Genomic DNA, 144,179 nt, shown 5'->3' with positions numbered 1-144,179 from the left:
GGGAGAATAGAAATCGAAATAAATAAATGACCGTTGGAGCAGCACAGAGCATTCAGCACACCAGCTGGTGCTAAAAACTTCTTGAGTGGTTTTGTAAAAAGGGAGGTTGTGATTAATGATTATTTTATTAATTTAATTTGATTTATTTTGTGTATTATTCTAATTTATGTCTTGATATGGACAATTATTAATGTATATTTTGATGCTGTATTTATGGGCCTCTTCTACTAAACCGCGCTAGCGATTTTAGTGCAGGGAGCCATGGTGAATGGCCCGCGCTGCTCCCGACGCTCAAAGGAACTCGAGCGTTGGGAACAGCGCGGGCCATTCAGCATGGCTTCCCGCACTAAAACCGCTAGCACAGTATAGTAGAAGAGGGGGAAAGTGTTAGCTAATACAGTGGTACCTGGGATTACGAGCATAATCCGTTCCAGGAGCATGCTCGTAATCCAAAATGCTCGTATATCAAAGCAAGTTGCCCCATAGGAAGTAAGGGAAACTTGCTTTGATATGTTCCCCCCCCCCACCTCCCCCCGAGGCCAGCAGCGCTGCTCCCCCCCCCCCCCGAGAACCGGCATTGCTCCCCCCGAAGGCCCCCCCCCGTGAACTGGCATCTTCTCCCCCGCGTTCCGGCACCCCCCCTCCGCCACCACCAGCACCCCCCCGCCGCGACCTGAGATCTCCCAACCCACCCGAACCCTCTTCTTACTTCCAGTGTAGCCTCTGCATCGGCATCAGCACCGGCACCAGCATGTCCTGTGCGTTGGTGCCGGTGCCCGAAAATCTGCTTCCTGTGCTGGGCCTTGAGCATGCACACATGCTCAAGCCCAGCACAGGAAGCAGATTTTCGGGCACCGGCACCAACGCACAGGACATGCTGGTGCCGGTGCCGATGCAGAGGCTACACTGGAAGTAGGAAGAGGGTTCGGGTGGGTTGGGGGATCTCAGGTTGCGGCGGGGGGGGGTGCCCGATGGCGCCGGTGGGGTGCCCGATGGCGGCGGGGGGTGCCGGATCGTGGGGGGAGGGTGCCGGTTCACAGGGAGGGGCGCTCGTACAGCGAGGCAAGCTCGGTTTACGAGGCACTAAGTTTGCGAATGTTTTGCTCGTCTTGCAAAATACTCGCAAACCGGTGCACTCGTAAACCGAGGTACCACTGTATATGTAAAAGATGGTTAGTTGGATGCGATTTCTGGTGAAGGGCATGAGGCAAGGGATAACATTCAGCTAATAATAGGGTGAGTGAAGTGTCATATTTTTTTGGGGGGGTGACATGGTTTGCTCTCTTGCCTTAGACAAAATTGCAATCCTTTATTATTGTTGGCTTCGTATTGTTAAAATAAAGCTGTGCCCAATTGTTTTTGTCAAATGGTTGTTATTTGCTGGGTATTTTTATTTATCTATAAAAAAAATTATAGCACACATATCCTGCAATTCTAAGCGGGTAACAGTAGAACATACATAATAGAATAAAATGCAATTACTGTACATACAACTCAATGTACAAAACATTTAACATTACAAAAATAAACTGCAAAATCAAGAACTACTAACTTTTCAGTATCAAAACTTTAAAAAGACAAAGAAAGCAGAAACGTACCAAAAACTGATATTAAAAACCAGAGTTTATGAAGAAAGCCAGGTTTTTGGGGGTAAGGGGAGATTCTGGGTTGGGCTATGACGGAAAATAAGGGGCTTGTGAATTTTGTGTGGAAGTCTAGAAGGCGGGGCTTATACTGGGTACTGTGTTACATGTGTGCCACTCATCTGAACTTCTGGTGAAGGCAAATAACATATTCCTGCTTTAAAATAGAGGTATCCTCAATAAATAAAGTTGAGTGTGTATTATGTAATCCTATAGCAAGAGAATATTGCATTTATTCTGTGTGTATTCACTGTTGAAAATCACATTTCTTTAAGCATAATCTTTTTTCCTAGAAGCTCATGCTGTAAATGCCTCTTAAATTGCAAATATGGCAATTGTCCAGGAAATGCAATCATCCTTGTTAAGCCCAACCCTTGAACATGCATCTTAGTGCAGCCATAATGAGATCCCTAATTATCTTATTACTTAAATGGAATATAATGGATGTGTGCTTAATGTAAATAATCTTGTATAATATTACTGAGTGTCTTGTTTGTTTGTGGATTTGATACTGTGTTATGTTTCATTACATGAAGTAGTAGACCTAGTGATAGCCCTTACTTAAAAAAAAAAAAATTGGTAGCATTTCACTTGGCTGATGAATGTTTCAACTGTATTCCTCCTTGGGATCTGAGGAATTCTTCAGCCAAAATAGCTTTCATCCTAGATTTACTATTCTGTGGTGGACCGCTATGACTAAGATGAAAGATTGATTTACCCTGTGCATACCTGTGAATAGGAAGAGGAACAGTATGCGTAACATTGATGTGAAACCCTGTTTTACGAGTACATAGAATGTACAGATCAGAATGGAGACTCCTAACTGATTTGGATGGTGCAGTGGGAGCCTTATCTGATGGTAGCTCTTACTATCAATGCGTAGAAGGCCTTCGACAGGGTATATTGGCCCTTTATGAAGGCTACATTGCATAAATTTGGCGTTGAAAGAAATTTTATGACTTTGCTATCTCTCAAGAAAGCATGAAATAGGCACGTGGGATCTCAAGAGAGAGAAAGAAATAACGGTTACTGCAGATGGGCAGAGCAGATGGGCCATTTGGCTTTTATCTGCCATCATGTTTCTATAACTCAGTAGTGTGTTTCCAGATAAATGGCAGTTATACTGACTTATTCCCAATTAGTCGTGGTAGAAGACAGGGCTGCCCCCTTTCCCCTTTAATTTTTGCGCTGGTCAAAGAGACCTTGACCCAATATGTTTAGGATCATGTTTCAAGTTTCAAGTTTATTAGGATTTTATATACCGCCTATCAAGGTTATCTAAGCGTTTTTACAATCAGGTACTCAAGCATTTTCCCTCTCTGTCCCGGTGGGCTCACAATCATGGAAGGATACAAGGGGTAATAGTGGGAAGTGGAACTCAAGAACACAAGCAACTCCTATATTCTGATGATGCATTGTTTGTTGTAACAAATATAGAGATATCACTATAGGAACTATTGCAGACTTTGCAAATATTTGGTAGAGTTTTGGGATTTCAGCTTAATGTGTCTGTCAGAGATTCTCATCCTTACGATGTCAATGTACCAGTTTGGAGAACTGTGAAAACAGTTTTAGTTCAGATGGAAATCTACTTTTATTAAATATTTGGGGGTGGAGATCAAGATGGCGTCGAGAACAGATGCCTGAATGAGCGGCGCTGCTTACCTTGCTTGAACTAGCACTCGCACTGACTCTCCCTCACATTTCAATATGGGGAAGAGGAAGGGAGCCTCTCACCCTAACCCTCCGGCAATTGGAGCCTTTCAGCGGATGCTTCAAATGTCGATCCAAAGTGCGTTGGCCCGTTTGGGTGAAGAAACCCATTCCACTTCAGGGGAGAACCCGGATTCTTTGGGAACTCTCGGCGCGGGAAGCCGGGCGTCACTGAGCCCGGAGCATAGGCTGATTCCTCCCCAACCTGGAAGTGAACGGGTGCAGGAGTCAGAGGTAGTCCTTTCTTCGAGACTGGGAAGCTTGGACACCTCTGGGAGAGGGGTACCTGCACGGGACTCTTTGGAGGAAAAAACAGGAGAACAGGGTCATCTAAGTCCCTGCACCAGAGAAGAAGAAGAGGTGAGAGACGCTCCGGGAGGGAGAACTGTTTTGTTTGGTGAGTTGAGGAAGCCTGAAAAAATTGATATGGAGGCGCTCTGGCAGGCCATATCAATCATGGATTCCAACCTGAAACTTTCTTTGTCTGCCTTGAAAGTGGATTATGGAACTGTCCTTTCTAAGGTTGAGCAACAAGGGTCTATAGTAACTAATCTAAAAGAAAAATTGGAGAAGCATGAAGAGGATTTGGGACAAATGAAAAGAGTGGAATTGGAAAGGATTAAAGAGAGCTCCTATATTTCACACAAAATGGAGAATTTTGAGAACCAGCTACGGAGAAACAACTTGAGAATGTTGAATTTTTCCAAAATGTCCTATTATATCACCTGTGGAAATGGTAAAGAAATACTTTCAGGAGACCTTCCAATGGAGAATTTACCTCCAATTGTGAGAGCTTATTACCTAAATATTAAACGACCACAGGAGGAGTCCACTCCTATTGGAAAGCAACCGGTTCAAAATGTAGATATGGATTTAACAAATTATTTGGAAAACTCCCTTGAGGTTGTGACCTTGATGCTCACAGTAGCCCTGGAAAGTGACAGGGAATTTATTTTGCGTTTGTATTTCCGTCATATTAATGACAAGTTTTTGGGCTCTAATGTATGAATTTTTCCTGACTTAGCTCAAAAAACCCAGAGACGTAGGAAAGAATTCTTGGTCTTAAAACCAAGAGTTCTCGCTCTAGGGGGCTACATTCCTTGTTAAATTTCCATCAAAATGTTATGTGCTATTTCAAAATAAGAATTTTTTATTTTTTGAGCCCAAACAGTTATTGGAATTCATTACCTCTAAAGAAGGTGTGGTAACTATGAATAATTAGACATGGCCTTCCATCTGGTAGTAAAATAGATTATCTTATGTCGTTACTCTAATAATTTAATAGTTGAATTGAAATTTATTTCTTTTCTTGATCTCCAATATTGTGGGCTAAATAAGAGTTAATATTACTTGTTTATAATAATTTTTGTGTTAATTTTTATTTCTTCATCTCTGATCTGTATCAAGTTATCATTGTATACTTGTATTATTATAAAATTCAATAAACAAATTAAATAATAAATATTTGGGGGTCAATATACCAGCAGATTTATTATTTGTTCTCTCAATTACCCACCTTTCCTAACCTCAGTTTTGGCAGGCTTGGACCAATAGGAAAGACTGAGGATCTCGTGGCTTGGATACATTAATGCTGTTAAAATGATAGTCCTTCCAAAATTTGTATATCTATTTGCATGCTTACCTCTACTACTCCTAAACATTTTCTATTTCAATTGCAAAGAATGCTGTTCCGATTTATTTGGAAGCATAGACCACCATGGGTGCGATGATCCAAAATATATTTAGATCGGTTCACAGGGGGATGGGGTATCCCTGTTTTTCTCCCATTATTATCAAGCTGCACCATTTAAAGTGCTCTTAGAATGGAACACACATCCAAACAAGTGATGGATTCAAGTAAAATATGCTTTGATGGGACCGCTTCTTTAAATGTGTTGCCCTGGTTAGCTTAGGAAGAGATTTGGGCTCAAGGGGTGGAGGCTCTGGTGTAGCCTGCACGCTAGAGCTCTAGATGGTGATGCAGAAGTTTTTTTCTTAACCAGCTTTATTTCCAGAATACTCCTATACAATACGCTGCAGGCATTCTGCCAGGGAGATTGACACCCATTTTCCATCAGTGGGCTGGGTGACGCCTGAGAGTTTGGGGACAATTGGTGGATAAACAAGTAATACCCTCTTCTGCTCTTCAGGAGGTTATCCTTTGACTGTGCAACACCTTTTTTGAGAAAAGTAACTAAAAGTGCAAGTATGGTGACAGCGGCCACATAAAACTCATATAGCTAGATTTGGTCATTCTGCCTGTGTAGCTCTTTTTTTTATTATGCCCACATCGATTGAAATCCTTTGAGAATTTATCCATTAAGGCCCATAAGTTGTGCGTACAAATTGGTGTGTACAGCTAAGTTGCATGAACAACTTAATTGTTTAATCAGACCAATCGGCACTGATCATTGGTAATTAACACCTCATTAGAGCTGTTAATTGGCATTAATTAGCACACACAACTTAGTCATCACATTCTATAAAGTGGTGTGCATCAGTTCAAATGTATGAATCTCAAAAGGGGGCATGACCAGGAGCGGTTCATGGGCAGATTGTGGACATTCCTAAAAGTTATGTACACTGTTATAAATACACCTTATCCACATACAACTTAGGCACAGGTATTTAGGCTAGGTTTACCTTGGCCTAAATGGGTGTATCTAAATGTTAGTAACACATACAGCCACTAAGTACAGTTCTGTACGTGGTGTGTGCCTCTTACGGAATCATGCAAAGCACCATTTTGATCGGTGCCAATTTTTTTTAGGTGTTATTTGTAGGGTATAGCCCTAAGAGGTTAATATTCAAAAGGGATTAAACCGGGTAGGAAAGCTCCTACCCAGTTAAATCCCAATGCCCAGATCTGCCACTTAACTGATTAATAAACGTTCCAAAAACTTGTTAAATAAATGTTTCAAAAGTGCAACTGAACTCTCAGATGCCTGCTCTGGTGAATCATCAAAGATCTCTATCCAGAAATGCAGGAGAAGGTATCATTCATTGAGTTCGTTGTGAATTTAAACTTATAACTAGTGCAAAAATCGTGTATTGAACAAAAACATTAAGTAAACAAATATGAGTTCAAAACATCGCACTTATCTTGTAATTTTTTTTGTAGTTTTTTTTTCTAGTGCCGATGTAAGAAACCCTGCATTTCTGGATAGAAATCTTTGATGATTCACCAGAGCAGGCATCTGAGAGTTCAGTTGCACATTTGAAACATTTATTTAACAAGTTTTTGGAACGTTTGATCTTAGGATTTAGCAACTTGTTTCCATTGATTTTTGTCCAGTATTACTTAACTGATTAATGCCATTGAATGTCAGCACAAACTCCCATGGAACTATCTGGTTAGTAAAAAGCAAATCTGGTCCAGGTCTTATCAGATAACTTTTTACTTTTTATTATTAATATTATACTCAGTCACAATGCTATTCTATAACTATGAGGTTAATTTTCAGAAAAAGATAGATATCCAAAAGACAGCATAAACCAGCACTTGGACTTACTAGTCAAAATGTTCAAGTGGGCATTCTCAAAACAGACTTTCTAGATGTCTTTCTGGTTGTTTTGTCTCCAGTGTGTTCAAATCTTAAGTGGGCGTGTTAAAGGCATGTTTTGGGTGGGCTTAGGGCAGGTTAAGGACTTGAACGCTCATTAGGCATAATTAAACCTTTAACAAAAGGTCCTGGGCTTTTTTAGATGTTTGGAGCTAGACCTATTTTAAAAGTGTTTCAATGCTAAAAAGGTGCCTAAACTGACTAGATGACCATGAAGGGATTAAGGCATGATCCCTACTTATTCCTCCAGTGGTCACCGACCCCTCTCCCGCCATCCAAAGATGCTTAGGGTGAAAACTGTCAAAATGTAATAAGTTGTTGTGATCCGTTGGTTTACAATAGATGGTGATAAAAAAAATTCAGATCCCTCCGACATGAAACTAATATCAAAAAAATGAAAGAGTATCCGGATGTATAGAAGCTGTAAAATGCAGATTAGGATCACACATATTTAACCACTGCACAAATACTGAAAACTACTCCTCAGATTGAGTCCAAATCAAAAAAATGTCATCAATAAACCACTTCCAAATGTACACATGTTCAAAAAAACTGAGATGGATATAAAAACCTCTCCTCAAAGGAATTCACATATAGGCAAGAAATAATGGGGGCCATAGTAGCCCAAATATATTGGCGAACAAGTAAGTTCGCAATCACAATTCTATCGAAAATCCTTACTCAGGTACAAATGCAGGAAAATATTTAACTAACCAGGGTACATCGTTGCAGCATTTATATTCAACAATAATGCTAACTGTAACGCGTTCAAAAATGGGAGAAAAAAAGGGCCTCATTTCAGCTTCATATGGTCAATAAAAACTCCCGACTGAATCAGTGAAAAGCTTACGTCAGATAACGGCATTATCAGTCCACAATAATAAGACACATCTCCCTGTAGAAAAACCTTCCAGTCATAAACTGTGGCTCTGCATTAGAAAAATGTCACTTAGCTTTTGTTGATAGCTGGCCGTTCTCCATTCTTACAATAACAGTTTTCCCTCACAACATTTCTTTCATCCGCATGAGTTGTAAAAATCTATGCAGAGATCCTACAGGGTCATCCCTGTTTTTCCTCCATGGCTTCATCAGGAATTATCCACAACAGCATACAGAACGGGTTCAACATCAAGCAAAACAAACTCAATTTTCTATACTGTTGTCCCAGGGGAGCTTAAAATGGTTTACATGAATTTATTCAGGTACTCAAGCATTTTTCCTTCTCTGTCCCAGTGGGCTGACTTACCAGGTCAGAACAATGGTCCATCAAGCCCAGTAGCCCATTCTCACGGTGGCCAATCCAGGTCACTAGTATCGGACCAAAACCCAAGGAGCAGCAATATTCCATGCTACCGATACAGGGCAAGCAATGGCTTCCCCCATGTCTTTCTCAATAACAGACTATGGACTTTTCCTCCAGGAACTTGTCCAAACTTGTCTTAAAACCAGCTACACCAGTGGTCTCAAACTCATGGCCCAGAGGCCACATGTGGCCTGCTAGGTACTATTTTGAGGCCCTCAGTATTATAAAGAATGATTCTGTATGGAAAACCTGTGCCTTAAGTGTCCAGCGGTCGTGTCCAGCAGTGGCGTTCTGGAACATTGCCCACCTCACTGCTGTAACCTCACGCAAGCACTTTCCTGCATCTGTACGTGATTGTCCTCTCCACTCCACCTCCCAATCATGAAAGCGCTTGCGTGAGGTTACAGCAGTGAGGTGGGCAACGTTCCAGAACGTAAGGTAACCATTGGAGGCAGTGCAGCTTGTGCGTGTGTCCGGTGCTGGAGGAGGTGAGAGCTGAAGGCGGTTGCAGACATAACCACCGGACACTTAAGGCACAAGTTTTCCATAAAGAATCATTCTTTATAATACTGAGGGCCTCAAAATAGTTGGTCCAAAATCTTATCTCTTGCAGTTGATACATTGATAGTTTTTCACTTTCTGCATGTTGCACTGCTTTCAGCTGTGTATAGCTGAAATTATCAGAAGCAATTAAGGAAAGATTTATAAACTATATTGCTTCTGATAATTTCAGATTTCAGATAATCCAAATTTTGGATTTGTAGGTACTTACCTCATGCAAAGTAGTCATTTCTTTAATAAGACATTAACTATTTTTTTCTGCAGCCCTTCAAGTACCTTTAAATCCAAAATATGGCCCTGTAAAGGGTCTGATTTTGAGACCACTAAGCTACGCAATCCGCTCTTACCACATCCTCTGGCAATGCATTTCAGAGCTTAACTATTCTCTGAGTGAAAAAAAATATTTCCTCCTATTGGTTTTAAAAGTATTTCCCTGTAACTTCATCGAGTGTCTCCTACTGTTTGTAATTTTTGACGGAGTGAAAAATTGATCCACTCAGTATTTTGTAGACTTCAATCATATCTCCTCTCAGCCATGGGGGGATTAAGTGACTTGCCTAAGGTCACAAGTAGCAACCTTAGTATGCTGAAGCTGTAGCTTTAACCACTGCACCACTCTCTCAGGTGCTAGATGGCATTCTTTAGGGAGCTACTACTACTTACCATTTTTATAGCGCTGCTAGACATACACAGTTCTGTACATTAAACATTCAAGAGAAAGTAGAGATTACAATCTAATCAATGGTATAGTGAGGTTGAGTGGTGCCCGGGATGGCAGTGCCCCTTCCCCGCCCTCCCTTCCCTTGAATCTTTTTAATTTCTCAGGCGGAGCAACATCACAAACTTGCTGCCCGCGTCGCGTCAGCTATCCCTCTGACGTCACTTCCTCCCCCTTTTACAAAACTGTGCAAGAGGTTTTTAGTGCCAGCCAACACATCGAATACTCTGCACTGCTCCGATGCTCATAGGAACTCTATGACAGTTGGAGCAGAGCATCATGCCCAGTATCCTATTTCCAACAGTGGAAACCCCAGGTTATAAATACCTGGCACGATCCCAAGGAAAAAAACAGATTTTATGCTGCTTATCCTAGGAATAAGTAGTAGATATCCCCAAGCTTTCTGGCGAGAGGCAAAAATTGCCACCGACACCTGACACCAGTTCATAAGCTTCCTGGCAGCAGGAAGAGAGGTACTTACATCCTGCCAACATTCCTATTGTCAAAATTGTACCAACTCATTGCTGCTTTGTACTACAGCATGAGATCCCAATAGGGACTTGGGATCTGATTGGACTGAAAAGACAGCGGTTGGAGCAGTGATATGCGGTATAGGCAATGCACGGTCCACCTCTTTTCCAGCTGGTACTGCACTCTACTACTGAGTGCGATTGACACAGGTATTGAATATTATTTCATGAAAGTTTTCTTTGCTAAATTTTTTTTTTTTTCAGTATTGTGTCAGAGATTTTGCCCTGTATAATTCTTTTCTTTTTCCTTGGCTAGCATGATGCACGATTATCCCCCAAACCCTATTTTAAGAAAGAAGGTGAAAGCTATTGATCCATTAGCTCCCTTTTCACGTGATTCATTCCAATGCAGAGCCAAAGCTATGCAGTGTTGTTCTTGTGTTCTCACTTCCAAAAGCAAGCTGGAGGAAAGGAAATCAGTGTGTAAATGTCAGATGATGAAAGATTCAATTTTTAGCTTGATAGAGCAAAGAACATATCACCTAATCTAAGAAGACCGGTAAAACTGTTGCCTCAGAGGGTAGGGAAGAAAAAAAAGGTTAATAACAGCTACAGTACCTCAAAATAGGTTTATGCAGCATCTGTTTAAGTTAAAACTGATTCCTGCATGATACTCTTAACAAATCAAATATCTCGTGCTTTTTTTTATTTATTTTTTTTTTACTATAAAAGAATATCTTAGCTGTGTAGAAGAAAGGAAAATGTGTTCCTTTTTTCACACATTTGATATTTAATATGTTAAAGAGGGCAAGATCAGGAGGTAACAAATCAAATTTCAGGATACCAATCTAATGAGTTAATTTACAGAAACGTGGCTCTAAAATATATTAAATTCATACTTGGGCATGCTACCAAGAAAGGAGTGTGTGTGAACTGTTTCAGAAAGAGTGTGTAAAGTAAAACAGAAAGAAACGAACAGAACTGCAGTGAAATTGCAACACAAAACAAAAAAAGAACTGCAGAAAATGTACAAGGTACAGAAATTTTATTCAAATAAAATAAAAATCAATAAACCCAATAATAATAACAACAATAAAAAGTTGGTATTCAAAAATTAGTCCTTGATATAAGATATTCCGGACCCAACATAGTCCGTGTTTCGAAAAACACTTCTTACTCAGGGGTCCAAGATGTTCAGTATATTAATTTCCAAGAACCGTATGGATAAAAATAATTTAACAAAGGGTCTAGACCAGGGGTGGGCAACTCCAGTCCTCGAGGGCCGGAATCCAGTCGGGTTTTCAGGATTTCCCCAATGAATATGCATGAGATCTATTTGCATGCACTGCTTTCAAGGCATATTCATTGGGGAAATCCAGAAAACCCAACTGGATTCCGGCCCTCGAGGACCGGAGTTGCCCACCCCTGGTCTAGAAGCACAGACGATAAGAATTCTCCTGTAGAAAATGCTGCTCAGAGAAACACTGATTGCACAATATAGACCAGTGTTTTTCAACCGCTGTTCCGCGGCACACTAGTGTGCCGCGAGATGTTGCCTGGTGTGCCGTACTGTCAAGGCCGCCATCAGGGCAGTACCACCAGTCTAGGGAGAGGGGCGATCCGCCCCACGTGGACAGGAGAGAGCTGGACGGGGGACCCGCGGAGTTCAATACATCTCGAGCCGCGAGGCTCGTCTTCTGTTCCTGCCTGCCCTGCAGCTAACATATAGCCGATCGCAAGCGTTCCCCGATGTCAGAGCTGACGTCGGAGGGAGGGCTTAAGCAAAGCCTGCCCTCCGACGTCAGCGCTGACGTCGGAGAATACTTCCGTTCGGCTATTTGTGTGCGGCAGGGCAGGCAGGAAGCAGAAGACAAGCCTCGCGGCTTGAGCTTCGTTTTGCTGAGAAAGTTGCAAAGATGGGCTGGGAGGCAAACACGGAACACAAAAGGGGGGAGGGAGTGCGTTTTGGACACAAGGCATGAACTTGGGAGAGAGGAAGGGAGGGAAAGAGATGCTGAGGTGGGGGAGGGAATGGGTTTTTGGACACAGAAGGCATGGACTTGGGAGTGAGGAAGGGAGGGAAAGAGATGCTGAGGTGGGGGAGGGAATGCGTTTTTGGACACAGAAGAAATGGACTTGGGAGAGAGGAAGGGAGGGAAAGAGATGCTGAGGTGGGGGAGGGAATGCGTTTTTGGACACAAGAAATGGACTTGGGAGAGAGGAAGGGAGGTAAAGAGATGCTGAGGTGGGGGAGGGAATGAGTGTTTGGACACAGAAGGCATGGACTTTGGAGAGAGGAAGGGAGGGAAAGAGATGGTTGTGTACACGGGGAATAGAAGAAAGGAGAACTTTTGGTCATAGGGAGGGAGTGAGGTACAGATAGTGGCATACCAGGGTGGGGGGGGCGGTCTGCCCCACCCCGGGTTTACGTCCCAAGGGGGTGCACAGCTGGCCACCCTCCAGTGTTGTCCCTAGGCCGGCAAACTGCGGCTCTTTAGCCATTGAGTGCCACCGCCGCCAATGGTGTTGGCGGTGGCAGCATTATAAAATACTTTAAGAACATAAGAACATAAGCAGTGCCTCCGCCGGGTGTTTATTTGATTCCTATTCAAGAGAATTACTTTATATATAGTCAATATAGGCACAGAGTTAAATTTTTTAACATTTTCTAATGGTGGTGTGCCTCGTGATTTTTTTCATGAAACAAGTGTGCCTTTGCCCAAAAAAGGTTGAAAAACACTGATATAGACAACAAAAGGGACTAAGATCTGCCATAAATACAGCAACAAACCAGAAAGCAAATCGGTCAAATAGAAAGAAGACCTATTTATATGAACCAACTACCCAACATGGCCACGTTTCATCCACAGGCTATATATATCAGGGGTAACAACTGCAGGGGAATACCATTGAGCAAACCCCTGCTAGTCAGTATTTCTCTCTATACAGCAAACCCAAACTTCCTCCAGAATGGCAGCATCTTCTCCTCTCACGCAGTCTGTGGGCAAAATGTGGCCACATTGGGTTATTGGTTCAATAGATCAGGCTTCTTTCTATCTGCTTTTTGGTTTGTTGCTTTTTCCAAATAGTGCACCCTCTTTCAGAAGAGTGCTCACTCATGACTTTGATCCTGAGATGAAGAAGGATCAACAGAAGTGAAAATATTCCTGAAATATCCCACAGAGTGGACTGACGATCCAGTTTTCAAGGAACTTTGGAATCAGGCATCCAAACTGACTGTTGTTAATGATGCAGCATGATGAGGAATAAGCTTCATTGAAAAATACAATACTTTGATAAAAGATAAACAAAAGAAGCAATTTGTTCTTCGGCTAGTGGTCAGCCACTGAGAGATTTCCTTCTGCGTCAAAGCTGGGCTCTTATGTCATAGACCATGATTATTGAGTGCACACGAATTGCAATATACTGTTAAGCTTAGCAGTAGTTTTAGAAAAACAGCATGCGCTATTCATGTGCTATTTATTTATTTTTTGTAATTTTTTCAGGCAGGGGAGTGTCATGGGAGGGGAATAGATCTGGAACTGTTATCCGGTTAATGTGCTCACATTAGCACTTGCTAACCGGATAATGTAGACATTTAAATTTAAGATTTTTTAAAAAAACTTTCCTAAAAACACCAATGATCTCACTTTTAGAGATGTTTCAATGAAGTCCTGAAGATACAAGTTCTCAGCTCAACCAAGTGCTGCAAAGTTCTCAGCTGAACCAAGAAGAGAATGTTGTGGGCCATGAAACTTACAAATTATTCCACACTAATCTTGACACTTTTCGTTTCATTTCATACCACTGAAACAAAAAGTGTCAAGAAAAAGTGTAGGCTAACTTGTAGGTTTCATGGCTCCACATCATTCTCTTCTTGGTTGGTCTGAGAACATTGCACTAGCCCCTTGCACTTGAGATGTAATTGGAACTATGTATAATTTATTTTTTTTTTTTTTTAATTAAAAATTCAGACTCAGCCTCTAGAACACATTATCCAGCAAGGCAATAATACTGAGTAGCCAATAAATAAAAACATTTTAAATATAAACATGCTTTAATTTAAAATATGCTTTAATATATGCTTTGTATGCATTGTATTGTACTCAAAGACTTCATTGTTTTTTCGCTGTATGTCCAGCTCTTCTTTATTGTAAACCACCTCGAACTACCTTGGCTTTGGCGGTATATAAACAATAAATTATTATTATTAAATATATAATTTAAAATATGCTTTAATTTAAAATATGGCAAAAATTTCAAGGTTTATATAAATGTCAAAAAAAAATAAAATGATCAGAAAAGGACCTATTTGTGCTAAAGCAGATGCTTGATTGCTCAGTTCTTCATGCCAACTTGGTTCAGAAAACACCATTTCAATAGTTAATTTCTAACACTGAAACCTTCAGTATAAAGTTCTGATATATAATGTATTGAGATCTCTGCTATAGGTCCGTCAAACACAGTTCTAAAATGATCTCTGCAAATTATGGTCCTTCTTTGTTAAAGCATTTCCCTCCCTGGTTGACGAATAGTAGCAAACCTTTGATAAGTCAAGGTTTATGTGCTTGTCAGCATCAGAGTTTGGATAAATTGTAGCTTTGACTTCCTTTGTACGGTCGACTGCTGAAGAATGCAGAGAAGCTGCAAGCACAAAAGAGGGAAAAAGGTCTGGTTGTTCACTCAGCAGCTGCTGGGGAAGTCACCTATGGCACTTGTGTAATTTATAGGTGAACAGTCCTACATTTCACACCAGCTCACTTTAGAGAAAGATGCATGCAGTTAGGGACCGACTTAAAGAAGAAAAGTAAAACGCAGTCACAGAGGAGAGATTAGGAAATGAATGCCAGCTCTGTTCATGAAGTAAGTGTAACCCCTGGGCTCTTATAGCCATGAGGTGGTTGTTTTCTTAAAAGAAAGGATGTATGATTTAGGATTTACCCAGCTGATATTCTGAAATTCAATATTTGAAATGGCTGGTGAATTCTTACAGATTACTAGATGCTCTCTCTTTCAAAAGAGTAATAAAAATAATAATTTTTTTTTTTAATACCGCCATTACCCAAGAGTTCTAGGCGGTTTACACCATAAGAAACTGAACAATCAGCAAAGTACCTTAGGATAAAACCAGAATTAAAAATTTAAAAAAGTAATTACAATCTTAAAAAGACCTAATTAAGTGATAAATTTATCGAACAAAGCAGACTTTACTAATTTTCGAAAAGAACAATATGACACGGCTTGATGCAGGGATCTCAAAGTCCCTCCTTGAGGGCCTCAATCCAGTCGGGTTTTCAGGATTTCCCCAATGAATATAATGAGATCTATGTGCACGCACTGCTTTCAATGCATATTCATTGGGGAAATCCTGAAAACCCAACTAGATTGCGGCCCTCAAGGATGGACTTTGAGATCCCTGAAATTTGAAGACATTCACCGAGTCAACATTGTAGTTTGCCTGCCTGAAAAGCTAAGGTTGAGAAACAAAATGAAAACATACTGCAGTAGCTCAATGTGTTATTTTTTTTTTTTTTTATCACAAAAGAACAATAAATATTATAGAGTCAGACTAAATCTGCTCTAGTTTGTCAAAAGTGTTTTCAAAGTTGGAACTTATTTAGATGAAAAGATTCAATAGACAGAACATAAAAAGGATTCTGATGTATGTTAAATTATAATAATAACACAAATACAGTCATATACATTATTAAACTATTTTATCTGACCTTTTACAATGGATTTATCTAAAAAATAAAAAATAAAAAGGTTTAGATGAATTTACTAGTTGTGAGAGGAAACTGTCTTTCCTTTCTAATGATGTTGGGGCCACTTGGTCAGAAGACACTGAGGAAAACCACTGCATTATTGTTTTAATGTTCAAAAGGGAGACTATGATTACATGAGGAAAATAGGTAACAAAAATAAAAGAAGCAGCTGCAAAAATTAAGATCTTCTAATTGGCACTTAGGTGGCTGGTGACTCACTTGAAGGAGCAAAATTATGTTGGGGGTGGGGGTGAAGAGGCATTTCTGGGCCATATACAATATGGGCCAGATTTTGTAAATGGCACCTATATCAGCAGGCATTTAGAAAAAAAAGGCTGGCTGTATGTCAGTCACACTTAGGTGCTGTTTACAGAATTGGGCATAATGGTGCATATCAGAAACCTGAGGTGCCGATAATGTACTGCTTTCTCCTGTTTCTACCCATTGGTATAGGTGGCTTCTTATGCTGGTGGAACTCCAAAACATTTCCTGCTTCTTTGCGAGTAAGGAACAAATTAAGAACATGATAATGATTTAAATACAAGGAATGGACTAGTGTTTCACTACGCACTAACATGCAGTATCTTTCTGAGCACAAATATAATAGGGATATCATTGAAATATAATTGACATTATCATCTTGATATTAAGATTTGGAGGTTAATGATACTAGTTGCTGATTCCCCCCTCCCTTACACACACACACACAAATACACACTTTTTGTTGTTTGTTCCTAACAAGTGTGTGTGGTTGTATTTGTCCTTTTCTAAGTTTCTTTCTAAGAACCATGTAGTTGTGAAAAAATGGTGGAAGAGTGATAGAGAAAATACTGGTTGGTCGATATTTAAAATGATTTAACCGGCCACTGGCCAGTTAAATCACTTGTTTGGGCTTCCTACTAATTTTCAGCAGCACTTAAGCACTTATTCCGGTGAAAATTAGTGGTTAGTGCCTAAGTGAAAACCAGCTCTTTGGGGGGTGTTCTGGGACAGAGCCAACTCCAGACTCAGCCCCTTCTACCTTGCTGAACTGTATGTCTGGAACAAACTGCCTTAGGCTTCCTCTCTGGCAGTGTTCACATCCAGACTCAAAGCCCACTTCTTTGAAGCTGCTTTCAATTCCAAACTCCAACCCACCTGCTAAGCACCAATATATGTCTTATCATTCCCTCTGTAATTCCCCCACCTGAGCACAGTGTATTCATGCACCTTCTTGTCTAACTTGTCTGTCTTGACTAGATTGTAAGCTCTTTTGAGCAGGGACTGTCTCTTCTTTGCTTTGATGTACAGCATTGCGTATGTCTAGTAGCGTTACAGAAATCGATAGTAGTAGAGAATGACACGGTGACAGAATCCATCACTGTTCCCATCCCTGCAGATAACCGCGGGAAACAATCGTGTGTCATTCATTAGTGTCTATCTCTACACCAGTATTCTTCAATGCAAGGCTTGAGGGACAATGGTTGTGCCCATTCATACTCTGATTCTTCCTTCTCTCCTTAAAAAATGACATGGTGATGGTTTACCACGGGGACAGTAATGGTGATTAATTCTGTCACCGTGTCATAGTACAGTCAGCAACTGGCTGGTTAAGTGCCTATATTCAGCATTATATCAACCAGGGTAACCACAGTCCTATCTTTATGTGGCAACCTATGGCCAGCATCGACTCTCCCTCTGACATCACGTCCAGGACCCTCAAATGAATAAATAAGAACATAAGAATTGCTGCTGCTGGGTCAGACCAGTGGTCCATCGTGCCCAGCAGTCCACTCATGCAGCGACCCTCTGGTCAAAGACCAGCGCCCTAACTGACTAGCCCTATCTGCATACGTTCCGGTTCAGCAGGAACTTGTCTAACTTTGTCTTAAATCTCTGGAGGATGTTTTCCCCTATGACAGACTCCGGAAGAGCATTCCAGTTTTCTACCACTCTCTGGGTGAAGAAGAACTTCCTTATGTTCGTATGGAATCTATCCCCTTTCAATTTTAGAGAGTGCCCTCTCGTTCGCCCTGCCTTGGAGAGGGTGAACAGCCTGTCCTTATCTATTAAGTCTATTCCCTTCAGTACCTTGAATGTTTTGATCATGTCCCCTCTCAAGCTCCTCTGTTCGAGGGAGAAGAGGCCCAGTATTTCTAATCTTTCATTGTACGGCAACTCCTCCAACCCCTTAACCATCTTAGTCGCTCTTCTCTGGACCATTTCGAGTAGTATCATGCCTTCTTCATGTACAGCGACCAGTGCTGGACACAGTACTCCAGGTGAGGTCACACCATGGCCCGGTATAGCAGCATGATAACCTTCTCCGATCTGTTCGTGATCTCCTTCTTTATCATTTCTAGCATTCTGTTTGCCCTTTTTGCCACCATCGAACATTGCGTGGATGGCTTTATCGACTTGTCAATCAGAATTCCCAAGTCTCTTTCCTGGGAGGTCTCTCCAAGTACCGCCCCGGATATCATGTATTCGTGCATGAAATTTTTGTTACTGACATGCATCACTTTACACTTATCCACGTTGATACTCATCTACCATGTCGATGCCCATTCCTCAAGCTTGATTATGTCATGTTGCAGATCTTCGCAATCCTCCTGTGTCTTCACTACTCTTAATAACTTCGTATCATCCGCAAATTTAATCACCTCACTCATCATACCTAAGTCCAGATCATTTATAAAGATGTTGAAGAGCACAGGTCGAAGCACCGAGCCCTGAGGCACCCCACTGGTAACACTCTTCCAGTCTGAGTTTTGTCCATATACCCCCACTCTCTGTTTCCTATGCTAAAGCCAGTTTTTAATCCACGTGAGTATTTCACCCTTGATTCCATGGCTCGCAATTTTCCAAAGTAGTCGTTCATGCGGAACCTTGCAAACACCTTCTGAAAATCCAGATATACAATGTCGACCGGGTCGCCCTTGTCTATCTGCCTGTTTATTCCCTCGAAGAAGTACAGCAAGTTTGTCAAACAAGATCTGCCTTTGCTGAAACCATGCTTGCTGGTCCTCATCAGACCGTATCCGTCAAGGTGATCAATGATGCGATGCTTTATCAGCGCCTCTACCATCTTTCCCGGAACCGCGGCACTTTGGAGTGAGGATCGCCGGCAGGGGAGATGCCCTGCCGCGATGCTCAGCCTGAAGTGCCGCAGTTTGGAAGGGGGTGGGCGATCACCATCGCAGCAGGAGAGATGAGTCATCGCTCCTGCAGCGATAGGCAGGTTGCTGGGGCCGCTGAGCTGCAGCGATTATACCTGTTTTGACTTGGTCTAAGTCAAAACGTATAAGTGCCGACTAGGCAACCTGCCTAAAGTTTTGGTTATACCTGCTGTATGCCTAGGTCTAGGTCAGCCCACCGCCCGCCCTTTCCCCTCCTCTAAAAATGCCTCTTTTGGCTCTATGCGTTTAGAGGCAGGGGAATGGCCTAAGCTGGTTTTAGATACATCTGAAACCAGCTTTGATTATGGGTACTTGGACAATCAGGCTATTTGATCGTCCAAGAACCCATTTAGGCCACTTTTTAGATGTTTTTTATTATTATTATGAGCCCCTTAGTGTGTAAATTGTAAGGGATGTACATGTGGACAGAACATGGGTGGGGCATAGGCAGGGGTCCCACTTTCATACTTATCAAAATTATGCACTAAAGTGCTACATTTGGGTGCACACATTTATGCCTGCTACTGCCATGAGGCCTCATATTCAGACCAGCAGACTTTAACTCCTGTGGTCAACGTTGAGCCTGGATATTCAATGCCAGGCCATTTCTAGTAACCGGCATTGAATATCTGGACTAATTTTGGCCGCTTAAACCTTAGCTGGCTAAGTCTAATCTAATCTAATTTTCAATTTCAGGGCTGCTCTATGATTTGTAAGTTCAAGGCAACTTACAAATCAAGAAGTTTACATTACAATTAGGAGTTACAGCAATGACATATAAAGTAAGCAGTATACTATGAGGTAGTTACTAGAGAATGACACAGTGACAAAATTCATCACCGTTCCTGTCCCCGCGGATAACCGCGGGAAATAATCCCATGTCATTTTCTAGTGTCTATTTCAACCTCGGTCCTTCCACACCAGCATTCTTCAAAGCAAAGCTTGCGGGTCAGTGGTTGTGCCCAATTATACTCTGATTCTTTCCTCTCTCCTTAAAGAATGACATGAAGATGGTTTCCCGCGGTTGTCCACGGGGACGGGAACGGTGATGAATTTTGTCACCGTGTCATTCTCTAGTAGTTACCAGAGATAGAAGATGTACAGTAATAGTCATTCAATAGAGGGGAACGTTGAACTGTATTAGAATTACAGTACAGCAGTTTGAAGTACAATACAGTTGAGTTACAAAGTCAATAGTCAGAACTAGCTGCCTAAGGGCCTGGGCTTCGGGGCTGTTGCTGCGTTGCTTTGTAAAACAGGCCCTAAGTTTATAATGACCAAAAATACGATGCGGTGCTGAAAAGTTCTCAGCCCAACCAACTTCCTAAATTCTGAGCTTTACTTGCCACTGTACTGGAAAGAGTTGTATTTTATTTTGCAAAGTACCAATTTGCAGAATCGTAATACTATGTTTTGACATTGTTTCAGATCATGGATTGAACCATGTCAATGAAGCGTCTGAAATTTACAAGTGGGCAGAAGAAAACTCCAAAGGAAATCCATGAATGTATTATGCAAACATGGAGTGACAAAAACCCATCATAATCCACAGTGAAGAAATGATGTTCAAACTTTCAGCTTGCACCAAAGATGCAGCAAGGTCTGGGAAGCCTCAAATGGTGTCAACTCCTGAAATTGTTGACCATGTCTATGGCCTGATTTTGGCAGGAAAATGATCTAAGTGGCATTGTTGAGGATACATTGAATCCCTCAGCTCAATGACCGGTGACAGTTAAGAAAGCAAATAGAATGTTAGGAATTATCAGGAAAGGAATGGAAAACAAAGATGAAAATGTTATAATGCCCTTGTATCGCTCTATGATACAGCCACACCTCGAATACTGTATGAAATTCTGGTTGCCATATCTCAAAAAAGATATAGCAGAATTAGAAAAGGTACAGAGAAAGGTGGCAAAAATGATAAAAGGGATGAGAGGACATCCTATGAGGAAAAGCTAAAGCAGCTAGAGCTCTTCAGATTGGAGTTATGGTGTTATGAAAGAGGTCTATAAAATACTGAGTGGATTGGAAAGGGTAAATGTGAATCACTTGTTTACGCTTTCCAAAAATACTAGGACTAAGAGGCATGCAATGAAGCTACTAAGTAGTAGATTTAAAACAAAGCAGAGAAAATATTTCTTCATACAACGTGTAATTAAACTCTGGAATTTGTTGCTGGCTAATATGGTGAAATTAGATAGCTTAGCAGGGTTTTAAAAGGTTTGGATAATTTCCTAAAGGAGTCCATTATTAAAATGACGTAGGGAAATCCACTGCTTATTCCTAGGATAAGCAGCATAAAATCTGTTTTACTACTTAGGATCTAGCTAGGTACTTGGGACCTGGGTTGGCCACTGTTGGAAACAGGATACTGGGCTTGATGGACCTTTGGTTTGTCTTAGTATAGCAATTCTTATGTTCTTATCAGCTAAAACAATTGCAGAGACACTACAGATATCCATGGAATGTGTTGGGTGTATAATCCATGAGCATCTGGGTATGCAGAAGTTGTCGGCCGAGTGGGTGCCCAAATGTTTGAATGCTAATAAGAAATAACATTGAGTGAACACTTCCACGTTTAGTTTTCAGCATTTTCAGCAAGCTGGTGCCAACATTTTGGAACGACTACTTACTGTTGATGAAACATGGTTACACCACTATGATCCTGAAACAAAACAATAGTCCATGCAATGGCAGCATTCAAGATCCAAAAGGCAGCAGGAAAGGTCATGACCATAGTGTTTTGGGATCAGGAAGTTGTTGTAATGACTGACTATCTTCCAAGTTAATGCAGAATACTACTATAACTTGCTGTGCTGATAAAAGGAGGCATTGAAAGAAATAAGGAGAGGGAAGCTGTGGAAAGGAGTTCTCTTTATGCAAGACAATACACCCACTGACAAGATTGGCAAAATGATGGATGTTTTGACACAGTTGGGGTTTCAGGGCGTAGACCATCCACCCTACTCACCAGATCTTGCGCCATCTGACTATTTTCTGTTTCCAAAAAAGAGGTTGAAAGGGCAACAATTTTAGAGTGATTTGGAGGTGATTGGAGCAATGGAGTAATATTTCGGTGACCAGACATCAGAGTATTTTTATGGAAAGGGTTACAGAAACTTCAGACAAATGTGCCAAGTGTGTTGAACTTAGGGGTGAATATGTGAAAATAACTTGTAAGTTCCTTGGCTCCATGTCATTCCCTTCTTGGTTGGGCTGAGAACTTTTCAACACCCCCATGCAGACTAACTAAGTGGCCTGATTTGGCCACTAAAATTAGCCAGTTAAATGCTTTAAATTTTGCAGATAGCTGGATATGTCATGCCATTTAGCTGGCTATCCATTATCCACTAAGCACTAATATTTAGAGGCCATCTCATACTGAATATTAGTGCTTAGCTGGCTTAGAACTATTTAAATAACTTCATTCTACTACCTCCATCCACTACAACAAATCAGATGATACTTTCAGAACCAGACTTCTCCCAGCTACTTTATGCATTTGTCCTCTCCCGTATGGACTACTGAAATGCGTTCCTAAATGGCCTCACTACAAAAAACCTCCATTGACTACAACAAGTACAAAATGCCGCCATCCAACTCCTGAAGAACCTCCGCATAAGAGACCCCGATCACCCCGGTGTTGTGTGCTGCCCACTGGCTGCCAGTTGACAAACAATGTATATTCAAAGGCCTTGTAATGGCCTACAAACTCTTCTACAACATGGTCTATATGGCCTCCAAACTTCTGCCCTATGCCCCAAACTGACCGCTTCGCTCACAAGAAGAAAAGAAACTATGCACTCCCTCAGAATGCACCCTCCGCCTTGAGAACACTCCAAAAATATTTTACTCGCACTAGCTACCATGTCTCTGGAACAAACTACCTACCCATATAAGATCGTTATAAGGTCTACTGAACTTCAGGAAGGCAATACAAACTCACTTCTTCTCCTGACCCTCTATGAGAGTGCGCCACCTCAAATTCCCTGGACCGTCTGACAAAGAGCCCAACTCTCTGCTGTCTCGAGTCTCAAATGCTGATGTGCTTCATCCTATGTCTGATCATGCCATGTTTTATCATCCAATGTCCTACCACAGTCTGTCATGTCGTTTGCCATCCTTGTCCTACTATTCTTTATGATACACCATGTCCGCCCTACTGTGTTGGCCCCGCTACGATCTCTCATATGAGGTTTGCCAAACAATGTTTGCCGTTCCGTGTCTTCCGTGCTATGTTTCGTCATGCATGCTTGCCTAACCTTTTTTGCTAGTCATGTCATACGTTGTTGGCCATGCTATGTCTGCTGTGCTATGTTTTGCTGACTTATGCTTGCCATGTTATGTCTCACCATACCGTGCTTTTTTATATTGCATTTTTACCATGCTTTGTAAACTTTCTTTTTGCCGTCTTTGTCAGACTTGCCCCAGGTGCACTGGGACAGACAGGGGAAAATGCTTGAGTACCTGAATAAATTAATGTAAACCGTTCTGAACTCCACTAGGAGAACGGTACAGAAAATTGAATAAATAAATAAAGAGTTGTTTCTGGCCAGTTAAATAGCTCTGAGTATTGGGTGGATGGTGTAAGCGGGCCTCCTAGTTGTGTGTGCATAAATATTGATTTATACTAGCATTCTATAATGAATCTTGGTGCTCAACAGTTATAGAATTTGCGCTCAGCACATTGTATTCATGCACCTAATTTGGTGCTCAGTAAAAAATAATTTCCTCTGTATGTCTATTATCAGGGCCATCATTACTGATATAATATAATAACCCTAATCCTTCAACCGGCACTGCCTAAAAGCATATTTTAAGTGGACTTTGCTTTAAGCAGCTGTTTCTCCTCCACTCTGAAATCTTAGCTAAGCAGTGAGAATAGACTAATGCATTGTTCCCTCATAAACTGCTTTCTGAAAAGGAAATGCTTTATTTGCAAGAGATAATTGGCCTTTTATTCTTTTGTCACACTGCTAAAGAAAGGCAAGAAGTTGACAAAAATGTAAACATCAAAGAAGTACTTTGTTTTCCATTTCTCCTGACTTGCAAATGACAAAGGGCTAGTTTCAGTAAGGACACCGACCGTGTCCTGACCACTTTGCGACTCGATTGTTTCCCCGACCCGATTCACTAACCTTAGTGCTGATCAACCTCCGACCCAATCCAATCCACGCATGCAAATGAGGGGGGAACGGCATGCAAATGTAGGCAGGCAGTGATTGATTCACAAAAAAAATGAGGGACACCGACTCGGCTGGCCGATCGAAAAATAAGCGACTGCTGAGGACCAGTCGCTCAGGTCCTTTCCAACTGCCCTGCTCTCTGCCCCGATTCTCCGCTCTTGCTGCCCTGCTCTCTGCCCCAAATCTCCTCTTGCCGCCCTGCTCTCTGTCCCGATTCTCCTGCCCTTCCCCGCAGTGCAAGCCCGTGGTTTTAACCCCCAGATTAAAACCACAGGCTCGCGAAGTAAAAATGTGTGGACAATTGCTTTTGCCTATTCTCCCTGAGGTAGCTTCCTTTTTGATCCTGCCGAACCTGGCGCCTTCCAAAACATACCTTGTCTACTTTATTAAATGCTTTGACTTATGGTGAAGGATTGCCTGGTACTTTTCAACTGAAAGAACCAAAACCTGAAAGATCTGAAAGAACCAAAAAATAAAGTAAAAAAAAAGTTTCCCGCTTTGCCGGGCATGCTGGGACAGCGATCTGTGCAGTAGGTTGGGGGCGTGATTCCGATCACCCTCATTTGCATGAGGATGCTTCGTGAATCAGCCCCACGGCCATGGATCAGATCGGATCGCTCACAGATCGGATCAGATCCGTGGGCTTAGTGAATGCAGCTCTTACCGATCGTGTCCCAACCAGTTTGTGACCCCCGACCCGATTCACTAACCTTCCTCCCGATCCGATCCATGCATGTAAATGAGGGAAAATGGCGTGCAAAACAGGAAGACAGCGATTTACTAAACAAAATCAGGAACACCGACTGGGCTGACTGAACAAAAAAGAAGCGACTGCTGGGGACCAGTTGCTCATGCCCTTTCCAACTGTCCTGCTCTCCGCCACCCTGCTCTCATGATGTATGCAGCCATTTTACGTTTACAGACCAAACAGCTTTGATGTTAACTTTAAAGATAGTCGGGTCTGAACACAAGTACATGCAATATAGTTTCAGATTCTGTGGGTAAAAAAGTTTTTTGCAAGACAGCAAGCATTGCGTAAAATAATAGTATTATGATGATTTCAAAGGTCTACCAGTTACTCGCGAGCTCGTGGTTTTAATCCACGGGTTTAAAGTGGGGCTGCACTACAGACTCGCGTTTAACCGGCAACCGAAAAGGTTTAGGAAAAACAGTTTATATCCCCCCCCCCCCCCAGCATTCATCCCTTCCTTCCTTTTTTATTTTGGGCTAGATTTGACTCAAGCGTGTTCTGTTCCAAAGACCCTCCTCTCTTCTTTCATCGCTTGTGCAGAGAGCAAACGCATGCGCAGACCATCTACAGGCAAAGAATATGGTCTGCGCATGCATCTGGATCGCTCTGCAGCGATCCGTGCAGTCGCTGTGGGGCATGCCTCTGATTGCATTAATTTACATGAGGAGGCTTGGTGAATCGGTCGCCCGGTAAGACTCGGCCACGGATCTGCCATGGATCGGATTGCTAAGGTAAGTTTAGTGAATCTAGGCCTTAGGGTTGTTGTTTTTTAATAACTCTGGAGCCTTTCTTCAGTTCTTTGGTGGTGTTGTTGTTTTCTGGCCTCTTTGACTGTCATCTGCTTTAAGATAGGAAAAGGGGGTCCGTAACAAGGGGTCCCTGGGAACCTCATATATTTATTGTACTTATATTTAATAAACTGCTTATCACAGAGACCCAGAGAGATAGACAACAAAAATGACACATTTCCTTCCATCTTTCCCTGCTAACCCCCATTAAGCATGTAAATCAGTGCACACAGGCGATTTGTGTGCCCAGCTTAATTGTTTAATAGGTCTAATTGGTGCTATTATTGGCAATTAACACAAATTAAAACTAATTACACACACAACTTGGAAAGCACAATTCTATAAGAGGTATGCACTAGTTCTAGTGTGCTAATTTGAAAAGGGGGCATGGCCAGAGGAGAGGCACTGGCAAATCGTGGGCATTCCTAAAGTTAGACAGGGATTTGAGCCTGGTTTTCCTTGGCCTAAATTGGTACACCTAAAAGTTAAGCGACGCACTGGCACTTAACGTGATTCTTTAAAAGGAGCACACACCTTATAGAATTGCACTAAGCACCATTCTAGTCAGCACCCTTTTTGGGCGCTATATATAGAATCAGGCCTTAACCCACAAAGTTTATATAGTGCGCCTAAAGTTAGGTGCCTATATTGGCACGCCTAGCCAATGTAGATGCCTTACTTAGGGGTCCTTTTAATAAGGCGCGCTAGCCGTTTAAGCGCATGCTAAATATAAGTGTGCACTAAACGCTAATGGTTTCATAGAATATAATGGACACGTTAGCGTTTAGCAAGTGCTAATATTTAGCACATTCTAAAACGGCTAGCACGTCTTAGTAAAAAGACCTCTTAATTAATAGGCTAAATTGGTGCCAATAATTGGTACCTGACGCCTCATAAGTGACTATTAATTGAAGTTAATTGAATGTTAGGTGCACAACATGGTAGGCGCAATGCTATAAAAGTTAGGCGCCTCGTCTGAAGTGCCTGTCTATAAGTAGGTGTGGTTAGGGATGGATCATGGGCACTTTGTTAAGTGCACAATTATAGACTACTAGTCTTATAGCCCGTTACATTAACGGGTGCTAGAATATATGTGTGTGTCTGTCTTTATTTCTTTCTCTATCTCTCCTTAGCCGCTTTCTGTATTTCTGTCTTTCTTTTTCCTTGGCTGTCCACTACCATCCCGCACCCCTCCTGACCCGACTCCCGCTGTCTTTCTTTCTGTCTGTCTCTGTCCCTGGCCCCCTTTGTCTGTTTGTCTTTCTGTATATGTCCCTGGCCCTGTGTCTTTCTTCTTTTCTTTCTGTCTCCCTTCCTCCCTCTGTCTGTCTGTCAAAAGCAGCATTCCCTCCCCCTCTATTTCCCTCCCCGCACACCAGTTCCCTGTGCATCTGCCCCTGTGTCTTTCTTCTTATCTTTCTGTCTCCCTTCCTCCTTCTGTCTGTGCAAAGCAGCATTCCCTCCCCCTTCCATTTCCCTCCCCACACACCAGTTCCCTGTACATTAGCGTTTCCTCTACCCTCTTTCCCTTCCCACAGTGGCGACTACAAACGCGGGTCCGAGTCATTTGCCGCCGCCCCCCCTTCCGTTCCCGCGGGCCCGACTGGCGATTTAAGCAGCGTGTGCATCAGTGTTCACACGCTGCTTCGGGTCCTTCGACTGCCCTGATTTACTCAGGCACGTCCAGAGCAAATCAGGGCAGTATAAGGGCCCGAAGCAGCGTGTGAAGACTGATGCATACGCTGCTTAAATCGCCAGTCGTGCCCGCGGGAACGGAAGGGGAGGCGGCGGCAAATGACTCGGGTCCCGAGCAGCGGAAAGTTGCTGGGCTCCGCAGGCCTCCCCATCCCACCATCCTAACGTCAAACTGATACCTGAGGCCGGCCACCACCACCACCACTTCCGCAGCTCGCTCGCGCTTCAGCCGGTAGGTGGAGAGCAGGGAAGCTTTTGTGATGCGCGAACACGCAGCAGCAGGACGGACCAGAAGCCGCACATGCGCACTTCCTATGTGTCACTACAGCTCACGGAAAAGCGGCACACACTTAGGAACTGCGCATGCGCGACCTAACATTTTATTATATTAGATGGGCTGATGTAAACAGGCAACTAGGCAAAGAAAACCCAGGTATACATATGGTGTGCCTAAAGTTAGGAAGGCAAGTGACTCCTTACTCGCTAAGCATGATTCTGTACAGTGCACATAACTTTTATAGAATCATGTTTAGCACCACATTAGTTGGCACTGATTTTTTAAGCGACCTGTATTTATATGTCTTCTGTCATGGTACATGGGCTTTTGTCATGCCACTGGGGCTTGCGCACATCTGAGAAGCTGAAAGCTATGCCATCGATAGTGTCACTACCAGCAGGGCCTCCCAAGGCAGACAGATTTCAGCAGAGATGTCAGACTAACGATATACCACCCACTTGGGCAGCAGTAGATGGGTAGTGTTGGAGGCGAAGGATCACGTTTGATGCGACAACATTGACAAAGTCAAATTTATATTGCGAAGAAAGGCTCGGCAATCTACTTCTGTATTCTGCCATGAAAACTTGATGATGCTCATCAACTTGCTAAGGCTCGAACATGAGTCGATGGCAACTAACATATTTATTTATTTATTTTATTTTAAATATTAATTATATGCCTAAAAACCTAGGCGGTTTACAATAAAACATTCATAATCAGTTGAATAAATGTGAAAAATTGCAAGAGGACCTTGGGAGACTGGGCGTCAAAATGGCAGATGATGTGATTGGATATGTAATACTCTGACCCTATGAAACTGAAAGTTATCTGTCAAGATCATGTACGGGAACTTGTATTGTCTGATGTTTAATTGGGGGGGGGGGGGTGGAGGGGGTCTACCGGCAGGAAAGGTTGAGCACCTTCTTGCCGGCGATCATCGGGGGCGGGTGGGGGGTCTTTCGGCTGGAGGGATAGGGCATCCCTCCTGCCTCATTCATTTAAGGGGGATGGGAGACTGGTGGCCATAGCCGCGGCTGCTATACTAATCGTGGCATGGCGATCCCTTACCGCGATTAAGTATACGGCAGCGTATAAAGTAACTCAGTTCTGTAACTGTCGTCTGTAAAATGGATGTCAGTTACAGAATCGGGTTTAGTTTGGGCAGATGCAGGCCCAATTCTGTATAGGACGCCTGTCCCGGGCGTCCTATACAGAATTTGGGCCTTAATGTACAGCACTGCACATATCTGGAAGCACTATAGAAATAATAAATAGTAGTAGTAGTAGCAGCAGACATGCCTCTGCCCGGCCCATTCCTCTCTCACAGTTGTACATTATAGAACTTAGGTGCTAACATTGTATTTCTTTGAATATGTTTTAAAATATGCATAAAAATGGCAAATTTGTGCATGCCTGAGAGCAGGTGTACATTTACATAAATACTTTACATTTTATACTTCCCTTTTAAAATTATTTTCAATGTATTCATATTCCTGTCACACGTTAGGCAGTGTCTTATAAAATTAGAGCAGTAGTTTTCAACTCAGTCCTCAGGGACCCCCTGAGCAGTCAGGTTTTCAGGATATCCACAATGAATAGGCATGAGAGAAATTTGCATACCAAGAAGGCAGTGCATGCATATAAGAACCGCCATACGGGACAGACTGCAGGTCCATCAAGCCCAGTATCCCATTTCCAACAGTGGCCAACCCAGGTCACAAGTACCTGGCAAGATCCCTAAAGAGTAAAACAGATTTTATACTGTTGATCCTAGGAATAAGCATCAGATTTCCTTATAATCATCATAATAATGGCTTATGGAGTTCTCTTTTAAGAAGTTAGCCAACCTTTTTTTTTTTTTTCTTTATTTATGTTTTTCAACAATATTTACAAAAAAAAAAATCTTCTTGTTAAAGCAATACATCAAAAATAATATCAATATATATTTTAAGAAATAAAGTAGAATAACTTGTAATCCTTCCTTAGACCACAATAATGAAGGGGAGTTCAGGCCCGTATACTAGAGAAGTACAATTTCCTACAAAAGGAAAAAGAACATTTTTAATTAAAAAAGGCTTAACACTCTTTATGTTTGATATCTAATTTCACTGTGTCCACCTTAGGCTATCTTTTTCAGCTCCAGGAAAGATTTTAATTGGTCAGGAAGAAAAAAGACATATTTAATTTGTGCTTAAGCTAATAAAAAAGAAGCACCTAATGATATTGTCTCTTGTCTCAAGGACAAAAACTGTTTCCTTCTCTCCTGCGTTATTTTTGAAACATCTAAATATGCCCAAACAAATTTGTAGAAAACTTGAAATATAACTTCATAAATGAGTCCAAATCTTGCTGGATGGCAAAGGATATTAGTAATGTTGTTCTAACTGTTGCTTCGGAGATAGATTCTTCAAGAGTAGCAGATATTGGGGATTAATAATCAGAAGGAACCGTATATGCTGGGAGGTGAAAAGCTGATATGCATGGATGGAGAGAGGGACCTTGGGGTGATAGTGTCCGAAGATCTAAAGGTGAAAAAACAGTGTGACAAGGCAGTGGCTGCTGCCAGAAGGATGCTGGGCTGTATAAAGAGAGACGTAGCCAGTAGAAGGAAGAAGGTGTTGATGCCCCTGTACAGGTCATTGGTAAGGCCCCACTTGGAGTATTGTGTTCAGTTTTGGAGACCGTATCTGGCGAAGGACTTAAGAAGACTTGAGGCGGTCCAGAGGAGGGCGACAAAAATGATAGGAGGCTTGCGCCGGAAGATGTATGAGGAGAGACCGGAAGTCCTGAATATTTATACCCTAGAAGAAAGGAGGAACAGGGGAGATATGATTCAGACGTTCTTATACTTGAAGGGTATTAATGTAGAACAAAATCTTTTCCAGAGAAAGGAAAATGGTAAAACCAGAGGACATTATTTGAGATTGAGGGGTGGTAGATTCAAGAGCAATGTTAGGAAATTCTACTTTATGGAGAGGGTGGTGGATGCCTGGAATGCGCTCCCGAGAGAGTTGGTGGAGAGGAAAACGGTGACTGAGTTCAAGGAAACGTGGGATGAACACAGAGGGTCTAGAATCAGAAAATAATATTAAATATTGAACTAAGGACAGTACTGGGAAGACTTGCACGGTCTGTGTCTGTATATGGATGTTTGGGAGAGGATGGGCTGGAGAGGGCTTCAATGGCTGGGAGGGTTTAGATGGGATGGAGTAGGTTTTAACTGAGATTTCGGCAGTTGGAACCCAAGCACAGTACCGGGTAGAGCTTTGGATTCTTGCCCAGAATTAGCTAAGAAAAATTTTTTTAAAAAATTTTAATTGAATCAGGTTGGGCAGACTGGATGAACCATTCGGGTCTTTATCTGCTGTCATCTACTAAGTTACTATGTATATGTTTTTCAAGTCAATTTGTGAAGATTGATTAATTTCCCCTTCCATTATCTCCTGGGATCTTTTTGTGGACAATGGAAGATAATAGATTTTGTTTAACGGGGGAATAAGTTCTGAGGAATAGCCCAAAACTTCCATTAGGTATTTTTTTAACTTATCATAAGAAGAGATCCCAGGGGAATTAGGAAAGTTCAATATTCTCACATTTAATCGACAATTGAAATTTTCAATGTTTTCTATCTTCCGAGATAGTAGTGCACTGTCCTTTATCGCTGCCTCTCTGTAAGCTTATAAAGATTGCACATCATTTTCTATTCTTGCAATTGAATTTTTAGTTTCAGTATTAGTTTGTTCAAACTAATTAGTTTGTTCAAATACTAATACTAATTCTAATGTTGTCCATTTTTGCCCCGAGGACCTTTACCTCATCTGCAGTCTTCGTTGTTGCTAAATCCAATTTCTGGAGTGTCTTTAAGACTACCACCATAGTAACCTCACTGGTGGAGAGGAATTCCCCGAAGCTCTTCTGCCATGAAACCTGCCTCTATGGAAGGTTCCAGTGCAGCTTGCCCCCACCCCCCTGCCTTCCACTTTCAGTGCACTAGTGTCTGCCGGACAGGGAGGCGGGAGACTCAGTGGAGGTGAGAGTGAGATTTCATGCCCCAGTGAGGATGAGCCTTCTCTGCTCTCCCTTGCAGCGAGACTCGTCTTGCCTGTTCATGAGCAAACTGTTGCTGGTAGATAATGCTCAATCGTTCACTGGCTAAGGGTTAGCGAAGGAGTTGAGGAGGTAGGTGCCCTCACACTACCCTTTCTTTTAGTATGCGGCATTCTTAAAGTGGAAAAGATTCAAACCACGATGAGAATGTTCTCAACTCCACCAGCCTAGCACCATCATCTTGGCCACTTCCCCCCCCCCCCCCCCACCCCTGTTCCAGCCAACTCTTTTTTAAACCCTGCTAGACTAACTGTTTTCATCACATTCTCAACGAATTCCGGAGTTTAATGTATATTCATTGTGGATATCCTGAAATCCCAACTATGCTGGGTCCAAGTTTCACTGTGCAGCTTACAGCTTTACTGAATAGATTTTACTGAAACTCCCTCAGGTTTTGTATTGAAAACCAGAGACTCCTCAGGGCCATGCACTACAGAACTCACTGCATTAGTTTGGCACTTCTCTGAGAATCCCTTTCAGTTAACCCTTACTTCTGTAACCTTAGTGTTATCAGCCAGATTTTGTAGTTCTTTGAACAACTTTCTTTAATAACTTGAAGTAAAGAATAAACACTTACAATCTGAAGATTTCAAGGCAATCAAACTTAATGTACAGAATCTTCGTACTCTAACAACACAACCTATTCAAAGGAAAGCTGGGAATGTGTCCACACACTTTGTGGATAATTTCACTGTGCTCCAGACTTAGAGATTCACCCTGACTCCTTCCTACCTTGTTATATCACTGAATTACCTACTGTATCTCTGACATATTTCTGGTTATACCTAACCTCTCTCGGCTTACTAATGCAATTGAAATCTGTTACCAATGTACTTGACAATATTTTCTGTAACATCGCTGTATATGTATAGTCTCTTCCTCTGTAAACCACTCTGAACTGCTTGTGGTACTGCGTTATACAAAATAAAGTTATTATTATTATTAAACTGTATTAATCTAGTGGAAATAAAGGATGAAAACCTAGTGAAAGGACAATTCTAGACCCAAGTTTTCATGCAGCCATGCGGTCTAATAAAATGAATACTATTAACATAAGAAGATAAGAACATAAGCAGTGCCTCTGCTGGGTCAGACCAGAGGGCCATCATGCCCAGCAGTCCTCTCATATGGTGGCCCATCAGGTCCAGGACCTGTATAGTAATCCTCTATCTATACTCTTCTATCCCATTTTCCCCCAATACCGTACTCTGTCCTATCACACCCTCTGTAAGCGCATTCCAGTTGTCCACCACCCTCTGGGTAAAGAAGAACTTCCTAACATTGGTTCTGAATCTGTCCCCTCTTAACTTTTCTGAATGCCCTCTCGTTCTTGTAGTTTTCAAAAGTTTGAAGAATCTATCCCTCTCCACTTTTTCTATGTCCTTCATGATCTTGTAAGTCTCTATCATGTCCCCTCTAAGTCTCCGCTTTTCTAGGGAAAAGAGCCCCAGTTTCTCTAATCTTTCAGCATATGAAAGGTTTTCCATACCTTTTATCAGTCGTGTCGCTCTTTTCTGAACCTTCTCGAGTATCGCCATATCCTTCTTAAGGTACGGCGACCAATATTGGACGCAGTACTCCAGATGCGGGCACACCATCACCCGATACAATGGCAGGATAGCTTCTTTCATTCTGGTTGTAATACCTTTCTTGATAATACCTAGCATTCTATTTGCCTTCTTAGTGGCCGCTGCGCACTGTGCTGACAGCTTCATTGTCTTGTCCACTATTACTCCCAGGTCCTTTTCTTGGGTACTTTCACCCATTACCAGCCCTCCCATCGTACAGCTGTACCTCGGGTTTCTGTTTCCTTCATGCAAGACTTTACATTTCTCTACATTAAACTTCATCTGCCATCTCGTCGCCTACTCTCCTAGTTTATTCAGGTCCCTTTGTAAATAGTTTGGTGTCATCTGCAAATTTTACTATTTTGCACTCCGTCCATTTCTAGATCATTTATAAATACATTGAACAGCAGCGGCCCAAGTACCAACCCCTGTGGAACACCACTCGTGACCCTCCTCCAGTCCGAGTAGTGGCTCTTCACTCCTACCCTTTGCTTTCTACCTGCCAAACAATTTTTGATCCATCTGTGTACATCTCCTTCCATCCTATGGTTCTTCAGTTTCCGTAGTAGGTGTTCATGGGATACCTTGTCAAAGGCTTTTTGGAAATCTGTATACGATGTCTATGGGGTCCCCTTTGTCCATCTGTTTGTTTATTCCTTCGAAGAAGTGCAATAAGTTTGTTAGGCACGATCTTCCCTTGCAAAAGCCATGTTGGCTTGGTTTCATCAATTTATTCCTTTTTAGATGCTCATCGATGCTGTCTTTTATCAGCGCTTCCACCATCTTCCCCAGAACCGAAGTCAAACTCACAGGTCTGTAGTTTTCCGGGTCACCTCTCAACTCTTTTTTAAAGATGGGCATAACATTAGCTATCTTTCAATCCTCCAGGATCATGCCTGTTTTCAGGGATTTATTACAAATCTGCTGTAGTACTTCCGCTATTTCCTCCTTTAGTTCTTTCAATACCCTAGGATGGATTCCGTCCGGGCCCGGAGATTTGTCAGTTTTTAATCTATCTATCTGCTTGTGTATGTCCTCAAGGCTTACCTCGATGGATGTTAGTTTTTCTGTTTGATCTCCTATGAAAATTTTTTCAGGTTCCGGCACGTTGGATGTGTCCTCTTTTGTAAATATTTTCTCCCAGAAGCTAAAAAATGATGGGCTTAAGCTCTGCAGCCAGACTCTGCAGCCAGGCTCTGCAGCCAGGCTCTCTTGAAGAAGCAAAGCTTTTTGGGGATTTAAGTCCACAGTATACACTTTACATACACGTCTAAGAATAAACACATATACTTGTTCTTAAAACAAGAAACTGAGAAAATGCCCACATAAAATGGGGGCAGAACACCAACTGACCAGGCAGTCCCTGAGGACTACGTTGAAGACCACTGTTTAAGAGTCTTTGGGAGGGGCACCTTTTCTTCTTTAGAATTTAATTTATTTATTTGGATTTATTAATTGTCTTTATCATGAAGAGATTCACCCAAGGTTTTCTCCCCATAGAGGCGAGGATAATTTTATAAAATTGCTCACCCTATACATGGGTAAAAGTATGAATGCATATGCACAATTACCTAAATTGGAGGAAGATGTTGCTACGGGGAGGGTATTTTCAAAATATATGTATTTTTTTTTGCCAGAAAAATTGCAAACACAAATTAGCAGGTATAACTGTGTGTGGGTACATTTTCCAAAAGCAATTTTCCAAACTGAAAGCATACGGGAACTTTCACTGTTAAAATTAGTGCAAAGTCCATAGTTTTTTTTTAAAAAAAAAAAAGTACTGCAGAATTTGGTTGCAATGCAGGCGGTAGAAAATTATCCCCAACATAGGGCCAGCCCCTAAATTTCCCATGAGGATTACCATGGTTGAAGTGTTCATGAACAGCATGGAATACACAGGCAGAAAATAATTCATATTGGTATATGTTTGCCAGAGATTGTTTCATGGTCCCCAGGTTATCATTTCCTCTATAACTACACTGCTGGTTACAACTGAATAAAACATCACAAATACAGCTGTTTTAGTCTGTGTAACTAACTGACCACAGTCAGTCAGCATTTCCTTGCAAAAAGTTTGGTTTATAGCTCCATCTTCCTTCACTTTTGAGGTTTGCAGCCATATTCTCTGACCTGTCACATCTCACTATACTGTTTAATCTCTTTAACATTTGAGTTGGTTTAAAGAAAATTGGCATCATATAAAAGGAATCTGTTTCATATCTTGCATCAAGCGCTTTCTCTAAGGGTCACCTAAAGTAAATAATTGTAAAGCAGAAATACTACATATGTATATATCTCTCTATATACATCTATTTCTCTTCATCTGTTGTGTATGTGAGTGGAAGAGAGAGGTCTAGTGAAAAATTTGGAATGTTTAATCTAGACATTCAAATTATTCCTGTATTCAATGGTGTTGTGTATGAGAGGCCACTGAAAAGATCTCAGCCCAACCAAGAAGAGAACGATATGGAGCCATAAAACTTACAAGTTATTCCATACTTTTCTTGACATTTTTTTATTTCATTTCATCTTTCATATCATTGAAATGAAAAGTGTCAAGAAAAGTGTGGAATAACTTGCAAGTTTCATGGCTCCACATCATTCTCTTCTTGCTTGGGTTAACTTTTCAGCGGCCCCTCATATAATGCCACTAAATATACTAGTATAAATTATAGGTTCAATATTCTGAAAATACCGACCTCCTAAATTTATATTCCCAAATTGGTCTTCTAAATAAATGTGCGCTCTGTTTTCAGCCAAACTTAGGAGCATAACTTTTCAGCTGAAAATTTAATTTAATTTAGGAGCTTACAAATCATGCTTATTAATGTAGGCCTAGATTATTGAGCCTAATTTATAAGCCTAGTACTGAAAATCATTGCTAAGCAGGCCTGGCTCAAGGCATGGACCCAGGTGAGCACTGGTTCAGGGTGCCAAGGTCACTGAAAGCCTGCCTTACCTTTAGGCTAAATCCATGTTCTTCTGCATATTTCATCTCTCTACCCATTTCCTTCATTCATAGGTCCAGCAACCTCCCCCCACCTGCTCCCCCTCCCTCTATCCAACGTCCCCCCTCTCTATTTCTCTCTCAGTCCCCCATAACCTCTCTATCTCTCAATCCCCCCATATTCAACAACTCTGTCAAAAATTACAAAGACTAGGGGGACACTCGATGAAACTGCAAGGAAATACTTTTAAAACCAATAAGAAGAAATATTTTTTTCATTCAAAGAATAGTTAAGATTTGGAACGCGTTGCCAGAGGTTGTGGTTTAAGCAAATAGCGTAGCTGGTTTTATGAAAGGTTTGGACAAATTCCTGGAGGAAAAGTCCATAGTCTATTATTAAGACATGGGGGAAGCCTCTGCTTGCCCTAGATTGGTAGCAAGAAATATTGCGACTTCTTGGGTTTTGGCCAGGTACTAGTGACCTGGATTGGCTACCGTGAGAACGGGCTACTGGGCTTGATGGACTATTGGTCTGATCCAGTAAGGCTATTCTTATGCTCTGCAGTCCCCTCAACAACAAGCTACCTCAGTTCTGCTCACGGATTTACTCTCCCCAGCGTTTCGAGGCAGATGCTTTCCTCCTGGATTGGACAGGTCAGTTTCTCTATGCCTTCCCTCCATTCCCTTTGATTCTCAAGACTCTTGTCAAACTCAAGACTTAACATGCCACCATGATTCTGATAGCTCCTCGGTGGCCCAGACAACCGTGGTACTCCCTTCTACTTCAACTCAGCACCAGGGAGCCTCTACATCTACTAGTTTTTCCCTCTCTGCTTACTCAGAGTCAAGGATCCTTACTTCATTCCAATCTGCAGTCTCTACACTTGACAGCTTGGTACCTTTCCACCTAACTGACTCACTACAGTTTTCTCAATCTGTACGGGACATTTTGGTAGCTTCCATAAAGCCGTCCACTAGACAGTGTTACGGCCAGAAATGGACTAGATTTTCTACTTGGTGTTCTACTCTCCAAATGGAGCCAATGTCTACATCCTTGGCTTCGGTTTTAGATTATTTACTTCACTTATCACAATCTGGACTCCAGTCTACATCTATCCGAGTCCATCTCAGTGTGATTGCTGCTTTTCATCAGCCTCTTGATGGGAAACCCCTGTCTGCACATCCTGTGGTTTCCCGCTTCATGAAAGGACTTTTTAATGTAAATCCACCGCTCAAACCACCTCCAGTGGTCTGGGATCTCAATGTTGTCCTGGCTCAATTGATGAAACCTCCATTTGAACCAATTGATAAGGCTCATCTCAAGTATTTTACTTGGAAAATGGTTTTTCTGATTGCCCTCATGTCTGCTCGAAGAGTCAGTGAGTTACAAGCCTTGGTTGCGGATCCACCTTTCACTGTTTTCCACCATGACAAGGTGGTCCTCCGTACTCATCCAAAATTCTTGCCTAAAGTTGTTTCAGAATTTCACATCAATCAATTTATTGTTCTTCCAGTATTTTTTCCAAAGCCTCATTCTCACCTTGGAGAAGTGGCGCTCCATACTTTAGACTGTAAGCGTGCCTTGGCTTTCTATTTGCAACACACTCAACCTCACAGAACAGCCCCGCAACTTTTCATCTCCTTCGATCCAAATAATTTGGGGCATCCTGTCTCGAAGCGAACCATATCCAACTGGATGGCTGCTTGCATCTCTTTCTGCTATGCTCAGGCTGGTCTACCTCTGCAGGGTCGAGTCACGAGCCACAGAGTTAGAGCAATGGTGGCGTCTGTCGCTTTCCTCAGATCAACGCCTATTGAGGAAATCTGCAAGGCTGCCACTTGGTCCTCAGTTCATACTTTCACTTTCATTACTGTCTGGATACTTTCTCCAGAAGCGATGGCCATTTTGGCCAGTCTGTTTTACAAAATCTCTTTTCTTAACTTGCCAACTCTCCCTCCATCCCATTATGCTTAGCTTGGAGGTCACCCACCTGTTGAGAATATGCTGCCTGCTTGTCCTGGGATAAAGCACAGTTACTTACTGTAACAGTTGTTATCCAGGGACAGCAGGCAGATATTCTCACAACCCACCTTCCTCCCCTGGTTGGCTTCTTAGCTAGTTATCTGAACTGAGGAACCTCACAGGAGACGCGCGCCCTGACTCGGGCGGGAAGGCACTCGCGCATGCGCAGTGCAGCACTCGTAAGCTCTTACAAAGATCTTCAAGCAAGTCTGCTTACGAGGCTGTCTGCTGTAGGGCTCCGTCGGTGATGTCACCCACCTGTTGAGAATATCTGCCTGCTATCCCTGGATAACAGCTGTTACGGTAAGTAACTGTGTTATCTGAACTGAATTGGTTATCCTCCCCCTTCTTGGAATCTGAGCTTATGTGATCACATAAGAACACCACTGCCTCAGATCATTCCTTTCCTTTCTTGTGGGGGTCTTTCTCTCTCTCCTCTATTGTAGTAATTGTATGTAAGCATAGTTTTTTCTGTCTGAAAATGTAATGCATACATTGCAATTTAAGCCAAACTTGTAATGTATATATTGTAAATACTTGAATATAATTTGATCTGAATATAAGTTGAGACCCCCTTTTTTTCCCCCAAAAAAGGAGGAAAAATGGTTGACTCAAATATAAGATGGGGACCTGCCAGGATCTGTATCCAGTGCCTCCACCCTCCCTCCCCTGCCAGGCTCTGCACCCAGCCCTCCTCCCTGCCAGGCTCTGCACCCAGCACCAAGCCTGCCACGGGACCCGGTGGCCCAGCAGTGGCTTGGGATATGAGGGATTCCCCGTCTCCCTTCCCAGCTGAATTTTTTTTTAAACTCGCTCTCCCCTCCCCCCAACACCCCTCGACTCCTCTGTGGCCTCGCGGTGGGCGGGACAGGAGGAATTCCTTCTACCACCTGTGCCTGCCGAAATTGACAACCACACCTCCCTCCCACACATACCTTTTGGGTTCCTGATAGCCAGCTGGTACACGGAGCAGGAGCGATCTTCCTGTCCTCCTGCACTATCTGAGGCCGCTGCCTGCTGCGAGTTCTCCACATCACTATCTGGATATTTCACCATCATCTATAACTAAACATGGCCAAGACTGAGCTCCTTATCTTTCCTCATAAACCCACCTCTCTTCCCCCATTCTCTGTTTCTGTGGACAACACTCTCCCTGTCTTATCAGCTCACAACCTCAAAGTAATCTCTGACTTATCTCTCTCCTTCTCTTCACAAATCCAACAGACTGCTAAAACCTATTGTTTCTTCCTCTACAATAGTGTATCGCAAACTGTGTGCTGTGGCACACTAGTATGCCTCCTGAGATTTCAGGTGTGCCGTGACACACTAGCGAGGAGGAGAGTCGTCCACGCCGGCTGACTGCCTACAGGATGTGCCTCTCGTGGCGTCCCCCCTCCTCTCCCTGCACCCTCCACTGAAGCAGGTCGTGGCCAGATGGGCCTCTGTGCACTTCCGGGTGCGTTCCGGCCAGGTCACTGGATTTAGTGTGCCGCCTGCCAGAAAGTTTGCTAGACACTGCTCTACAACAGCTCTAAAATCTGACCCTTCCTTTCTGAGCACACTGCTAAGACCCTCATCACCACTCACCTAGACTACTGCAATCTGCTTTGCACTGGTTCTCTGTTAAACCATCTCTCTCCCCTTCACTCTGTTCAGAATTCTGCCGCACACCTCATATTCTATTGTCATTATGCCCACAATAATACCCTTCTCCTCATTCACTTCATTGGCTCCTTATCCATTTCCATATTTAGTTCAAACTCCTTTTAATGAACTACAAGCGTATTTACTCTGCAGCTCCTCGGTATCTCTCTTCTCTCATCTCTCTCTATACTCCTGCCTAGGAACTCCACTCATCAGGTAAGTCTCTGTTATCTAGTCATCTTCTCTACGGCCAACTCTACTACTACTATTTATCATTTCTATAGGGCTACATAGCGTTGTACATTTAAAATTCGATAGACAGTCCCTGCTCAGAAGAGCTTACAATCTAATTTGGACAGACAGAAGTTTCTAGCTGAAGGAATGATAAAAAGGGTATGGGTATCTGACAGCGAGTGGGAGTTAAGAGTTGGAAGCAGCTTCAAAAAAAGTGGGCTTTTAACTTGGATTTGAATACTGCTAGACACAGAGCATGACTTATTAACTCTGGCAGCCTGTTCCAGGTATATGGCACGGCAAGAAAGACGTATGCCTGGAACAAACTGCCCAACTCAGTACATCAAACTCCATCTCTGGCAGTGTTCAGATCCATGCTCAAAGCCCACTTCTGCTTTCAATTCCTAACTGCAACCCATCTCCTAAGCACCCATCTGTCTTATCATTTACTCTGTAATTCCCCACCTGAGTACTGTGCTTAGATGCATCTTTTTTATCCAGTTTGTCTGTCATAAATAGACTGTAAGCTCTTTCAAGCATGGGCTGTCTCTTCCATGTTTAGTATACAGCACTGTGTATACCTAGTAGCACTATAGAAATAATTTTTTCAAGTTTATTAAAATTCAGATAAAACACTAATCATAAATTTTAAGCGCTGTACAATAAAAAAAAAGGAAAACATTTATCATATTAAATAATGACTGGACAAGACATGATAGACGTAAGTAGAATATACAAACTCTCACTCACAGTCTATCATACTGGTATACCATCTTATCTGGCCTCACGTGTTATTCCATATACTCCTTCATGCACCCTTAGATCTATTTCTGATAACAGGCTTGTTCTGCCTATTACTTCAAAAGCCAGATGGGAATCAACCACGTCTAGTACATTTTCTTTTCTAGCACCTGCACTCTGGAACTCCCTTCCTCATTAATTTTGACTGGAAATATCTCTTGCCACTTTCCATTCCTCACTGAAAACTTATTTTTTGAGCAAGCTTTTTCGACCAATTAAGACTTTATTGTCTACCTCGGGAAATGAAGACATGATGACAGAGAATACTTGTTATTGTGTAACTAGTTCCTCTTCTCTCTCTTGAATGAAGGTTGCTTTCCTATTGCTTTACGGAGTTCTACTTTTATTTTCTTAACAATGTTTTATTGTTATTCTCTTTGATTTGCCTGATGACAAAAGCAGTATATTAAATTTTTTAAAACAACAGATACACCATTAAATGCCTTAAGAAACAAAACAAAAAAAAATGTTAGCTGTTTATAAATGAAAGCATAGAAGGCAATGGTCGATTTCTTGCCCATCCCCAACTGTTAGAGGATAGCAAGAAAGTGGTTCATTCCATCCTCCATCAGAGGATGGTGGGGTGCATGATGGGATTCACTGAAGGAGAATGGATCAGTTGTGACCTTGACCCCCAAAGCAGGCAGTGAGGTGGAAAGTTTCTAAAGTCTGGGAATGTTAGAGGTAACCTTTTCCTTTATTATGCAGAAAAGGAAATTGATGACCACAGAAATTTTGGAGGACGAGTTCAAGGACCACTAGGAAAGGGAGGAGGCTCAAGAATCGCTGGGTTATCACAGGTGGGGGGGGGGGGGGGCTGGGAATGAAGGTAGATACAGAAAATAAGGTCCATCCAGTGGCTGTTCACATCAGATGCTCAGCTCTACAATCCCTTGCTCTCCTCTAGAGGTCCTCTGTGTTTGTGCTAGGCTTTCTTGAAATCAGATACTATTGTTCATTGGGATACTGTTCTACCACCTTTTCTGTAAAGGAATGTTTTCCTAGGTAGCCCCTGACTTTTCTTTAACCCCTCATCCTATTACACCTCATTCCAAAGCTTCCTTTCAGTTAAAAGAGGTTTATGCACTGGAGATGGTGTATTGTTTTTATTTAATTATTTATGCAATCGTAACATTCAATACAAAACATAAATAAAATAGGAATATTGCTCCAAAAATAAAGGAAGTAGCACAATCTGTAGCCCACATTTCAAAGACCAAGAAAAGAGAATTACAATAAAATAGAAAAGTTACATTAAAAAGAAGAAGTGTGGAGGGGCATTTTCAATAGGATGTCTAAGTCCGACTTTGGACATTTTTTTTAACTATTATATATATTAAATTCAAATTAAAAATGTCCAAAAAAATCAATTTGTATGAGGGATGGCAGCATTTTTAATGGACTGGCCACAGATATGTCAGCAGAGCAACAGAGCACCCTAGGGTGCCAAGTACACATCTCATATAATCCCCATACATTTTATGGTGAGCCCTCCAAAACTCCCCCCCAAACCTACAGATTCCATATGCCATCCCAATAGCCCTTATGCCTGTAGGTGTCACCTATATGCAATGGTGTACCAAGGGAGGGTGAGGTGGTGGTCCGCCCTGGGTGCAAGCCCTGAGGGGGTGCTCCCGGTCCAGTTCCCCCCCTGCGTCCGGTCCGGTTCAGCCCCCGACATCCGGGTGTCGTGTCTGGATTCCCTGCCCCTCCCCCCTGCCCTGCTTCCATGCACCATTTACCTGGGGAAACAGCCTGCACAAGATCGCGATGCCTGCGATCTTTGCCTGCTTCGGCTGTTTCATCCGCCGCGGTCCTGCCCCTCTTCTGACATCAGAGGAGGGGCGGGACCGCGGTGGAGGAAACAGCCGAATCAGGCAAAGATCACTGGCATCGCGATTTTGTGCAGGCTGTTTCCCCAGGTAAATGGTGCGGGGAGGCCGGGGGGATGAGCCGTCCTTCGTGGTGGTGGTGGTGGGGGCGAGCAGTACCTGAAGGAGTGGGGTAAGGCTGGAAGGAGTAAAACAGTTGGAGAGAGAAGAAGGGGTAATAGAAAAAGGGCATCCAGTAGCTTGATAGTTAAAGGGGGATCTCTATGGTTTGCTTACTAGTTAAAGGTGGTAGGGCTCAAGGACCACCAAGGATTAAGGACTGGATTCTCAAAACAGAAATGGCACAACAGTGAGCCAAGAGTGAGAAGCTGAAAGTTTGGGAGGTAACCGTGACAGACCATAAGACATTGATTGAGCCTTTCATTTTGCTAGCCAGCCTCAGAGTAAATCTACTTTCCCCTTACCTGGGAGGAAGAACAAGGCTACTGCTGCATCTGACAACTGACAAACCCTCCTCAACCAGATCAGGTCTCCATGTGACAGATTGTTCCATTAGCATTTCCCTCATTCTTGACATTTGTGATTTGGTTTCAGACTTTAAAAAAATAGAGATCATTGTTTTTTTTCAGCTGTGTAAAACTAACCTACTAGTTTAATTAAAACATGGCATGAGGGGATGTCACGTGACGCTTTTCAGTATGGTCGCGTAGAGTGATCTCTCTCCCAGCTACGGGTTTAATTTGCTAATCGCACCAGCTGGACCGTTGTAATTTTTTCCTGCTACCATCATATTCTTTTGCGGAAAGATCATGACCTCGAAGCTGACCAAAAATGAAACCGCTTTTGTGGTGCATTCCGCAACTAAGTACACGAAGAAAGATCTCCCAACACCGGAGAAGGCCTTACACACCCCACTCACGATGGACTCCTGCGATGCCTCCGAAGACTCCCTCGCTGAGAACATTAAACACCTTATCGATCTTATGCAGAAAAATTTACAGACTATCTCTGAGATTAAACATGATATCGCCACCATATCCAACCAGCATACCCAATTTAACACCCAAATAGAGCTCTTGGAAGAATGTGCTTCAGCACATGATGAGCTCCACATGGACTTTCAATGCAAGCTACACAAAATTGACCTCCTTCAACTTGAATTGGAGGATATGAATAACAGAATGTGGCAGAAAAACATCCAGATTCTAGGCCTGCCAGAAACTACAGAAGTACAGACCCTGCTTCTTTCTTACTAAACTTACTCCAGGGCTTCCTGCACCTTCAACCCCCCCCCCCCTCCCTTGAAATAGAGAGGGCCATTGCATACCGGCCAAAACTCTCCCATCTACTTCGTGAGGAACTGGACAACGTTCTGGGGCAAGAGCAAGCTCTACAGGAGAGATGGACTGCATCAGAGCACGGCGGGAACAAGACTTCTAGCAAACAACGTCAGGAGGGGAATAGAACAGGCTTTAAACTAAGAAGAAGGGGAAAGCCGACAGTCGACCAAGCGTCGACGATTCAGAAGAAGGTATCCCATGAAGATATCAAGGGGAAAGAAGGCTGGGAAGAAGCAACAGACAAATTGCAGGAGTCGACTAACCCAGAAGATGAGATTAGAAGGAATATAATAAAAGAGAAGAAACTAAAGACCGAAGCACAGGGAAAGGAAATGAAGGCAACAAAATACCAGGACCTAAAGTGCACATATACTAATGCAAGAAGCCTAAGAAACAAAATGGGAGAATTAGAAGCCATGGCCAATGTGGAGGACATAGACATCATTGGAATCTCTGAAACATGGTGGAATGAGGAAAGCATTTGGGATACAGCACTACCGGGGTACAAGCTCTATCGCCAGGACAGGTCAGGACAGAAAGGCGGTGGAATAGCACTATACATTAAAGAAAGCATACAGTCGACAAGAATGGACACAACAGAGATGACCAACAAGCTAGAATCACTATGGGTTAAAATATCAGGAAGGAAAGGGCCCGAAATAAAGATAGGCCTATACTATCGTCCACCCGGACAAACCAGAGATATTGATGAGGAAATGGAAGCCGAGATGAAGCGAGAATCCAAAAGTGGTAACACGGTCATTATCGGGGACTTCAACTATCCCGGGATAGACTGGAGTCTTGGAAGCTCAAGATGCGCTAGGGAGACTGAATTCCTGGAGGCCATACAAGATTGCTTCATGGAGCAACTTGTTAGGGAACCGACGAGAGGAAATGCCACTCTGGATCTAATCCTAAATGGACTAAGGGGACCTGCAAAGGAAGTGGAAGTAGTGGGACAGTTGGGAAACAGCGATCATAATATGATCAAGTTCAAGGAGAGGTAGGAATGTTGAAAGGAAAGAGAACCATAGCAACAACTTTTAATTTCAGGAAAGGAAACTACGAAGCAATGAGGGGAATGGCAAAGAAGAAACTTAGGAACACTTCCAAAAAATGGCAATCGGTAGAACATGCCTGGTCTTTTTTCAAGGACACAATGTGCGAGGCACAAAATCTGTATATCCTCAGTTTCAGAAAAGGGTGCAACAAGAGTCGAACAAAAGACCCGGCGTGGATAACTAAAATAGTGAAGGAAGCGATAGGCAATAAGAGAAATTCATTCAGAAAATGGAAAAAAGACAAAACTGAGGAAAACTGGAAAGTGCACAGGAGGTATCAAAAAGAATGTCACCGTGTAGTTCGAAAAGCCAAGAAAGAATATGAAGAGATACTAGCCAGGGAAGCACGAAATTTCAAACCATTCTTTAGATATGTTAAAGGAAAGCAGCCGGCCAGGGAGGAGGTGGGACTGCTAGACGACGGAGACAGGAAGGGAGTGGTGAAGGAGGAAAAAGAGGTCGCAGAAAGACTTAACATGTTCTTTTCATCTGTATTCACAAACGAGGACACAACAAACATACCGGAACCAGAGCAAATCTTCAGTGGAAATCAAGCACAAAAGTTAACATCCATGGAAGTGTGCCTTGACGATGTGCGCAAGCAGATAGAAAAACTAAAAATTGACAAATCCCCGGGTCCGGATGGAATCCATCCAAGGGTTCTGAAGGAACTAAAGGAGGAAATAGCGGAACTACTGCAGCAAATTTGCAATCTATCCCTGAAAACAGGCGAGATCCCAGAGGATTGGAAGATAGCCAATGTTACACCCATCTTTAAAAAGGGATCAAGAGGTGATCCGGGAAACTACAGACCGGTGAGTCTGACCTCGGTTCCAGGCAAAATGGCGGAAGCACTGATAAAAGAACAAATCGATGAACATTTTGAAAAAAATAAACTTCTGATAACCAGCCAACATGGATTCTGCAAGGGGAGATCATGCCTTACTAACTTATTGCACTTCTTCGAGGGAATTAACAAACAAATGGACAGAGGAGACCCCATAGACATCATATACCTAGATTTCCAGAAAGCCTTCGATAAGGTGCCTCATGAACATCTACTCCGGAAACTGAAGAACCATGGGGTGGATGGAGACGTGTATAGATGGATCAGAAACTGGTTAGAGGGTAAGAAACAGAAGGTAGGGGTGAAGGGCCACTACTCGGACTGGAGGAAGGTCACGAGTGGTGTTCTGCAGGGCTCGGTGCTCGGGCCGATGCTATTTAATATATTTATAAATGATCTAGAAACAGGGACAAAGTGTGAGATAATAAAATTTGCAGATGACACTAAACTATTTAATGGAGCTCGGACAAAGGAGGACTGCGAAGAATTGCAAAGGGACTTGGATAAACTAGGGGAATGGGCGACGAGATGGCAGATGAAGTTCAACGTTGAGAAGTGTAAAGTATTGCATGTAGGAAGTAGAAACCCGAGGTTCAATTACACGATGGGAGGGCTGTTATTGAATGAGAGTACCTAAGAAAGGGACTTCATGACAATGAAGGAGATGGCACAGTGCGCAGCGGCTGCTAAGAGGGCGAATAGAATGCTAGGTATAATCAAGAAGGGTATCATAACCAGGATGAAAGAAGTCATCCTGCCGTTGTATCGGGCGATGGTGCGTCCGCATTTGGAGTACTGCGTCCAATATTGGTCGCCGTACCTTAAGAAGGACATGGCGTTACTTGAGAGAGTTCAGAGGAGAGCGACACGTCTGATTAAAGGGATGGAAAACCTTTCATACCCTGAGAGATTGGAGAAACTGGGTCTCTTGTCCCTGGAGAAGAGGAGACTTAGAGGGGATATGATAGAGACTTACAAGATCATCAAGGGCGTGGAGAGAGTAGAGAGGGACAGATTCTTCAAACTTTCAAATAATAAAAGTACAAGAGGGCATTCGGAAAAATTGAAGGGTGACAGATTCAAAACAAATGCTAGGAAGTTCTTCTTTACCCAACGTGTGGTGGACATCTGGAATGCGCTTCCAGAAGATGTAATAGGACAGAGTACGGTCCCGGGGTTTAAGAAAGGATTAGACAATTTCCTGCTGAAAAAGGGGATAGAAGGGTATAGATAGAGGATTACTACACAGGTCCTGGACCTGTTGGGCCGCCGCGTGAGCGGGCTGCTGGGCACGATGGACCTCAGGTCTGACCCAGCGGAGGCATTGCTTATGTTCTTATGTTCTTATCAGCCGCCTCTCCTAGACCCCTGATTATTAAGGTTCTATGCTATACTCAAGCAGTACAAATTCTCCAAGTGGCGAGAGCTAATTCCAATTTGCAATTTCAGGGTAAGAAAATATTTTTTGTGCCTGATCTCTCCCAACCAACTGCCAAGTGCAGGAAAATATTTCTGGGGTTGCGCCCACAACTGAAGGCCCTAGATGCCCAATATGGGCTTTTCTATAAAGGTAAAATAAAGGTGACTTATAAGAATGCTACTAAAACCTATGATGATCTAGCCTCTCTCCAACAGTTCTTGCAAAATCAGCTCCATCATCCAACTTGAATGATTGCTGTTTTATGCTGCCTTCTCATACCAGAGCTTCACTTTTATTCTACGGCTGATGTGCTGATGTTTTTTCACAACAAACTTATCTTTTTGCCCATTTGCTGGGTTCTGAGATCCGCTGTGCTCTGCTGACCTTACGTGCCCTGAAAGTATTTTTTCTTGCTGTTTTATATTGTTCTCTTTGTTTGTTCTGAACTGGATGTGCACAGTTGTACATCCTATTTCTTTGCACTTTCTTTTTTCCAAGGATATACTGCGCTGCATTGCTATCTACCTTGCATCAAAATCCACAACAATAGCAACAATACGGGACTTTATTATTGTGATGCTATTTTTTTCATTTTCTTGTGCCCCTCTCTTGTTACAGATTAGAATCACTTCTTTGAACATCAAAGGTTTTGTCAATCCCATCAAGAGGAAAAAAATTATTTTATACCTTAAACATTTAAACTCAGACATTTGTTTTTTTACAAGAAACACATCTCAGTACCCTGGAAGCTGTAAAGCTCACTGGTAAATTTTTTGATCAATGCTTCGTCTCTCCAGCCCTCAATGAAAAAAAAAGATGGGGTTGTTACTTTGATTCGTAAATCTTTCCCCTTTAAAATGATCTCTCATGCTTGCGATTCAGAGGGTTGTGGTCTAGGCTAGAGATTCCCCAATTACTCTCATCAATCTGTATGCCCCGAATGCAGATGATCTACAGTTTTTTCAAACTCTCAACTGTACATCTTCTTCAGCGTTAATATCTCATACAATTTTGGGGGGAGATTTTAATTTCCCTTTGGACAGGACGTCTCGAGTTCGATCATCTAAACTCCAATTTCTAGCTACTTTGAAATCCTTGATTAATACCAATGGTTGGTCAGATGTTTGGAGATTGTTCAACCCTGCCACGAAAGATTACACCTTTTTTTCTAATACCCACCAATCATACTCCAGATTGGATTACTTTTTTGCTTCTAAAGATCTCATCCCAATGTTCACCTCAGCTAAAATCCATGGGATCTCCATTTCAGATCACGCTGCAATCCAATGCACCCTATCTTGGTCTACACAACATAAATCTTCTGGCTCCTGGTGACTAAACACTTCCTTGCTCCGGGACAAACAATTCATTGCCTTCATAAAACAGCAGAGTGAATTCTTCTTTGAATCCAATGAAATCCCTGATATCTCTTATATATAAAGCATTTCTCTAAGGATTGGTAATTAGCTATTCTGCCCATAAACGCAAACTCCTGACCTCTACTTTATCACAGATGGAGAAATCAATCCATGACTTAGAATCAACACTTTATTCTCATCCAGATCCCACTACCCAACGAGAGCTCCAGAAATTGAAGTTTAAATACAACACGACTTTTTCTGACATTTCTCTAGCTTTCTCTTTTCGTCAAAGTGCACTTTACTATTCTGATGCTAACAAGTTGGGAAAACTACTTGCATCATACTTGAAGGGTCGCAGAGTTAAAACATCGCATTGCCGCAATAAAAGGATCTTCTGGACAACTGCTCACTTCTACATGCCAGATCTTGCATGCTTTCCATGACTTCTATCAATCTCTTTACTCCTCGGAGTGTGATGCTCCCTTGGAAGCAATACAAAACATCCTCTCAGACCTTCATATGCCTCAGATCAAGTCTTCTCAACTTCAACAACTTCAAGCTCCTATTCACTCTTCTGAAATATTATCAACTATAAAATCCTTACCAACTGCAAAATCTCCCAGACCGGATGGTCTTCCTGCAGAACTGTACAAGTCTTTTGCAACTTTGCTGACTGATAAACTCCAGTTTTACCATAATGCGATCATCTCTGGCCTTGTTTCCTTAGGCAGATTTTCTGAAGCCTCAGTTGTCATCATTCCAAAACCGGGCAGAGATGCTCAACTAGTACAAAATTATAGGCCGATCTCTTTGCTTAACTTGGATTATAAAATTTACACCAAACTTTTAAGTTTTAGATTGGAAAAGGTCATACATAGTGACCAAGTTGACTTCCTTGGTGGTAGGTATGGTGCTGACAATAGTAGATTATTCTGTAACATCATATATTTGGCCCGATCGAAGGCCTTTCCTGTTATGTCTGTTTCTCTAGATGTGGGGAAGGCCTTTGATTGGGTTGAGTTGTCATACCTCTTTGCTGTTCTGGATAAGTTTGGATTTTCCTCTAATTATATTCATATGATACAACTGACATATAACTCTCCTTCAGCGAGAATCTTGACCAACGGGGAATTCTTTGATCAGTTTACTCTTCAGAGAGGTACCAGGCAGGGTTGCCCTATCTCCCCCTTACTGTTTGATTTAGCCCTGGAACCCCTTCTAATTGCCCTCAGACTTAACATTAACATTCATGGTTTTGATTTTGGTACAGAGGAATATAAACAATCTGCATATGCATACTTCTCTACTTAACTGACCCTGAGAAATCCTTGTTGGCCTTGATTGATCTCATAAACCTTTTTTCCACTTTTTCAGGTTACAGGATCAATTGGGATAAGTATTGGACCGAAGTCTGGACTACTATAATAAAAATCCTACCTATTCCCAACTCTATATCTATGAGCACCATCCTATTGAAAGGAGCTTATTTTGCCGATGCCCTTCCAGACTCCTCCTGTCAATTATTAGAAAATGTTACTGACCGCTGCTATCAAAACTGTCTATACTTTTTGGAAAGATCTATCGAAAGTAATAAGGAATTTATTGTGTCTTACTTATAGATTTGAATGTTATTTTGTTAAGAGACAATCTCTGGTTAACTCTTCATTCTCCTCTTTGAGGAAATAGGCTGCTCTTAAAGATTATTTGCTATTGAATTCTGACTTTTGTACCCCACAATCTGCTTCCACTGTATAGCGAATGTTGTATACATGACAGGTTTTGTGTATCCTTGGATTTATTCTTTTGTTTTTACTTCTTGTTTTGCTGTTTAGTGAAACTTAATAAAGAAACTAAGACTAAAAAAAATAAAAACCTGACATTTGCGAGTTGCATTTTATTGAGTAGCTATTGAACTTATGTTTGTTTCTGGTTAAAAAATATCTACCTCTATGTATGCAACCTTCAAGGAACTGGAACCCATGATCTGCCTTCATAATTACTTCTCCATACTGAGTATCAAGTTGGCTTGCTTTTTTTAATAGATATATATCTTTATTAGTTGCAAAAACAAACACAAAGTGCAATAGAACATATGAACAAATGATACAATAATCAGCACTTATATCCAACAAATAATAATATAATTACATATCACCCCCCCCCCTTCCCTCCTCCCACCCTCCCTGGATGTGTGAAAAAAATCATTCAGAAATCAGAGGCTTATACTAAAGATCAATTCTTTACAAACTTTGCTAATGGACCCCAAGTCTCTTTAAATTTATTACAGTGGACCAATTGTTCCAAGTGAATTCACTCATATTTATAAACTTGGCATAAGGTTTCCCACCAAAAGATATAATTTAATCTATCCCAATTTTTTGTAATTAGCTGCATAGCCACTCCTGTCTTAGTCAAAAGTAATCTATTCTTAATTGCATTAATTGGACTCTTAGGGGTAATAATAATAAAAATAAAACGTCTAAAAAGTGTCCTAAGTGGCTACTTGGACGATCAAAATGCCTGATCGTCCAAGTACCCATAACCAAAGCTGGTTTTTAGACGTATCTAAAACCAACTTGGGCCTTTCTCCTGCCTCTAAACGCACAGAGAGAAAAGAGGTGTGTTTAGAGGAGGGGAAAGGGCGGGCAGTGGGCGGGAGGTGGGCCGACCTACACCTAAGCGTTCAACACCTATAACCAAAACAGTTAAAGGTTGCCTAGTCGGCACTTAGACCTTTTTCACTTAGACTAAATAAAACCAGGTCTAAATGCCGAAAAAGGGGCCGCTGAGCTGATGGCCGCTGGTGCTATCAGTTCAGCGGCCCGGCAACCTAACTATCGCGGCAGGAGAGATGCCTCATCTCCCCTACTGCGATGCCATCACTCCTCCGGGAGAGGAGTGATGGCATCGCGGTAGGGGAGATGAGGCATCTCTACTGCCACGATGGATCACTCCCCCCCGCCACAACATCGGGGCAAGAGGGAGCTCAAGCCCTCTTGCCCCGCGGCAGCCGCGACCCCCCAACACGATCGGGGCAAGAGGAAGCCCAAGCCCTCCTGGCCCAGGCGACCTCCCTACCCCCCGACTCGATCGGGCCAGGAGGGAGCCCAAGCCCTCCTAGCCCAGGCGACCCCCTACCCCCACCCACCACTACATTATGGGCAGGAGGGATCACAGGCCCTCCTGCCCTCGACGACCCCCCTCCCCCCAACATCCACCCCCAGAACCCTCGATTGGCCCCCCCAGCTGACCCGCGACCCCCCGGCCGACCCCACGACCCCCCCACCCCCCTTCCCCGTACCTTTGTTAGGTTGGCCGGACAGAAGGGTGCCAAACCCGTCCGTCTGGCAGGCAGCCCAGAGAAGAATGGGGCCGGATTGGCCCAGCCAAACCAAAGCCCCGCCTACTGGTGGGGCCTAAGGCGCCTGGGCCAATCAGAATAGGCCCGGGAGCCTTAGGCCCCTTCTGTGGGCGGGGCCTCAGGCATATGGGCCCAACCCACAGGAGGGGCCTAAGGCTCCCAGGCCTACTCTGATTGGCCCAAGCGCCTTAGGCCCCCACCAGTAGGTGGGGCTTTGGTTAGGCTGGGCCAATCCGGCCCCATTCTTCTCTGGGCTGCCTGCCGGACGGATGGATTTGGCACCCGTCTGTCCGGCCAACCTAACAAAGGTACAGGGAAGGGGGGTGGGGAGGTCGTGGGGTCGGCTGGGGTGGCAGATCAGGGGTTCTGGGGGGGCGGATGTTGGGGGGAGGGGGGGTTGTCGAGGGCAGGAAGGCCTGGAATCCCTCCTGCCTGTAATGTAGTGGGGGGTGGGGGTAGGGGGGTCACCTGAGCCAGGAGGGCTTGGGCTCCCTCCTGGCCCGATCGAGTCGGGGGGTAGGAAGGTCGCCTGGGCCAGGAGGGCTTGGGCTCCCTCCTGGCCCGATCGTGTCGGGGGGGGTCGCGGCTGCTGCAGGACAAGAGGGCTTGGGCTCCCTCTTGCCCCGATGTTGTCGGGGGGGGGGGGGGGGGGTTGGTGGTTTGACATGGCAGGAGGGTTGTGTGACAGACACCGGTTACAGAATCCAGCTTTTAGGTGAAGGACTGGCTCCTCCTTCACCTAAAAGCTCTTCTGTTGGACGTTTGGGGCTTAGGCGTTTTTTTCTTTCATTATGGCTAAAAAGTGAAGACTTGCTGTGGGTGTACTTTTAGACATAATGGAGATTGGGCGTTTAGGCAGAGGAAGGCCATAATCAAAACATGGACGTTTGTTTTGGTTATGGACACTTTCCCTGCTTCTGGGTTGAACATTTAGGGACTTAGGCCAAAAGGGGACTTTGACGCTTTTTTTGATTATGCCCCTCCACGGTTTTAACAGAGTCCAAATAATACTATGTCGTATGACAATGGAATTGAAGCTTCCAATATCACATTGATTTTACCCCATATAGACTTCAAAAAATTGAGTATCAAGGGACAATAGAATAACAGATGATCCAGTGTCCCTATTTCAAGATGACAGTGTCGGCATCTATTAGATTTTGAACTATCTAATTTTTGCAAACGAACAGGGGTCCAAAAAATCCTATGGGCTTCTTTTACGAAGGCGCGTTAGCGGTTTAACACGCGTAATACCGTGCGCTAAACCACCGGCCGTGCTGGCCGCTACCGCCTCCTCTTGAGCAGGTGGTAGTTTTTCGCCTAGCACGGGGGTTAGCGCGTGATGAAAAGTCATGCGCGCTAAAGCCGCTAACGCGCCTTCACAAAAGGAGCTCTATATAACAGAAAAAAAACAAGTTTATCTCAAGTTTCAAGTTTATTAATTGGCTTGTTGAATCGCTTAATCGGATTTCTAAGCGATGTACAATAAAATATACATGTAAGGAAACGAAAACATTACATACAGTTAATTAATTATAACGTAAACAAAAGGTAAGAGGGGGTGAAATACATTTTTTATAGTAAAGAAAGAACATACAGGGAAAATACATAAGGAAATTAAAAAAAACAAAAGAGAGAGAAATAATTCACTAGAATAACACTTTATAATAAAATTTAATTAATTTGCAAATGCGTCTTTGAACAAAAAGGTTTTTAATTCGCTTTTAAATTTCCCAAACACCTTCTCCTCCCGTAAAAACATGGGAAGCGCATTCCAGATCTGGGGAGCTGTACATGAGAAGATAAATTGTCTTCTTGTGCCAATAACTTTTAACGAAGGAATTGATAAAAGGTTCCGTTCACTAGATCTTAAAGTTCTTTTAACTGAATATGGGATAAGTAATCTGAATAAAAATGCTGGAGTCTTATTTTCTAATGTTTTAAAAATAATTGTACATAATTTATGTGTAATTCTATGTATGACTGGAAGCCAATGAGCCTTTTTAAGGAGTGGTGTCACATGATCAAATTTTTTAGATTTTGTTATTAATTTAATAGAAGCATTTTGAATAATTTGTAAACGTTTAATTTCCTGTACATCTTATCTTCCAAGTCCAAATTTGTGGCCATTGAGTAGCAGAAATATGTTGCTTTGTCTCAATGCTCCAAATGAGGCCCCACCTGGAATACTGTGTGCAATTCTGGAGGCCGCATTATCGCAAGGATGTACTGAGACTGGAGTCGGTCCAGAGAATGCCCTCCCGGATGGTCTCGGGACTCAAGGATCTCCCGTACGAAGAACGGCTAGATAAATTACAGCTATACTCGCTCGAGGAGCGCACAGAGAGGGGAGACATGATCGAGACGTTCAAGTATCTCACGGGCCGTATCGAGGCGGAGGAAGATATCTTCTTTTTCAAGGGTCGCACGGCAACAAGAGGACACCCATGTAAAATCAGGGGTGGGAAACTACGCGGTGACACCAGGAAATTCTTTTTCACTGAGAGGGTGGTTGATCGCTGGAATAATCTTCCACTTCTGGTGACTGAGGCCAGCAGCATGCCTGATTTTAAGTCCAAATGGGATCAACATGTGGGATCTATTCACAGAGGAAAGATAGGGGAGGGTCATTAGGGTGGGCAGACTGGATGGGCCGTGGCCCTTATCTGCCGTCTATTTCTATATTTCTGTTTCTATGTAATGTCCCTTAGGCTTGTTTTTGGTTTTTTATTCAAGTATTCCGATATTAATTTATACCATTTGGCAGCCTGATGCCCTAGCAAATCCATCTGGAAGCATAGGTTCAGCAAGCTATATTGATTATTTAAATTTCGCCAATCAGGGAACCCCTTCTGAATGACCTGCTTCAACTGCAATCACTTATATGCTTGAGACTTTGGGCTCCTTTTACAAAGACGTGCTAGTGGTTTAACGCGTGTAATAATACGCACTAAACCGCCAGACGCGCTAGCCGCTACCGCCTCCTCTTGAGCAGGCGGTAGTTTTTGGTCAGCATGGGGGTTAGCACGTGACGAAAAATCGCTAGTGCGCCTCTGTAAAAGGAGCCCTTTGTATTACCGAATGATTGTTGCAGTTGTGAAAAATCAAGCATTTTCCCATTTGATAACACATCATCTAAAGTACCATTTTATTAGTAATGACCTCATTGTACTAGGTTTGCATGGCAGAATAATAATAAATTTCATTTTTATACCGCAATATCTCTCAGTTCTATGCGGTTTACAATAATGAAAAGCTGGACAAAAACAGCAATAGTACAGCAATAGCATTAAAATTCATGACAATATCAGACAAATTTATCAAAAAGATAAGTTTTAACATTTTTCCTAAAAGTTTGGTAGGAATTAGAAGCCACAATTAAACCACAGAGTCTGTTAGAAAGCTCAGTAAAGACAACGGTGAGTTGTTCTGGTAATCGGCTGTTAAGTTACTGGCATGATAAACTGGCTGGAATCAATTTAGTGACCATCATTAAAGGCACAATAAGTTTTGAGAATCTGGCCCTATAGGGAATGAGCAACAACTGGTGATATCAAGAGTGGCATTATCCTATGATACTGTGATATTTGGTATGGAAATGAGAGCAAAAAGTTAGATTTCTGCGAACAACAATAAATTATAATGACTGGTGTTGCCATTCAGCAAATTACATATAATTGGAAGGATTGGAGGAGATTAAATTATAACTTTTGGTGGAACTCTTTATGCCATATCTATAAAATGGAAAGATTTATTGCATTACAACGGGGATATTTTAAGAAATTTCTGGATGTGTGGAAACCATTAACAAAATATTGTAAAGATGAATTGAGATTGTTTCCCTTATATTTATCAATTTAAGGTATAGGGAAGGGGGAATTTTATTATTTCATGTTTTATATGATAATGGAATATATGGGTGGGAGGGATGGGAAAGGGGAAGGGATAAGAATTTATGTAATGTACCAATGATTGTTTATAAGTGATGTATTTATTGTTAATGTGAATGAATATATTTAACACTTAATGTAATTTTGAAAATGAATAAAGAATTTAAACAAGAGTGAGGCTCCGTGGGGATTTTGGAGCTGGGGATGGAGGATCACTAGTGAGAAAAAAGGGGGATAATGGGGGAGGTTGGCTAGAGATTGAGAGCTGGTAGGGGGATTATCTGGGAACTGAGCACTGACAGATATGGATGTAGATATGATTGTCTACCCAGTCCTAGTTATGGCACTGAAGCTTCATGCAGCATTTGTCCAGATGTTCTCAGAGGCTTAAAAAAGAACATCTAAGTGAAGCGTATCACTTTGCAGCAATTTAGCTTTTTTAAAAGGGTTCACGGCCCGAAAAAAAGAAGAAGCAAAGGTGGAGGGGTCATTGCAACAAAAAACAATCCCAGCCTAAAAGGTGCAAAAGAAAAATTCAAGCTGTTTCTTCAGGACCAGTGGATTAAGCACCCAAGGAGTATATTACAATGTATTTCTACTGTGAGTTCATATGTTTATCTTTTCAGTCTTTATTTTTCTTATATAGTCTACCCTATGTATAATAAGGGAAAAAGTAAATGATTATATGAGGAAGAGGAAAAGTGTGGATGCAAAGGACAGCTGGAAAGTGCAATATGTCAGCTCTCATCTGTGCCTTCTACTTTTTCCCTACATGGAAATGGTGCAGGACCACAGTGGCTACTGCTGCTCCGATTTTAACCTTTATTGTTTAATTGGCAGTCACCCAAATGGCAGACTGAAACTCACACAAGAGATCAAAGCATTTTGAAACCTCTGAAGTAATAGATAGCTACCTCGGAGGTTGGACAACGTGGTAACAATTATTTATGTACCACTTCACTACACCAGAAAGAAAGAGATGAGAATGCCAGAAAAGCAAAACGTGATCCATCACAAGAGGTGAGAGGTTGAACACTGGAAGGTTAAAGGGACAGTATACAAACTGCATTTGGACCAAAGACCACGCATGCTTTATGCCCAGGGAAACTGAACCAGTTCTCCAAAGTGCATGCCTATATTCACTTTGAAACTACCTATTCTGGCTAAATAAAGTCTCTTGCACCTGCTTTATCTGCACGTAGAATTTTGAAGGGAAAGTACATGAACTGAGTTAAAACTACAGTGTGTACATACCTTCCCTGTGTCAGACCTAACATTTCTCCCTGGAATGCCTCCTATTAACATAGCTAAAAATACACATATGCATCCACAATACATGAACTTCTTTTTGCAATGGAGAGCAGTTTTCAAATAACTGATTAACAGCGGCGTACCTAGAGTATCTGGTACCCAAGACTGATCATTTTTTAACACCCCTCCTTTTTATTTTAAAAAGAAAGTTTGTAATAACCATGAGCAACACCTATTGTAAAACTGAACCAGACAGATTACTAGTATAGATTGATCCTGCAGAGTCAATGCCAACAGAAAACCATGTCTTTTTCACAGAAACAGAACACAGATACACCCTCAGCCAGTATACAATAAGTAACCATAAACTAAAAATAGAAATCAACATTTTTTTTATAAATACCTTTGTTGTCTCTGGTTTCTGCTTTCCTCATCTTCTCTTCACCCTCTCCTTTCCATGCAAGCATCTGCCCTTTCTCTCCCTACCCCTTCCATCCAGTATCTGTCCTCTCTTGGTCTCTCCCCTATTTGGCACCTGCCCTCTTTCTCTCCCTTCCATTCAGTGTCTACTTCCTCCCCCTCTTTCTTATCCAAGAAGTATCTCCTGACTTTCTCTGTTCACCCCCCCCCCCACCTCCTACCTAGCAAGCATCTTCTGGCTACCTATCGAGCACCGAATCAGTTACAAACTTCTTCTTTTAACCTTCAAAGCCCGATTATACAATCAACCAGAATTTATTGATAAACTACTTATTCCATATAGCTCATTCAGATCCCTCCATTCTGCAGCTCACAATCTCCTTAAAATTCCATCCTTAAAATATATTAATACTTTAAGATCCAATAATTTTGCCGACAGCACCTTCCCTTTGGAATTCCATTCCCAACTATATAAGGGAAGAAACTTCCGTAGGCCCTTTCAAGATTAAGTTGAAGACTTTCCTATTCATAGATGCTTTTGAGATATAACTGCCCTCATTAGGGCAACAATTTCTTCGTTATTTTTCAGGTCTACCCTCTCCTTATTGTTCTTCCCTTATTTGTTCTTTTCTTTTCTGATTGTAGTTCTTCCCTTCTTCTCCTTGTTACTTTTGGTTGTCAGGTGTATGTACGTTTGATTTTACTGACATATCCCCCGTAATGATATGTTCTGTTTTTAATCAATTGTTTTTATGCCATTATTTGCTGACAATGAATTTTATTGTACACCGCTTTGAATTTCAGATTAAGCGGTATAACAAATTTTTAATAAACCTTGAAACCTTCTCCACCACAACCACCACCCCTGCAAGCATCTCCTGGGCTCTCTCTCTGTGCCGCACCCCAAAAAAAAATGTTAATGATCTTGTGGGGCCTGCATTCTACTTATTTGCAACTGCCTACTCTGCTCCAGGGGTGGACGTAATGTCAGAGGGGCCAGATCAGCAGCCACGGAATGTGAGTATGCAATGCAGACCTCTCCCTCACAATTGGCTACAATCCTGATTTTGATGGGGGGAGGGTTCTTATCACTGCCACAAGTCTGGAGTAGCTGAGGAAGAGAAGCATCAGCAGTGGTGGTCCAGCAGGGGTGGAGGCAGAGAAACGTAGAACAGTGCATGCTTGGTGCACATGAAAAGTATCCCCTTGGGGTCTGCACCTGGGGAGGACTGCCCCCACTGCTCCGCCCTTGGTACCCAACCGCTGATTAATATGAATAAAATAATTTTAACTGTAGAAGCCAAATAGCTTTAAAAATTATCCTTAGGGAGAGTACATTTCAAAGTTTTTCTATGGGGTTCTTATTCAGTTCTCAGGCCAGTAGGTTTTCATGATACTTACAATGAATATACATGAGGTAGATTTGCATATAGTACATGTAAAACATGCTAATTTATCTCATGCATATTCATTGTGGATATCCTGAAATCCTGACAGGCTACGGGGCCCATTTTCAAAAGAGAAAAGCAGCCAAAAAATGTCATAAAGTTGCATTTGGATGTTTTTCTGCTAAAATGTTCAAATAACTATTTTCAAACACCATATTTTAGACATTTTTGTAGGGTGTTCATCCCCTATTTGTCTAAATTCCAAGGAGGTGTGTTGAAGGCATGTTTTGGGGCGATAATCGAAGATTTAACAAAATGTCCAGGACACCATTTAGACAAGGGTTGTCCAACATTGGTCCTCAAGGGCTGCAATCCAGTTGGATTTTCAGGATTTTCCCAATGAATTTGCATGTGATCTATTTGCATGTACTGTTTCCATTATATGCAAATAGATCTTATGCATATTCATTGGGGAAATACTGAAAACCCAACCTGGAGAGGGCTGAGGTTGGACACTCCTAGTTTAGACATTTGGGGCTAGATCTGTTTTAAAAATGAATAAGGGCTCAAAAGGGTGGCCAAACTGACCAGATGACTACTGGAGGGATTAAAGCATGATCCCCTTACTCCCTCAGTGTCTTTGACTCCTCCGCCCAGATACAATATACTGCTAAAACCTGAGGCTTCTTCCTCTATATTACCAAAATTTGACTCCTCCTCTCTGAGCACACTATCAAAACCCTTATCCATACCCTCATCACCTTGTGCTTAGATTACTGCAACTCACTACTCTCGGGTCTTACACTCAACCATCTTTCTCCCCTTCAATCCAATCAAAATTCAGCTGCACAATTCATATTCTGCTAGAGCCACTATTCTTGCATTACCCCTCTCCTAAAGTCACTTCATTGGCTCCCCATCCGTTTCCAAATACAATTCAAACTCCTCTTACTAACCCAGAAATGCATTCACTCGACAGCCTCTCATTATAAGAAGCTGCCTGAAAAGCAAGCGTGCGATCATGGTGTTTTTTTACGTTTACAGCCTTTAACAGATGTAAAAATGAAAAGGGCATGAGATCTGGTGTTTTTATAAAAGGCAATGGAAAATGAAGCCACCAAGTATGAAGGAGCCTGGCCATAGGCAACTTTGTAATACATGCAACCCAGTTTGAAAATTATGTGAGCCTCTACCGGGAGCCAATGCAGTTCTCGATAGAAGGGAGTTAGGTGATCGTGTTTCCTCAAGTCATAAATAAGCCTAAGCATGGTATTTTGGATAATTCTCAATCTAGCAGTGTTTTTCTTTGCACTTGCAAGGTATGTGATGCTACAGTAATCCAGTTGGCTTAGTAATAGGGACTAAACTAAGAGTCTGAATGCAGAAATGTCAAAGTATGATCAGATGGTTTGCAGTTTCCACAAGGTGTGGAAGCATTTTCCGGTCACATTAATCTGTTTTTTCATAGATAACTGTTGATCTAAGAGAACTCCTAAAATTTTAAGTGAAGAGTGGAGCTGATATTGAGTGTTATTTAGATTTAGAATTTGTTCAAAAGTCGTTTTGTAAGGGGATGCAAAAAAAAAAATTTTGTCTTTTCACAGTTTAATTTTAGCTTGATTTCCAACACCCAAGCTTCCATTAACCGCAGAGCTGTATCTATGATGCTTTTTATCTTTGTTACTGTCAAAGGACACGGGATTATAATAGTGATACCGTCTGCATAACTGAATGTTTTTATGCCGAGATTACTTAGACTTGAGCCGAGAGAAGAAAGATAAACATTAAACAGAGTAGGTGAAAGTGGTGAACCCTAAGGGACCCCACATGGGTTTTTCCACATTGTGGAACATTCGTTATTGATCTTGACCTGATATGAACGTACTTCGAGAAACCCTTGGAACCAAGAAAATACTTTGCCATGTATACCAAAAAAATCTAAGCATTCCAATAACTTAGCATAATCGACTAAGTTGAATGCACTGCTTAGGTCAAATTGCAGGACAAGGGCATTGCTACCTTTACTGAATAAAGTATGTAGATAATCCAGCAATGCTGCTAGTACAGTTTCAGTGCTAAACTGAGATCTGAATCCTGATGGGAATCATGTAACGGTTGATGTTATTCCAAGTAGTCTGATAGCTGTGATTGAACCAGTCCCTCCATTATTTCACAATGAATGGAATTAAAGCAATAGGTCTAAAATTGGACAGCAAAGAAGATGATTCTTTAATGTTGTTGATAATTGGAGTTATAAGAATATGGCCTTTATCATAAGGGAATTTTCCATTATCTAAGAGATTGGATAGCCAGTCAAATAATCTAGTTTAAAACTGGGGGGGAAGGGGGGGGAGCTCGATTCACAATCGCTGTAGGACATGGGTCTAGAGCACAGAAGGACTTCACATATTTATTGTATAAACTAGAAAATTGGTTCCAGTCAGGTTTTTTAAATAAGGTCCACATAAGATTAGCATGTATATCATTATGGTCAAAATCTTGTTCAAGCTTTTTCATATTAGTCTGAGAAGGACAAGAAGATCTTAATCCTATAACATTTCAACTAAAATATGTAGCTAGGTCATTAGAAGTAGGTATTTCATAAGATGATTGTGTGTGCCTAGTTACATTGAATGCTTTATTAACTAGCTGAAATAGTTTATTTGTATTGGTGATTGTTGTTCCCACTTTAGCTGAATATTAACAGTGGCCCAGTATACCGTTTATACCAGCCTTGAAACAGTGACTGTTGCTTTGGAAAGCACCTGTTTCCCAGGTGGAGCTATTCTGCCAAATGGAAGCCTGGCCCTAGCCAGCCCTTTCCTAGCTATGTTTTCTATATACAGTAAAACCTTGGATTGCAAGTAACTTGGTTTGCAAGTGTTTTGCAAGACAAGCAAAACATTTTATTAAATTTTAACTTGATATACAAGCAATGTCTTGCAATACAAGTACATACAGTACACATACATCACAACTGAGCTGATGGTTCTTCTCTCTCTGATGCTGCAGGAGTGCAATGACTGTTCTAAATGAGCGAGGTCTTGCAATACGAGTACATATAGTATTTTGTATTAAAATTTGTGGGTTGTGGAACAAATCATCTGAATTTCCATTATTTCCTATGGGGAAATTCGCTTTGATATACGAGTGCTTTGGATTACAAGCATGCTTCTGGAACAAATTATGCTTGCAAACCAAGGTTTGACTGTATTGTTATATGAGTTTTTGTTTCTTGATTGACTCAGCAGAAACCAGCTGAAGGGAGATGAGCATTTCTGCCTCATCACTAGGCTTGTTCCTTGCTGTTTCTCTCATTTTCTTGCCCAACCTTATCCTCTTTTCCTCCAGTACTAGCTGCCCAACTCATACCACTGCATCACCCATAGAATTTCTCTTCTTTCTCTAGCCCACAGTTGTTCCCCCATCCCCAATCTCATGCCTTTGTTCCTTATTTTTTTTTTTTTTACCTTATTTCTTTTCATGTTCTTTGCTTTCAATAGTAACATAGACCTTTTGTTATATATTATAAACTCGCTTAGAAATTGGATAAGCGATTAAATCAAATTTTAATAAAACCTTGAAACCTGATATTCAGTACCATTTAACTGAGTAGGAGAAATGGTGCTCTGCTGGGGAATCCAGGGATATGCAGCAGTATTTACAAGAAAAGTTCTCAGCACAAGAAGAGAATAATGTGGAGCCATGAAACGTACAAGTTATTCCACACTTTTCTTGACACTTTTTGTTTCAATGAGGCAAATACATCTAGTAAATGGGCACAAGTATAGGGAAACCAAGCCATTTAGAGAATAGTTAAGCTCTGGAACAGAGGTTGTGGTAAGAACGGATAGTGTAGCTGGTTATAAGAAAGGTTTGGACAATTTCCTGAAGGAAAAGTCCATTGTTATTGAGAAAGACATGGGGGAAGCCACTGCTTGCCCTGGATCGGTAGCATGGAATATTGCTACTCCTTGGGTTTTGGCTAGGTACTAGTGACCTGGATTGGCCACTGTGAGAATAGGCTTAGACACTGGTGGAATGAGGCATTATGACATCACAATATGAGGGGCCACTGAAACGTTTTCAGCCCAGCCAAGAGGAGAACGATGTGGAGCCATGAAACTTAATAGTTATTCCACACTTTTCTTGACACTTCATTTCATTTCATAGAAATGAAAAGTGGCAAGAAAAGTGTGGAATAACATGTAAGTTTCATGGCTGCACATGGTGCCAATGAATATCCCCTTTAACTGGTCAAACAGAAACTAGCTATCTTGTGCGTGATCCAGTTAAGTGCCAATATTCAATCCTTATCTGCATAAGTTAACTGGACATTAGGACTGCATAGACAGCAATCCTGTCTGTCCGGTTTAATTTATCTAGCTAAGGATTGAATATTGGCACTTACCAGGATAAGTGCTGGCATATAAGCATAATCTGAGCAGACCAATGGTCCCTCTAACCCAGTATCCTGTTTCCAACGGTGACCAATCCAGGTTTCAACTACCTGGCAGAAACCCAAATAGTAATAGCATTCCATGGCAAGCAGTAGCTTCCCCCCATGTCTGTCTCAACTAGTCCAAACCTTTTTTTAAACCCAGATAACACTAACCACTTTTACCACATCTTCTGACAAAAAGTTCCAGAGCCTATTCTTTGAGTGAAAAAATATTTCCTTCTATTTTAAATATTTTAAAGGTATTTTCATGTTAAGGGCTTCGGCAATTAGGTGCTACCTTATAGGAGGAGGAGACTGTGGCTTAGTGGTTAGAGCTACAGCCTCAGTTCCCTGAGGTTGTGGACTCAAACCCCATGCTGCTTCCTGTAACCCTGGGCAAGTCACTTAATTCTCCACTGCCCCAGGTTCATTAGATAGATTGAAAGCCCATAGGACAGATAGGGGAAAGTGCTTAAAGTACCTGTATATAGACTGATTTGAGTGTGGTAGTATAACTACAAAAAGCCAGTATATAAATCCCTTTCCCTTACAGAACAGTGCACATAAGTACCTGGCAATTTAATGCCACCTTTAATGCATGTATATTGCACTTACCTCTAGTAGCCGCTTTATAAAACTGTCTCTTTAGTCCATAAGCATTACAACAACAATTCAGTAATATCACATCATTAGGTCACAGCTTTATCACAAAGACATGATTATGCAACCTGGAGAAGTGTGCAAATAAAGTGTTGCTGCCAATCACCCTTAGCCATTTCTTATAACTGTTTTTCAGTTTCTGGCTGTGCAACATGTATATTGTTACATGCATTCAGTCTGTTTCTGTTCTGGGCAAATTTATTTGAAAGGTGTCCTAATGGCTGTTTCACTATAAATTGCCACAGATTTCAAGATCCTTTTCCACACCCTTTTTGACCTGTTCCCACACTCATTGCAGGCATCACTGGTTAAGAAACCCTGGGAAATGTATGCTCTCATGTAGGCATAAATGTTCCTCATCATACCTAATTATTTAAGGCAAATAAAATCTTGCTATTCCTGACCAGTGAAACATAAAAGTTTTAGGTCTTTCACATAGAAATATGGCTTCTTTGGGTGTCTGGATTACTCTGAAGTGTGAATAACCGCATATTAAAATAAAACTACTGTATTCTATCTAACTCAGTGGTTCCCAACCCTGTCCTGGAGTACTACCAGCCAGCTGGGTTTTCGGAATAGCTCTAATGGATATGCATGAGAGAGATTTGCATATAATGGAAGTGACAGGCATGTAAATCTGCCCCATGCATATTCATTAGGGCTATACTGAAAACCTGATTAGCTGTTGGTCCTCCAGGACAGGGTTGGGAACCACTGATCTAGCTAGACATTAACTTACTTACCTGAACATATCTGAAATATTCAATGTGATACTCAGACATGGCCTGGTATTGATATCTGGGTAAAATGAAAGCAGATAAAGACCATATGGCCTATCTAATTTGCCCATTCATACCATATCTCTACAGCTACTTTGGCTTCAGTGCAATGCAGGTGGGAGTGAAGGAAGATTGCTCTTGCCCTGACACTATGGGGCTCATAATCAAAAGAAAAATACCTCTAAAACCCAACCCAAGTTGGCACTTGGACAAGTACCGATAATCTAAATGGGTTTTTAGATGTATCCAGAGACTTTTTAGGCCTCTGAATCAAGCTGTACACCCAGAGCTGAAAGGGGCATTTTTGAAGGAGTGGTTAGGGCGGAATGTGGGCTGACCTAGACTTAGTCGTACTGCAGGGATAATTGAAAGTTTGACGAGACTACCAAGATGGTGGCAGGAAGGAGTGGGCATCCCTCCTGCTTTTTTTTCTAGTGGGGGGAAGGAGACTGGTAGGGGATGTTTGGAGGGGCAACTGGCGTGGGGGTGGGATTTTGGTGGCAGAATGGAGTGGGTATCCCTCCTGCCATTTCGTTGCCTTGGGGGGGAGAGTCTGAATGAAAGGAGTGAGTTGGCATCCTTCCTGCCATTTTTATCTCATGCAGGGGGGGGCAAATGGCAGGAATGCCATACCATCCCTCCTGCTTATTTTCGCAGTGCCATGTTCATCGGGGACCGTTAGGGAGGGGGGGGTTTAATGGGGCAGATATTGTGCATGTGTAACACGCACAGCATCTGTGCCCATTTAAAAAAGGTTTCCTGCCCTGAACAGCTGTTCAGGCTTCCCCTGCCGGCTCTGCACATGTGTGAGAGTTGCTCTCACAGTGATCCATCGGATCAGAGAGTCAGGTATTGAAGGAGAATAAGACCTTCATGAGAACGAACATCTGTGTGAATCATTTGCATGCAAACGTTTTAATACATCAATAGCTCTTTCTGAATAGGCCAAAAAATTGGATTGGTGCAAACCCTCACCGATCCTCATAGTGCATCTAGGCCTCAGTATTTTATAGACCTTTGTCATATCTCCCCTGAGCCATCTCTTCTCCAGGCTAAAGAGCTCTAGCTGCTTTAGCCTTTCCTCAAAGGGAAGTCATCCCAATCCTTTTATCATTTTTGTCACCCTTTGTACCTTTTCTATTTCTGCTATATCTTTTTTGAGACGCGATGACCAAACCAAGCACTTTAAAAACTTGCATGTACCTAGGAGCAGCTGTAAATTCTGATGTTGATCTCTGTGATCATAGATGTGCATTCCTCTTCTGAAATGGGGGATACACTTGTGGTTTTTATTTCACCCTAGTCCCAAACCACATCTCCTTGCCATATGCATACAGTATACCGTATTTTCACGCATATAATGGTCATACATGTATAACGCACATACGCATATAGCACGCGGGAACACAGCATGTATGTAAATAAATTGCCATATAGCGCGCACACGCGTATACCGCGCATGCTTCTCATTGAAGTAAAACCTCCTCCTGCCTTGCCGCCCCGACTCTCCTCTCGCCGCCCTGCCCTCTGCCCCGAATCGCCGCCCTGCTCCTGTCTTGCTGCCCTGACTCTCCTCTCACCGCCCTGCCCTCTGCCCCGAATCGCCGCCCTGCTCCTGTCTTGCTGCCCCGACTCTCCTCTCGCCGTCCTGCCCTCTGTCCCGAATCACCGCCCTATTCCTGTCTTGCTGCCCCGACTCTCCTCTCGCCGCCCTGCCCTCTGCCCCGAATCGCCACCCTGCTCCTGTCTTGCTGCCCCAACTCTCCTCTCGCTGCCCTGCCCTCTGCCCCGAATCGCCGCCCTGCTCCTGTCTTGCTGCCCCGACTCTCCTCTCGCCACCCTGTCCTCTGCCCCGAAATGTGAACCCATGGTTTTAACCCGCGAGTTTAAACCACGGGCTCGTGAAGTAATAAAGTAAAAAAAGAAAAAGCAGCTCGCAGTTTTGTAAGCATGCGCAGACCATCTACAGACAAAGAAGATGGTCTGAGCATGCTTGCGCTCAGTTGTCTGCGCCGGGTTGTCAGCGTGCCTTTGTCGCGGCGCGCTTTTGACCTGTCACCGAGGCGGGCCTTTGTCGCGGCGCGCTTTTGATCACCGTGGCCGTGCCCCCCTCATCCCGTTCTGTTGTCTATCTGGCCTTTTAATTGGCCCAGTGACCCATTGAATAGTATTTTGCGTATACAACAGCATCCCAGCCATTGGGTAAGCCTATAAAAGATCATTAGTGTTGCATGTAGAGCCCACATTTTATTTTCGATCTCTTCAGATTGGTATTCTGCATTTATCTAGTAGAGTTTATCGATTAAATTTAAATTTACCGGTAAAGTTTTTTCTAAAACGCCATAATGCCAGGAATGAGACGAAAGTCATATACAGCGGACTTTAAGCTTAAAGTCATTGTGAAAGCTGAGGAAATAGGCAACCGGGCCGCAGCGAGAGAGTTCGATGTTGGAGAAGCATCGGTGCGTGAATGGAGAAAAGATAAGAAGGAACTGGAGAAATGCAATCCGCGAAAACGGGCACGTCGTGGGGCCAAACCAAAATGGCCTCAGCTGGAGGATGACTTGAAGCAGTGGATTCTGGGGAGAAAGGAGCAAAATCAAATCAATCTCTACCATTGCAATTCAGATGAAGGCAAAACTACTTGTCAATGAAAGAGGAATACCCGACTTCAAAGCTGGCTTCACATGGATCTCGAAATTTATGAAAAAGAACGGACTATCAGCTCGAATGAGAACAACTGTTGGCTAGCGACTTCTGGATGACTGGCAGCAAAAATTGATCGATTTCCGTGACTTTGTAGCCAAAGAAATATCTGAACTTGTCATCACTGCAAAGGACGTCATCAACATGGATGAAATTCCAATGGCATTTGACATTCCAGCGACAAGAACCGTAGCCCCCACAGGTACTAAATTTGTTGCCATCACCACAACTGGGCATGAAAGAACATGTTTTACAGTAGTTCTTGCTTGCTCAGCTAGCGGGGTTAAGTTAAAGCCCATGGTGAAAAACTGCCCACCAGTGTGGTTGTGCACTGCAACAAGAAGGGATGGATGGACTGCTACGTAATGAGATTGTGGGTAGATAAATGCTTTAAGGCAAGACAGGGTGGATTTTTTTCAAAAAAAATCCTTGTTAATTTTTGATGCCATGGCTGCCCACAAAGAAAAAAATGTTCAGGCCTACATTAATTCTACTGGTGCCCACATCGCTGTGATACCTGGAGGCCTGACGTGTAAGCTGCAGCCACTTGACATCGCAGTGAATCATCCATTCAAGAGTTTTGTTAGAAGGGAGTGGGAGGAGTGGATGCAGAGCAGCATGCACGAGTACACACCCACGGGGCAGCTGAAGCGGGCAACTTTCACAGGCAAGTGGGTGGCTTCAGCATGGGATAAAATAACACCAGATACTATTCGAAACGGATTTAGAAAAGCGGGCATTGTTTATGAAACCAATGACATTGGTAATTATGCAGCGGAAGGAGGCAACAACACGGATATCAGCGATGATGATGACGACGATGACAAAGTTTACTGGTTTATTCAGTCATCATCATCATCAGTCATCTGAATCGTTGAATCCATCAAAATCCAAATTGTCATCATCGTCATTAAATAAATGACGTCAGAGAAGGGGCAGGACTGCGGCAGAGGAAGCAGCGCAGGGCTCACTGGCATCGCGAACCCACGGTAGGCTGCTTCTCCACCGCAAACGGTGCGGGGGGGCTGGGGGATGAATCGGGGGGGAACTAGCAATGTAAAAAACAAATTGTATAACGCGCTCATGCATATAACGCGCATGGTTATGCTCGGTTTGTAAAATCGTGTAAAGCGCGCACGTTATATGCGTGAAAATACGGTAGTTCAGATTTACTCATGTAAATGTGGCATTCTAAAATTGGGTTTCCCATGTTTATTTGGGGTATGCAAATGCTAAAATTTACATGTGGAAATCACAAATCTCCATCCCCCCAACACTGACCAGATAGCTCTAGGGCAGTTTGTATGAATGTTAAGTGGTGCTATGCTTTGAGTATCACAAAAAATTCATGGATAGGGTACTTACATGTTTTGTAGCTACTGCTAAACATATAAGTGCCTTTCAGTATTGACTGATTAATTTACGACATTCATAACTATCTTTCCTAACTTAGGGCCTCTTTTATCAAGCTGCAGTAGCATGTACCATGAGGCAAATGCACCAAAGGCCATTTAATCCCTATGGGCTTTTGTGCATTTACCGCACCGGCACACGCTATTCAGCTTGGTAAGTCCCATGAATTTTATAAGACAATGAACAAAAGAACCACACTTCTTTACTCAAAAGTTAGATAGCAATTACCAGGTTAACATCTAATATAATAAAACCCTAAGCCGCGCATGCGCACTCCCACTGCATGCGCCTGTTTTCCATGAGCTGTAGGGACCCGCAGGTAGGAGTGCGCATGCGCGCTTAGGGTTCTGTTTTTCATCCTGTTTTTCGATCTGGCCTGCTCCCTGCTCGCTTTGCCGTATTGTATTTTTTAGTTGAAAGACGCGGCGGTGGCTCCTCTCACGATCCCCGCCTGCGTCAGACTTCCGTCTTTCAACTAAAAAATACAATACGGCAAGGTGAGCAGGGAGCAGGCCAGACCAAAGCTCTGACTTGAACTGCCAGTTGGCCGGTTCCCTTGCCGGAGTTATTTTTCAGTTTAAAGGTGCCGCCGCGGCTCCTGTCACAAGCCGCACCTGCTTCAGAGAAGACTTCTAATGCAGGCGGGGATCGTTAGAGGAGCCGCCGCGGCACCTTTAAACTGAAAAATAATTCCGGCAAGGGAGTTGGCCAGATCACCATGGCAGCCACTCCCCCCTCCCGCCCTCTCTCTGTCTGCCGAAAAAAAAAACAACAAAAACCCCAACAATCGTGGCATGTAGGGGGAAAGGGGAGCTTGCAACAACAAAAACTCCCAATGCCCGCGACTGTGACCCCCCCAAAGTAAACTCCCCTGGAGCAAGGGGGGAGAGGGAGATTATTCCCATCTGTCCAAAGAAGGAACCGGCAGGTTAGACGGTCAGCTGGGGACAGGAGCAAGGGAATCAATCATGAGATGAGGGTGGAGGACAAGGAGGAGAATGATAGTTGGGTGGGGGAGGAAAGAGATGCCTGATTGGGAGTTGGGGCCTGGGTTGGTGAGGAGAAGAGAGACATGGCATAGCCACTAGAGAGAGAGGCTTTGGGCAGGTGAGAGAAGCAGGCATTTGGAGTGCAGGTAGGAGAGAGAGAGTGCATGGATGGGGTAGCCCACCACCACCTCAGCGAACGAGAGCTAAAGGAACCCCTCCCCTCCCCCGCCAGGAGTGTGCGGGCAACTGACCACAGCTGGATTGAGGAAAGGGCAAGGGATCCCTTAGCTGGCACTGCTGGAAGGCGGCTTCAGTGAAGGTCTGGGCAGGGAGAGCGACAGAAAGAAAAAAAAGATAGAAATAAATAAATAAAGATAGACAGCGGGAGAGAGTAAGAAAGATAGAAAGAAATAAAGAAAGATAGGGCAGGGAGAGAGACAGAAAGAAAAAAGATAGACGGGGCAGGGAGAGAGACAGAAAGAAAGGAAGAAAGAGACAGGGGGGCAGGAGAAAGACAGACAGACATCTATTCTAGCACCCGTTAATGTAACGGGCTTAAACACTAGTTAATTATATTCTAATTTGATTCTTTGCAGGTTGGGGTACTTTTTATTGGGCTAAGAAAATAATTATGCAAAAAGGTTGTTATGCAAAAGCTTTCAGAACAACATGGCTTCTATCTTGAGATGCTTTCTAAATAAAGGGATATTTTGTGCTTTCTAAATCTTAGGTAATCCCAAATATAAACTTTCAAATCCTGCAAAGAATTCCCTTTTCTTGATAAAAACAAACAACAACAACAAAAAATCACAAACTTCTAATAAATGCAACAATATAATAGTAGTTTATTTAAATCAAATTCATAGCACAATTACGTAAGTAGCAAGGTGAATGAATGAATGAAAGCAATGTTGTAGCTAATTCATGGGAAAATTCATTCAGGGAAAAATGCTTAAGTACCTGAATAAATTCATGTAAACTGCTCTGAGCTCCTCTGGGAGAACGGTAAAGAAAACTGAATAAATAATTAACCCCCCTCCTTTACAAAGCCGTGCTAGTGTTTTTAGCGCCGGCCGCCGCGGTAACAGCTCAGACACTCATAGGAATTCTATGAGCATCGGAGCTGTTACCATGGTGACCAGCACTAAAACGCTAGGGCAGCTTTGTGAAGGAGGGGGTAAATATCAAAGATTTCTGGTTAATTGGTGATAGTCATTTTCTTTGATGCTTGCTTTATTATTATTTTACTTTCTCAATACCACAATATTACACAATCAAACAAAAGCAGACCAATAAGAGACCATCTGCGTTATTCCTTCACGGTGATCTATAAATAAAAAAAAGATAAGTATATGAACCCCCTCCCCCACCCCACCCCCCTTCTCTGATGCTTTAATCTTTCAATTAAATTTTTTACTTGAAAGCATTTTGTGGTTAAAGTTTGTTATCATGAGTTTACATACAACAGCATAATTTGCTGCATGGAAAAAAAAATGGATACCAAGAATTACAGTGTTTTACATGTCAGACATTGGAGCAGTTTAGAAGCACGTTACTATTAAAGACGGCCTGCCTGAAAAAAAATAGAATTACCACTATTCACTGGAAGTCTTTAGGATTAGAAATGTAAGGAATGTTGGCACTTTTTTTTATCCCCAGACTCGCACAGGAAAATCGCCTTTTACTTCAGTCATCAAAAGAAGCAATAATTCTCATGTGAAGACAGAGATCTTCCAGCTTCTGGAAAGGGTCTCACTTGGTGTCAGAGTATGGAGTAATGGCCCTTTTAACACACAGCTCTCAACAACAGCTGGTTCCTTGTCCCAGTAGGACGGTTTCATTCAAGGTTAATCTGTCAAACACAAAGGGTGGCCCTGTTATATCTTTCCTCTAAAAATAACAATGCACTATCCCTGCTCTATAACATTCCCCCTCACATACCACAACTTCGGAATATAGTGATGCTTCCTCTTGAGGGTCATTCCTGACCCACTAGCCCTGGACTGGCCAATTTTTGATATGTGTTATAGGTAAGATAAACATGTCAGTGGTAATGTTTCTATCAGCCTGGTAATCTTGAGATACAGAAGAGAATTCTACCCCCATATGTTTTTTGTTTGCTGATTTTTAAGCTAGAAACACTATTGAACCTTATCAGAGAGGGGCAAAGAAATGGAATTTAACCTTTTTCTGCCTGGTGCTCCTTTTTTTTAAATAGCATTATTATAATTTTGCATCTAAAAGAAATGGTTGGCATATTTCAAGGTGCTACCATGATTTTTCTAAATGTTGATGACATTTCTGTTACAAAAACTAAACTGAACTGCAAATGTACTAAAACCAAATCAGAAAAGAATTACATTTTTATCTATCAAAAAAACAACAACAACAACAAAAAACTCATAATGAGTCAATTTTCAGATAAGCTTCACTACTAATACACCCAGCATTATCAGTAAATATGAACTGAGGGCCTGATTCTATATATAGCGGCTCAAAAATCATCACTGACTAGAACGGCGTGTGCACGATTCTGCAAGATGTGCTTACCTTTTATAGAATTGTGCTTTAGTGCCTGTGTGTGTTGTATAACTTAGGCGTATCCAATTAGGCCAGCTAAAACCAGGCCTAAATGCCTGCATGTAAGTTGTGCACTTCTTCAGTTTCAAATCTCTACATGCCCTTATTCATGCATTCATAATTTCCAGGCTAGATTATTGTAAATCCATGTATGCAAACTGGCAACTTGGATATGCTTTATGTACTGATTCAGAAAGGAAAATACCATGTATAAAATGACCAAATTGTTTAGTATATTTGCATTTTTGTGAATCCCTTTACATTTTGATACATTGGCTTCTTTGGGGCCCATTTACTAAAATGTAGAAAGTTTTTCATCTCACCATGCTTTAACAACAAAAACTAATATGCAGTAAGGCCTATATTCTGAATAGTGCGTCTAACATTAGGTGTGCTTTAGACGTCCGATTTAAGTAGATAATGAGCTATTTAATTGTCTTAACAAGGGTTAATTGAAACTTAGACATCGGTTAGACGTCCATAGCTCGCAGGCGCAACCTAGACGCAGACGTAGCACTTAGACGCGTCCAACCTTATAGACGTGGGCGTAACCTGGGCGTGGTTAATGATAGGCACAACTTAGACGCTAGTTAGGCGGCCCAGTGCATCTAACTAGCATCTAACATATAAGCAAACGAAAAGCTGGTCTAACTATAGTATTTTCTTCATTTCAACGCAGTTTCAGCTTTTGTCCCGCCGATTCCTTTAGACGCAAGTTAGGCGTGCTTGTTGCTTCTGTCATGATATTTCCTATAGTGTCTTTGAATATATATATAACATCGTAGGGACGTCTATCTAGCATCTTGGAATGGCAGTGTAGAAACATCTAGATGACATTTCAGAAAGCCGAGTCTAACTCGCACTCAGCATTGTACAGATGTCTAGTAGCAGCCCATGGAACGCAGATTGGCACTTCTGCTGCGAGGACGTCTAAACCATGCCTAAGGTTGGATGCAGTATTCAGAATCTAGGCCTAAGTGCCCAGCTTGTTCCCGACAGTTACCAAACAGAAAAGATTTTTACTGCATATCAAGTTTATTCTTCTTGAGGAGGCAGTAAGTGCATCAGCAAGAGTGTGCTGTAAATACCATGCACTTACTACAATGTGTAGTCCATGCCCATTCTTCACTCATAATCCATCTTGTTCCCACCCACTGGAATGACATGCAGTTAGCATGAAAATTAGCACATGCCAACTGTCATACCAACAGTTACTGTGATCTCTCAAGGTAAAAGAAACTTCCACAGAAACATACCACCTCAAGCAGTTGTATATCCAAATCACATATCTTAGGAAAAGTTACTTCTAAAAGTTCTCCAAGAATTAATATGGACAATAAAAGTGTTGACAACTTCATACACCAGAATTGTAAAACTGCAACAGAAGATGGAAAACTCCAAGCAGCAGTTTAGTTTCAAATCTCAGAGAAACAGCACGTCCAATATGTATGTCCCATTAGCACATGCCAACTGTCATGGGTCATCAAACAACCAGGTTAAATGCCCCTGAAATTTTCCTCCTAACCTACTCAGTGTGATTTAACTGGCACTAAATATCTGGGTCTAAATTAACCAGTGGAGTAGCCATCTTGGCAACCCCCCCCCCCCCAACACACATATCAGAACATCTGTGCAGATTACACTAAAAACAATTAATAAATCCAAACTCCAGTAAAAAAAAAAAAATAATAATAATCCTATTTCTATTCCAACCACAATCACATTCAGTAATGGAGGAAAAGGCCTCAGAAGCCGTAGGAAGCAAACGCTGTCCCTCCTATTAAAGGTGCCATTGAGTACAATTGTCAATCATCCGCTAGGCACTGTTTATAGAATCATAAGAACAGAATAATAGCCTTACTGGGTCAGACCAATGCCAAAGAAACAGTTCATGCTGTATTCAATGTTGATCCATAGCATTACTGTTCAAGTACTCAAAAATCCTCCATTAGCTAGTTATTGTGATTTTCTTCTGCTGTTATTCGAAACAAATGCTGCATAGTCTAGCCCGACACAGAACTGTGTTTCGCTACTCAAGCGTCATCAGGAGCTGTGACTGCATAAGGTTCCCAATCAACTCTAAGTATACACAATATATTATCATTTTACAAATCTCACTCTTACAATATACTTCATCAATAATAATCGAGCAATTCATAGTGTGCAAATGCTTATGTTTATTAAAAATCTTTATATACAGCATCATTTGACAAATAGGATCAAAGCGGTTAACAAAATAATCCAATAAAATAATGAAAGGAAAGAAAAAAATAGAAAAGGAAATTAAAAAATAGAAAAGGAAAGAAAAAATGGGAGGAAAAAAATTTAAAAAAGAAAAAAAAAAAAATCACAGTATACAAGATAACATATGTCTATAACAGGGATCTCAAATGATAACACCGAGGATCTTTGTACTATTAGTGATTTGAAGTGGGATAGATTTTAAGAGGATGGGAGAAATTGGGGTTTTGTTTTTGGTGGCTGACAAGATCATTCCGTTTGATTTGGAAGGGTTTAGGAATAGCATATGTGTGGTAAGCCATTGTGTAATCTGTTCTAATTTGTTGTTTATATTCAGAATGTCTTGGGGGTCATTCACCGGAATAGTTTAAAACCAATTGATTGCGCTATTGTAAGAAGGGGAGAAGTGAACATATTAAAGAGAAGAAGGGAGAGAATAGATCCTTGTGGTATGCCGTAATCCGATTTGAACAGTTCAGAGGTAGTTTGATTAATGTGAACTTTAGAAGAACGGTTAGAGAAAAAAGAGATAAACTAATCCAGAGTAGCATCTGAGGCAGGCCCTTTTGGGCCAAAACACGATCGTGTCGAGTTAATTCCAATAAAAAGAGACTCAGCACCAATTGGTCATCTTAGTTGTTGTTTTTTGCTGTTCACAGTGTCCAAAGTCATGAATTGATTCTGAATAAGGTTGCATAACGTTGAAAATATGTTGTATGTCATCTGTGTAAATTCAAAATAACTAAGTAGAAAGAAAATTTAATTAAATCAGTAATTAAATCAGAGGGTAAGGTTGACAGACTGGATGGACCATTCGGGTCTTTATCTGCCTTAGGCAACTGAATCAATCAGGGCTTTTGGCCCCTCCCCATGCATCACATGATGCACCAGGGAGAGGAAGGCCCGTCATTAAGGACTGGTGGGCCTGAAGCAGGAGCCTTAGAGTGGGCTTCCTGCTTCCAACTTTTTAATAAGGTACGAGGGAGTTTTTGGGGGGGAGGAGGTGTTCATTGGCAGGAGGGAATGAGCATCCCTCCTGCCATTTTCTTGGGATTCGAGGGGGGAACAGTGGCTCGGGGGTGCCTGGCATGGGGTTGCTCTGCATGGCAGGAGGGAGTGGGCACCCTCCTGCCAATTTTCTCTCATGCCACGTTTTGTCAGGGGTCATCGGGGAGGGCTGGCATCGGAAGAATTTTTATCCTTTTATTTTTTTATGGGACAGATATTTGCACATGTAACACACGCAAAATATCTGTGCCATTGAAAAAAAAAAGCAGGCAAACCTGTTGTTAACACAGTTACTACAGTCATATTTTCCAATAGCTAAAACCCCTGTTTGGGGGGGGAGTTTTGCACAGCCAAGCGATATTAGTGCATCAATCGCAAGGCTATTTTGCATGGGGTTTTAGCTAATTTGCATGGCCGGATTGGAAAATGGGCGATCGAGGGGAAAAACACATGGTGGGCCATTTTGTGCCTCGGATCGTTAAAAGCGATTGTTGCTTAAGCTGTGAAAACAGGTTTAGCGATGATCACTGACTTTAGTGCATCTAGCCCAATGTCATGTATTGCCCTTAATGAGACAATCTTCATATCTTTTACCAGAGAGGAATGATAAAAATCTAATGAATAATATGAATTACTAACTCTCTTCACTATACTGGCTATCTGATCTAAACTTAAAAATTTAAATTCTGACCAGTGTGTATTAGAGTCTACACACTGAAGTACTTCTAAAGGTTAAGGAATTATCTTAAATTCATCAGTTACTCATATACATATTTTCTACTTTTTTTTTTTTTTTTAATAATCCTAATGCCATTGCTTGTGATGAAATAGACCCTCCCTGGATCTATTAAGATTCTCATTTATAGTTAACTAGCTGGGCTCCTCGGTGGGGGCGATCCCTCTCCTCCCAGACCCACCTCCCCCCCCCCCAGAGGAACGGAGTTCGGCGGCGTCTTCTATCCACTGCGGCCAACCCTAGCGGAAACAGGAAGTAGTCAGAGAGGGCGGGCCACAGTGGACAAAAGACAGCAAAGCCAGGGCTTTTCTCTTCATTGAAAAGCGGGTGAGCCGGCGAGAAGGCGGAGGTGGTGGTTTTGGCAGTGAGTGAGAGCGGGAGGGGGCAGTGAGTGAGGGCTGGAGGGGGGAGTCGCCGGCTGTGCTGTGCTTTCCCGATCTTCCGCCGCATACGCACTCTGGCCACGGACCTACAGATCACGGATCAGGGATTACAGATCACGCAGGTCTGAGTGCGCATGCGCGGCTAGCGTTTTATTATATAGGATATGGCCACTATTAAAAATAATTTATTTAGTTTGCTTTGATGATTCCTCAATTTTATTTTTTTTAAATTATAGTAGTCTTTTTTGACTCTTTATACTGCTGAACAATAAGATTGTTGACTAGCATTATAAAGTTCCAGATTCCTGAATATTTACGCCATTCCCTTTCTGCTTTTCTCGACACCCGTTTTTTTTCCCCACAACTCTTCATTAAACTACAGCCCTTGTTTCAACACACTTAATAAAGACATCATGTTTAGGTGCAATCTCATCTAGTGAGGAAGACATAGATCAATAGCTTGATGAGCTTTAAGATGTTCAATCCAGATAATCTTTTCCTTCTAAACAACAGCAATTTATTGTTTCTATAGTGCTACCAGACGTATGCAGCGCTGTGCATTAAACACGCAAGAGACAGTTCCTGCTTGCTAGAGCTTACAGTCTAATTGTGGAGACACATATGACAAAAGGGTAAGTCTGTATACGGTGCTCAGGCAGGGAATTAGAAGGGGAATGATGATTCAGATAGGGTGGGGGACTATGGAGAGAATGACGAGCAGAAATGGTGTTTGCTTTTGTAAAACATGAGGCTCTTTGATCTTATTATATTCAGTTTTTCAATTCCAATGAAAACAAAATCAAAAAATGGTCAGACAAAGGTACCTTTTCAGTTTTTCTTACATCTTAGCATGTCCATCCTAATCCTTCCAGTGGATCTGATTCTTCCCTCTCTCTTTAAAGAATGACATGAAGATGGCTTCCCGCGGTTATCCACGGGGACGGGGACGGTGATGAATTTTGTCACCGTGTCATTCTTTAGTACTGCTCAGTAGCAGCTATTGACCAAATCCTTTAAACATGCTTTGTAGCGAGTGTGACTCCCAACATTGATCTTTTAGGTCATAAATATTCACCCCAAAATTCCACCTACAGCTAGTCACTGATGTAGAAGCCTAATTTAATTGATTAATAGGCCTAATCAGAGCCAATAATTGATGCTTAACTCATAACTGATGTTAATTGAACTTAATACTTAATACTCTATTTGACATTGATTTGTGCAAGTGCTCGAGAAATGGCTCCCCTCCTTCTGTTGGGAACTTGGCTGATTACTTTGGTAAGAAAATTCATAATTTAAGATCAACCCTAGTAGGATCAACTAAGGACCAATCAAACACTTTAATTCTTTCTAGAAAGGAAGGTTCAGTTGTTGATATGAATTGGAGCTACTTTGAAATTCCAGACTGTAATCAATTTCTCGAGCTTTACTCTAAATATGTAAAGTCTAAGGGGCTCATAATCGAAAGAGAAATACGTCCAAAAACCAGCCTAAGTCGGCACTTGGATGAACATTTCTCAAAAACGTCCAAGTGCTGATACTTAAAACGGGTTTTAGATGTATTTCTAAACCACCTAGGCCTTCATAGTGCCGCTGAATGACCAAAGCTAAATGGGGCGTTTCAGGAGGAGTGTCGAGGGTGGGAGTTGGGTGGGACGTGGGCCAGCTTAGACTTAGTCGTACAGCATATATAGCCAAAAATTATACAGCCCAAGATAGACGGAACTTGGACATTATGACTTAGACCATGTAAAACATGGTCTAAGTCACAAAAACCCACCTAAAGTCACCAGATAAGCACTGAAAACACATAACACAGACCCCCACACACTACCCAGTGATCACTGACCCCCCCCCCCATAAAAATATTAATCACATCTTTAAAGTTCAGCCAACAGACCATCATCACCTGGCCGCCTGGCATAGGAAAGCCTAGTCGTCCAGCACAGAGGCAGCTTATGTCATCTTGGGGATGGGTTAGGGACCCATAGAAAGGAGGACCCATGCCCATAAGCCCCTGTAATCACTATTGGGGTGGTAGATTAGTGGGTCTAGGGGATTCTGGAGGTGATTTGGGGGGCTCACTGTAACCTATAAGGGAGCTGTAGGGAGGAGAAGAAATGGCACCCTTTTTGTGAAGTTCACAGCAGTGCCCTGTAAGGTACCCCACTATTTAGGTGGCATATGTGGGTGTTCAGTCCATCACTTTGCAGACCCCTCCCACGTCCAACAGGGCTTGTTCTAGGCATTTTGGACTTGGACGAAAAGTTGGATGAAAGTGTGGTATAAATATGGATGATTTAGCGGCTTGGACAATCAGATTGGCAGGATATATAATTAGACGATTTTCGAAACAAAAAAAATTTTGGACATATTTTTTGAAAATGTGCCTTAGGCTGTTTTTTTACTTTGGACGACTTGTGAGTTGGATGTAAACGGACTTAGACGTCCCTTTCGATTATGCCCCTCTAATTGTTTAATGGGCAATTGTCCACCGATTATCATTAAATCAGCTCTTCTTTCTTTTAAAGCTGAACTTTTCAATTGGGTTTGGTCATCAATGTGTAGTGGCAATTTTCCTGATGACCTTGGCCATATTCTCATAACTCCTATAATCAAAAATTCTAAAGAGCCTGTTTCTTCCATTGTGAATTATAGACCTATTGCCAATATCTCATTTTTTCTCAAACTGATAGAAGGCATAGTTAATATTGATCTCATGAAATATTTACAGAAGTTTGCTATTTTGCACAATTCTCAGTCAGTTTTCGTCCTAATTTCAGCACTAAAACAATTTTGGCATCAATGACTGATTATATATTTTTCATTTGTTTAGCCTGGGATAAAGTGCATTAGTATTGCAGTTTGACTTAAGCAGTGCCTTTAATCTGGTCGATCATGATATTATGCTTAGGTGTTTGCACTCAATTGGTATTTCAGGTCATATATTAAACTGGTTTAAGAGCTTCTTAAAACATTCTACCCACCAGGTTTACAGTAAAGGAATTTTTTTCTCAGTTTTGGAGTAATCCTTGTGGAGTTCCTCAAGGATCTACACTTGCTCCTTCACTTTTCAATGTTTACATGGTAACAATAGGAAATTTATTATCCAACCTAAAACTGAAATTATACATTTATGCAGATGATATTACAATTGTAATTCCTATTATCTCATTATCCTTAGAGTCAAAACAATTCATCTCATCTGTACTTACTCAGGTAAAGTAATGGACTACTGAATTTAAGTTAAAATTAAACTCTGAGAAAACAAAAATATTCCTGGTAAGTCCAAATAATAAGATCATGGAAACTTCTCTGAGATTGAATGGGTTGGCCTATCCAATAAACATCACTATTAAAATGTTTGGTGTTATTTTGGATCGACATTTAACTTTTGAAGATCATACCAATTTTCAGGTTAAAAAATGTTTTTTCACATTATAGAAATTCCGTACCATCAAATATTATTTTGATTTTCCATATTGGTCCTGTCCTTGATTCAGTATCTTAGATTACTGCAATATTGTATATCTAGAATCCTTCAAGAAAATCATTAAACGTCTAAGCATTATCCAAAATGTGGCAGTTCGTCTCATCTTGGGCCTGAAAATATCGGATCATGTAAGTCTCTATTACAAAAAACTACATTGGCTACTTGTCGAAGCCAGGGTTATTTTTAAGTTTGCTTGTCTTTGCTTCAAAATTTTAACAGGTTCAGCTCCAATTTATCTTACACCATTTTGATCTTGCTGGTATTAACAAGACTAAGAATGTTATAATGCCCCTGTATCGCTCCATGGTGCAACCGCATCTGGAGTATTGCATTCATTTCTGGTCTCCTTATCTCAAGAAAGATATAGTGACGCAAGAAAAGGTTCAAAGAAGAGCGATCAAGATGGTAAAGGGGATGGAACTCCTCTCTTATGAGGAAAGACTAAAACGATTAGAGCTTTTCAGCTTGGAAAAGAGATGGCTAAGGGGAGATATGATTGAAGTCTACAAAATCCTGAGTGGAGTAGAACAGGTACAAGTGGATCTATTTTTCGCTCCTTCAAAAATTACAAAGACTAGGAGACACTCGATGAAGTTACAGGGAAATACTTTTAAAACCAATTGGAGGAAATTTTTTTTCACTCAGAAAATAGTTAAGCTCTGGAATGCGTTGCCAGAAGATATGATAAGAGTGGATAGCATAGCTGGTTTTAAGAAAGGTTTGGACAAGTTCCTGGAGGAAAAGTCCATAGTCTGTTATTGAGAAAGACATGGGAGAAGCCACTGCATGCCCTGTATCGGTAGCATGGAATATTGCTACACCTTGGGGATTGGCCACCGTGAGAACGGGCTACTGGGCTTAATGGCCCATTGGTCTGACCCAATAAGGCTATTCTTATGTTCTTATACGTAGTGTCCATCTGTTCTCCTTTCCATCTCTGAAGGGTTGTATCTACAAGAGGTTCCTAGATAGGCCATTATCATTTCAAGCTGGCAAATGGAATAAATGCCTAAGTGAGTTTATCTTAAATGCATTTTCATACCAAACTTTTAGAAAAACAGTTAAAGCTTATCAATTTGAGAAATTTGTATAATTTCATATCTTTGTTGATGTACCTTTGAATTGTTCTCTGTAATATCACTGTCTGTATGCAGTCTCTTTTATTGTATACCACTCTGAACTATTTTTTGGTACTGCAGTATAGAAAAATAAAGTTATTATTATTAATAATTGGGAAGTTCTATAAAAGTTAGGCACCTAGTCCAAAGCACCTACCTAAAAGTGGGTGTGGATAGGGGTGGATCGTATGCGGGTTTTGGAGTTAGGCATCTCTTTTTGACTTAGATGCACACATTTAGGCCAAGAAAACCCTGGCATAAATACAGTGCACCTAAAATTTAGGATGCCTTATAAAATCGTGCTTAGCACCACAGTAGTCAGTGCTGATTCTATAGGTGACCTAGATAGAGTCAGGCCTTTAGTCCCCTTCTGAAATTGTAATAAAGATCTATGGACTTGCCATTGCTTTGTCCTGATATGACACACACAGACCACACTGCCTTGCAATCTGCATGCAAATCATGGCTTTGCAAAATGGACATTATGCAAGATAAATGTTTAAGTGCCAGTTTATGGACATAAATGTGAATAAGGCTTGTTTGCAATACAAATATATTATACAAACATCATTTATCAAAAGGACAACCAAACAGAATAAACATTGAGCAATAATTTCTTGTCCTATCACAATAAATATATTCCAGGTGAGTTTCTGCAAGTTTATAGCAGTACAAGAGCTTAATGAAGCAGAGAAATATGATAACTAGGCATTACACGAAGCATATACCATACTGTATATTGAGGTCAAGAAATATCTTTGTAGTACGTGTTTTTATCAAACTGTGCAGCATAGAAAGAAATATGTCTGTATACAGTGGCAGAAAAATGTGCAGGGACAACACCTTGTACATCAGGAAATCCTTCATACGTGAATGATGTCCAAACCAAACAGAGACGAATTGTTTGGAAGGATGGTTCATTTCCTACTGTTAAGTATCTTCTGTTGATTAGTAAAGCATTAATTTCACTTTATAAATGGAAACTGTATGGGGCAAAACATTATTGGAAATCAGTGTACATTCCAGACATGGCCTCTTCCTCTCAGAACAGGAAGTCTACAGCGCAATAGTCCTTATGGGAGCACCAAGTGATAAAAAGCCTGTGCTTCATTTGACCACTGGCAAATGAATCCCCATTACATACAGTATTATTTATTTTAGTTGAAAGCATAATTATCAGAATGTTTCTTCTCAAACAGGGGTATTAGAGCAGGAAAATGGAAAGCCAGCCTGAGATTTCTTTTGACTATAGTATGAGGGGATGCTGAAAAGTTCTCAGCCCAATAAAATGAACTTCCTAAATTCTGAACACTATTATGCCACTGTAGCTAAAAAGAGTGTTATCTTATTTTGTTATGTGCCCATTTGCAAAAACAAAATTCTACGTTTTGACATTGTTTCAGAGCATTGATTGAATTATATCCACATCATTCTCTTCTTGGTTGAGCTGAGAATTTTTCAGCACCACTCATACAGTGGGTGTCTAAACAGCATTAGCAATACTTTTTTAAAAAAATACTTGAATCTTTGGCTATTTCCATTAAGAATAAATGCTGAATTATAATTATGTAATGATGTACATGCCCTAAAGTCCTGTGTTTCCCAAACCTCTCATGGAAGAACATCTATCCACCAATTGAGTTTTCAGGAGTACTACAATGAAAATGTATAAGATACTGTATATTACATTACATTATATCGCCAGTGTATGTAAATATGTCTCATGCATTTTCATTGTGGTACTCCTGAAAACTTGACTGGCTAGGTGGGGTTCAAGGATAATTTCGGGAATGTTTTATTCTATATCTCATTAAGGACCACATGTACTAAATGAGGCTGACAACCTTTTTTTATCAGGGAGTCACATTTTATATTTTCTGACATTAGGAGAGCCAATACAAACACCATTGTATTTTGCCATATGCTTCATCAAATAATGACAAAATACAATGTGACATTCTCTCCAGCCAGTCTCTCTCTCTGCATCTCATCTACCCTCAGCCTTCATCCAGACTACTTGCTCTCTCTCTCTCATGTGCTCCCCACTCTTTACCTAGTCTCTTTCCCCTCAGCTGGCTTCAGTTGCAGAACAAAGAATGGACTAGCCCCTAAAGAATAAGGACGCTGAGAAAGAGCTCCCACATGAACCACTGAAAAAGCCCTTCTTGGGCGAAACGGGTCCCATTGGGGCATGCTAGAGACACTGCTTTAAAAGGATAAGTAAAAAATAAATCTTTACTGTTGTATAGTCTTAATTTATTTTCAAAATAATGATAGAAAGTGAGGTGTTCATTCATTGTGGGTGCTAGAGCAACCCCAATATTCTTTCAAGCACTGCCTAGACATCAGAGCTGAAATGTTCTCAATGTAGAACTGCAGGGGAAAGCAGTAAAAAATGGCAGTGTCTCTGTAACTACTGCTCCTGCCTCCCCTGCACCTGTTTGGTCAGACATTCCTTAGCTAGCCATAAGTTGCAAAGGAAGCAAGACCAGTAGCTTAGGAGATGTCATTGGTCAGACATTCCCTGACCAGCCAATAGGCTGCAGGGAAAAGCAGGAGGGAAGATTGGTGTCTCCTAAGCTACTGGTCCTACTTTCTACTGCAGCTTATTGGAATATCTGACCAGTGGGCTAATAGCAGGGAACAGAGAAGAGTTGCAGTGTAGGTCAGACTTTGCAAGGTCCGTGGTTTTCTTGCTAAGTCAAATTGTACAGAGGAACTGATACGAATCTTGCTGAATTTGGAAGATGACATCTAGATCGTCGTTTTGGGTGATAACTCCTAATGTGGAACCTAGGATCAAGTTATGATTTGGATTATTTTCCCAATGCGCAACACATTTCATTTGTCCGCATTAATTTTAATCTGACATTAGGATGCCCGGTTTTTCATTTTCCAAGGTCCTTCTGCAATTTCTCATAGTCTGCATGCAATTTAACAGCTTTGAATAGTTTTGTGTCATATGCAAATTTAATCACTTCACTCATCATTCTCATTTTCAGATCATTTATAAATATCTTAAATAATACTGGTCTCAGTACAGATCCCTTGGACACTCCAAAACTGGTCATCCAGTGGTCTTGTACCAGTTTCAACTGGCTCAGAATGCTGCAGCTTGATTAATATAAGGCTCTCTGCAAAAACCACACTGGCTAACAGTACCTTACAGGTCCAGATTTAAAACTTAGTGGGTCCTCAGAAAAAATGGGCCAGAGTCCCTAAAGAATAAGAAAGAAAGCCCTCAACACTTTTTTGAGGCCTCTAAGGTCCTCCCAACGAGTATCATTATCTGTACCCTATTCAAAAGAAATCATACAATGTAATACCTGCCTTCTCAGGACTAGCCCCCCAAACTCTGGAGCTCGCTCCCAAAGGGACCATGACTAATTCAAGATTATCACTACTTTAAGAAGTAGATGAAAGTCTGGCTGTTTACCCACTGGCCACATTCACTCACTCCATACCTGGACTAGCTTGACACACATCTTTATTCAATTGTATGTATAAATTGCCTTATACTTAGCCAACCATTTATTTATCCCAATGACTTTGTTTTACCCAGCATGTCCATCTATATGTCTCAACTGCATTTATCCCCTTGGCTACCTATTAAGATGTTTCATTATATCACACTGACATTAGGAGCATCATATCTTTGGTATTTGAAAGTTCTAACATATACATATCAAAGTGATTCATTTATATTGTGCTGACATTGAATCATAACTATGAATGTTCTTACTATGCTATCTACTATATTATCATCCATGCACAGAAGACATTTATCCTATTTCTATATATGACAGTTCTATTGTACTGTGTATTATGTTACTCCTATTTCTAGGATTTGATTTGCCTTCTCCAAGTTTACCTTGTGGATTGTATTTATGCTTATGTTTGATCATTTCACTATAGTTATAACGTTAACAAAATGACTTTTTTTGACAAACTGTACCTGCTGTACACTGCCTTGGGTGGATCATTTCATAAAGGCAATTAATAAATTCCTTTCAAATAAATATACAGTATGAAACATCACAAGTTCCAAGAAATAGATGAGCATTCATAGATGGGCCATTTGGCCTTTATCTGCTGTCATGTTTCTATGTGAAATATGTAGATGACATTCCATTTTTTTCCCCATGATTGTTGGGCTCAGCAGTGGGATGAAGAAATTTAAGTCTTGTTTGATCATGATCCAGAACTGGATGATTCAGAACTCTTTGGCTTTAAATTTATCCAAAACTGAAGTGATGATCATTATTTCATGGGGAATTAAGATTGGATGCGATTCTTTTGATTTTCAGGGGATAGCTTTTCCAATTAAGAATCAGATGTTGAGTTTAGGTTAGTGCTGAACTCTGAATTGACTATGCAGGCTTAAGTTCTAAAGACTGCTCAGACTTCATTTTACCAGCTTCAAGTCTTTAGTAAGATTAAACCTATGTTGCCAAGAGAAGACTTTAGCTCAGAGCCTTGTATTGTTTACATTAGACTACTGCAACTCTTTATACTGGTATCACTGTGGAAATGCTACTGTGAGACTGATTACAGGACAGGGTAAATTTGAGCATATTATGCCAGTTTTAATATTTTTGCATTGGCTTCTGATGTTTTTTAGAATCTGGCTTAAATTGCTGATTGTTTTAAGGCCATCTCTGGTCTGGCTCCAGCTTGCTCAACACAAGCTGTTGAATTCTACTCCTCTTTTAGGGCATTGTGCTCTCAGGAGTGCAGATTGTTATCTATGGTACACTATTTTTTTTGCTGTTGGTCTCCTAGTATTCCTAAGGGACATCTCAGTATGGGGTCCTTTTATTAAGGTGTGCTAACTGATTTAGCGCATGCTAAAGATTAGTGCACGTTAAATGCTAAGATTCCCATAGGAATATAATGGATGTTTTAGCATTTAGCACACCCTAATCTTTAGCGTGCGCTAAATCGATTAGTGCACCTTAATAAAAGGACCTCTTATGTTTGTTATTATATGATTTTTTTAAATGTTTTTAAATGTGTCTTTCTACTGTACCCCCACCTAGGCAACAGACAGCTTAAAAATAGATAAATACATAAATGATTTATCTTTAATTTTTAGCTAGAACACTTCTAAATAAGACTTAAAATGTACCTCGTTCCATATCTGATAATCAAGCTATGCAGAAACAGTGCAATATGTTGTGAATTGTCTGTTGGATTTTTGCATTCTCACAAGACAGCTCTGTATTGTTTGAGCATTTAAACTAGCAGAAGAAGTATACCGGCATCTAACTGGTTCTGAATGCTAAAGGGTATGTAAATTTCAAGCAAATGGATTCAATGTCATTAGTTATTTTACTCCCTCCTAGTATAAATAGTACAGGTTCAAGGCATTGAGCAATTGACTGAAAAGTAACCCTATGAATAGTTGATAGTGTTCATATTTTAATGCATTTTGTCATAAATTGTATACTTTCATTTCTCTCAGACAAGCACATGCATACTTTCAAGATGAAAAACATTTGACACACCTTGTCTAAGTTCCTCAATTAGAATTTGGTTTGACAGGTTCAATAAATTAAGACTATATGTGGGATCTCCACCCACTTCTCTCTGCTTAAGAACCATTATGCAGTGCTTGTCAGATTGTAAATTTGAATTTTTCTCTGACGATGGTACTTATTATTCCAGTCTTGTCAACATGCAAAGATGGAGGTGTGGGAACATCATGCTTTTACACAGCTGTCAGAGAAAATGCTTTGCTTCATCTGAAAATGAAGATTTTATTTTTAGAGTAAATAATACATCTTAAAGTAAGAAAATCAACAAAATTGGCTTTGCCCAGTCTCCATGGCTCCACAGAAGATTTTTGAAAAAAGCCTTTCAAAATAATAGCCAGCAGTAAAAATTGAAAGTGTCCTTTAAAATCATGTTAATGGATAAAGCAAAATATAGAAGGTTAAAACAAAAACTGCCAACCACAAAATGTGTTCTAAATATTAGTTGTGTCCTAACATCCAATATTCACCTCATACAGTAGATGTAAATCGAATAGAATGTGATTAGTCTCAAATCTTGAAAAGCAAGAGCTCCATTAAGTTTTCTAAAATAAAATAATAAAAGCTGCCTTCTAAGCACATAATATGAAAAAAGAAATTATGAAGTACTTCAAACAATCCCTATTCTGCATAGCTATTTAACATTCTAGACTGCTGGTCTCCCGGCATCCAAATGCAATGCTAATTATTCACATTTATTCCCAGCTAAAAGCTTCACAGAGACTGGCACAAGGAAAGGCAATAGACTGCCAAATAACAATGCCATGCTTTCACTAGGAAAGGCAGCTATAAAATGTTTCCTGCAGTCTAAATCTTCAAGCATCAGCTGATTCCTACTTGACACCAATTAATCTCTCCTCTTCACTGTGTTCTCCCCTAAGGCTCTAACTGATATTCCCTCAATTTATCTTGTGTATAGGAAACGATCACACTGATTTTTTTCTGGCTGTAGTGATGTAATATAGATATATTTAGCGCCACTCTTTATTAAATAAGATGGCATTATTCTTTGAGGGTGTGAATAAATATGTGGGTAAAGGTGAGCCGGTTGATGTACTGCAGACGTGAGCAACTCCGATCCTCGAGGGCCGGAATCCAATCGGGTTTTCAGGATTGCCCCAATGAATATGCATTGAAAGCAATGCATGGAAATAGATCTCATGCATATTCATTGGGGAAATCCTGAAAACCTGATTGGATTCCGGCCCTCGAGGACCGGAGTTGCCCATGTCTGATGTAGTGTATCTAGATTTTCAGAAATCTTTTGACGAAGTTCCTCATGAGAGGCTCCTGAGAAAATTAAAGAGTCATGGGATAGGTGGCATAGTTCAGTTGTGGATTAGGAATTGGTTATCAGACAGAAGGTAGGGTTAAATGCCCATTTTTCTCAATGGAGGAGGGTTAATAGTGGAGTGCTGCAGGGATCTGTTCTGGGACTGGTGTTATTTAACTTATTGATAAATGGAATGAAAAATGAGGTGATTAAATTTACAGATGACACTAAACTGTTCAAAGTTGCTAAAACGCATGCAGACTGTGAATAATTACAGGCAGACTGGGCATCCAAATGGCAGATGAAATTTAATGTGGACAAATGCAAAGTGATGCACATTGGGAAGAATAACCTAAATCATAGTTACCAGATGCTAGGGTCTACCTTGGGAGTCAGCACTCAAGAAAAAGATCTGGTCGTCATCGTGGACAATATGCTGAAACCTTCCACCCAATGTGTGGTGGCAGCCAAAAAAGCAAACAAGATTCTAGGAATTATTAGAAAAGAGATGATAAACAAGACAAACAGCCCCTTTTATCAAGCTGCACTAGAGGTTTTTAGTACAGGCCGGCCCAATAAGTGCTCCGACACTCATAGAATTCCTATGAGCGTTGGAGCACTTACATCACCTTCCTGCGCTAAAAACCTCTGGCGCAGCTTGATAAAGGGGGGGGGGGGGTAAGAATGTTATAGTGCCTCAGTATCGCTCCATGGTGTGACCTCATTTTGAGTATTGTGTTCAATTCAAGTTGCCTTATCTCAAAAAAGATGCAGCAGAACTAGAAAAAGTTCAAAGAGCAACCAAGATGATAAAGGGGATGGAACTCCTCTCATATGTGGAAAGAATAAAGAGGTTAGGGTTCTTTAGCTTGGAAAGAGACAGCTGAGGGAAGATATGATTGAAGTTGAAAGGGGATAGATTCTGTACGAACGTAAGGAAGTTGTTCACTCAGAGAGTGGTGGAAAACTGGAACGCTCTTCCGGAGTCTGTCATAAGGGAAAACACCCTCCAGGGATTCAAGACAAAGTTAGACAAGTTCCTGCTGAACAAGGACGTACGCAGGTATGGCTAGTCTCAGTTAGAGCGCTGGTCTTTGACCAGAGGGCCGCCGTGTGAGCGGACTGCTGGGCATGATCGACCACTGGTCTGACCCAGCAGCAATTCTTATGTTCTTATGTTCTACAAAAACCTGAGTGGTGTATAATGGGTACAAGTGGATCAATTTTTTACTCCATCAAAAATTGCAGACTAGGGGGACACTCGAAGTTACAGGGAGATAATTTTAAAACCAATAGGAGAAAATATTTTTTCAGTCAGAGAATAGTTAAGCTCTGGAACGCATTGCTAGGATGGTAAGAGCAGTTAATGTAGCTGGTTTAAAAAAAAGGTTTGTGCAATTTCCTGGAGGAAAAGCCCATAGTCTGCTATTGAGACAGACGTGGAGGAAGCCACTGCTTGCCCTGGATCGGTAGCATGGAATGTTGCTACTATTTGGGGTTTTCCAAAGTACTTGTGACCTGGATTGGCCACCATGGAGATGGGATACTGGGCTAGATGGACCATTGAACCGACCGGGTAAGGCTATTTGTTCTTTCAGCTTCCATTTTCAACCACAGTTTTACTGAAATCACAGGCTCTCTGAAATTTGCAACCCCCCTCCTTCCTGACTTCAGATCTGATATCAAAAGGGTTTGTACCGAGAGACAGTAAGACTGTACCATCACTGCCTACCATCTGGGCTGCCAGCCAAGGCTTCCATCAATCTGTAACTCATGTCACAAAGCATTGCTGCATCTGAACTGATCAGTTTCTTAACATCAGTACTAAAATCCTTCATACAGTACTAGCCAACATAAATTTTCTTTTTCTCAAACTACATAAATATTTATTGAGAATGGGGCAATATAAACAACAGCTCTATGGATTTTATGTCTATACAATTTTTCATTCAATGTGACAGTATCCCAATGCTTAAAATATTACACATCAAAAAGTCACATACCTGTGTGACAGATGGAGAAGTACCGTGATTGGCTGGCAAAGTTACACATGAGAATGGAGTGGATATTGTGCCATTCACAGAAGAAAGTGTTTATGAACAACTTGAAAAATTGAAGGTGGACAAAGCCATGGTATCGAACAGGGTCCATCCCAGGATACTGAGGGAGGTCAAAGAGGTTCTGGCTTGTCCACTTAAAGATTTGTTCAAAAAAATCTCTGGAGATGGGGGAGGTTCCATTCTTCACTCACTGATATACCATTACTGGGAACTCTGACAAACATAGTTCAAGTTTCAAGTTTATTAAAATTTGATATTCCACCTTATCAATATTCACAGCATTTTTTACAAAAATAAACTCATCATATTGGGGGAAAGAACAAGACTTACGATGCAGACATTGACAAACTGGCATATAAGGAAAGGAAAGAACTACAAAATTTGTATAGGAAAAAACGAAGGAAAAACAATAAGGAATGGGGAACACAGATATCAGCCAGATTGGCTGGAATAGCTTTGGCTTAAGACATCTTTAAAAGGACGATCAAGCTTCAAAAGCATCTTTAAAAAGAAATGTTTTTAGACTGGATTTAAAGTTACCTTATATAACTCGGGGCCGAGTTCCAACGTGAAGAGGCGGTGACAGAAAAAATGTTGGTTCTCATGGTATTAATATGTCTTAATGAGGGAATTGAAAGCAGATTTTGATTGGAAGATCGGGATCCAAGATGGCTGCTGCTGTCTGATGCTGGAAAGACGCCTGAGAGTGTTTTCCTTACCTTTTGAAAAATGCCGAAAAGAAGGGGCAAGAGTGTTGGTGGTGCCTCCCAGCGCTCAGGACCCACGGTTACCACAATTGAAGACATCTTTAGACGCCTTCAAAACGAGCAAGTCAGTTCAGGGAATCGCTCGCTGGAAGCGTCGGTAGAGAGGAGTGCTTCGACGACTTCCCATGGGCTAGACGTGACACTGAGCCCCAACGTCAGGACGCCTCCCCTCCAGCCGTTGCCGCTGGGAGCTAGCTCACCGCGAGAGGAGAGCACGTCAGACGGAATAGTGTTCTCCCCTCGAGAGGCCAGCATGTCGGAGGGCTTACTGCAGGAGACAACTCAGAGGGATTCGCTCCCTCTGGAGAAACCAGCGACTGGGACAACTCGTGCTACGGAGGAACAGGGCACTGAAGAGGTAGACCAGACATCTGAACTATCTTTGACTACACTAACAATTCCTTTTGTTCCAGTTAAGCCCCCAGAAGTCACTTTAGACTCGCTCTGGGAGTTAGTTGTGGCTTTGGGTAATTCTCTGACTCCTCAAATTAAAAACTTGGATAAAGAACTTAAAGATCAGAAAGAAGTCATTAAGAATTTGAAAGAAGATATAGAAATATTGAAATCTGATACTCAAGAAGATAAGAAGGACATAAAAATGATAAAAAGTAATCATGATTTATTGGTAAAAGATAATTTGATAATGAGGAGAAAATTGGAAGCACTTGAAAACAATTCCCGGATTAACAATTTACGTTTAATTAATTTTCCAAAGGTCTCTTCAATTACCCCAAGAGACATGATAAAGCGTTACTTTCTGGAAATACTAAAAATTCCTGAGAACTCATTACCTCCATTGATAAGAGTATATTATTTACCTATAAAGACTCAGGATGCTCAGAAGAAAGACGTAATTGGAAAATCCCAGGAAAGTTCTATGGATGTATCTGCTTTATTAGAGCAGTCGGACAGAGAAGTGGCTATTCCAGCCACTCTCCTACTGACTGTAGTTTTGGCTCCAGATAAAGACTGGATCCTAAAACTTTTCTTTAAAAATAGAACCAGAGACTTCCTGGGTTTTCATATTCAAATTTTTCCGGATGTCTCTAAGGAGACCCAAAAGAGAAGAAGGGAATTTCTAATGTTGAAACCTGGTGTGACCCAGATTGGGGGTTTATTTTTCCTTAGATATCCTTGCAAATGTGTAGTAAGGTATCATACTTTGAAATATATGTTTTTTGAACCAGCTCATTTGACAGCCTTCCTCTCCACAAAGCGCCTTGGGAATGAAGAAAAATCAGCGTCCAAGGAATAATTAGCTCTTTTTCAGTATCAGATAATGTAATTTCTCTTAGTTGTTATTTTGAATCCTTAAATCACTCCGTTTCTTAAGTCTTGGATCCTAATTTTGAGGACTAGTGTGTGATTAAGTTGAGAATTATTTCCTCTTTTTGGATAGAAAGTATTGTAATGTTTTGTTTAATATTATGTTTGCTTAATTGCACTTTCTGTACAAGATGTAATGCTTGTTAAATAATGTAAAAATTTTCTAAAATAAATAAATTAAAAAAAAAAGGAAGATCGAAGAGAGCACCAAGAGGAGTGGGGAATCAAAAGTTTATTAATAAATTCAGGCTGATCAGCTATTCTAGTTTTGAAAGGTGAAGCTGAATAATTTGCTAGTGTTTTCTAATAATTTCAGCAAAATATTTAGACAATGGAGAACATGGAGAAACATATGTCAGAGTCTCATGAGTTTTTTCTGTCTTATAATTCAAAAGAAGATTACACTGTGCAAAGCAGGCTCTTAAGTTTTTCTGATAGCCATCCTGGGATATCCCCATCTTTTTTTCTAAAACTCAAGCCTGAAATTTTTTTTAACTTATAACTTTTATTTTGCCAATTCACATTATCTCGTATAGAGCAGAACATCCGGAATCTAGTAATAACAAAAACAATATGACTAAAAGGCATCATAAACAGGATGTCCATCATTATACAAAATATAGCCAACAGCATTAAATCCCCCCCCCAAAAAAAAAATCCCACAGTAGTGAACTGCACGATCACTGTACGTTTTTCATCTACTCCTCATAACACTGCCATTTCCTAATAAAGCTCCCCATCCTATGATACTTCAAGGCTGTCAGCCTAGACAATCGAATAGTAGTTTCCAACTGGTGGCTAGCAAAAGACGAGCCCCCTCCACCGTTTCCTTCCCCCTCCATGCAAATTTCCAGCTGACCTCCTACCCCTCTTCTAATATTCCCTCAATGACTCTATCATGTAACCAGCCACTAAACTGCAACTTCCTTACATGTAATCCTCAAATCTCCACCCTTCATAGAAACATAGAAGATGACAGCAGAAAAGGGCTATAGCCCATCAAGTCTGCCCACCCTACTGACCCATCCTCTTAAGTCTATACCTAGCGACCGATATTCCAGTTCGACCCTCGTAGGGATCCCACATAGGTATCCCATTTATTCTTAAAGTCCAGCACGCTGCTGGCCTCGATCACCTGCGCTGGAAGCTCATTCCAACGGTCAACCACTCTTTCTGTGAAGAAATACTTCCTGATGTCGCCATGAAATTTCCCGCCTCTGAGTTTGAGCGCATGCCCTCTAGTGGCAGAGGGTCCCCTGAGAAAGAAGATATCATCTTCCACCTCGATACGTCCCGTGATGTATTTAAATGTCTCAATCATGTCTCCTCTCTCCCTACGTTCTTCTAGAGTGTAGAGCTGTAGTTTGTTTAGTCTCTCCTCGTACGAGAGACCCTTTAGCCCCGAGATCCTCCTGGTGGCCATCCGTTGAACCGATTCGATTCTAAGCACATCTTTACGGTAATGTGGCCTCCAGAATTGTACACAGTATTCCAGATGAGGTCTCACCATGGTTCTGTACAATGGCATTATGACTTCAGGCTTCCTGCTGACAAAGCTTCTACTGATACATCCCATCATCTGCCTTGCTTTAGATGAAGCCTTCTCCACTTGATTGGCAGTTTTCATGTCTGCACTGATGATTACTCCTAGGTCTCGTTCCGCCGAAGTACAAGTTAAAGTTTCTCCATTCAAGGTGTAATTTCTGCATGGATTACCGCTACCGAGGTGCATAACCTTACATTTCCCAGCGTTAAAGCCCAACTGCCAGGTCGAGGACCATCTTTCCAATGTAAGCAGGTCCTGTGCCATACTATCCTGTAAAGTACATTCCCTTACTATATTGCATAGTTTAGCGTCGTCGGCGAATAATGTTATTTTACCATGAAGCCCCTGAGTCAGATCCCCTATGAATATGTTGAAAAGGAGTGGGCCCAGGACTGAACCCTGCGGTACTCCGCTGGTCACCTCCGATGTTTTAGAGAGGGTACCGTTTACCATTACCCTTTGTAATCTTCCACTTAGCCAATCATTGACCCAAGTAGTTAGTGTTTCTCCTAACCCCATCGATTTCATTTTGCTCAACAGCCTGCGGTGTGGGACGCTATCAAATGCTTTACTGAAATCCAGGTACACGATGTCCATAGACTCTCCCAAGTCTAGCTTCCTTGTCACCCAGTCAAAGAAGCTGATGAGATTAGATTGGCAGGACCTACCCCCGGTGAATCCATGTTGATTGGGATCCCGTAGATTTCCCTCAGACAGGATCGTGTCTAATTTGCGTTTAATTAAAGTTTCCATGAGTTTACACACTATTGATGTGAGACTCACCGGCCTGTAATTCGCAGCCTCTGCCCTGCAACCCTTTTTGTGTAGAGGAATGACGTTGGCTGTTTTCCAGTCCAAGGGTACTCTCCCCGTGCTTAGGGAGAGATTGAAGAGTGCAGCTAGCGGTATCGCCAGGACATCGCACAACTCCTTGAGCACTCTTGGGTGCAGATTGTCTGGTCCCATGGCCTTATTTACCTTTAGTCTTGACAGTCCACTGTAAACTTCACCTGGTGTAAACTCAAAATTCTGAAACGGGTCGTTTGCATTTGACTTAGCCTCTAACTGAGGACCGTGTCCTGGTGCCTCGCAAGTGAAGACAGAGCAGAAGTATTCGTTCAGTAGTTCGGCTTTATCTGAATCTGCTTCCACGTAATTCCCATCCCGTTTGATAAGGCGTACTATTCCGTCTGTGTTCTTTTTCCTATCACTAATATACCTGAAGAAGGATTTGTCCCCCTTCTTAATGTTCTTTGCTAGAGTTTCCTCCACACGAAGTTTGGCCTCCCTAATTGCTGTTTTGACCGCTGTAGATCTGGTCCTATATTCCATGATGGCTTCTCTTGTTTCCGTACTCTTGTAGGAAAGAAATGCTTTTTTCTTCTCCTTAACAAGGTGTGAGATCTCTGCGGTGAACCATTGGGGTTTATTGTTTCTTTGTCGTTTATTTACTGATTTTATGAAGCGGCTAGTTGCTTCATGTATGGTTGATTTCAGTGTTAACCACTTATCTTCTACATTATTGGTCTCCACTTGGTCCTGCAGCGTCCGATGTACGAAATCTCCCATGCATGCGAAGTCTGTGCCGTGGAAATGGAGTACCTTTGTTTTCGTGTTTGATCTAGGGAAGCCTTTCCTAAGGTTGAACCATATTATGTTGTGGTCACTGGAGGCTAGCGTATCTCCTACTGAGACCTTTGAAACGCTTTCCCCGTTGGTGAGTACCAGGTCGAGGATCGCCTGGGCCCTAGTGGGCTCCATCACCATTTGTTTGAGACTGGCTCCCTTTATGGAGTTTAATAATCTCCTACTAGCGCTGGTTGTCGCTGAAAGTGTGCCCCAGTCTGTATCAGGCATATTGAAGTCCCCGAGTAGTACAGTGTCTCCCCTTAGAGTGATATTCTCAATGTCTTCAATTAGGTCTGTGTCCATGTCATCCAGTTGTCTAGGGGGTCTGTATACCACACCAAGATACAGGCACTTTTCTCTGCCTCTTGCCAGGTTTACCCAGAGGGATTCTCCTGTGTATTTGACATCTATAATCCTGGTGGTTTTGATGTCCTCTTTAATATATAATGCTACCCCCCCACCTAACTTGCCCTCTCTGTCCCGACGAAGTAAGTTGTAACCCGGTATAGCCATATCCCACCCATGAGAGTCCGTTAGCCAAGTTTTGGATATCGCCGCCACGTCTAGGTCGGCATTCCTTATTTCAGTCTCTAATTCTAGAAGTTTATTACCTAAACTGTGTGCATTAACATACATAGCCCTCCACTCTTTATGTTTGCTAAATCCCTTTGATACTTTTTCTTTTTCTACGTGAGTTGGTGTGACCCCTAGAGAACTGTTTGCAGTGTGGGTACTTACCTCAGAGCTTTGACTCATCTCATCAGGATAGTTCCTTACTGCGTTGGTATGTGAGTGGGTACCCTCCCCCAACTTACCTAGTTTAAAGCCCTGCGAAGCAGGCGGGCTAGTCGGTGTCCGAAGACATACTTACCTCTACTGGTCAGATGAAGTCCGTCTGGTCCCTGAAGTCCCTGTAGTGCCTCTCCATGGTTCAGGAATCCGAAGTTCATATCCCGGCACCATCCCTGTAGCCACTCGTTAGTCCTCAGGATACGCTCGTCCCTTGCTCTCCCCTTGCCTCTAACTGGGAGGATAGAGGAGAAGACCACCTGCGCTCCGGTCTGCTTCAGCCTCTCGCCCAGGGCTCTAAAGTCTCTGGTGATGTTCTCCGGGGTGTTCCTTGCAGTGTCGTTTGTCCCCACATGGACGAGAAGCATGGGAAAGTTGTCCTGGGGTTTGAGTAGTTTATCAAGACAGGTGGTGACGGAGGAGGAATACAAGATGGCGGACGCTGTGTAGCTGTGCTCGGCAGGCTTAGCGTTTTTTCTTTATCTTAATAACTGGAAATAGATACTCACTTTGACGGAATGCCTCATACGAAGAGGAAGGGGAGTGTGAGAGCGGGGCACTTGCCGCTGCTCACATCGTCTCCCTCCCAGCAGACAATTCAGCGGTTTTTGCAGCCGCTGAGACCAGCCGACGCCCAGATATCCCCGCGGCGGGAGAGTTCCGCGTCGGACCTGAGTGAGGGAGCACTCGGGTCTCTGGATCTGATGACATCGTTGTCTCCACCGCATCTCTCTGCGCCCCCATGTCCAGCAGAGGCGCAGAGTGTCGAGCTTGACCCCGAGGGAGAGGAGTTGGAGACCCCGGAGCAGGCAATGGGAGGAGCTACTGCCCTAGCTGGAACGCTGGGAGGAAGGGCTGCTGAAGGAGAAGGAGTACCAACAAGCACCCCAGCAGTGACACTGGAAATACTTTTGGAGGCTATCAAGAGACTGGATGTGAAGGTGGAGAAGACTGCCTCAGATGTTGAGGTAATGGTTAAGAAAATGGATAATTTTTCTGAAAGTTTGCTGAAAGTCAAGCAAGAGTGCATGGACAAAATACAAACTGAGTCAGCTTCATTGAAAAATTCAATTACCACTATTGTTAAAGAACAAAATTCCACTGCCCGTAAAATAGAAATGATCGAGAACTTTAACAGAAGATTGAACCTGAGAATTTTAAATTGCCCAAGGATTTTGGCAATATCACCTATTGAGATTTTTAAAAAATTTCTGGTAGAATGTTTGAATTATCCGCAAGATCAGATTCCGCCTCTAAATAAAGTATATTTTTTACCTACTTCAAAAAGAAATTCAGATATACCTAAAGGTGAGAATTTGGTCACTGATAAAGACTTGCAAAACCTTACGGCAATATTAGAGGAATCATCTACGGAAGTTAAAGAGAGAGGAACTTTAATTGTTAACTTTATCTTTGAACAAGATCTTAATGGAGTTATGAGGTTGTTCTTTAAAAAGTCTGGATCACTTTTTTGTGGTCAACGTTTATGGTTATATCATGATGTAACTAGAATAACCCAGGAAAGACGGAAAATATTTTTGGGCATGAGAGAAGAAACAAGGAAGCTAGGTGCTACTTTTTTGCTAGCTTATCCATGCAAATGTGTTATTAAGTTTAAAGGTCTGAAATATGTGTATTTTACACCAGATCATCTACGTTCCTTTTTAGATCTCAAAGGTTTATCTAGTGGAGGGAGTGTAGCTTAAAGGAATTGCTGGGTTGTAGCGTTTAAGCCTTTACTTTTTTGTTATATTATTGTAATATTACTCCCTATAATATCTTTGTTTTCTTTTCCTCCTCCTGATTTGAGGTCTAAGGAAGAGTTAAGTTTCATATATATATTTATTTTAAATATTGTAATGTTTAATGATGCTTTTCTTTTGGAACATGATTCTGTATTTCTAAACCAAGTAGTTATACTTGTAAAGTATGTTAAATTCAATAAAAATAAAGTTAAAAAAAAAAAAGACAGGTGGTGACGTCCCGTACTCTGGCTCCAGGCAGACAGCAGACCTCCCTCGAATCCATATCCGGTCTGCAAACTGGTCCCTCGGTGCCCCTCAGCATGGAGTCCCCAATAACTATTACTCTGCGCTTCTTCGTAGGGGGTTGGTCAGTTGTTCCCGGAGTTGGAGCTGTGAGTTGGGCCTGGTCAGTTGTTCCCGGAGTTGGAGCTGTGAGTTGGGCTCGTTCCTGTTCCTCATCAGTAGGTCCTTCTTGAAGAATCTGGAATCTGTTCCTCAGGGTGAGTTGAGGGGTTGGTGTAGAGCTGCCCTGTCGATGAGAGAAAGAGAAAGAAGAAGATGAGGAGATTGAAAAAAGTGAGGGGGGTTTCCTGTGCTTGCCCGTGGAGGAGGTCACAAGCTGCCATGACTCAGCATCGCCGGCCATTTCTTGTATCCCAATTGTTGGTCTCAACGCTGATGATTGGGGTGTCCCGAGGATGGACTTGTCATGGGTCTGCTCGGTGATTTGGGACAGCTCCTGGACGACTCCATCGATGTAATCCTCATCCTCCCGGATGCATCTCAGACGTTTCACCTCCTCCCTGAGGTTCCTTAGTTCCAGCATGAGGTCACTATCCAGATGGTCTACCTCCTCCGTCTGCGTAGAAGTTGTAGTGCAGTGCTGGGGGATGGTCTCGGTCTGCACAGAGACAGAGAGAAAGCCCTCTGTCAACCGTCCTGGGTCCTCCTCCTTTCGTATGCAGTCCGTGATCCCCATGCCGATTGGAATGCTGGGCTTGATTGTAGATTTGGCGCTTCTTGTCCTCCCTGCCATATCTAAGTTGTAAGCTAGGCCTGCCTGTCAGTAAGAGAGAATTAGAAAGTTAGAGAAATGGATAATTAGATTATAAAAGAATAGGGTGTCTGTGAGTTTATTAGATAAGGTTGTCTAAGAGTTTATGATATAAGGGTGTCTGAGAGATTAAGAGAGGGTGGCTGTCTTCCTGGTTGAAAGTTTGGGAGAAAGTAGAAAGAAAGACAGAAGTGAATTTGTTAAATAGCTAGGTGATGAGAGTTGAAGGATAGAGTACTGTAGACTGAAGTTGAAAGCCCTTCCTAGAGGCCCTACGCAAAGGCCCTACGCAAAGGCGCTCTCGCTAAGGCGAGCGCCTTTGCCGCTCGCCTTCGCCGTGCGCCGAATGGCTGTGCGCCGTTGGCTCCCCTCCCTATCAAGGGGGAGTCCGGCCGATGACGCTACGGGGTGGGCGGAACTAACTCTCGCTGCTACCCCCAAGCCTCCTGCTCTCTCTCGCCGCTGTCGCCTTTCTCCTCCTGCAGCGCTTCCCTCACTCGCCTCTCTGCTCCACGAGGCTCCCCGGCTGGCTGGTGAGGTTGCTCTGCCTTGCGCCGCGACTCCCCTCCCTATCAAGGGGGAGTCCGGCCGATGACGCTACGGGGTGGGCGGAACTAACTCTCGCCGCTACCCCCAAGCCTCCTGCTCTCTCTCGCCGCTGTCGCCTTTCTCCTCCTGCAGCGCTTCCCTCACTCGCCTCTCTGCTCCACGAGGCTCCCCGGCTGGCTGGTGAGGTTGCTCTGCCTTGCGCCGCGACTCCCCTCCCTATCAAGGGGGAGTCCGGCCGATGACGCTACGGGGTGGGCGGAGCTAACTCTCGCCGCTACCCCCAAGCCTCCTGCTCTCTCTTGCCGCTGTCGCCTTTCATCCAACAGAAGGGAAATAGATGATGTAGGGCCTTCTCTCAGTCCGAGAAAAGAGTAACATTTAACAACTCTGATTTGGTCATGTTCACCCGAAATCCTGAGAGTCTACCATAATGCAGCATGTCCTCCTCAACCGCCTCCAGAGATCTTTCAGGTTCTGTCAAAGTAAACAAAATATCATCAGCAAATAAGATAATCTTATAATCCCCCCAGGAGTCCAGACACCTGCCACATTGGGAGTCTCCCACACCCACTGAGCCAGGGGCTCCACAACCAAGGCAAAGAGAATTGGGTAGAGAAAGCACCCCTGCACCATCCCCCTGGCCAAGTTGAACATTTCAAAATATCTCACATTAATTTTCACACATCCCAAGGGGGAATTATATAGAGCTCTAATCCAGCCCTAAACCAATACATGCCAAGACATGAAACATTAATGACCAAGAGGCATTAAGGCATTAAGACCGTTTCCTGCATTGACTGCATTGCCTATTCTCTCAAGTTCAGAACCCTCTGGATGTTATCTCCAACCTGCCTCCCCGCAATGAAGCCAGACTGATTGGGATGCACCAACCGAGACGCCCAACTCATCAGTCTATCTATGAGAATCCGAGCAAAAATCTTAGTATCTACTTCCAACAGCGATATTGGACAATAAGAAGAGCAGGCCATGGGGTCCTTCCCTTCTTTATGAAGCCTAGTAATCCCTGCAAGATGCATAAAGTGACAGAGCTGATTACCAGCATTCAAGAAGTTAAACAGTGACTGGAGCAACAAGAGAAGCGAGTCCTGAAAGGCTTTATAGAATTTGACCGTAAAGCCTTCCAATCCTGGCAATTTCCTCAGCTTCATAGCCCGAAGAGCTCAGCGTGCCTCAATTAAGGTAATGGGTCTATCAAGTCTTAAAGCATCCATGGCTGCAATAGAGTTCAGCTGCAACGAGCCGAGATATGTCGCAATATCAGCTTCCGGGGCCTCATTCTCAGCCAAGTACAGAGTCTTTTAGAACTGTAAAAAACAATCCCATAATTCACATTCAGTGCATCCCTCACCAACATAAGATCACTTAATACAAAACACATTGGTACGAGACCTCCTAAATTTCAATCTATGGGCCACCATACGGGAGGCTTTATTGCTATATTAGAAATATCTCTGCCACAGGAGCTGGGCTTGAAACTGTACATGGTCTACCTACAAAGCTCTGCGGGCCTCTCAAAGATGGGGCAGGACTCTCTCTCCCATGGTTGATGTTTGGGAGTCCCCTCTATCTTAGCAATGGTACAATGTAGACGCAGGACCTCCTGAACCCTCTGGCTCATCCTATAGGTCACCACAGAAATAAGATGACCCTGTTCCACAAATTTTAAGCCTTCCCAAACTACCCCCTTGAAGCCTCTACACCTACATTGAACTTAATATACTCATCTATAACAGCCTGTACCTTACGAAGGATCGCCGGATCATCCAAGAGACTGTCATTTAACCTCCAATACGTGTGACCCGTGCTTTGTAAAATCTTAGAGGTCATCTCTTGGAAAAAGTCCCTCTGCCCTTCATTTGGTGCATAAAGATTGACAAAGGTATAGCTGCAACCCTGGAGAACCCCCAACAGAAAAATATAGCATCCCTGAGGATCCTGTACTACTTTCTTAACCTCCAGTGGCAGGGTCCTGGCCAATATAATGCCTACCCCTCTTTTTAGCAGCCCCCATAGAGGTCCAGTACATTGAGGGAAACCTAGAATCCTGCAAATTCATGGGATCTGGGAAGATTTAACTCTTGTAGGAAGCATACCACAGCTTGAACCCGCACCAGCTCTCTAAACAATGCTGTACGTTTAGAGGGGAGTTTAACCCCCTAACTTTATAGGAGACAACCATAAAACCTGACATCTGCCAAAGTGGAAAAAAGAGCCTGACTCATGAAAACTGAAACAACTCTTCCCCACACCACCCCATCATCTCAACCTCCCTCCTCACCAACCCATCCATCCACCCCCCACCCCCCTCATAACTCTGCCAGTGGGATCAACCAGTCCTCCCACTATACAAACAGGAAGTAACCATCTTCAGCAACCAAATACTCAGTAACACACACATACATACGCAACCTCCCTACTATAGGAAATCAAAACCAAGAACAACCTGGAACCTCCCTAGAAGTCATACTCAGTGGCCCCAGGGTCCCCCATACACTCAAAACTACCATGAAAGGCAGAGAACAACAGACAGACACCCATCTTGCCTCCCAAAAAACATTCTCCCTGAAGTTCCCAGGGTCCCTCCCCAAAATCAGGGCTCGCAATCAAGAGCAAAGGGAAGACCACAGCTTTGCTCCAACAAAAGAACATACACCAAAACACACTCTCTCCAACTTCAAATCAGGCACACCAAACCATACTAGTAGCATGAGCCCCTTCAGGTCCCCACACATACCTTACAGCTTATACTCCAAAGTCATATAGCAGTGAGCTAAGGTCTAATCGTTTAAGGCAGCTGCAACCTTATCCAGTCTACAAGACAAATGCCAATGGGGGTGTAGAGAGGGCGCAGTTAAGCAAAGTCCATTAGTGAGGCTCAGGACATCAAGGCAGAGCCAGAAGCTGCGGCTGCCGAGATGGCCTCCAAAGTCCTATGCACAGTAGATCCCCGTCTACATTCCACATGCTGCCATCTGAATCTGGATATGCGCTGTTGAATAGACTGCTGGGCCATTCCACCAGCCGGGTCAACAGGAACCTTAATCCTCTCCTTGGAAAGCAAGTCCCGGGCCTCTTCAACAGTGGTGACTTGCATAGGGACCCCATTCAAAGTGATTAGTAGACCAAAGGGGAATGTCAAACTATACCGCACATTGGCACATGCCAGCATCCGGGTCACCTCCCAAAATGTTCTCCTCTTCTGCAGTGTGCTGGAGGCATGATCCTGATACAGTTCCACAGGGTTCCCATTCTACTAAAGCGAGCCAAGGTCCCTAGCTCTGTGGAGGAGCCGCTCTTTAATAACAAAACTCTGAAGACAGACAACAATATCGCGGGGCCACTCTGATGTCTTAGGCCACAGGGCTATGTGTGCTCTCTCAGTGGCAGGGTCTAAGTTGTTGCCCTGCATCAGCCATCTGGCCAGATTGGTCATTACTTCTCTTGTATCTTTGTACTCACTCATATCAGGGATTCCCCAAATCTGTAAATTATTTTGACAGGCCCGATTTTCAAGATCTTCGATTTTATCAATCAGTTCATGCAACTTGGATCATATATCCAATAAGCCTCGCTGAACCCCAGTGGCCGACTCCTCACAGGCGTCTATCCGAAGCTCCACTATATCAGTGCAGGACCCGATTTCAGCCAGGTGCTGCCACAATTCTTCTTTCATAGTACATATGCTCCAAATGCGGAGAAACTGGCTATTAGGAAGATTGTATTTTAAATGGTATGGATGGAAACTGTGAAAATATAAAAGATTGTTCCTTTCAATAGGTTTCCTATAGTATAGTAGTATTCAAACATTTTTCACACAGATTCGAAACTCAATGGTATGCTGATCATAATGCATGATAAATTTCAAATTAGGATCTTGAGAGTTAAGTCATTTCCCAAATTCCAACAAATCCTGCAGGGTCCCAGTCCAAAGAAAAAAAAATATTGTCCAAAAATCATTTTTACAAATGAATTAAATGAAACTTCAGAGAGGAATATATCACTATGGACTCCAATCTTGCCATATAAAGGATAGCCACCAATGGAACTACCATGACCCCCATGGCTATTCCATCTATCTGTTTGTAAAGATTTCCATCAAACCAGAAGAAATTGTGCTTAATAACCAATGCAGAGAAGTCAATCAAGAATTCGGATGTACTTCTCATAACTGTCCCATTTTTCTATTGTAAAGAATTGCTAATAACAGTCAATGCTCCTTCTTGAGGAATATTAGTATACAGAAAAGTGGCATGTTGGATAGATTGTGAGCCCCCCCAGGACAGATGGGGAAAATGCTTGAGTACCTGAGCGTAAACCGCTTAGATAACCTTGATAGGCAGTATATACTGTATTTGCTAGCATATAGGACACAGCGGCATATAAACAACCCCCATTTTTTAAAACATTTTTAAGAAAAAAAAATACTTATGCCCATGTACAGTGCCCCCTCCCCTGCCTGGCACTGCTCAAAGCCCCTTTCCCTCACAGGCTTTCCACCCTGTCCCTCCTCTCCCTGCCATATCTATCCGTCCATCCTACCTCCTCTGCCACTGGAATCCCTAGTGGTGGCGCTTTGGCGCTGCTGCTCAGCGTTGAGCAGCTTCCTGAATGGCTCCTGAGAATTTTGACAAGAATTCACAGGAGCCATTCAGGAAGCCGTTCAGCATTAAGCAGCAGTGCCAAAGCACGCCCCCTGTTCGGTACCGCTCAGCGGCTGAAGAAGCCAGAACTTGGGGCAGCCACAGCTGCGACCGACTGACCAGGTTAGCTGTGGGACAGGCGCACAGAAAACTCACTCCTTCCCACTGCACCTCTGAACCACCAGGGATTCATAATTTTGATTATCAGCACATAAGACACACCCCATATTTTAAGCTTATTTTGAGGGGAAAAAAGTGTGTCCTATATGCCGGTAAATATCTAAAATAAAAAACCATAGTGACCAAGCACGTGGTATCCTGAATCTCACCAATATCCTCAAGTACATGTAAGAAAATGAGATGAATCCTGTGTAGATAACATGGAGCCAAAACCAAAAACTCTTTGAAAAAAACAATCTACAGACTTGGATAGTGGCTTGAGTATTGAATTTCTTGTTGAAACAATAGGACACACCAGAGGCACACTTTAGGAAGAAAACAGTAGCAAACACCTGATGTTTTTCCACTAGGAACTCCCTATTAGTATCAAGTTTATTAGAAGTTTCAAGTTTATTAGAATTTTATATACCGCCTATCAAGGTTATCTAAGCGGTTTTTACAATCAGGTACTCAAGCATTTTCCCTATCTGTCCGGGTGGGCTCACAATCTATCTAACGTACCTGGGGCTATGGAGGACTGAGTGACTTGCCCAGGGTCACAAGGAGCAGCGCGGGGTTTGAACCCACAACCCCAGGGTGCTGAGGCTGTAGATCCAACCACTGCACCACACACTCCTCCCATTTATAGACTCTCTGTAAACAATTTAAATGATACTTTTCAGTAAAAAATCCTTGAATGCTGTGATTATGGTCAAAATTCATGCCATGTGGATCAAATGCTAAGCAACTGTCTAGCGGGGATATTCATATTAGTGTCCTAAAATGAAAACTGTCAAAGCTTCAATTTTTCATACACGTTATCAGCTTCACTCTGCTACATTTATTTTTGTTATTTCTAAACTTTATTTCAATTACTCAGTTAACACCATCATTTTTCAAGATTATATGCAGAGACTGCCTTATTCGCACCATTCATTTCTTTTCCTGAAACTCAGAATACTAAACTAAACCTTAAGTTTATATATCGCATCCTCTCCATAGAGATGGAGCTCTGCACAGTTTACAGGAACTTTAATATAAGGAAGGAAAAACATAATAAGAGTTAGTGATTATAAAGAGAGTAACGAGATTTACATTTTTGAGAATAGCCAAACTTAGATATTCCTAGTAATTCAGGTCTGTATGCAAAAATATTGAAGTAATTATTTTCTTTAGGCTGGAAGTCAACAAGTAATTTCTTATTGACAACAGGATTGTGGTAAATAACGCATTTACAATTTTGCAATATATATGTAATTCCATAAACCTGCAATGTGTGGTGTTTTCCCAGTCTTAATTATCCTCTTAAATCCATAAATCTGTTCAAGCCTACACAAATCTGGATCCAGAATTAAATGACCCTAATGCAAACTCAGCACAACTAATATGCCATAAATGGTTTGCATTAATTAATTTCCTTTGGAAATCTGTGTATCCTGTATCCTGTTTTCACCCCTATGAAGAAGGCCCAAGCTGGAAGTATCAGTTAGCACCACAAGCACAGCTCGATGACAAGGAACTTTGCTGCTAATCAGAACCGGTTACTGTGGCATCAGGAAGCTGATTGATGTTGTATCCACTGCCCTTGTGGGCTGACATCTGTTCTGCGTTAGGTGCTAATTCTAATTCAGCCAGTTCTTTAAGACAAAGCCGCTGTTACCAATTTACTGGTATTTACAAAAGTGTTTAGGTTGAATCCAAATTAGAGGTAGGAATTCATTAATGACTATTCAAGTTCTTAGTATTTATGCCCACATTCAGGTTTTCACAGTCCAAACTATCACCGCTTCTCTCTCTTGGTTTTAGCAGGTGATTTGAAATTTTGACCAGATTTCTCAAGTTTACACATGAATGTGTGGCGCAATGGTTAAAGGTACACCTGCACCCTGGGGTTGTGGGTTCAAACCCTCACTGCTCCTTGTGATCCTGGGCAAGTCACTTAATCCCCCCATTGCCCCAGGTCCATTAGATTGATTGTGAGCCCACCTGGACAGACAGGGAAAAATGCTTGAGTACCTGAAAAAACTCATATAAACCGTTCTGAGCTCTCCAGGGAGAATGGTATAGAAAATTAAATAAATAAAAGATAGCTGGTGCTACACAAAACTATGTGAACATGCAAACTCTGCATTGTTTAATCCTATTAATCTTAATGGTATTACTGGGTCTAGCATAAATGGCCAAAGTGTGTCTCTGCTTCTCTAAAGTAAAACTGAATGCTTCCCCATTAATGCAGCAACATCTTTACCAATTTAAAACATCTCCGAAATTCTGGGATGAGCTGTTAATGTGTATTTGATGACTCTGTGGCCTGCATGTGTGTGTTATATTTGCTCCTGGGGGAGTGGAGGCAGAGTGAGTGTCTTGCAGTTGCTATTGCAGAGAGGGGATGAGCCTGTGTTGCGTGTCATACACTATAGATTTTCCCGCCTCCCCTTTCTCCCTCCCCTCCTTGCCCTTTCTTCTTAACCCTCTTTCTTCTTCATCCCCAGTGGCATCTGCTACTGTACTTTAGCTGGCAAGGTCTGGGGTCCCCATAAGTAGGGTTGCCAGATTTTACAATTGTAAAATCCAGATACCCTAGACCCGCCCCCAGGTCCGCCTATCTCCAACCCAGTCCCACCCTATCTCCGCCCCCCTTTGGTCAGGCAGGAGGCAATCCACGCATGCACGGATGCTATGCAGTGACATCATGTGCACACATGCATGGGTGTGACATCATCATGTGGCACCCGTGCATGCGCGGATTGCCTCCTGCCTGACGCGATTGAGAGGAGGCTTTTCAAAACCTGGACAAAGTGCTGGGTTTTCAAAAGTTGTCCGGATGCCCGGACATGTCTGGGGAAATCTGGACATCTGGTAACCCTACCCATTAGCCATATCATTCAGCTGGGTTCTGGCCATTTTTTTTCCCAGGCAATGTTTCCTGGACACTTTCTTCCATGGACAATATTTTCCCAGATATATTTTTCCTTAGACAATTTTTTTTCTGGACATGTTTCCCATTGATAACATTTCCCCAGATATATTTTTCTGCAGATAAACTCTCCATGAAGACAACAGGGCAGGCGGTCTGCAAAATCCAAAGTGATGATCAAAGCAGCAGGTCAGTCTGTTACTGCAGAGACAAGACTGATGAGTGCTGCCATCTTTTGAGTGTATGGTGCCTTTACCTGGTTGGTGATTCAGCTTTTGCATACTTGGTTCTGCTAATCCCTGATGCAGCCCTTAGCGTGGGTGATACACAGCCTGTGTCGGGTTTTTCTATATGTTTTTTTATGTCTGTACTACAATATCCTTGGTTACTACATTTTGGCTGAACTGCTGTTTTGATCATGGTAATTGTTCTGCAGACATTTTTGCCCCAGGACATATTTTCTTGGCCATATTGGGCCTGATTCTATAAACGGTGCCTACAATAGGCGCTGCTAGGCTCCCTAATCATGGATGTTTGTATCTTGGTTACCAGTCAGCTCTTTGGGCCCTGAGGAATGCTGTATAGTATGTTTTGGTGTCTAAAGGGTACCATCTGATCTTCATTGATGCTTCTGTTAGCTGTTAGTTGTGCATTACTTGTTCCAGTGTTATTATGTTCGAGCAGAATGGTTTGTTTGGAAAGTTTCCCATTTTCCCTTGCTTCACATAATTTTGATGGAGTTCTTGCAGGCTTGGGTACTAACGGCAGATGGCAGCAGAGCTCCCAGTGAAGTAGGAGGGTCAGAGAAAAAATCCGGCGTGGATTCCTTCAGTATATGGCTCGTGGCCATGGGGAGATAACCCACTTGTCCAGAATGACACATCTATCTAATGGAAAAGATATTATCAAGGTAAGAACAATCTTTTTAATTTAGATAATTTTGTGCCTGGAATAAAAAGTCCATATACAGTATAGAGCTCATATTCAAAGCACTTAGAGATACAAAGTGCAGCATGAGGCCTGACTATCTCAAGATGCTTGAGATTTAGATGCTTGTCAAGATGCTTGAGTGTTTAGAACATCAATAAAAATTGTTTGAACTTAGAACGCCATTGGTAGATAACTACACCAAAGTATACATGTTTAGATATTAGTGAAGTATGTTAAATTTCTGTTATATTCCACAATAAAGTGCAGATATTGAAGGTTCGTTTAATAAAATAATGCTAGATTTTTGCATAAAATATATTTTTATCATTACTTGACAGGAGAATGTTTTCCTATTCTTTTGTGGTTGTAACACTATTAATGGGGTTCTAAGGAATTCGACCCCACTTGTTATAATAAGCATAGTGTTGTTTCTATACTGATTCGTTGTTCTTTTTCAATAAAACAGATTCTGTAACTGGTGTCTATGTTGGTGGCTGCCTAAAAAGCAACTACCGATCATGTGTCAATCATTCGACAGCACTAGTTAAAGAATCGTGCCTAAATTCAGCCAAGATAGGCGGCTGAAATGTAGGCCCATTAAACCCTGGCTTACATTTTGCGGCTTCGGGGGAGCACTACTGGCTCAGCTGAGCAAGGATAACTTTCCCTGCCACAAATAGCTTATGACCTGACTTTAGAATCCTGCGACGGCATAACAGAGATTCTTTGGACAAATACTTGACTTCAAAATATCAACTCCCCCTAAAATCACAGGTCAGGAATTTCAGGATACTGCTAGACTCATCACACATTCTGATCCCGCAAATTCAAACAAACTTTAAAAACTTTCTGTATCATCTTTGGCAGCTATGAAATCTCTCTCCATATACTGAAAAGACAAATCTGACCACAGTGGTCCATTCCATGATAGCATCATAACTAGACTACTGCAATGCCCTGTACACTGGTCTACCTAAAAAGAGTTAGCATCAGCTACATCTAATTCAGAATGCTGCAGCATGACTGATAGAAGGATACAAGAGGTATGACCACATCACACCCTTCCTGTACAAACTACACTGGCTACCAGTACCTTATAGGGCTAAATTGAACACTCTCTGTTTGATTTTCAAGGTCCTCAGACAAAATGGACCAGAATTCTTAAAGAACAAGCTATCCCTGTATACACTGTTGAGACCTCTGAGGTCCTCTCAAGAAGCATCACTATCTGAACTCTCATCAAAAGAAATTGTACGATGTGATAACCACCAACGAGCCTTCTCAGGAGTAGCCCCCATGCTCTGGAATTTACTCCTAGAGGGGCTAGGTCTAATTCCAGCCTACTTCTACTTCAGGAAGCAGGTGAAAGCCTGACTCTTCACCTAAGCCTTTAATACATAGGACTATCTTGTCACACACACTAACTAAATCAGTTCCTAGTTTAACAGGTTGCAAAAGGATAGGTATGGCCACTAGGAAAAAGGAGATATTGATGCCCCTGTATAAGACTTTGGTCAAACATCATTTAGAATATTGTGTACAATTCTGGAGGCCGCACCTTCAAAAACATATAAAAAGGATGGAGTTGTTCCAGAGGAAGGCTACTAAAATGGTATGTGTATGGGGGCAGACTTAAAGATCTCAATCTGTCTACTTTGGAGGGAAGGCGGGAGAGGGGATATATGCTGGAGACTCTGCAATTAGAGGGCATAGGATGAAGTTAAGAGGTGATAGGCTCCAGAGTAATCTAAGGAAATACTTTTTTACAGAAAGGGTGGTAGATGCATGAAAAGTCTCCCAGAAGAAGTGGTGGAGACAGAGACTGTGTCTGAATTCAAAAGGGCCTGGGATAGACACATGGGATCTCTCGGAGAGAGAAAGAAATAATGGTTACTGCGGATGGGCAGACTAGATGGGCCATTTGGCTTTTATCTGCCTTCATGTTTCTAGGTTTCTAACTTGCCTTGAGTTTAGCCTCCCATCTGTTCATCCCAACATACTCTGTACCACCTCATCTTGTCCCCATCTAATATCTGTGTTTGACCCCTCAGCTATAGGATAAGTTGTATAATAGAAAAGCATTGGTGTCATGTCTATGTTGTTTGAATGTTCTGATTTGTGTTTATTAGATGCTGCATAAGTATTATGTCTCCTTTTTAGTACGTATTATATCTCTCTCATTTGATTTTCAGTGCTGTTAATAAGTATATTTTTGAAATTGTTTCATGGTCGACCTAATATTAAGTGTCGATTTACTAATTTTAACTTTGCCTCATTCATTGTATCTATGTATATATTTGGTCTTGTTACTACCATTATGCTCTTAACATAAGTTTTATGTTGAAATATACTTGCTGTACACTACCTTGAGTGAATCTCATCATAAAGGCAGTTAATAAATCCCAATAAATAAATGAATAGATAACTTGGTCTAGTTAGAAAAAAATTTAGCTAAACAAAAATTTGGTCAAGAGGTAAAATTAATCAATTAACATTTTGGCAGAAAGTGGTAGGATTCTTGAATAGCGATATTAATAGAGTAGATTTAGATTTGATTAGAACTTGGAAGAAGAGAGCAGGGTTTAGTTAAAATCTATTCCCCCTCTTTTACTAAAGCCAGCAGCACAGACCAGTGCAATAAATGCTCCAACATCCATAGGAATTGAATGGGCATTGGAGCATTTGCCATGCATCACTCAGCTGCATGGCTTTGTAAAAAGTGGCCTATGTGTTGATTCTCAGAAGAACTAGTATTGTTAAAACACGAGTGTAGAAAATTTGAGAAATGTTGGAAGAAATCAATTAATGAGGAACATAGTAAATTGGAGAAATGTGATCCATAAACTTCAATTAAATAGTGTTAAGAAACATTATTACTCTACCATTATAAGGACAGATCACAGAGACAAGAAATTATTTTCATTAATCAATCATTTCACAAAAGCTGATGATCTAACTGCAGATATAAATTTGAATACGCTACTGAGTCGAGTTTCTTTCATTTGAAAGCAATCTCTGGAAGGAGAGGTCATAGGATGACGTTAAGAGGTGATAGGTTTAGGAATAATCTAAGAAAATATTTTTTTACAAAAAGGGGGTAGATGCATGGAATAGTCTCCCAGTAGAGGTGGTAGAGACAAAGACTGTCTGAATTCAAGAAAGCATGAGACAGGCATTTGGGATAGCTTAGGGAGAGTAGGTGATAGTGGATACTGTGGATGGGCTATTTGACCTTTATCTGCCATCATGTTTCTATGTTTCTACTGCAGATGATCTGGCTAATTATTTTAAGATGAAAGTAGAAAAAATGAGATTGGAAATGTTATTTGTGTATTTATTTATTTGTTTTAGCATTTTTACACGACTTATATCCTAAGTGGTTTACAGTACATTCAGGTACTCAAGCATTTTTCCTTATCTGTCTTGGTGGGCTCACAGTCTATCTAATGTACTTGAGGCAATTGGGGATTAAGTGACTTGCCCAGGGTCACAAGGAGCAGCATGGGAAATAAAAAAGAACACCCCAACATTCCCACCATCTTATAACTCTTCAAATTTACTCGTCCCAGTGAATAAGGTTTGGAACCATTTCCAGCAGGACAACACCAAAACACTATGGTGCTCATAATCGAAAAATAAAAACGTCCAAAAACTGGCCTAAATCGGCACTTGGACGAACATTTCTCAAAAACGTCCAAGCGCTGATAATCAAACCGGGTTTTGGACGTATTTCTAAACAACTTAGGCCCTCCTAGTGCCGCTCAACGTACAAAGCTAAACGGGGCGTTTCGGGAGGCGTGTTGAGGGCGGGAGTTGGGCGGGACATGGGCCGGCTTAGACTTAGTCGTACAGCATGTATAACCAAAAGTAATACAGCCCACGATCGACGGAACTTGGACATTGTGACTTAGACCATTTGAAACATGGTCTAAGTCACAAAAACCCACCTAAACCCACACACTACCCCAGTGGTCACCGACCCCCCCCCCCACCCCCATAAAAATTTTAATCACAACTTTAAAATTCATCCTCCAGACCATCATCACCTGGCCACCCTGCATAGGAAAGCCTAGTCATCCAGCACAGAGGCAGCTTAAGTCGTCTTGGGGGTGGGTTAGGGACCCATAGAGAGGAGGACCCATGCCCATAAGCCCCTGTAATCACTGCATTGATACTTAAACATGTGCACTGCCTTATACACCCCAAAACCCTTTTTTACTGGCATATAAGTGGCTCCTGCAGCCATAAGGGCTATTGGGGTGGTAGATAAGTGGGTCTAGGGGATTCTGGAGGTGGTTTGGGGAGCTCACCGTCACCTATAAGGGAGCTGTAGTGAGGAGAAGCCATGGCACCCTGTTTGTGAAGTTCACAGCAGTGCCCTGTAAGGTACCCCACTATTTAGGTGTCCTGTCTGGGTGTTCTGTCCATCACTTTGCAGGCCCCTTCCACGTCCAACAGGGCTTGTTCTAGACGTTTTGGACTTGGACGGGCAGTTGGATGAAAATGTGCTTTAAAGATCGATGTTTTAGCGGCTTGGACGATCAGATCTTCAGGACGTATAATTGGACGATTTTCGAAAGTCAAAAGACGTTGGACGTCTCTTTCATAAATGGGACTTAGCTCTTTTTGACTTTGGATGACTTGCGAAATGGACATAAACGGACTTAGACGTCCCTTTTGATTTTGCCCCTCCATATGCCTGGATCTGAAAAGTGCATACATGTGTATCAGGGAGAAAGAAGAGGAGAAATGCTGGACTGGGGAGGGGAAGGGAAGAGAAAATGACCAAGGCTAAGAAGAGGTGAGAGATGCTTTAGATCAGGGATCTCAAAGTCCCTCCTTGAGGGCCGTAATCCAGTCGGGTTTTTAGGATTTCCCCAATGAATATGCATTGAAAGCAGTGCATGCACATAGATCTCATGCATATTCATTGGGGAAATCCTGAAACCCCGACTGGATTGTGGCCCTCAAGGAGGAACTTTGAGACCCCTGTTTTAGATGGTAGACCTTAGAGAGTGAGGAAGGAAGAGAATTCAGCATGTCGGAAGAGATGTAGCAGGTATGCAAGATAACGATGGAATGAAAGTAAGTGTAAACTTCCTCTTTTCTTTCTATTTAAACTATTGCAAGGACTCTTTCTTTAATGTTTTTACAGACTGCATACTGTATATATATACACAAATACAGTACACACAGATTCTCACAAATTCTAAGTTGCATACAAATCTGACTTAAGAACAGCTTTAAAAACTTAACTCATTCTTAACCTGGGGGACTACCTACATATCATTATCTATAGACAATATACCCATCACTAAAACAAAACACAGATTATAAATACTGTATAGGTTAGCATACATGAGATCCCCCCCCCCTCCAATTCTTTAACTATGGGAAAATAAATATCATAAGGTGGGCCTTAAAGCATAAGCAACATAAGGTGACTGGAAAGACTCATAGTGTAACTGTGCCTTTCACCTCTAGGTCACCAGTTCAAATCCAATTTAGATCACTAGGAACCCAAACAAAAGTGGTCTCTGTGAATTGAATGGTGGTCTCCATCCTGCTCCAAGAGCTATAATAGCAGCATTCATATCACAGCTCCTATCAGGTTCATACAAATCTGCCTTTTATAACCAGAAAGCTTAGAATAGGAGAAAATAATCTTTTGAAGTTGAATAGAAACATATCCTACCCTTATCACTTGGATGACATGGGATATTATATAAAATAGCATAAATAATTGTGATACACTCTTCTAATAGAAGCTATTATTAAATATAAATCTGAATTTTTAATTTATTTTTCATAATTTTTACTATTACTCATTTATCAATAAATATCCCTACATTTAAACATTTATTTACATACATAATCATGAAAAATGACATCAAGAGCCTATTCCTATTTCATCTACATAAAATGAACATTCAGATTAAGTCACATGCGCAAAGTCCACATATCATTTCTTGTTACGAGTATTTCATATCATATCTTAAGCAGTCCATGCTTGTTGGAAATATCAAATATATTGCACTGAGTCCTCTAGATAACATTCCTTTTGTCCTTTTTTTCTTTTTTCCGCCACAATCAACAGCAAATAGCCCGACACAAGACTGTGTTTCGCCCGAAAGCGTCTTCAGGAGCTGAAGCAGTACACGGCTCCCGATAGGCTCTATACATACATCAATACTTAAATGATCATCACATAGTCTATTCTGTAATACTAGAAACAACATTGTATAAATAATACCTGAAAGGCTTCTTTAAATATCATTAATGCAACAGCAAGGAGGAACTAACCGCCAGACCATCATGCACTGGGTCCATATTCTAATGCAGGGACTTTCCACAGACTCTACAGGTGCTCACATCATTCCCATCAATTACTCAACTACTGCCCACAGTCAAGAAGCTGTATTTTATACCTGTCATTCACTCTGTCAGACATCTATGACTGAAAAAGCCAGTTTAATTTAATATAGACCAAGCCCAATTAATCTTTAAGGCTCTCTTTCAGTATATGAGGGTTAAACAGCACTCAGCAAACTGCTAGTAATTTTCTGTCGTAAGTCAGCAGTATTGCAGGTTTACAGTTATTAAAAGCAGACTGTAATGTCAGCTGTTTTATTTTTACAAATCAGAATTTTAAATAAATTCTGGTCAAATTCACTGCTGTCATCCCAAAATATCCATTTTAATCCATACTAATGTCTGTCAGCCACTTTCCATACTCTAAATAGTACACAATCCCAAACTTTATACAAGAGATTTTAAAAAATCATCTCAATGCCACTTTAAACGACCATTTAATCAGCTTCTTCTCAGAATATAAACCCACAAGTTTTAGAACAAAGTTGATATACCATTCAAAAAAACTGTTATAAAAAATATTTATTATAAATATTTTTAAACAAGACTTCAGAGGTGTCACTCAAGGCTCAGTTATCCTCTCATTGCCATGAGCTTTACACACCAACCTCCTCATAAATCATACATATTTTTCTTTAAATTTTTAAATATTCACTTTAAATATAAATAAGTTTTTAATGCAGTTTAAACTCCCATAACCCTTATTAAACTTTAAGAGAGCAAATAGAGAGCATCACTTATCTTTTGTTAAATATGCTTTTTAGCATTCTGTCCGTTGGCCAGGGGGATTAAATTCAACATGTTTCACCACACAGCAGATGGCTTTTTCAAGGATTTCCCTTCACTTTGCCGAGTAAACTGAATGCCCCCACGGTTAGGGAATGAAGTTTTGTGGTTAGTAACACGCCACTCTTTACATTTATTTAAGGCATTCCAGTTAGCTCCTGAAGAAGCCATTCGGTTTGGTAAAATGGAGGCCCCGTAGAGCAAACAATGCTGGCGATGCAGTGGCATTTCAGATAAGTGCTTACAAATTTGAACTGAAGTTGTTTATTAGGCACGTTAAAAAACTTTTTTAAAAGTTTAAAAAGCTAAAAAAATTTTTAAAACTCTAAATATTTTTGAGTTCGCTTGGGAGTATTTGGACTAATGACAGAGATATGACCGACTACTTGTTTTCCAACTGTGTAGTGCAGTAGTTTAAAAAGGTCTCTGAAGTCCTTTCTCCTATTATCATTGTGCTATTATAGGGGTGTAATTGTGTGAGATTCGGTTTGTCTAGCTTGCACCAATAGTTGCTCTTTATTCGTGGTGGATTTATACAATAGGACTCTTTCTTGCATAAGTTAAAGCAGTCTTACTGGTTATGGCCCTGTAGACATGATGTCAAGAGCTGCAGTCGTCTATGCACTTTCCCTCTTCCTGGCTTCAGAAATGTCTACTTATTCGGGATGGGCTCTGCGATTGACCATTTTCCGGACCTGTCCGGCTGTGCACCCCCCCTATGGCTGCACCTGGGGCGGACCGGCCCACCCCCTTGGTACGCCAGTGTTTTCACCCCCTTTGCCCTCTCCTACCCACACTGGTGTTGTGATGTAAACAAAATAAACAAACAAAAAAGACTTTTCCTCTCTGTTAAATCCTAGCTCACATTCACCAGCTCTGGCAAGACACATATTTCAAATCTGACACATTGTAATCACAAAACAGAAAATAAAATTATTTTTTTTAACCTTTTATTGTCTGGTCATTTTTCAAATCATGTTGGTCCCAGGCTCTGCAACAAACGTCTTCTGATAACTTGCATGCTAGGGTCTCTTGCCCATTTGTCATTTTCTTCTTTCTCCGTGGTAACCATCCATCTTCCATTTCCCTTCCCTCCCCTAAATATCTGGCATCTTTCCTTTTTTCTGCCTTTATTCCCGTAGCTGCAGCGATGGACCCCACCATCCCTAGATCCACCATCTCTCCAACTACCCTTTCATCAAGCATCTCTTGCTCCTTCCCCACCGGCTCTCCCTTTCTCTTTCTAACTATCTTCTAACCAGTATCTCTATCCCCCCCACACCATCCCTTGTGTCCAACTTCTCTGACTTTATGTTCTTTAAATCCCATTGTCCACCATCTCTCTCACTCTCTTATTTTTAGATCCATTATATCTTCTATCCCTCCATCTCCCCGCTCCATGATCTCCCATCTTCCCCCCTTCACCAAGTTCATTTCTCCCATCCATCTTCTCCCCATCTCTCCCTCTCCAGTCCACCAACTCCCCCAAGTTAATCTCCCCTCTCCCTCCATCTACCTTTATTTTGACATTACAATGTGTTGCTGGTAGTTATTTATCAATCCACTCCTGCCACCACTCCTTGCATCTTCTCTCCAATGCAACCCACCCTCAGTGAAAACTTCCTGTTTTCGCCTGGGCAGCCAAATGGAGAGAAGACGCCCAGAATAGCGGCAGGGTAGTGAATTGCATTCACTACCGCTGTTTTTGCCTGGCCAGGGAGGAGAGGAGAAATACTAATGCCCGGGAAGGAGAGAGCCTTGTTGCCATCGCTCTGCACGGTTTTGCAAAACTGGAAGTTACATCATAAGCAAGGACTCCGGTGGCAGATGAAAAGCCCAAACAGGTCTCTAGCAAGGGGGCCAACGAATCGGTAAGTCTGATTTTCTTCCAAAAACAAATCGATTCAAATTGATTCACCCGAAGTGAATCGGTGACTCGATTCGAATCGTGAATCGGGCAGCACTACTATTTAGCCAGTTAAACCAGCAGCCAGAAGGAAGGCTGTTTTTCTTGGATTTCATCTTTTTATTGCAAAATAAGTATGAATATGTATTCACTTCATGCAGAAACTGAAACCAGAAGAATTTTATCTCTGAGCAAATCTTACGGACAGGCTGGCAATATTGCAGAGAGGTGGGTGTGTTAGGGGTGTGTCACACTCATAACATTATAAAAGGTTTCTCACTCTCACACTCTTTGAGCCCTATTTCTCACTCATCAGAGCACCAATCTTGATCACTGCTTTCATGACAGGGAAGGGAAAGGGATTAGAACTTATGTAGCTCCTTTTTGTAGTTTTACAACCACATTCAAAGCAGTTTACATACAGGTACTGCAAGCATTTTCCCTATCTGTCCCAGTGTGCTCACAATCTGTCTAATGTACCTGAGGTAGTGGAGGATTAAGCTACTTGGCTAGGGTTACAAGGAGCAGCGCAGGGTTTGAACCTACAACCTCAGGGTGCTGAGGCTGTAGTTCTAACCACCACACCCCTCACTCCTCGGGAAGCCTTAGAAAAGTAAACCAAGTGGTCCAACCAGTATGAAGAAATCTGTGCACACGTTCCTGCCTACTGCTTCCTTTTGCCATGTCCCTTATCTCTTTCTTGCAAGTACATGTGCTCTGAAACCGATGTATATACAGTTAACTACTTGGTGGAAATAAATTTCAGCTCAAAGTAATTTACCCACATTACTCGCCAACTTGTCTATATTATTTCATAGGCTCCAAAGTAGTCAATATCATTTAATGTTGCCTTGATTCATTTGCTAACCAATACTACACTTAAATCATTCCAAACTTATACCTTGGATGTACCATTGAATAAATCTCACTCCTTGGCATGGTAAATCCCACTCTTTGGGATTGTTCACTCTTATCTGAAGAATGAGTTGGTTTATTCTAGAAATGTACTATGTAGGAAATAAACCAAGGAAGCTGATAAGTTAGCCAAAAATTGTGATGGAGATTAGGCTTAAAATGAAGTGATAGAGGCTGGGCTTAAAAGGGGTTATGTTGGAAAGAATCCATTTTCTAGGAGGAAAGAGACACAGCAGTGTTGAATGCTCTGAGCCAAGATGGAAAAAAAATGCCATGCAGAGAGGTGGGAGTAAGAAGACCCACAAAGCAACAAGGGAGTGGTGAAAAGTTCTCAGCCCAACCAGGAAGAGAATGACGTGGATATGGTTCAATCAATGATTTGAAACAATGTCAAAACATAGAATTTCGATTCTGCAAATTGGCACATAACGAAATAAGATAATACTCTTTTCATCTACAGTGGCAAAATAATGCTCAGAATGTAGGAAGTTGGTTGGCTGGACTGAGAACCTTTCAGCATCCCCTCACAGAAGGCAAGGAAAGGGACCAATAGAACCAATGACTGAGACTATGACAGAGTGCATGTCACTTAAGGGCACTGAAGTCAGCACTTGCCAATACTTTCAGTGAGGTTTCAACCTCTTTCTGACTTTATATTTAGTACCCCTGAATTCTCTAAAGGAAACAAATACTTCGGTGAGAGCAGAGAGAAGGTCACTTGTGATCTGGTAGGTCTGAGGTTGACCTATCTGAATGCAGGAAGTGACAGCAGCATTAAACACATTAGAACTACAAATATGAAATAATATGAAACAAGTGGGGGCAGAACAATATCTAGGTTTAAAAAAAAAAAAAAAAAAGTTTGGACAAGTTGCTGGAATTAAAATCCAGCAACAATTATTAGGTAAATTTTCAGAAAGCTACTACTTATCCCTGGAAATGAGCAAAAAGGAATGAATCTACTCATTTTCAACAGAACCAGAGTACTAGAAGTATAACAGCTGGAATGCAGATAAGCCCTTTCATCCATAGTGTAATAATAGAAGCCAGCATTCCTGTACTTCAAACCACATAGCCCATTGATTTGTTTATTGTCTATACCACATTGTACAGCAGTGTCATATCTTACTGATTAGAATTTTAAGAATGTAACACTTGAAAACATCTTTGAGTAGAGAGCTATAGAAAGGTTAATAATACTTCCTGAAATCTCCCTTAGATTCCAGTTCTACTATATGTTTTGTTTAATTGTATATTTTATAACTTGCACAATCTTTAGATGAACTAGTAACAGAGATTTTTTTTAAAAAAACCATACTAACAAAGTATTACATTATCAGTCTATTTCTCCCTCTCTCTTTAGACTGAAAGAAATTCAAAATGAGAGATTGAAAATGTGACCGAATGATAGTTACATAGGGAAATTAATAAATATCTATCAACTTATATTTTCCTTCTATAAACCTTGACTTCTCTATCTGCCTTGATAATTGAAGGAGAGCGAAAAAAGGGCAGCTAAGCAAAAAGAAATGTTTCCCGAAAACCATAAATGCTGTCTTATAAAATTAAGGATTTGCAAGCACTGTACCTGATTGTAATATTTTAACATCCAGATCAGGTTGTAGTGAGTAAGCAATAATGGGGACTAGGGTTACAGATGCAAACCTCTCTTTCCCAGTTAACAGAGACAATTCAGTCCTGAATAAGAGGAAGAGACTTTAGCAACAAGAGAAACAGAGAAAATATCTGGCAGTCTAGCGCAATATTATAATTAGAAGATTGAAGGTTTAAATAAATGTTAATGGTTTAGAAAATCTTAATTAAGCATTTTATGAGTGGCTTGTTATACAAACAATAAAACCTACTAAAGTATTTATTTGCTTATAATGAAGCTTTCAAGTAGCATAGTTGGATTTCATCATTTTTTCACACTCTACATGTCATTAGTCTGACCAGGTAATTAGCAGCTTTATAACACACTGAAATTTTGCAGTCTACTTTATTATTTCAGCACAGCCAGCAACAGTTGAAAGCTCCCGGGCATCTAGATTTGTGATAGTTGTATTGATCCTAGGAAAAGAATTGAGTCCTCTATCCAGGGATGATTTTTAACCCAGTCCTCAGGGCAGTCGGGTTTTTAGGATATGGACAGTGAAATGCATGAGAGATTTGCATGCACTTCCTCCTCAATATGCAAATCACTTTCATGCATATTCATTTTGGATATCCTGAACCCTGACTGGCTGAGTGAACCCCAAGGACTGGTTTGAGAAACACTGTTCTGTAGCAATGTAAAAAGAAAGCACAGAAGACCAGAAAGAGCCTCAAAGAGGAAGTCTGTTCTCAAAAAGGTCAAAGAAGTTTCTCCACAGAATATAGAAACAAAGATTTTATTACCGGTATATGTCTAATAGGTGATGGTGCAGAAGGGTAAAATAAAAAAATATGTGCAGCAAATATTTTAAACTATGCATATATCATGAAATATAAACTTCTATTTAGCATATTCATGCAATATCAAGAGTAACATGGTAGATGATAGCAGATAAAGATGGAATTGGCCTATCCAGTCTGCCTAGTAAAGTGTTTAGGGTTATAACTGTTGCAAAAGTGGTACTAACCAGACTAGGGTACTGAATATCTACATGGCAGATAAAATTTAGCGCAATAGAAAAATATAATACTTCTGTGACTTCACAAGCATAAGTTATCCAAAGCAGGACTGGACAATTCGCCTCTGCTCCCCGATTATTGGGCGACTCCTTGCTCTTGGCCTTTTGGTATCACAGGCTCTCTGCAGTCAAAAGGATCTATGGCTGTAACACTGAGTTCAATGCTGGCCTCTTACTAACTAGCTAGGTTTTCTGGTAGTGGGGAAAACTTCACCACTGTATCAATGCCAGACAAGTCTGTGATTCTTCAGGTCTCCCAACCCGGTCTCTCCTCTGGGCTATGACCTTAAAGGAACTTCCACATAGGAGGGGGTCCAGTCAAATTCTCAGACCCTCATCCTTCTCAAACAAGCCATCAGTACATATCAGGCACACCATCAAGATGCGTGTTGGTTCATGGCAATGGTGGCAGCTGTGACATAGTATGTGTCCCTTAAACTGGCCACCATTGATGGTGAGCACCAACTTTGTTTTTAGTCAATGGGCACCAATATACTCCATCTCTCCACTGATGTGGCTCTGTTGACCTGTAGATGAATCAAGATCCTCTGCTGGTGCTGACTCCTTCCAATATGTTTAAACAAGAACAGCTGACCTTGTGGCAAAATGGGAACGAAGTCCACCCCTCATGGGAGATCACTTGGCTTTCCCATTGCAAATGGCTCAGGATTCTCCTTGCAATAGCGGGGGTCCTTGAGGGCATGGACTATATATGCCCTCCTCTCCTTGTGCTCCAGTGCTCTGCCATAGGCTGAACATCTCTTTGTTTATCTGACATCACACTGCAAAAGTGCAAACTCTCCTCTACATTAGAGAATGACACAGGAACAGATTTTTTTTCCTGTCCCCATGGAAACTCATTTTCACATCCAGATGAGTTCTTTTCCTGTCCCTGCCCCATTCCTGCACACTACATCCTCATCTGCACAAACCTCAAACACTTTAAAATCATAAGTGTTCGAGGCCTGTGCAGTTAAGGGCAGAACTTACAGGAATGGGATGGGAAACAGAGACTGTGACAAAACTCACAAGGACGGGATGGGGAAATTGAGCTCCTGCGGGGAAAAATTTGTCTCCATGTCATGCTCTACATCTCCAGCATTTCCATTCAAGCATATCTTGTTCACCCATCAGCTGGAAACTTCCATATTTGAATATTAATGAAAATTTCCTCCAAAGCTGGAAAAATATAGAAACATAGAAAATGACGGCAGAAAAGGGCCATAGCCCATCAAGTCTGCCCACTCTATTGACCCTCCCCCCTAACTCCCTCTTAGAGAGCCCGACTCTGATGACCCATCCTTTTAACTCTACCCTCTTAGAGAACCGACATGGGCATCCCATTTTCTCTTAAAATCTAGCATGCTGCTGGCCTCGATCACCTGCACTGGAAGCTCATTCCAATGATCAACCAGGAAGTATTTCGGTGAAGAAATACTTCCTGGTGTCATCATGAAATTTCCCTGAAACTAAATTATGTAACTCGCAATCTCAGGGTCATCTTTGACTCCTCTCTCTCTTTCTCTGCACAAATCCAACAAACCACCAAATCCTGCATTTCTTTCTCTATATCACCACAATTCTCTCTATATCATCACAATTCTTTTTAAGCACACTACCAAAACCCTTATCCTCACCCTTATCACCTCTCCCTTTGAATACTGCAACGTGCTTCTCACAGAGTAGGTTTTGAAATAAAAGAAAAGTTCACACTTTTAGCACTTGAGTATTTTTATTCTTTTGAGTTATGCAAACAAACTTGGCCACTACAGAATCCTCTTGGCTGATGCAGTGTTGAGGACTAAAGTCTAGTTCAGTGTATCGCAAACTGTATGCCATGGCACACCAGTGTGTCTTCTGAGATTTTAGGTGTTCTGCGACACATTGGCGAGGAGAGTCATCCACACGGTGAGAGGCACATCCTATAGGAAGTCAGCCAGTGCAGATGACTCTCCTCCTGGCCGGCGTCTCTCCTCCTCTCCCCGTACCTCCTGGAACCCTCCACCTAAGCAGGGCGCAACAATATAGGCCTCCATGCACTTCCGGGTGCCTTCTGGCCGGGGCACTGGATTTAGTGTGCCACCGGCCGGAAAGTTTGCGAGACACTAGTCTAGCTATTCACTGTCCTTACTCCCTGCTACAATAAGAGTTACGAGAAGGTCCATCAAGCCCAGTATCCTGTTTCTAACAGTGGCCAACCCAGGTCACAAGTACCTGGAAAGAGCCCAAAGAGTAAAACAGATTTTGTACTGCGTAATCTAGAAATAAGCGGTGGATTTTCCGAAGTCCATCTTAATAATGGCTTATGGACTTTTAGGAAATTATCCAAACCTTTATCCTGCTAATTTAACTGCTTTCACCACATTTACTGGCAACAAATTCCAGAGTTTAATTTCATGTCGAGTGAAGAAATATTTTATCTGTTGTGTTTTAAATCTTCTATTTAATAGCTTTATTGCAATGCATGCCCCCTAATCCTAGTATTTTTGGAAGGAGTAAACAAGCGATTCATATCTACCCATGCCACTCCACCAGTACATGTGAATCATTTGTTTTCTCTTTCCAGGACTAGAAAGCATCCAATGAAGCTACTGAATAGTAGATTTAAAACAAACTGGAGAAAATATTTCTTCAGTCAATGTGTAATTAAACTCTGATATTTGTTGCCAGAGAATATGATGGAAGCAGTTAGCTGAACAGGATTTTAAAAAAGGTTTAGATAATTTCTTAAAACTAAAACGAAGAAGGCTCTCTTTGAGACCACCTTCGAGTTTCAGGACCCAGAATCTGGAACAACCTCCTGGGCAGCCTTCGACAAACACCAACATACTTCCAATTCAGGAAAGCACTGAAAACTCACCTTTTTTCTTCAATGCATTGACCCTTTCTCATGAAGTCCCCTGCATGATATCTTCCATACAATTTTTTTGTAATTTCTATGTCTCTGTAGCAATTCTAATATCATGTAAGTCGCAATGATTCCTAGCTGACAATTACAGGATACAAGAGTTGGTATGATATGGTATGGTATAGTAAAACAAAAGTCCATAAGCATTAAGATGGCTTGGGAAAATGCACTGCTTATTACTAGGATAAGAAGCATATACTCTGATTTACTCCTTGGGATCTTGCCAGGTACTTGTGACCTGGGTTGGCCACTGTTGGAAACAGTATACTAGGCCTGATGGACTTTTGGTCTGTTCCAGTTTGACAATTCTTATATTCTTTTTTTATACATCTCTATCACATATGGGGGATCGGGGAGGCTGTTTTGCACTTGCCATTTTAGGACTAGCAGAAGATTCAACCTGAAATTCAGGAGAAGAAATACTGAGAACCTTGAGAGTTTTAGTTATAAAGGAAGGTAATTCTCCCTATGAAAAACAAACTGCTGTAGTATCATCAGCCTCAACATGTAGAAGCTCACCCTTCTCCAGAGCTTCACCATCAGAGGGAGAAGGGAAAGGGGAAGATGAAGGAGGAGAAACCAAGGCAACATCAAAACTTTCTCCAAACGAGGTCATTTAGCAGGTGAGTCCACTTGCAGAGGGTGAGCAGCATGGTGAGAGTACTTAAATAAACACACCAGAAGCAACAGGAGTATAAATTCATGGGAAAAGATCTGCTGAGAATCCTGACCAATGCCAGAACCCAGAGAAGAAGCTTCCAGAGGCTGTTGTAGACAAGAAAACATTAAATGGTTTCAAAGAAGGTTGGATAGATTCCTAGAAGAAAAAGGGATTGAGGGGTATAGATAGGTATAGACCATTAATTACTCAGGCAATGGGCCTGATGGGCCGCCGCGGGAGCGGACCGCTGGGCAGGATGGACCTATGGTCTGCCTCAGCGGAGGCAACTTCTTATGTTCTTACTTCCCCCGAAGGGAAAGGACCTGTCTGTGAAGATAAGGAAATATTGTTCCCTGAGGGAGCAAACTGCCTTCAATGAGTTATTGACAATTGTAAGCATTAGCAGATTTCACCAGACATTGTGAAAAAGGCCTATACTCAATTAGGATATGAACTGAATTGTTTATAAATCTACAGTAATGAGGGACCCCAAGCTGTAGTAAGGAGAATAATCTAAACATAAGAAAGGGAACTATGACGCCATAAGACGAATGGTGAGAAAAAAAACCTCAAACACAGCTCCAAGAAAGCGCAGACTGTGGAGCAAGCCTGTAAACGAGCAAAGACACAGTAAACGAGGCGCAAAACCTGTATATACCCAGATTTAGAAAAGGATGCAAAAAGAATCAAGCAAAAGATCCAGCATGGATAACAACAGAAGTAAAGAAAGTGATAGGAGACAAGAAAAGGTTGTTTCGGATGTGGAAAAAGGATCAAACCGAACAAAATTGGAAAGAGCACAAGAAGCAACAAAAAGAGTGTCACCGAGTGGTCAGAATAGCAAAGAAAGAATACGAGGAGAGACTAGCTAAAGAAGCATGAAATTTTAAACCATTCTTCTGATATGTGAAAGGAAAGCAGCCGGCGAGGAAAGAGGTGGGACCTCTGGATGAGGGCAACAGGAAGGGAGTGGTGAAGGAGGAAAAAGAGGTGGATGACAGACTAAACACGTTCTTCTCATCCGTCTTTACAAGAGAAAACACATCCAATGTGCCGGAACCAGAAAAAAATCTTCAGGGGAGTTCAAGATGGAAAACTATCATGCATGGAGATAAGCCTCGAAGACGTACTCAAGCAGATAGATAGACTAAAAGCTGAGAAATCTCTGGGCCCGGATGGAATCCACGCAAGAACACTGAAAGAGCTCAGAGACGAAACAGCAGAGTTACTGCAGCAGATTTGCAACCTAACCTTGAAAACAGGGGTAATCCCAGAAGACTGGAGGATAGCAAATGTTACACCTATCTTCAAAAAGGGATCGAGGGGCGACCCAGGAAACTACAGAACGGTAAGCTTAACCTCAGTTCCGGGAAAGATGGCCGAATCCTTGATCAAGGAAAGTATCAATGAGCATCTGGAAAATAATAATCTGATGAGAACAAGCCAGCATGGTTTCTGCAAAGGAAGATCATGCCAAACTAACCTACTGCATTTCTTCGAGGGGATAAGCGAGCAATTGGACAAGGGTGACCCCATAGACATCGTATATCTCGATTTCCGAAAAGCCTTTGACAAGGTACCCCACGAGCGCCTACTGAGGAAACTGTGGATCCATGGGGTGGTAGGGGACGTGCCCAGATGGATCAGAAATTGGCTGGCGGATAGGAAACAGAGGGTAGGAGTAAAGGGACACTACTCGGACTGGAAAGAGGTCACAAGTGGGGTCCCACAGGGGTCAGTGTTGGGACCACTGCTGTTCAATATATTCATAAACGACCTGGAAACAGAGACAAAGTGCGAAGTTATGAAATTTGCGGATGACACAAAACTCTCCAGTAGAGTCAGAACTGTTGAGGATTGCAAAGAATTACAAGGAGACCTGAACAAACTGAGTGAGTGGGCAAAGAGATGGCAGATGAGCTTCAATGTAGAAAAATGTAAGGTCTTGCATGTGGGGAAGGGGAACCCAATGTACAGCTATACAATGGGAGGGAGGATCCTGGGGGAAGGCAGCCTAGAAAAAGACTTGGGGGTATTGGTGGATAGAACAATGAAGCCAGTGGCGCAATGTGCAGCAGCCTCTACGAAAGCAAACAGAATGTTGAGCATAATCAAAAAGGGTATCACTACCAGAACGAAGGAGGTTATTCTACCATTGTATCGAGCGATGGTTCACCCACATCTGGAGTACTGTGTCCAGTACTGGTCGCCATATCTTAAGAAGGATATGGCAATTCTCGAGAGGGTCCAGAGAAGAGCAACAAGGATGATAAAGGGCATGGAAAATCTTTTGTATGCTGAAAGGTTGGAGAAGCTGGGGCTCTTTACCCTGGAGAAGCGGAGACTTAGAGGAGACATGATAGAGACTTATAAAATCATGAAAGGCATAGAGAAGGTGGAGAAGAACAGATTCTTCAGGCTAACCGGGCCAACAAAAACAAGAGGGCATTCAGAAAAATTGAAAGGAGACAGATTCAAAATGAACGCTAGGAAGTTCTTCTTCACTCAGACGGTAGTGGACACCTGGAATGCGCTCCCAGAGGAGATGATAGGGCAGAGTACAATATTGGGCTTCAAAAAAGGATTGGATGACTTCCTGAAGGAGGAGATTGAAGGGTATAGGTACAGGTACTAAATGAATAGGGGACGAATAATTTAGGTAAGGACCAATTACAGGTCACGGACCTGGGGGGCCGCCGCAGGAGTTGACTGCTGGCACGATGGACCCCTGGTCTGACCCGACAGAGGCAATGCTTATGTGCTTATGTGCCTTTGCTGGGTCAGACCATAGGTCCATCATGCCCAGCAGTCCACTCATGCGGCGGCCCATCAGGTCCAGGACCTGTATAGTAATCCTCTATCTATACCCTTCTATCTCCTTTTCCTTCAGGAAATTATCCGATCCCTTCTTGAACCCCAATACCATACTCTGTCTTATCACACCCTCTGGAAGCGCATTCCAGGCGTCCACCACCCTTTGGGTGAAGAACTTCCTAGCATTGGTTCTGAATCGGTCCCCTCTTAATTTTTCTTGAATTCTCTAAACAGTGCCCAAGTTTAAATGACATGTCACACTGATTTCAAAGTTTCTTCTAGCACCTAAAAATCCAATGCAGGAATCGTACCTCCATAGGTGCTTTATGGCACCTGTCACTGTAGGCATGGTTAATACAGGAAGTAGCATTGGGACAGTAAAGCACCTACGGAGGCGCAATTCTCATCAAAGGTAGGTGCTGGAAATGTAGGCTTGAAAAGCCCTGGCCTACCTTTGCTGGAGGCATGATTCTGTAACCAGTACCATTGAGTGATTGACATGCGATCGGTGGCCACTTTTAAGATGGCTGCCGACAAAGGCGCCAGTTAGATAATCCAGGCCAAGGTGGTCAAGTCTAGATAACAATTACTATTGAGAACTTTTCTCCTGTTCCCAAGTCACAAATATCATGTTTCAACTAAAGTAGTCTAATGCTTAGACTTTCCTCTTCAATAGCTGAGAAATACCATGTACTAGATATGTTCCCCAACTCTTGAAAAAAAATAAAAGCCTGTATTTTATCAATCAACAGCCCCTTTCTTTGTATATTTGCTGACCTATTGGTTTCCTTGAATAGAATTGATTATATTCAGATCTTTCCCTCCACCCCACCCGCTACTCCCATTTCCTATCATTTCTTCTCTATTTTGTGTTGCCAATGGATTCTGTAGTCTAACAAAGTAAGGATATTTTCAGCCATGATTTCCTATCCTCCAAATACTATGGATTGTATTATACAGCAAGAATACTACCATTCCAAATTGAGTAATATAATACTACCTTTGTGGGGGGGTTTTGCACATCATTTTTATCATATTGGTCTATTTGCTTTATGCCCTGCTCCTGCTATGTCCATGATTTTCAAAAATTTCTCCCTTATCTTATCCCATAAGCCTTAGAAGTTAGTTTACATTCTGTGGGAACCTTTACAATTTTGACAGTAACTGAGTTGAAACCAATTTAGCTTTGAAGAAATGATTTGCACAGGTACATCCATCATTTCCAACCTGCTCTGCTAAGTTGTTTGATCTCTCAAGGGTTCAGCAGATCAGGGAAAGTCTTCACACTGTGGTTTCATTAACATCTCATCAGTTAATCTGACAGGACTCCTGGCTGCACACATAATAACTGTACATTCTGGAATATGGATAGATATAAGCAGGAAAGTGATTTTGATTATTTACATAAATTTCAATTTAAAAGAAAAGGCCATTTAATCTATAGAAAAAAAAATCCATGATTAAGAAACATTTGACTAATATTAACAACACAGCCATACTTAGAAGGAAAGATAAACTCACCTATTTGAAATCACATTTAAGGAACGCAAATGATACTACTACTACTATTAATTATTTCTATAGTGCTACCAGATGCATGCAGAGCTGCACAGAGTCACAAAGAAGAAGAAAACAGTCCCTGCTCAAAAGAGCTTACAATCTAAACAGGCAGGATAAATAGGATGCAATTGATACAGTTAAGGGGAATGGTTAATCAGCTTGTTGGGTTGGAGGGCAGAGGAGTAGGGTTAAGAATTGAAGGCTATATCAAAAAGGTAGGTTTTCAGTCTGCTTTTAAACATGGGAAGGGAAGGGGATTGATGGATAAACTCAGGTAATTTATTCCAAGCATAGGGGGCAGCTAGATGAAAGGAACGAAGTCTGGAATTGGCAGTGGAGGAGAAGGGTACAGCTAAGAGTGGCTTATCTGAGGAGCGGAGTTCTCTGCGAGGTATATAAGGAGAGAAAAGCGAGGAGAGATATTGAGGAGCAGCAGAATGAACACACTTGTAGATCAGCAATAAGATCTTAAACTGTATGCAAAGGCAGATAGGGAGCCAGTGAAGTGACTTAAGGAGAGGGGTGACATGAGCGTAGAAGATGAGTCGTGCAGCAGAATTTTGCACAGATTGCAAGGGGGAGAGACGACACTGTGGAAGACTAGTTAGAAGTAGATTGCAATAATCTAAGCGTGAGGTTACGAGAGCATGGACAAGGGTCCGGGTAGTGTGCTCAGAGAGGAAGGGGCAAATTTTGGTGATATTGAAGAGATAAAAGAGACAGGACTTAGCAACTTGTTGGATGTTGAATTCATCAAGAAATGTATATGCAATCCCCTTTATAGGCCACTCTGAAAGGCTAGGGAGGTTTGCAAAGTAAGCAAAATCTGGCTTCAGCTCAGATCCAAGCTTCTATTATGGGAGGCAGTAAAGGGCCAGAAATCAATCTCAGAGTCTCTCAATGAAAGTGTTCCCACACAGAAACATAGAATAAGTGTTGTTCCAAACTAAAAACTCTGTATTGAGTTCAAATATCAAGTAAAGTGGTATAAAATTACAAAAATACTCTTGGAAGATTAGGTTTATACCTTCGATAATCTTCTTTCTGTTACTCCTTGTAAGATTTCATACGCTAGGTGTTTAATCCCAACCTACAATCTGGGAGTTGCAGAAATCCAACACTTTTATGAGCACATACTCCTCCCCCTTAGACTGAGAGCTAGCTAACATATCCAGTTCAGTCCCAAAGCCAAGTAACATATCTGAATAAATCCATGACAAGGGGGCATGGGGGGGGGGGAGAGATCCCCAACAACACAAACAAGTCTTGAACTGGGCTGCTCTGCAAAACATGAACAAGTAACAGGCACAAAGGCAACTCAGAAAAACATTGAGGAACAATGGAGAACTAACCTGCTGTGTGCAATGAGTACTCCAAGAAAACGCCTATGGTAATGTGCATACTCACAGAAAAACTTCCCACAGGAACTGGCAACTGGCTGGAAAATCTTCAAGCCTGTAAAGAGAATAACTGTAGCAGAAAAGCAGGCTATTCCAAACTGATAGAGAGAGGGTGGGTCGTATGGAATCCTACACGGACTAACAGAAAGAAAATTATTGAAGATATAAACCTAATCTTCCATTCTGTTATGTCCCTTCCGAATTCCATATGCATGCTAGGTGATGTACCAAAGCAATGGTAGCAGCTAGGAAGGGACAGAAGAGCCTCAGAACGAGCCACCACATCTACTTGGCAAAACCAGGTAAAAGTATGAAGAGAGGTCCAAGTAGCTGCCCAGCAAATTTTATCAGGAGAAATTGCGCAAGACTCCACCAATGACGTAGCCACACTTCTAGTCGAGTGTGCTTTATGCAAAATCAGCGACTGCTTGCCACGGGCGATGTAAGTTGCGAAAATGGCCATTCAAATCCATCAAGTGATTGAAGATTTGGATGCTGGCTGACCACAATGAGATGCAGCAGTCAGGATAAAAAGATGATCAGACAGCCAGAAATCATTAGCCCTCTCCAAATAACCGAGCAAAACTCTCCGGACATCCAATTTGCATAAGATCTGATCTTTGCTCACCGAACCTGTGGAATGAAACACAGGCAACCAAACCTCCTGGTTGGCATGAAAAGCCAAAACCACCTTCTGCAGAAAAGAAAGTACAGTACAGAGAACACCTTCATCAGTAATACGGAGAACAGGTTCCCAGAATGAAAGAGCCTGAAGCTCCGATATATGCCATGCCAAGACAATGCGACCAGAAAGACAGTCCTGATCATAAGATCCAGAAGAGAAGCATCCTTCAGTAGTTTGAATGGAGCCTTTCCAAGGTCCTGCAAAATGATGTTATGATTCCACAAAGGGAAAGGAAGATGCAAGGGAGGACGGAAACAAAGCACCCTTCTCATAAATTTGGTCAAATCCAGTAAGTGAACTAGCTCCTCTGCGCGCTCAAAAACATGAAAGGCCTACAATCTCAACTTTAAGCTAGACCACTGTCAGACCTTTGTCTTCTGAAGAAAAGTCAGGACCACCAAAATAGGAGGATCAGGCTCCACCTGATCCTTAGCACACACTTTTGGAAAGCCTTCCAGGCCTTGGCAATAGAAGCCAGATTAGAGGGTTTCTTTGAGTACAAAAGAGTCGAGATAACTACATATGAAAACCACGCTTCATCAAGGCTGAGCGCTCAAGAGCCATGCTGTAAGACCAAAGTGCCGTGAGTTCTCCATTGGCACTAGGTAGACGGAGCTTCTTGTCCCACTGAAGATGGATAAGATCCGCATACCAAGGGTGACAAGGCCAGTCTGGAGCTATTACAATCACCAGGCCGGGATGCATTGCTATCCAGCGGATGACCCGACCAACCAGACGACCCAGAGGGAACAAACAGAGTTGCTCGTGAACCAGCCAGGGTTGAACTAAGGTGTCCAGCCGTAGGCTTCCGTAATCCGTTCGTCAACTGACAAAGTGCCTGGCCTTCAAGTTCTCTGGATCTGGGCGTCATCGTAGACAATACACTGAAACCTTCCGCCCAATATGCGGCAGCGACATAGAAAGCAAACAAGATGCTAGGAATTATTAGAAAAGGGATGGTAAACAAGACTAAGAATATTATAATGCCTCTGTATCGCTCAATGGTGTAACCTCACCTTGACTATTGTGTTCAGTTCTGGTCTCCTTATCTCAAAATAGTAGTGGCACTAGAGTGACCAAGATGATAAAAGGAATGGGATTCCTCTCGTATGAGGAAATACTATAGAGGTTAGGACTCTTCAGCTTGGAAAAGAGATGGCAAAGGGCAGATAGGATTGAAGTCTACAAAATCCTGAGTGATGTAGAACGGGTACAAGTAGATTGATTCTTTACTGCATCATGATTTACAAACACTAGGGGACACTTGATGAAGTTAGAGTAATACTTTTAAAACCAATATGAAGAAATATTTTTTCACTCAGAGAATAGTTAAGCTCTGGAATGTGTTGCCAGAGAATGTGGTAAGAGTGGTTAATGTAGCTGGTTTTTAAAAAAGTTTGGACAAGTTCCTGGAGGAAAAATCCAGTCTGATGTTGAGACAGACATGGGGAAGCCACTGCTTGCCATGGAATGCTGCTACTATTTGGGTTTTGGTCAGGTACTTGTGACTTGGATTGGCCTCCATGAAAACAAAATACTCGGTTAGATTGTTTTAATTCTCCACTGTTATCATGCTCTTGCTGTTAGTTTTGGTGGGGGTGACTTCCGGAGTTCATCTGGCTCTGTTTAGCACCCCTGCCTCCTAGTTTAAATACCTAGAAATATATTGCCTTTATTTCTCCTTAAAGATTTTTTTCCTGTGTCAGAAAGATATAACCCATCATTTAAAAAAAAAACAAAAAAAAAAAAACCCAGACTTTTGTTTTTGCCCCATCCTCCTATGTATTTAAAACCTTCTTTTTCACACCAGGATTTAAGTTATAAAACTCTTGCTTTCCTCTATCCAGAATCAGACAGAAAAAAACAACAACTATTGTTTCTCTGTATCTGCACAGATAACTTATCTTCTTTTTTCTGTTTGATTGCATTTGTCACCCTCTATTGTCTTCTACCTGCTGGGAAAATAAGCCTTTTTACCATTGTGCACTTAAAGAGCAAAATAGAGATCTTCCACATGCACAAAAATAAAGAGGTGGAAAATGTAAACCCATTGTTGTCCTTCAGAAGACACAGTTTGTATTCTCCATGTCTCTATTGGATGAAGACAGTTCATTGCAGAATTCTCTGCCTCTGCAAAACAGCAGGGATCAATAGCCATAGTCATGTACTATAGCATAGTATATGACAGTAGATAAAAACTGAAATGACCCATCTAGTCTGTCTAGTAAGATTGTTAGGGTTATAATAGTACATCCTATTTATAATTTCCAATACCTGTTATAATAATTCTTGATCTATAATATTCTGTAATTCAGAAACAATTGCATAAATCCACATTCTGTATAATCTGACTATAACACAGTACCTTTGGAATACTGAATATTTAACAGAATCTTTTTTCTCTACCACTCTCCTCTTTAAACAGTATGCAATCGCTTTCTTTCTCTCTCTCTCTCTGAACATATGATAGAAGTCAGGTATTTAATCTACCTGGCTGTCCCAATAGCCATACAGATCACCTTTCCCTGCTATTCTTTCAGGGCATATCATTATGCATTTGGGGTAATTAAAACCAACATTCTTTCAATTTCATCCCTCATAAATTGTCTGAGAGATCTTTATTCAGCATGAAGAGTGACCCCAATTCAGCACAACTCAGGCTGACCTCTTGTATCTTACCTATCAATCTAGCTCTTAAGAAAAAAGACCTTTTGGTTGATTCTATACTCAGCTGCTCACTTTGAGCTCCTGACCCAAGCAGAGCGTGAAAAGTGTCAGTGAGCAAGTGACAGGGATAGGTTTACAAATGGTAATGCCATCTTTAGCAAGCGCCAGAGCCATCACGTTTCTTTGTTACAGTGTGGACTACAGTTGCCCATGGCTGTGCTTTTATGAATTCAGTTTGGGTGCTGGGCTGTAATATATTGTTTCACTTCTGAGTTAAGCCCCTGGACTTCAAAAGATACCCATTTGCAAAGAACTTTCCACTGAGTATTCTCTTTCTTTGTGACAAAAAAAGTAGTAACTTTTCTCTTTAGGTAAAAGAGGGGGAAAATAACTATGGAAAAACAACTCTAAATCTCCTTAATAACTGCATCATTTTTGTTAAAAAAAAATTTCTCTATTACATTCTATAATATTCTTTGTAATGCCATCAAATAACTTTGCAGCTCTTCATTCTCTCTTTCCTCATTCAACACACCTCATGACTTAGATTAATCAGTAAAGCAAATGTTACTATGCCTTCTTTCTCCATCCCTAACTCTTGACCTGTGCTTTCCAATTCCATCTTTTGGTGCACTTCTTGTTGATGCTCACTAGCTATATTCAAGTTCCAACTAAATCACCACACCCTTTTGAGGTCTCTTTTAAAATCTCATATCTTCCAGAATAGGATCCTAAATTTGTTCCTGGTTTTCAACCAGACTTAGGGGCCTAAGGTTTCAGCTGATAACCCAACTTAATTTATAAGCATAACTTTAAAGGCCTGCCATTTTATTTGCCTAGATATTTAAGCTTCTAAGTTTTTTCCCTTGCCTAAATCTCCCTCCCCCTCCCCCCCCCCCCCCCCCCCCCCCCCCCCCCGGTTGCCACTCTAATAGGAGTTTAATGAATTTCCTTGTAACTAATTCTTTAATGATTTTAACAAAGCCAACACACCAGAAACTAATATAAATTAAACTCCAAGATTACAGCCCTCTCCACTCTAATGGACTCCCATCTAAAACACTCACTCATCCATCAGCCCTTCTCCCTCCAGACTATTGCAATCATAGTTCAATACCAGCTCTCAATTTTCCTCACCTGACACAATGTACAATGCCCTGTACATTGGTCTAACCAAAAGGAGTTTGCATCAGCTGCAACTATAATACAGAATGCTAAAGCACAACTAATAGAAGGTAGCAAGATGCATGACCACATCACACTCTTCCTGCACAAACTACTCTGGTTACTTGAACCTTACAGGACTAAATTTAAAACTCTGTTTGATTTTCAAGGTCCTCAGACAAAATTGGCCAGAATACTTAAAGAACAAGCTAGCCCTTCATACATCATCAAGACCTCTGAGGTCCTCTCAAAGCACATCACTATCTGTACCCTCATCAAAAGAAACTGTATGATGTGATACCTGCCAGTGAGCCTTCTCAGGAGTGGCCCCCACACTCAGTAATTTACTCCCAGAGGGGTTACATCTAACTCCATACTACCTCTACCTTCAGGAAGCAGGTAAAAGCCTGGCTCGTCACCTAAGCTTTTAATACACAAGGTCATTGGCTTTACATTAATTCTGCACAAGGAATAGCTCACCAAACATACTGACTAAATCAGTTCCTTTTACTTTATTTAACTGTATAAACAACTTGCCTTGAGTTTAGCCTCCCATCTGTTTATCCTAAAGCGCTCTGTACCACCCAACTTGTCCCCATCTAATATCTGCATTTGACCCCTTGGCTATAGGATAAGCTGTATTATAGAAAAGCATTAGCCTCATATCTATGTCATTTGAATGTCTGATTTGTGCTTATTAGATTGTGATCATGTGGTCGGGCTGAGCAGTCACTCTCATCTGACCCCAAGTACTGTTAAACACAACACAATTAAAACACATAACCATTCATACTCTGTTAAAACCCAAGACCAGGTCCCTCCAGGCTCCTCCTGGTCATTACTGGGTCTTCCCTAGACTCCATAATTCTTTCAGCTGCTTCCATATCCTCTCCTGACCCTTCATTGGTCATTCGGGTCTTCTGGCAGCCTCTGGTGTCATTTACTCATTTCTCCACTGGTTAGCACCAGCCCCGTCAGTCCCTCCACTGGTTGCTTGCCAGATCTTTGGCCAACGGGTTTATCAGGCTGCTTCCTCTTGGACTCCTCTGGCAGCTTCCAGTGCCATTTACCACTCCCTCTGCTGGTCACTTGCCAGACCCCCTCAGCCTTGGACCTTGTACTTCTCCAGCTCTTCTAGCTGCATCTTGTGAGGCCACTTCCGGTCCCTTACTACCCAGCCTCTTGGGTCCCCACGTGTCCTGAACACTTCACCAGTCCCACCACCAGTCATCAAGCCTGAGCCTCTCCTGGACTCCAGGCTCTACCGGGCCCTTCAGCTACTCCTTATTCCAGTCCCTTCTCAGCCAGTCTCTCTCTCTCTAAGGGCTCTTTCTACAGACTTCTTCCAGTCCCTCAGTCATTCTCTTTGTGATGACTTTCACAGTTGCTCACACCCCTCGTCACTCACACACCCAGCTGGTCCCCTGCCAGTCATCAAGCTTAGGGTACCCTCCTGGTCACCCCAAGCTCTACCGGAAGGTCAGGCTATCAGGCTTACCAAGGGTTAGGCCAAAGCCAGTATTACTCCCCTTGGAGGGTCACCTGGCTCCCGAAGGAGCTTCTGCTTTTCACAGCTCCCTGTCCCGGAGCTGTACTTTTCAGAACCCTCTTCCACTCAGGGTACGTGGACAGCTCTCAGGTGCCTTTGAAGCTCTTAAGCAAAATAGCTCCACACACTCCATTGCTTAGGTTCCCTCTGCTGGCTTGTGACATGGGGGGCTTACTGCCAGCTAATTCTAGCTCTGCCTTCTTCAACTTTGAGCAGAGGCAGAGAGGAGGCAGAGAAGCGAGAGGAGAAGAACAGGGGAGGAAAACTAACAAAACCGGAGGAGTAAGCAGGAGCAGAGGAGGAAGGATCGACTGGGGCAGCGGCGAGAGTTAGCTCCGCCCACCCCCGACGTCATCCGAGTAGCGTCCCCTTAAAAGGGGCGGAGCCAACGGCGCCTTAGCGAGAGCGCCTTTGCGAAGGGACTTGCAAGGGACGAGTATCTACTATCAAGAACACCGAGGAGGACTGAACGGTAAGGAAGCGACAAACACAGAAGGTAAGGAAGAGACAGACGCCAAAGGAACAAACCCACACATACAATCAAGGTGAAGTAGAGCGGAGACAGCACACACAAAAGAGACAACAAGGCAAGCAACATAAGGAAGCAGCAGGCAAGGGACACAAGCACACACGAGGGAAGCAAGAAATGGAAGCCCAAGGAAGTCAGAAGGTGAGCTTTCCAGTCTTCTGTATCGGCTGCAATATGTATGACTACCTCCCTTCGGGGATCCAGGCATACATTTGCAATCGATGCATGGAGATGGATAACTTGAAATACCAGGTAAGACTACTGGAAGGAACAGTGATGGAACTCGAAGACAGAATCCGAGCACAGGAGAAGATTCTAGTGGAGTACAGCCCAAACGACGAGGTCAAGGAACTAGAAATGTTCATAGAGGAAGCTCATCAGCACCACGTAGAGATCCCAGGGCTGGAAAACTGTACTCAGGAAACCGATGTGAGGAGAGAAGACACCCATGCAAACACAGAAGAAACTGAAGACGAGGTAGGAGACAACCGCACACCAGGAGGAATAGTGAGAGCACAGGAAGACATCGCCCCACCCAAAGAACAGGAAACAATTTCAAGAGTATCATTGGAGGAAGAAGACTGGCCCTACTCCAAGGACGTGGACCTACGCCCCCCAAGGAACTCCCGAATAAAGAAGATGGGGATCATCGTAGGCGACTCCATCATACGACATGTGGACAGCCACACCGCAGGAGGAAGAGAGGACAGAGTTGTCACCTGTCTGCCTGGAGCAAGAGTGAAGGATGTGACCAACAGGATCTCCAGGATCATAGATGGAGCAGGGGGAGAGGACACCGCTGTACTTATCCACGTGGGAACAAATGATGTGAGCGGGCGGAAGTATGACAGGGAAGAGCTGAAGGGCCAGCTCCGCTCACTCGGAAGACAACTGAAGATCAGGGAGGTGAAGGTGGCCTTCTCTGAGATCCTCCCAGTACCAAGAGCGGATGGAAAGAGACAAGGGGAATTGCAAGTAATCAACGCCTGGATGAGACGATGGTGCGAAGAAGAAGGCTTCGACTTCGTGCGCAACTGGACGGCGTTCTGGGGAAAAAGCAAGTACTACAGAAGGGACGGACTACACCTCAACAAGGAAGGAGCAAGAGTTTTGGCAGGCAACATGAAGAAGGCAATCGAGAAGGCTTTAAACTGAAAGATAGGGGAAAGCCGACAGTCGACTACCGGTCGATGGTACGGATAGCAGGATGCCCCGACGAAGAAGCCAAGGACAACTACACCTACACAAGAGAAGACGACCTCACAGCCAATAAGGGAGAAAAAGCAGGAAGGGACAACTCAGACACAGGAGGAGACGACCACACAGCAAACAAGGGTGATAACACAGGAGCAGTAAATGATACCGTAATTGAAACTACAGGGACAGCCAAGAGTAGAAGGTCCAAAAAGGTAACACGAAGGGAACTTAGATGTATGTATACGAATGCTAGAAGTCTGGGTAACAAAATGGGGGAACTAGAGACAATAGCAAGACATGACATATTGGATATCATTGGCATTACAGAAACATGGTGGAATGAAGAAAACAAATGGGACACAGTACTACAGGGATACAAACTGTATAGAAGAGATCGAGTAGGGCAGAAAGGTGGAGGTATTGCTCTATATGTTAAGGAGGGAATAGATTCTGTTGAAATGGTTACAACAGAAATGAAAGAGAAGCTTGAGTCACTCTGGATCAAAATTCCTGGTCAATATGGCGCAGATACGAAAATTGGCCTTTACTATCGTCCACCAGGACAGGCGGAGGAAACTGACTCAGAAATGATGGAGGAAATCAAACAAGAATGCAAGACAGGCAATGTAATTATATTGGGAGACTTCAATTTCCCAGGGATAGACTGGAAACTAGCAACCTCCGACTGCGGCAAGGAAGCCAAGTTCCTGGAGGTGCTAGGGGATTGCTTCCTGGAACAAATGGTAAAAGAGCCGACAAGAGGCAACGCCACCTTGGACTTGGTCCTAAATGGCCTCACGGGACCGATAACAGAAGTGGAAGTCATGGTTCCACTGGGAACGAGTGATCACAATGTAATCAACTTTAAACTTGACATCGGGAAAGGGAAACATGCCAAAACCTTAACCACCACCTTGAACTTTAAAAAGGGTAAATACGATAGCATGAGAGCCATGGTAGAAAAACGACTCGAGAAGATGGTGGACAAACTTGAAACGGTTGATCAGGCATGGACCCTACTGAAAAATACTATCACAGAAGCACAAGATCTCTACATTCCGAGGATTTCCAAAGATCAGAGAACAAAGAGCAAAAGAGAACCGGCATGGCTTACCATACAGGTGAAGGAAGCCATAAAAGAAAAGAAGGACTCTTTCAAAAAATGGAAATGCATAAAGACAACCGAAGCCTGGAACAAACATAAAGATGATCAGAAGAAATGTCACAAGGCGGTGAGGGATGCAAAACAGGAATATGAGGAAAAAATAGCCCAGGAGGCCAAAAACTTCAAGCCCTTCTTTAGATACGTGAAAGGGAAAAAACCTGCAAAAGAGGCAGTGGGACCCCTGGACGACCAGGGAAGAAAAGGGTACATCAAGGAAGATAAACAAATCGCAGACAAACTAAATTCCTTCTTTGCGTCCGTCTTTACGAAGGAGGACACCTCAACAATACCTGAAGCGGAGAAAGTGTTTGCAGGAGAAATAGAAGACAGCCTCACCACAGTTGAAGTGGACTTAGACCAGATATACTATCAGATCGACAAACTTAAAAGTGACAAATCCCCTGGACCGGATGGGATTCATCCGAGAGTCTTAAAGGAATTGAAGGTTGAAATCGGAGAGTTATTGCAAAAACTTGCAAACCTGACAATCAGAACTGGACAGATACCGGACGACTGGAGGATAGCGAACGTCACCCCAATTTTCAAAAAAGGATCGAGAGGGGAACCGGGCAACTATAGACCTGTGAGTCTTACGTCTGTCCCTGGCAAGATGGTTGAAGCACTGATCAAGGATAGCATAGTCCGGCACTTGGACGCACATGACTTGATGAAACCCAGTCAACATGGATTCAGGAAAGGGAAATCATGTTTGACGAATTTACTCCAATTTTTTGAGACCGTGAACGAGCAAATTGATAGTGGGAAGCCGGTGGACATAATATACTTGGACTTCCAGAAAGCATTCGACAAAGTTCCACACGAAAGACTTCTCAGGAAACTACAAAGCCATGGCATAGAGGGGGATATACAAAGGTGGATAGGCAAATGGCTGGAAAACCGAAAGCAGAGAGTGGGCATAAATGGGAAGTTCTCCGACTGGGAGAAAGTGACTAGTGGTGTACCCCAGGGCTCGGTACTTGGGCCGATCCTTTTTAATATTTATATCAATGACCTGGAGGAAGGAACATCCAGTGAGATCATCAAGTTTGCAGACGATACAAAACTATGCCGGGCGATCAGATCGCAGGATGATAGAGAGAAACTCCAGAGCGACTTGTGTCGGTTAGAAACATGGGCGGAGAAATGGCAGATGAAGTTCAATGTGGAGAAATGCAAGGTAATGCATTTAGGCAATAAAAATAAGGAATACGAGTATACAATGTCAGGTGCAACTCTGGGGAAGAGTGAACAAGAAAAGGACCTGGGTGTACTGATAGATAGGACCCTGAAGCCGTCGGCACAATGCGTGGCAGCGGCAAAGAAGGCAAATAGAATGTTGGGCATGATAAAGAAAGGAATCTCGAGTAGATCGGAGAAAGTTATAATGCCGCTTTATAGGGCAATGGTCAGACCACACTTGGAATACTGCGTCCAACATTGGTCTCCCTACCTAAAGAAGGATATAAAACTGCTGGAGAGGGTGCAGAGACGAGCAACAAAACTGGTGAAGGGTATGGAGAAACTGGAATACGAGGACAGACTTATAACACTAGGATTGTTCTCCCTTGAGAAAAGGAGACTGCGTGGGGATATGATCGAGACCTTCAAAATACTGAAAGGAATCGACAAAATAGAGCAGAGAAGATTATTTACATTGTCCAATTTGACACGGACTAGAGGACATGTAATGAAGCTAAGGGGGGACAGGTTCAGGACTAATGTCAGGAAGTTCTGCTTCACTCAGAGAGTGGTTGACACCTGGAATGCCCTCCCAGAGGAGATTATGACGGAATCGACCGTCCTAGGCTTCAAGAGCAAACTAGATGCATATCTCCTTAAGAGAGGCATATAAGGATATGGTGGACTATAAATTAAGCCAGGTGTACACCTGGCAGGGCCTCCGCGTGTGCGGATCGCCGGACTTGATGGACCGAAGGTCTGATCCGGAGAAGGCAGTTCTTATGTTCTTATGAGCAGGAAAGCAATGTCCCCAGTTATACCCACCTAAATGTCATCCCTGATGCCCAGAGCCCAACAATATTTCTCTCTCTATTTTTTTTCTCTCTCTTACTATCCCCTCCCCACCGGGACAGGAAGATGTTCCATGAGCTCAGGAAGGATCTTTACATACTCTGACGCAGTATAAGGCCTGATGATACCTATAAAAATTTGGGAAATTTACCCCACCTGCCGCAATTGGTATTAGTAAAAATATTAAAGCAATTCAAGCTGTTTTACCCAGCCAAATAAATTTGGTAAGGATACTATTTATTTTCTTGTAAAAGGACCCCTGAAAAAACACTGCCAACATATCCATTTGTTAGCAAACAACAGGCAAAATCATCATCTTAACCGTTTGAACTCTCCCCCACCAAGACAGATGTAAAGGGTTCCATTGCTCACACATTTCTGTGACCTTAAGCAATAAAGATTTTTCATTTACTTTCATCGTTTCTTCCAGTGTTTTTTGAATCCAAATACCTAAATATTTTATACCCTCTTCTTTCCAAAGAAAGGGAATGTATCAAATAATCCTTTTGGACAGTGTACATTTAGCAGAACCTCCGATTTACTCCAATTTATTTTATATCCAGAAAATATCCCAAATCTATCAATGAAATCCAGTAAATGTGGAATGGTAGTTTCAGGATTCCTCAAATGAAGCAAAATATCATCTGAATATGCAGAGACCTTATATTCCCGACCTGCGTAAGGAATACCCTGAATCTCCTTTGCCTGTTGAATAGCCAATAACAAGGGTTCCAGAACAATATTAAACAGTAAAGGAGATAATGGACACCCTTGTCTAACTCCCCTCTCCAGACAGAAACATTCTGAAAAAGTATTATTAATATATAATCTGGCAGAAGGGGAACTATACAAGGTTTGAATCATTTGTATGAATCTGGATCCAATACCAAACCAATCCATTGCTTGATACATAAAAGTCCATTCCACACAATCAAAGGCCTTCTCTGCATCCAAAGATACAGAAAAGGCCAAATCTTCTATGGCTTTTGTTAAATTTAACATATGAAAAGCCAGTCTGGTGGCGTTTGATGAATGTCTTTGAGCAACGAACCCCGTTTGGTGCATACCAATAACATAAGGGAGAGCCTTGGCCAATAACTTAACCAGTAACTTTCCATCTACATTGATCAAAGAAATAGGCCTGTAATTTTAAACCAACCTAGGATCTTTATTTGGCTTTGGGAAAACAATTGTTAAAGATTCTGCCATAGTAATAATAATAATAATAATAATAACTTTATTCTTGTATCCCGCAATACCATGGAAGTTCAATGCGGTTAACAATAGAAGAGACTGTACATTTACAGCGATGATACATATTACAGTGTTATTACATTTACAAAGATGTTACATAAATAGCAGTAATAAAAAGGCATATACTAAAGAAGAGACTGTACGTATACAGCGATGTTCCATGTTAAAGCGGTGGTACATTTACAGTGATGTTAAATATGAGGCTATGGAAAGGCAGGGCAATTAGATAAAACAGAGCTTGAGAAAGAGAGGCCATAGTGGCTTGGGAGGGGGGCGTAGTCAGAGGGAATGGAGGCATGTCGAGGTCAGGAGGGTGCAGGGAAGGGGGGAAGGCAGCGTTAGCGGAATTTGTCGAAGAGGTAGGTTTTTAGTGACTTCCTGAACAGGTGGTAGGGTGGAGAGTTGGAGATGAGGGCGGTAAGGCAATTGTTCCATTTGCCCGCTTGAAATGCTAGGGTTCTATCAGTGAATCTCTTGTAGAGGCAGCCTTTTAGGGAGGGAAAGGTGAATAGGTGGGCGTTTCGTGTGCGAGAGGGGCCTGCTATTTCAAGGTGCTCAGACAAGTAGATTGGGGAAGATCCTGTTAGAGTTTTGAAACAGAGGCAGGCGAACTTAAAGATGATCCTTGCCTCTACTGGGAGCCAATGGAGTTTGGTGTAGTAGGGGCTAACATGGTCGTATTTTTTGAGATCATAGATGAGGCGGACGGCCGCATTTTGGACTGTTCTAAGACGTTTGATGGTATTTTTATAGGATCCCAGGTAAATAATGTTGCAGTAGTCTAATATGCTTAATACCAGAGATTGGTCGAGTAGACGGAAGGCTTGGTGGTCGAAGTAACGTTTGATGGTGCGCAGTTTCCAGAGGGTACAGAAACATTTTTTCACCTGGGCACTGGTATGGTCATCGAAGGTTAGGGTGCGGTCCAGGATGACTCCAAGGATTTTTATGGTGGGTAAGATAGGGTAATCTAGCCCATTCAATCTGAGGGAAGTGTTTGTTAATTTGTGGTTGGGACTCGCTAGGAAGATTTTGGTTTTTTCAGAGTTCAATTTTAATTTGAGTTTTGAGGTCCACAGTTCTAACTTGGTGAGGATAGATGCGATGAGTTTTTCCGTTTCTAGAGTGAGTGAGGTAATGGGAACAATGATGGTGATGTCATCTGCATATATGAACGATTTTAGGTTAGAGTTTGCTAGGCTTCGTGCCAGAGGGGTCAAGTAAATATTGAATAGGGAGGGGGATAGGGGAGAGCCTTGTGGGACTCCACAAGGGTTACGCCAGTGGTGGGAGAAGGCTCCATTACTGTGGACCTGGTAGGTACGGTTGGTTAGGAAGCCTGTGAACCAATCTATTACCTGACCGGAGATGC

This window comes from Geotrypetes seraphini, chromosome 3 (assembly GCF_902459505.1).
Source record: "Geotrypetes seraphini chromosome 3, aGeoSer1.1, whole genome shotgun sequence".
Lineage (NCBI taxonomy): Eukaryota > Metazoa > Chordata > Amphibia > Gymnophiona > Dermophiidae > Geotrypetes > Geotrypetes seraphini.
The sequence above is the reverse complement of the archived record's forward strand: the minus strand, read 5'-3'. Positions refer to the sequence as shown.